Below are 144,179 nucleotides of genomic sequence, written 5' to 3'. Positions count from 1 at the left end.
CATAATCAACAGAGAGATGTTCCATCACCAGGGAGGTGAACCTGGAACCAGGTCCCCCCTCCAAAGCTGAAGAAAACCAAGGAGACCTGAAGACCTGTGCCCTGGTCATCCACCTTACAAATTCTGTCACTGATCTCCTTGCCAATGGGGTAGTCCCCTCGGCATAGTTATTGGCACTATCTTCCTTGCCTGTGGTGAGCTGCTCAGGGTAGAAGAGCTGGCGGTAGGTGCCAGTGTGAACTTCATCAACGACTATGGGTTCCAGGTCTACAACACATTCTTGCCAGCGCCCGTCTCACTGAAGAAGGTGTTGAAGGAGCAAGTCCTCCGTCAATGGTCTTGTCACTTGGCATCTGGCCATCAGGATGAATGCCGTGTTCCAGGTAATAGAGCTGCCAGTAGGCACTGCCAATCTGGGCACCAGCCTGGCCAACGTGGATAGAGATGGAGTCATGCATGGTTGCTGCTTTGCATCTGCCGATGTGGCTTGTTCTTTAACTTGAATACTGTGCAGCAGTAATAATCAGTAGCCTTGGCTACATTTCAAAAGCATAAGGTGAGTAACAAAAACAAGTCACGGAAGACTTAGATTCTGTATGATTTGACTTTAAAAAGTTCAGGAATACAGAAAATTAAACAATATATTGATTGGGGATTGATAGGTGATAAAATTGAAAAGAAAAATAGGGCAATGACAAGCATAAAGTTCAGAATCATGGTTACCTCTGGGCAGAAGGGAAGGGGGAGAGATCAAGGAGACACACAGAATGAACTTGGCTCCAAAGGCACAGGTCATAGTTCATCTTAAAATTAGATGTTGAACATTCATTCCCAATTCCTTCACACCATAATGCCATTAATAATAATAATAATTATTATTATTATTATTATAAATAAAACTAGATATTGAATATATGGATGTTTGAGGTATTATTATTTTTTAACCTTTTCACATCTGTTACAGTTCCTCCTATTTATATATTCAGTATCCAATAAAAATAATAAAAAAATTAAAGTCTTTTTTTAAAAATAGTTTATTTATTTGAGAGAGAGAGAGAGCACAAGAAGGGGAGAGAGCAGGGGGTGGGGTAGAGGGAGAGGGAGAAGTAGACTCCCTGCTGAGCAGGGAACCTAATGCAGGGTTAGATCCCAGGACCCCGAGATCACAAGCTGACCCAAAGGCAGATGCTTAACCCACTAAGCCACCCAGGCACCCCATAAGAGTAACATTTTAAAATAAAGAGATTAGATTCCCTCATCTTTGTTTCTCAAAAACACTATACAAAAGAGCAGCTTGAATTTGTTTTTTTCAACCTTCTAGTTTGCACCACCTTCAGCAGGCACCCAAAGGGAGTGAGAAAATAAGCCATGGGGCTATCTGGGAGAAGTTTCTGGAACCAAGGGTAGAATGGAAAGGGAAAAAATAAATTGAGCTTTGTTCCGGATATCTAAAGTTAATCAGACCCATCAAGAAGGCAACAGTAAATCATCTCAAGTGACTTGCGTCGGGTCTATATATGACATTCATCCCACCTCCCTCCCCTGTCCCTCTCACCCCAGATCTTGGCTTACACTGGTCTTCTTATGGTTAAGATACTGGGTTGCATTACAAAGCCCTCATCCATTAACTTGACACAATAAAATTAAATTAAATTAAATTAAATTAAAATACTTGACAGAATAAGCTTCATGTCTAATCACCGCAACCTAATTCCCATGATCCCCAGGCTAGGTATCAAGAGCTACACTTGGTGGGAAATGGAAGTCCTATGTTCTTGTTACTTCTCGAATTTGCTTCACTCCCACATACCTCACCGTTTCTTGCCAAGAGTGGTCTCCTTGCTTGGTCCAGTCAATCCTCCTCTCTGCTGCCAGAGATGCCTCTTTCCTTAAAATATGAATCAGCTCAATCCCCTGCTTAAAAGCCTTATTTAATTCCCTTAAGCTCCAGGAAGTGTCCACAGTCCTTGCTTTGGTAGATAGGATGTGTTCCAAACTGACTTTAGGTTATGCCCTCCCTCTTTCTCTCATTTTCTCTTTCCTCCAGGCTCAGTGAATGGGCCCTTCTCATTTCCTGTATATACCATGCCCCTGTGCCTTTGTACATGCTGTTCCCTCTGCCTGGACTGTGTGTTCTTCCTGCACTTGCACTAAGGCAACGGAACCTACAGATTCTTCAAGCCATAGCTCAAAGGTCAGAAAGCAACTTCTCTTGTGCCTCTGATAGAAATTACTGCTCAACCATAGCACTTCCGTCTTACAGAGAGCCTGAAAAGTTAGAAAACATGGGATACATTTATTTTTAAATAGGATATGCCCATTTTCAAAGAATGTACTCAATAAATTTTTCTTCCATATTCAGACTCCTTTTCAGGTGAAGTGGCACCAGATTTAAAGCAAAAGTTTTTTTTTTTTTAAGATTTTATTTATGTATTAGATTGAGAGAGACAGGGAGAGAGTGAGTACAAGCAAAGGGAACAGGAAGCAGAGAAAGAGAAGCAGACTCCCCCTGGGCAGAGAGCGCAAGGCAGGTCTCAATCCCAGGACTCTGGGATCATGACCTGAGCCAAAGGCCACCCAGGTGTCCCTACAGCAAAAGTTTTGATATTTTTTCTAAAAAGAATACAACAGGGCACCTGGATGGCTCAGTCGTTAAGCATCTTCCTTTGGCTCAAGTCATGATCCCCGAGTTCTGGGATCAAGCCCCACATTGGGCTCCCTGCCTGACGGGGAGCTTGCTTTCCCTCTCCCACTCCCCCTGCTTGTGTTCCTACTCTCGCTGTCTCTCTCTCTGTCAAATAAATAAATAAAATCTTAAAAAAAAATAAATTTAGGGGTGCCTGGGTGGCTCAGTGGGTTAAAGCTTCTGCCTTAGGCTCAGGTCATGATCCCAGGGTCCTGATCAAGCCCTGCATCGGGCTCTCTGCTCGGTGGGGAGCCTGCTTCCTCCTCTCTCTCTGCCTGCCTCTCTGCCTACTTGGGATCTCCGTCTGTCAAATAAATAAATAAAATCTTTAAAAATAAATAAATAAATAAATAAATAAATAAATAAATAAATAAATTTAAGGGGCACTTGGGATCTCCATCTGTCAAATAAATAAATAAAATCTTTAAAAATAAATAAATAAATAAATAAATTTAAGGGGCACCTGGGTGGCTCAGTGATTAAGTGTCTGCCTTTGGCTCAGGTCATGATCCCAGGGTTCTGGGATCGAGCCCTGAATCAGGCTCCCTGTTCCATGGGAAGCCTGCTTCTCCCTCACCCACTCCCCCTGCTGTGTTCCCTCTTTCACTGTGTGTCTCTCTCTCGAATAAATAAATAAAAATCTTTTAATAAATAAATAAATAAATAAATAAATTTAAATCATTTAAATTTTTATTTTAAATTTTAAATAAAAATATTTATTTTATTAAATAAATTTTAAATAAATAAAATGAAAATTAAAAGAATACAATGATTATACAATAAACAATCCTAAAGTCTGAAAACACCAGAAAAATATGTATTTTTTTCTGTCTACATGTCCCTCTTCCTTAACCAGTCTATGTACTCCTGAAGTATTGATGCTTTCTTATACTGCTAGCTCCTGACACATGTCCTGACACATGATAGGCAGACAATAATTGCCTGAGAAATGAGTAAAATAATACATAAGGTCAGGGAAAAAAACAGTTAAACAAGTAATACATTTTATTTAGAAATAGTTATCAAGACATTCCTTGTTACAGAGTGGAAATATAAATGTATAATGTTGTCTCGAACAAACAGTGCTTGGACTAATAGAATTTTCCCTTTGTGAAAAGGTCCTAAATTATTGCTGTCCTTTGGAACTCACAGTGTAATGAGTGTGTGATAGTGTATTTTTTTAAATTTTAATTCAATTAGCCAACTTACAGTACATCATTAGTTTCAGATGTAGTGTTCAATAATTTATCAGTTGCATAACACCCAGTGCTCATCACGTCATGTGCCCTCCTTAATGCCCATCACCCAGTTACTCCATCTTCCCAAGCACCTCCCTTCTAGCAACCCTCACTCTGTTTCCTATAGTTTGGAGTCGTTCATGGTTTTTCTTCCTCCCTGATGACTTCCCATTCTGTTTGCCCTCCCTTTCCCTACGGTCCTCTGCCGTGTTTCTTACATTCCACATATGAGTGAAACTGTATGACAATTGTCCTTCTCTGGTTGACTTATTTCGCTCAGCATAATACCCAACAGTTCCTTCCACATTGATATAAATGTTAAGTATTCATCCTTTCTGATGGCTGAGTAATATTCTGTTGTGTATATCATATCTTCTTTATCCATTCATCTGCAATGGACATCTGGGCTCTTTTGATAGTTTGGCTATTGTGGACATTGCTGCTATGAACACTGGGGTGCAGGTGCCCCTTCAGATCACTACATTTGTATCTGTGGTAAATACCTAGTCGTGCAATTGTTGGGTTGTAGGGTAGCTCTATTTTCAACTTCTTTTTTTTTTTTAAAGATTTTTTATTTATTTATTTGACAGAGAGAAATCACAAGTAGGCAGAGAGGCAGGCAGAGAGAGAGGAGGAAGCAGGCTCCCTGCCGAGCAGAAAGCCCGACGCGGGGCTCGAACCCAGGACCTGGGATCATGACCTGAGCCGAAGGCAGCGGCCCAACCCACTGAGCCACCCAGGCGCCCCTCTATTTTCAACTTCTTGAGGAACCTCCATACTGTTTTCCAGAGCTGTACCAGCTCCCATTCCCACCAATAGTGTAAGAGGGTTCCCCTTTCTCCACACCTTCACCAACATTTGTTGTTTCCTGACTTGTTAATTTTAGCCATTCTAACAGGTGTGAGGTGGTATCTCATTGTGGTTTTGATTTGTATTTCCCTGATGCCAAGGGATGTTGAGCATTTTTTCATGTGTCTGTTAGCCATTTGTTTGTCTTCTTAGGAGAAATGTCTGTTTATGTCTTCTGCCCATTTCTTGGTTGGATTCTTTCTTTTTGGGGTGTGAGTTTCGTAAGTTCTTTATAGATCTTGCATACTAGCCTTTTATCTGATATGTCATTGGCAAATATCTTCTCCCATTCTGTAGGTTGCCTTTTAGTTTTGCTGACTGTTTCCTTTGCTGGATAGTATATATTTTTTTAAGATTTTATTTATTTGACAGGCAGAGATCACAAGTAGGCAGAGAGGCAGGCAGAGAGAGAGGAGGAAGCAGATTCCCCGCCTAGCAGAGAGCCCAATGCCGAGCTCAATCCCAGGACCTTGAGATCATGACCTGAGCTGAAGGCAGAGGCTTAACCCACTGAGCCACCCAGGTGCCCCTGGATAGTGTATTCTTATTACTGCATCATGGCCATATGTACTGTGCAAACTCAGATTATATGCCTTTGTGAACTTTGATAATTATACATCTGTCTCTCTATATGAAAATTCTCTTGCAAATTTTACCAGCATGGATCAACCCATACCTAATGTTCAAATATTTTTTGAATATTCGATGCTGTAAATAAGTTTATTTTTTAAAATGAGTTAATGAATGAATAAGACACTCAATAAATATGCTTAATTGATTTGAATGTAGATAAGCAACTAAAGACATATGGCATAGAAAAAGTCTAACTTTGTACAGAAGAAGTTAAATTTAAGTCTGGAGTGCATCTACCACTTCCCCTTACTTGGGATTCCTGCCCAACATCCTAATCCAAGTTATTTTAAATGTAAGCCCATCTGCCTGGACCCAAGAAAACTCTTAAGTATCCATTTTACTACCAATCTTTTTCCAAGAGATCAATGAACCATATGGTTCATCCATACGGTTCATTCATACGGTTTTGCAAACCACAGCTCAGGAATTCTAAGCCTGGCTCTTCTGCTTACTGTGAAACCTTGGGGAAGTTACTTAGACACTGCGTCTCAATTTCCTTACTCCAAAATGGAGAGAAAATTATACTGAAAAAAGTTATTGGGAGGATAAAAGGTGAGTATACCTGTAGCAGACCTCTTTGGACTGTTTACTGATAGCCCAATACTCTTCTGAAAAGACTGCCTCAGAATCACATTGAGATACCATGAAATGTACAGATTCCTGAGTTATGCTCAGCTTTGCTAAACCAGAATCTCAGAGAGGAAGAGAGATGCCTGAGAATCTGGAAATTTTATTCTGATCAAAGTAATAATTCTGATGTATATATGTGGGGGGCACAATTGTAAGAATAACCACAACAACCCTCATTCTTGCCTAATTCTTTCCCTTTTGGGCAGGGATGGAATCTAGTTAAAATGAGATGTCACTCCCCAAAACAGATTGTCTGGGTGAGCCTCACTGAACACATGAGCCCTTCAAGAGCAGAGAATTCTCTCCCGCTCATAGCAGAAGAGAAAATCAGTAGAATCCTAAGGAGAGAATCCAGGGGAGCTGGCCTGGACTTTTGATCTACAGAACCATGAGATAGAAAAATGGATGTTGTTCTAAGCCACTGGTCTTGTGGTAATGTTTCATGCAGCAGCAGAAAATTAGAATAACATCCCAGCTTGGGAATGGCTAAAAACAATACCCGATTCCTGTCCCTCTACCCTCTATACACACTAGTACTGATTTATCTTTGCCTACATTTGGACATGGGTTTTTTCCTTGTTATTATTTAAACTGGAAGAAGGTAGAGGAGTGTTTTTATGAGAAGAGCCAAGTAGTGGGAGAGGAAAAATCCAGAATGGGGAAAGGTGCTACAACAGGAGTCTAGTTTTTAGCCCCCAATGAGAGGGGAGTTTAGAGGCCTGCAAGGCTGTTCAAGAGGGATTTGAGGGGCTCTGGGTATAAGCAAAGCTACTTGGGAAGAAATTTGGGCACCACACTGTCCAAATCCTTGCCAAACACTGCTCAGGAACCCAGGGGTTGGCACTGAGTGTACCCAGAGGCAGTGTCCTTGGCAGGGTCCCTGGGATTCCCACACTATGGGGGTGGGGGTGGGGGGGGTCTTCTCCAAACAGCTGCATAGACAGTGTCCACAGACACGTGAAACCAACTGACAGAAGGAAGATGTGAGTCACACCTTTGAGTGTCTTCTGGAAATAACTGGCAGCACTGATAAGGGTGGGGGCAAGTTTTGGTATAGCTAACTAGCGGGGCCCACCAAACTAGCCGACATCTGGGCTGCACATGGAAAATACTTAGCACGCTTGATATTTAGAAGACTTTTCATAAAGGATAGGACTAATCTAAGCTTCCCCTTTAATTGATGTCAATGTCCTTTAGCCCTGATCACCAAATCCTATTCCTAACTCTATATCCCCTGTTAATTTGAGCAGCAAACCGCTTCTGTCTATGGTAGCTGCCTTCTCCTTTGCTTCCTGCCTAAGTGCCTGGACCTCCATTCATCCACTGTGTCCTAAGAATGAGGGCTGTATCACAGTCTGGTTTCAGCCACAGTATTTGGCCAAAATCCATTTGTGGCTTTGGGTTTTTGAAGGTCAAAAGCCTTCCGGCATTCTGAGTAACAACATGCCAACTTTAATACTATTTCTGGCCTTTCTGAACTTGCGTCTGATCGATATGCAAGTGACTGCAGAGCTACATTAAATCTAATCAGCACGACAATGTCAATAGCAGAATGATATCTCACATTTGGAGTCATTTATTAATATCTGAATATGTATTTTCAAATATAGGCAAGCATTTTAGATGTAATCGATAAAAAAAGATTTATGTGTTTTGGATTTTGAATTCCTATCACTCAGTTGGAGTCTAAAATATATTTTTAGTTTGCAAAGAATAAAGTGTTAGAATAATTAATGAAGAATATAAAAAATGCTTCATGTTATGAAAAAATTACTAATAAATTACTAATACATAACACATGCATGCATAAGTTGAGGGGGAGCAGAGAGAGAGAGAATGAGTGGAGTGGAGGGCCAGAGGGAGAGGGACAAGCAGACTCCCTGCTGAGGCTGATGCGGGGCTTGATCCCAGGACCCTGAGATCATGACCAAGCCAAAGTCAGACACTTAACCCACTGAGCCACCCAGGCCCCCCTTAGCTTCTAATTCTAATCTTCATAGTACTGCTTGATGTTCTAGGATTCGTAACATTAAAACGATCCCCAAAAAGTATATTTGGCTTTTAGTTACTTAATTCCATTTAGGCCATGAATCTTCAGTTGTGCTTTCTGCAAGTAATTAGTGTGCAGCCTAATGAAGCAGAATTACATCCTACAAACAGAAAGATAACAGGCCACTTCCATCGTTTTCCTTCAGGCAAAGATGAACCACAAGGCAGACGAGAGATTTTGGAATCGCCTTGAAATGTACTTAGACAAGATGTTCAAACACCATGAAATAGCAACTCTTACATTCTTAAAAGGCTGCTTGAACGAAAGAAACCCTTTAATGCAGTACTTTGCAGATTAGAACGCCAATATTGCAGGACTTGCTAACCACCAAATGTTGCCTGCAGAGAAAGTGGTTCCTATGCCAGAAACTGTGAAGAAGAAACCAAAGCAATATTCCTTAAGAGAGCAAGTATTTCTTATCCATTAAGATGCTCCCATCATGCTTTGTCAGGGAAGATGCTAAAAGTGGCGTGCAGACCTCAAAAACAGAGGTGTGGATGGAAATGCAGGGAATTGTGTTACCTTGGAAGCCATTTAAATTGGTCCATTGCCACATTTCTGGACCCAGGATTTGAGAACAAAAAATGTGGTTTTTGTCAAGTGATGGCTTGAGGCAGCAAGTACATGCAGAAATATTAGGAATTAAAAAAATGGAAGTGATGATGGTAACTTTATGTCTGCTTTGGAAAATAGAACCTTCTTCAGAGGGTGCACAGAGCTTTTATTTGTGGGGGACTGCCTCAAAAAATTGCATCTTCACCACAAACAGGGCCATGAATAGAATAGGCCATTTTTCCAATAATCTACCACCATCATCATTCAATGAAAGCTACATGGACATTCATTAGCAAGCAGGCACAAAAAGTCATGTAATCAGTTGCTGTAATTTCAGTGAAGTCCCTGCTCTCTGACCTATTAGGGCCTGACAAGCATTTTGCACGAAAGTTTCATGCAAAAGCAAAGTGGAACAATATTTTGATAGTGGAAGCTTCTAAGGCAGAGCACTCCAATTAAAAATAATGTAAGTCACATATGTTTAAAACTGTCTAATGGGGTGCCTGGGTGGCTCAGTCGTTAAGCCTCTGCCTTCAGCTCAGGTCATGATCACAGGGTCCTGGGATCAAGCCCCCCATTGGGCTCCCTGCTCAGCGGGAAGCCTGCTTCTCCCTCTCCCACTCCCCATGCTTATGTTCTCTCTCTCTGTCAAATAAATAAATAAAATCTTTTAAAAAATAATTAAAAAATAAAATTGTTTAGTAGCCACATTTTTTTTAAAAAGTCAATATTGTTTCCTTATAACAAATGTATGGCTGACTGAGTTATTGTAAGGTAAACACCTGTATAATTACTGCCCTGGGTAATAGGGCTTTGCTGGCTACCCCAGAAGCCTTCTCATGCAGCCTGATCCAATCTCAACTCTATCCTACTTCTATATGTTATTTGTCTCACCCCCCTCCCTTTTTTTTTTTGAGACATAATTGTTAGAACAGTTCTAGATTTATACGTAAAAAAAAAAAAAAGAGCAGAGAGTACAGAGTTCCCAATATGCCTCCATGGACATACCCAATTATTAACATCTTATGTTAGTAGGGCTTATTTGTTACAAATAAGGAACCAATACTGACACATTATTATCAACTAAACTCCCAAATTTATTCAGATTTCCTTAGTTTTTACTTAATGTCCTTTTTCTATTCCCGAATCCAATCCAAGTCATGACATTCCATTTCTTTGCCAGGTTTTCTTGGGCTCCTCTTAGTTGTGACAGTTTTTCTGATTTTTCTTGTTTCTGATGACCTTGAGAGTGGTGAGGATTGTTTGTCAGGGATATTATAGGACATCCTTCTGCTGGAATTTGTCTGATTTTTTTTCATAATTATATTGAGGTCATGGGAATTTGTGAGGAAGATCACAGAGGTGGAGTGCCGTGTTCATCATATCAAGGGTATATTATCAACATGACTTACCACCACTGATATCAACCTTGATCACCTGAAGGTGAAATTAATTCTAATAATATATTTTATTTGGTCTAATATATCCAAAATATTATCATTTTGGCTTGCAATCAATATAAAAATTATCAGTGAGATATTTTACTTTCTTTACACTAAGTAAGAGCTGATGTGGTTTATGCTGACACACATCTCAATTTGGATTAGGCATCTTTCCAGGGCTGCAGGCGCTGATGGCTACTGTGTTAGCACAGTTGCAAGAGGCAACTGCTGAAGTTCAGGCAGGCAAGAGGGCACTCGTCCCCTCCCCCTGAATTCCCCAAATAAACCCAGATGTTCAATCATACTTTGCCCTTTGTTTTTAGCTACTCTCAAAGATCCCTTCCCAACCGTCTTGCCCACAGGATCTTTGCATGACTGTCACAAGTGGCTTAGCAGAAATTACCCACTTCTTTTAAGCCTGCTTGGGTTTTTTGTTTGTTTGGCTTTTCTCTGCTTGTTTGTTTTGTTTTTACCTAAAAACTACGAATTTGAGGGCTATGCTCCATTGGTCCTGCTGAGCCTCCTTCCCTTTGGGGCAAATGAAGTGGTCCAGTCTGTTTGAGTGGCTAAACCACATAGAAAATAGGAAGAAATTCAAAGGATTTTTTGGAGGGGTTGAGGAGAGAGAACACTCTAGCTAAAACTTCACAGTATGACCTTGTCACACTCATTAATAACCCTTTAGATATAGTGGGGGTGCCTGGGTGGCTCAGTCAGTTGAGTGTCCGACTCTTGATTTCTGTTCAGGTCATGATCTCAGGGTCATGAGACAGAGCCCTGCATCAGGCTCTAGGCTGGGCGTGAAGCCTGTTTAAGACTCTTTCTCTCCAGGGTGCCTGGGTGCTCAGTCTGTTAAGCTGCCTTGGGCTCAGGTCATGATCTCGGGGTCTTATGATCAAGCCCCATGTTGGGCTCCCTGCCCAGTAGGCTGTCTGCTCTCCCTCTGCTGTTCCCCGTCTTTGTCCTCTCTCTCTCTTTCTGTCAAATAAAGAAATAAATCTTTAAAGGAAAAAAAAAAGAGATTCTCCCTTTTCCTCTGCCCATCCCCCACCACTCAGCACTCTCTTTCTAAAAAAACAAACAAACAAAAAAACAAATTAGATATAGTCTTACCATAATGAGAGAATGAGAGCAGCAACATTAGCATATACTCACTGGCTCCTATCACACACTGTAAAGCCAGCCATACATAAAAGTACCCTTCCTTATCTTCCTTATCTTCAGGAAAAGTCATTTGCTGCTAGATCACAGTACTGACCCTTTGGATAGTCTTGCATTTCCCCCCTCATTTGTGACAGTCAATATTTGACTTCAAGCTTAAAATGTTTTGTGTTTTAAAAGACCTAAAATGACAGGGCGCCTGGGTGGCTCAGTGGGTTAAGGCCTCTGCTTTCAGCTAGGGTCATGATCCCGGGGTCCTGGGATTGAGCTCTGCATTGGGTTCTCTGCTTGGCGGGGAGCCTGCTCCCCACCCCCACCACCGCTCTCTCTGCCTGCCTCTCTGCCTACTTGTGATCTCTGTCAAATAAATAAATAAACTCTTAAAAAATAAATAAATAAAAGACCTAAAATGTTAACGGAATTTCATTTCAATCAAAACAATTCTGTCAACAGTTAGTTCCCAAGCCTATTTCATTCATACAGTAGCTAAAATAAACTGCATTTGAACTGAATATTGTGGAAAACAATACTGTCACATTATTTACGAGAACCCTCAGCAGAGAAAGCTGTAGTAGATGTGTTTCTTGTGCATAGGTGGCTCTGTAGGAAAAGCTAATACAGTTAGATTGTCCTCTTGCTCTCCAAAGCGCTCCTCCCCTCTCCACTCTCATTTTCTTCTCCTGAATTCTTGGGATTTCATCCAGCTGGGAACTTTCACCCTCTTTTTCCCTTTTCCCCGGTCTTGCAAAGAGTAGAAGTTCTTAGGGAAAAAATTACAAGACTGTTCTTTTAGCTTGGTATCCATGGAAGAGGGGAGGTGGAAGGTTGGTGACATGTACAGAAAATATTATTTTTAAACTTATATTCAATTTTTTTAAACGAAAAATTTTTTCTTTTACTCTAGCAAATATTTATTGAGAACTTAATATTGTTCTGGCTCTCAGTTCAGGCTGATCACACATAAGTATTTCTTTTTTTTTTTTTTTTTCTAATTTCATTTTATTTTTTCAGTGTCCCAAGATTCATTGTTTATGCACCACACCCAGTGCTCCAGGCAATACGTGCCCTCCTTAATACCCACCCCTCTCCCCTCCAAAACCCTCAGCTTGTTTTTCAGAGTCCAGTCTCTCATGCTTTGTCTTAAACAATAAAATTTTAAATCCAGTTTCCCTTAAGCATTTAGGTTTGACATACAAATTTTATTACTGTAAGAATAAGCCTAGTATATTTTAATGAGGGAGCTTTGATTAATATAGTCAGGTTGAACAAACTAAACTCCTTCAACCAGTTATGTTTACAAGCTTAGTTTAATTAAATTTCCCTTAAATGTTTTAAACTACATTAATAAATTTAACATATTCAGTTTTCTTCTTAAGTACATTCATCACCTACTCTAACACTCTAAGGAAAACACTCTCAAGTACTTACAAACTAAACTAAATTTATAACTATAACAAATCTCTTGAGGTATTCCAATACTATACTGCTTGCAAACCATAAAATCCTCTTACACCCTTTCATCAATAAATTACAAATCTAAAGTCAATTACTCCATTGTACATTTCAAGTTGGAATCAGAAGGCTAATCTCGGAGATATTCTCATATACCCAATTATTTTAAGCATTATAAATACTGTGAATACCAAATATACACAGACTGTTGTTCCTAAATTTAATACCATAGTGTGGATTTGGTCTCTTGATTTTTCTATATTTAAATTAAATCTTCCCAAGGCTAAAATACGTACACTCACTAGATGAAGGGAACAGTTAGATCATCTCAAAATGAGTTGATGTTCCTATCCCAAGCAAGTTGCATTGATTCTTGCCAGAGAGTTCTGGCCCAAGGCAGGATCTGAATTCCAGAGTTATTTTTCCAGCACCAAAAATAGATGTACTCGCCTTTTAAAAAAATTAGTCACTTATTCCAACGGGGGACGTTAAGCCCAAAACTTTCCAATGGAAATGGTTGGCATTGCTAAACCCACCTTCTGGGTTTGAGTTACACAATTATCTAATTTTTGGCCTTTATTTGAATCCCCAACTCCCCCCCACCCCACCATGGTGCTTCAGTGAATTCAACTCATCTTTTCACTGTTTGATTGAATTGGGCATTATTTTAACATTTTTATCTGCTATCTGCCCAGTCTTTAAGTCTTTACCAATGACATGTGTTTGCTTCAAGACGGGAAAGCTGCCCAGGATCACCTTGAGGCTGCTTCTGTGTCAAGCAGGAGTGAAGAAGGAGACCCTGCCTGGATGGGAAGACAATGTCCTCTGTGTGTAGTGAGAGAGGGGGAAAGCTGATGGGACATCAAGAAGTGTATCCTTTCGAGGAGAGGCATAATGGTGACAATGGCTCAAGGCACGGAGCCTCTACTCTTCCAAACCCTGTCCTTGATTTACGGTGACTTCCATCCTTCCTCCCAATGCTGTGGTGGTAGTGGGGGAATTGGTAGGGTCTCATCTCATGCTACATGGAAAGATGTTACTTCTGACTTCCTGTTAGCCCAAGTATCCCTAGTCCTTGCCTAGTACGGGCAAACTTGAGAGCCACTGATAGCCACTGGTAACAATTTTCTGCCAGAAAATTCTTTTCTGAAATGTGGCCTTTGCTGTTCTGCTTTATCTTTCTGTCTATAGCTTCCGTTCCCTGCCTAGCCCATGCTGCTGCCCTGGGGCCTTTTCACTTCCGGTTTGCTCTCAGTGCCAGACCTTTACTCTGGCGTTTCTTCCGCCCCTCCCCTCCCCTTCCCCCATTCCCACCTTTAGCCTCAGATCTTAGTTTCGGTTCCACTTGGCTTAACTCCTTTCTTTATAAGCTCCCATATTCTAATAAACTTCCTCTTGGGTGGGACCCACATCTGGACTGGGATTTCTTTTCAATGTGGTCTTCCCCATGGCTCCACCAGGGGGAAGGCTTTGTTTATGTCCAGTTACATTCCCAACACCCAGCCTCTGTCTGGCATGTAATTGTGCCACCAAAACCCGTTATAACGTGGACTTGAACTGAAATTGGAATGCTAATCTCTACAATTCAAAAAGAAATAATGCGTCTTGAAATTTAAGATTTGAGAATTTTAGATTTAGTGAGGACTTAAAGATTTCTGGAGATGGCAACCATTGACATATCTATGGAAAGTAAATTTTTTACTGGGGTATAACACACAGAAAAATGCCCACATCAACATACAGCTTGATGAGTGCTCACAAAGCGAGCACTTTCAGGTAACCAGCCTCAGATCATATAGGGTCACCAGCTAGACCCCAGGACTTGACCTTTACTGCTTGTGCTCACTAAACTCTGTCTTACATTTTTCCTTAAGCTCTTCTTTCGGGTTTACCTCTGTACTCAGGCAAATGAAACCCGAAAACCACCCTGCCAGTGAGAGTGTCTGCTCTGATAAGACCTCCCACTGGCCCAGACCACCCAATCTTTTGAGTAACCGCCGCCCCCCACAACTTGCACCTGTGCAGACAACCCTGGAGTGACCTCTGGAATGACCTACAATCACCTCTTCCTCATTATAATACTAAAATATCCACCCAGGGAGAAGCCTCTGCCTCATTTACATAACATACAATGTATGTACAGGCATGTTTCCTTAAGGAGCATGTGTGATCTTATGGCTATCCCTACATCTGATGCCCAGGCTTCCCCTCTCTAAACATTCATCCTAACCCTAAACAAAAGGAAGCCATGCACCTGTTCTCTGGGAGTCAGGTATTTGGAAGCCATTCCGGGGCATCTCCTTATTTGTTGCAAGTAAAAGTTTTCTTGGTGGGACAATTCAACCCCGGGGCAGTTTCTGACTTACTAAGGAGTGAACTCACATTGGTTTGGTTACAATAACCCAACATTCTCAGCACCCCAGAAAGCCTCCTAGTGACCCCCAACAATGACTGTCAATTTTATTCAACATTACGAAATAATTCCTGGGGGCGCCTGGGTGGCTCAGTGAGTTAAGTCTCTGCCTTAGGCTCAGGTCATGATCTCAAGGTCCTGGGATGGAGCCCCACACTGGGCACTCTGCTCAGCAGGGAACCTGCTTCCCCCTCTCTTTCTGCCTGCCTCTCTGCCTACTTGTGATCTCTGTCAAATAAATAAATAAAGTCTTTTAAAAAAAAACAAGAGAGAGAGAGAATTCCTGATGGTATTTCATTGCTTGTAGACATTAATAGCATTGAGTCTGAAAGTATGATCTTAGGCAACTTAATCTGTGTCTTCTCTCACCTGGAAAATGGAAATGACAATAGTAACTTTAATAGAGGTGTCCCTAGAATAGACAATAAATATTAGTGATTGAATCAATCACAGTTTAGCCCAGAAATAGGAACCACTTAAAGTGTTTCCAACAAAGGGGAAATAACTAAGGGCCCACGTGTTGGAAGAGCTAAGAAGCCAGTCTGGTGAGACAACCCAGAGGTCACTCACAGCAGCAAATACATAGCATCCCTTGGCCTTGAGAGACACATGGAGTTAACAGTCTTATTGGAGGCCAGAAGGCCAGCTGTCAGGAGGAGTGTAGGCATCACCAGGTAGAAATCAGCACCCATGAGAGAGGGGTTGTCCAGCTGGTGGTAGAACCCTGGAGTCACAAATGCCAGAGAGGATGTCCCGAGAAATAGTTGTGATTGGGAAGAGGGGTGGATGGAGATAAACCCCAGCTTCTCCCTTCTTGCCTAATGCCCGTGTCTCCCACTGCTACAGGATGTCGTTGCCTTTGGTGTCCGGGGTCTTTGGTCATGCAGCTTAGAAGAATGAAGAGTAGACCAGCAGAAGAGTGGTGGGCAGCAAAGCAAAGTTTATTGAGCAACAGTATAAAGCTCCCGAAAAAGAAGGGCACCCGTTGCCACGGGAGTTTCTAAGACTAGAGGAGTCTTACGGCTGGTAGGTGGGCTGTTTTAATCTGATTACCTCTCCAGGAGCCTGTCGCCCAATCAGGTTTTTGTCTTCCACCTATCATGTGGGAAAGGGTGGCCGGCTTGTTCCAGGGTGGTGTAAAATCCTTTTAAGAGTGCTTCCCTCGGGGTGCCTGGGTGGCTCAATGGGTCAAAGCCTCTGCCTTCAGCTCAGGTCATGATCCCAGGGTTCTGGGATCGAGCCCCACATTGGGCTCTCTGCTCAGTGGGGAGCCTGCTTCCTCCTCTCTCTCTCTCTCTGCCTGCCTCTCTGCCTTCTTGTGATCTCTGTCTGTCAAATAAATAAATAAAATCTTTGGAAAAAAAAAAAAAAAGAAGAGTGCTTCCCTCTTAGGGCAAGGGCCCTTGTCCCTGCCTGCCTTTCTTTCAACTATCCTTCATCACCACTGGCTGAACTCTCTGGAAGCCAGAGGGACAGGAACGGAAAAGGTGGTTCGCTGAAATTCAGAACCAAGCACGTGACAATGCACATGGATCTAAGAGGAGATGCAGGGGCATCTGTGTGGCTCATTCAGTTAAGTGGCTACTTTAGCTCAGATCATGATTCCAGGTTCCTGGGATAGAGCCCCGCATCAGCCTTCCTGCTCAGTGGGGTGTCTGTGTCTTCCTCTACCCGTCCTCCCTACTTGTGCTCTCTCTCTTTCATGCTCTCTCTTACTCTCTCATATAAATTAAAATCTTTAAGAAAAATAAGAGGAAAAGCACTTGATGAGTACTGATGCTATTTTTATTGTTACCAATATTATTTTTTTCTCATTTCAAAATGTCTTGTTTATCGTTGATAAAAGTCTCATTAGCATTAGCCTTCCATTTATCAGTAATTACTAGAATTACATGTGGTGTTGCAGTTACCACTGTTGTTCAAGAACAAAAATTCGGGGGCGCCTGGGTGGCTCAGTGGGTTAAGCCGCTGCCTTCGGCTCAGGTCATGATCCCAGGTCCTGGGTTCGAGCCCCACATCGGGCTTTCTGCTCGGCGGGGAGCCTGCTTCCTCCTCTCTCTCTGCCTGCCTCTCTGCCTACTTGTGATTTCTCTCTGTCAAATAAATAAATAAAATCTTAAAAAATAATAATAATTTAAAAAAAAAAAGAAAAAAAAAAAAGAAAAAAATTCGGCCCAGTGAATATGAAGATCTTTCTTAAGCCATTCAGGGATTGGCAGCATCTCTCCTAAGGAGCAGAGGGGATGTCTGTGGATTTGTACGAAATGGAGGGTTTTGATAGGAAGGAGGGTGGGACCAGAAAGTTACTAGCAAAAGAAAACAAAGGATTGTTTCAGGCAAGGTCACCGTGTCACCATTCCTTAGGCAGAAAGCCAGGGGATTTTATAAGGTGACACCCTCAAGCTTCCTTTGTGGGGGCAGGGGGTTGACTGATGATCTCCTCGGTGCTGATAAGAAAACGGATGACTCCCCACTGTAGGTATACATTTCTGGAGGTTGAAACTGCAATTCGGTTAGGAATTAAGCCCTGGGTTTGGTGACTTGGGCTAATGGATGCCATTTTGGGCCAAATGTTTCTGTACAACATGGCAGCTCCATGGGGGACAGAGGGCCCTGCTTGCTCACTCTTGTATTTCCGTTGCTTAGAACAGGGTTTGGAAGAGGTAGTTAGGCATGAGGGAGGAGGGATAAAGCAGATGCTGGTCACCCCCAAGATTAACAGCAACACCTTCAAAGCCTGGGCTGGGGAGTGATCCCAAGTTTTTGTGTTAAAATGCCTTCAAGGGCAATGTCCTCATTTTCCTGGGCATAAAATTGGACAGTTTTGGCTGGATTGGGTTAGACCAATAACAGTGGCCCTGCTTAAGAGGCTCGTTATTTAATATTATTTTTTAAATATTCTATCTATCTATCTATCTATCTGAGAGATAGAGAGGGGGGGGAATCGTAAAGGGAGAGAAACAGGGAGAAGGAGACGCCCACTGAGCAGAGGCAGACCCTGAGATCATGACCCCAATGATATCATGACCCAAACCGAAGGCAGACCTTCAACAGATTGAGCCACCCAGGTGCCCTTAAGAGGCTCTTTAAATCGTCCATGGCTGACTGTTGTGAAGGTCCCCAATTAAGGGGAGTGGAGTCTAATCTGCATCTTAGAGCCCTATGAAGAGGTTGGGCAAAAAAGTCCATAGCTGGGAATCCAGACTCTGCAGTAGCCTGTTAGACCTATGCAGGCCCTCCGCTGCTTACCGGAGGTAGGTATGGATGGGTTCATTATGGCTCGCGTCCATTCTGGGGAGGGACTGTGTCTCCCAGAGGTTATAACTCCCAGGTAGGACACCTGCTGCTGTACCCACTGAGCTTTGGATTTGGATATGTCGAAACTTTTTTGCCAAAAAGTTTAGGGTTTGGACAGTATGTTGGATAGCCAGCTCTTGAGTGGGGAGCAAATCATTCCCATGTTAGAGTATAGTTCCCCCCCCCCCTCAAGTTGTAAGTCTTGTAAATCCTTAGAGAGGGCTTGGCCAGAGTGAAGGGGTGATCCCTGAATCCCTGTGGGGGTACCATCCACGTAAGTTGTTGGGTAGGCACACAAGGGGGTTTCCATTCAAATGCAAACAGAAACTGGGATTGAGCCAATGGGATACAAAAGAAAGCCTCTTTAATATCCAGGACCATAAACCAGAGACTGTTAGAAGGAATGGGGCCATGGATGACATACAGATTTGGCACAGTTGGGTGTAGGGGTATAACAGCTTCATCAGTGGCTCATAAGTCTTGGACTAGGCGATAACTATTTTCCTTCTTTTAACTGCTAGGATGGGAGTGTTGCAGGATGAGCTTGTGGGTTGAAGAAGTACATGATTATGGGCTGTGGCCCCTGTTTAGCTTCAGGTTTGGGAGGGTGTTGTTTTTTGTGAGGGTCGTAATGGGGGTCCTTAGGTTGAACCATAATGGGTGTGGTTGACATTCCTCTTCCAGGGATTCCCTGATCCCAGATGTCTGGGTTGACTAGGGAATCCCAACCTTTTAGTATTTGTGTTGGAGTGGGTAAAGGTGATGTTAAGAGAATCGCAGCAGGTTCCAAAGACAGTTTTCAGTATAAGGCCCGAAAATGATTCCGGCCCTCCATTTTTGTAAGAGGTCTCTGCCTAGTAAAGGGCGGGGACATTCAGGCACAGTTAGGGAGCTTGGGTAAATGCTTGTCCCTCCCACATGTAGAAGAGGGGATCCGTGCATTGTTGATGGCTGGTAGGCCAGACACTCCCATGATGGTGTAAGTTTTAGAGGAGTGGGTTCCAGAGAAGTAAGTCCAGACCAAATAGGTCCCCCCAGTATCAAGTAGGAACATAGCTGGGCTACCTGCCATATCCCTTTGCACCCTCAGCTCAGTCCAGTGACGGACTGGATCCTTGAAGGTGGCGGGCTGGAGGAGGCCTCCTCTTTCTTGGGCAATCATCTGGAAGGCTACTGGTGGTTCTTGCTCCCTCCCTTTCCCAGGTCAAGGGACAGAGAGCAGCCCAGTGACCATGTTGCCCATATTTGTAACAGGCAGTTGAGGGAGGATTGTGTTTATTAGGGCAGCCTTGTGCCCAATGCCCTGTTGTCATCAGCAGATGGCACCCGGATCTGAAGGGACCATGTGAGAGAGACATTAGCCATCTCTGCAGAGATGCAGAGGCCAGAGTATGGATAGACAGCTGAGGGCTCCCAAAATGTGGGCCCCACTGCTTGAGGCCATATATGGCTCCCAGGAAGTGAGAGGAAAACTCCAAGAATGACTAGGATGGATTTTCTGCTGACTTGGCAGAGCATGACAGGTAAAATTAAGTTGATTTATTATTATTTTTTAAAGATTTAATTTATCTATTTGAGAGAGAGAGAGAGAGAGAGAGAGAAATAAAGAGCACTAGAGAGGGGAAGGGCAGAGGGAGAGGGAGAAGCAAGTTCCGCCCAGAGCAGGGACCCCAACCTGGGGCTTAATCCCAGGACCCAGTATCATGACCTGAGCTGAAGGCAGATGCTTAACTGACTGAGCCACCCAGGCCCCCCTTAAGCTAACTTATTTTATTTTATTTATTTTATTTTTTAAATATTTTATTTATTTATTTGACAGAGATCACAAGTAGACAGAGGGGCAGGCAAAGAGAGAGGAGGAAGCAGGCTCCCTGCTGAGCAGAGAGCCTGATGTGGGGCTCGATCCCAAGACCCTGGGATAATAAACCGAGCAGAAGGCAGAGGCTTTAACCCACTGAGCCACCCAGGCACCCCTAAGCTAATTTATAGAAAATCATCTTTGTGAACTGAGAGTCACAACAGCTAAGTAAGAATTAGAAAGAGCTTGCTTGAGGTGGGATTAGGTTTTGAAGACTGGAGGAAATGTGAGCATGGGAGGCAGGGAGGGGGACTGCTGGAAACTGGATACAGTTTGCTCTGTAGGTCAAGGTCCCATTGAGACCTGGGAAGAGAAAGTGACTTACAAGCTCTTCTCCTACAAGGGTTTCTGATATGCAAATTAGTCTGTCTGTGATTGGTTAATAGGGAAATGATGTCGGAAAAAGGCAAAAGTTGTGTTGATTCATTTGTAGTTTTACCCAATAGCTTAATGTTTTGTTCCACTAAGTAACAACAGCTGAATGTCAAAGTGGGTGCCCACCGCTGAACACAGCGAGCTGCAGAGCTGCGGAGGGATACAGTGCTGTGTAGAATACCCGTAATTCATCCTGTATTACTCTCTTCTTGTGATTTGGCCATGTCCTCTGTCTTAGAGTTAGAATCCTACCTGATCTTTATTTATGGAATTAATAGCCTCAACCCTTTCTTACACCCTTTCCATGAAGCTACCTTCGTTTTTTAAAGGTAAAGCCCTCTATTATATTACTTATTTCTTTATTGGGGATTGAACTTGTCTTTTTAATTGTACTGCTAATTTATTAGGATGGTTATTTTTTGTTAATGATGCCGTTATTAAGTTGTATACATTTTAAGGGGTCTGTCTCAACTGAATGTTTTCCACAAACCTTATTGTTTTAACAGTAGCTTTTAAAAAAAAATTAATATATGATGTATTATTTGCCCCAGGGGTACAGGTCTGTGAATAATCAGGCTTACACATTTCACAGCATCCACCATAGCACATACCCTCCTCAATGTCCATAACCCAGCCACACTATCCTGCCACCCCCCCTCACCCCCCAGCAACCCTCAGTTTGTTTTGTGAGATTAAGAGTCTCTTAAGGTTTGTCTCCCTCCTGGTCCCATCTTAACAGTAGCTCTTTGCAGAGTGGTGATTTTTTTTGGATATATTGTATGGATTTGTGTGGAATTGCTTGTACTTCTTGCACTAGCCACCAGGTGGCATGACCAGCCCCAGGCGACTTCTTTGCTTTCCAGGAATTCCTAGAGGTTGGGGGCAGGGAAAGTGAGAAGCAGGCCGGGCAGTAGCTGGTCTCACACCAGCATGTATACATTTCCTCCTCTACCTTGTTCTTTCTTCTTCTGCCTTGAGTTAATAATACTGATCATTTATGAGTATGTTCTCTAGAGAGTTCCTAGCGGTCCTATTTTCTATAGCTAAACTTAGTTTCTGTGTTAATATCTCAACCTACACCCTGGCTGAAAACTGGGTTAGTTCTTGGTCATTTTAGAATTTTCCTGTCATCCCAACTCAGTCAACTGTGAAAAATCATTTCCTTTCCTCACCTTCCCTTCAGGGTCACATTTAAGTTCCCAGATGTTTAAGAATCAGCAAGCACATCTTTAGAAGGAAGCATGTGACCTGGCTGTCATTCCTCGCTTGTCTACACTGCCATCTACTGAATGTGTGATCCTGTGCTGGCCTCAGGTGCTGCTGTCTCTCTAGGATGGCATCCGTTGAGATGCCCATGTCCCCATTTGGTTGTCAGCTATAACCTTCCTTCCTTCCTTCCTTTCTTTTTCTTTCTTTCTTTTAAATTTTATTTATTTGAGATAGAGAGGGAGAAAGAGACATCACACACAGAGGGAGAGGGAGAAGCAGACTCCCTGCTGAGCAGGGAGCCCAAGTCTGGCTCCATCCCAGGACCCTGGGATCATGACCTGAGCCGCAGGCAGATGCTTAACTGACTGAGCCACCCAGGTGCCCCCAGTTATAACTTTTCATGACATTTTGTGTAATACTGTCCCCTCTGTCAAAACCGCTTAGATGGTTTTCTATTTCAGCTAACCTTCGCAGTCCTCTGAGGAAGAAGGAACATGTAGAAAAATCTAGCTGTTCTCTTAGCCATTTAGGAGGCTTGGCAGGGCTTTCCAGTCCCTCTCTGCCCAGTGGCATCCTTCATAGGCTTTTGTTCTGGGCCCCAGTAAAATGATACAGGGACTCCATGAGGGTCAGCCTCCAGATCTCAGATGGGAAGTTGGCATAAATGTCTTCTACTCTCAGAACACCCTAAGCTCATCTAGGAATCTGGAGCTAATCCTAGACAAGGATAGGTGAAATACTATCTTCTTGTTTCAGAAAAATCAGTGCATATCTGTCTTATTTTCCTTACACACATAGCCCATTTCAGCCTAAAGAATTTTTGTATAGTGTTGGGGAGAGAGGAGGGGAACAACAAATTCTTCCTGATTTACATCTTTTTCTAAGCCCTTGAATTTAGAACAAAAACACTGGACTACCTTTGTCCTCAACTTCTGCCCCTCTGAGGCAACAGAGGACTCACATCCAATGATCAGAATGGGGATGATCACAGGACAAAAAAAGATCTGTGGCGTAGAAATGTTGGCTAATATTTCACAATATCATGTTGCCACATTTGTAACTATTTACACTTTCTAATGCATTTGGGCAACAAAAAGGGGGTAAGACCAACCAAGAAAACTGTTCACAGTTACATCTGTGTGTGGACTCAATTGGTCAACAGATTGTATCAGTCAGGGCCCAATGAGGAGACAAAAACCACACAGTAGGGGCACCTGGGTGGCTCAGTGGGTTAAGCCTCTGCCTTCAGCTCAGGTCATGATCTCAGGGTTCTGGGATCGAGCCCCGCATTGGGCTCTCTGCTCAGCGGGGAGCCTGCTTCCTCCTCTCTCTCTGCCTGCCTCTCTACCTTCTTGTGATCTCTATCTGTCAAATAAATACATAAAAAAAAAAAAAACCACACAGTAAAGCCAACAAGGAATGTTTCATAAAAAGAATTATTATCACTGGGAATTTATAATTAATGATAATGGGGCAGGGAGGGGACCATGATGAATACCCCAGGCCTGAGGGAGAGTACCTAAAGAAGGACAAATTTGGAGGAGTGTTAGGGGTTTTTTCTAAGGGTGGGAAAAAACTCATTGGAGAGGTGTGGTTGTAACTGAATGAGCTGAACATATACTCTACTCCTTCATTATTTGTGTTTTGGTAACATATCCCCAGATCACCTCTGCCAGATGGGGTCATGAGAGACTACAGGTCTTCACTTTAGAGGCTTACACACTTTTACCAAGGGTGCTCATGAAATTGAAGAGGTATTGATCCAACATTGTTGGCGGTTAAAATGTCTAACAGGACTCTTGGTAGGTGTTTTTGAGCCTGTGTCAGGGTTGTGCTCATAGAGGTCTAGCATTTTTACATAGTAGAAAAGGCTTAGAAATCATCTGTCCAATCTGCTGGTTTTATAGATGAATTAATCAGGCTAAGAAAGCATAAGTACTAGTTTGAGATCACCAACTAATTACTGGCTAGCTGAGATAATTACCTAGTCTCTTCTTCTTAATCCCATACTCTTTCTACCCCATGATATTGGAGCCAACCAGAACTTCACACATTTCTGACAATGCTCTACCCCTTTAAATGTAAATACTCACTCTGAAAAAGAAGGGGAGTGGTGATATCAATGAGGGATAATATACATAAACAAGGAGTTTGGATTCAGAAACAGTCTTGGTTTTTCATCTTGTTAAACTAGTTGTTTGTATTTCTGAGCTTTAGTGTCTTCATCAGGAAAGCAGGTGTTGGGTCCCCCAAAATTGGGTACCCCAATAATGGGTCTGTGATTAAAGGAGCAAGACTGATACAAAGTGAAGGTCAAGCAAAGCTTTATTTCGCGCCAAGCATCAGGAATCATACCGACCGTCAAACAGACCAGTCGGGGCCACCCCTCCAGAGAGGACGACCCCTCCCTGCTTTCCAGACTAACTTTTATAAAGCAAAGGCCATGTTGTTGGGCCTGGCCACACATAGGTGGCCAATGAGATTGTAACACACACACAGGAAACTCCACAGTGATGCTAGGTGACCAACTGAATTACAATTTACCCTAGTAGACATTTGATTTAGCCTATCACACCTTGGTTAGGATTGATGCCAAAAGGCTCCCAAAGGGCGGGGGCCCATACTCCTTGGTAGCTAGGAGACAGTATGCACCCCCCACTGATTGAATACCTCCACCTGGCCTGACCCACCCTTGTACTTGGACTTTGTTACATGGGACTGGTTTCCCGGACTTGCTTTTAAATAAGTTCCCCTGGGGGTGCAGGCAAGGTCAATTTAAGCTTTCCAGCAAAATGGCAGTTCAACTGGGGTGGGGCTGCTCTGGCTGAATAGGCCCTTACACAGGTAAATTAATAAATAATAAGTTGCCTCAGAAGATTATTATGAGGGCTAATAATAACCCAACGTGCGTAGCACATAGTAGGTGCTCAATAAATCACAGCAGTTATAAAATGGTTACTCTTTCCCTGTAATAGATAAATTAACCACCTGTGTGCCATAAAAACCCTTAGTCTTTGAAAAATGCACAGTTGACAGTACTGACATTTTTCTAATAAATCAGTACTTTTCTGTGTAAATGAAAGTTACACACACACCCACACACAGCTGCCCGTTAGAAAACAAAAAATCTGTCTTTATTAAATGAAAAATTGGCAAACCTAAGTCCACTCTACACAAATCAGTATTCTCTCTCCATTTTAATTTCATCTGATTGCTTGAAAACAATTCTTATGTCTTTAGGCATAATCTACTTACTTTAAAACTGCCTAAAATGAAACACGAAACACTGTATTTTAAAAAGTACAAGAGACCCTGGAGAATGAGGCAATCCAAGTGAGGGCACAGCTCTGCTTGCACATCCTATGGATAGAGGATGGATCCTTCAGAGTAGTAATCACCCAAGGCTCATCTCCACTGATAAAAATAAGAAATATTTAATACTTTATAGTGAACAAAGGGTTTTCATATATATAACTTTAAATGCTCTTAAGAAATCAAAGAAGGGATGCTATGCCTTTTTTATGACAATAGAAGCAGGCAGGGTTAGAGAAGACTATCCAGATATTGGCTGACTATGATTGAATTTACAGTATTGTTGTATTAGTTTGCTAGAACTGCTATAACAAAGTACCACAAAATGAGTGGCTTAGAACAACAGGAATTTATTGTCTCATCATTCTGGAGGCTGGAAATCTGAAATCAAAGTGTTGGGAGGGTCATGTCCCCTCTGAAGGTGCTAGGGAAGGAACTGTTCCAGGTCACTCTCCTAGCTTTGAATTGTTCTTGGCTTATGGTAGCATGACTCCAATCTTCACATGGCATTCTCTTTGTCTGTGAGTCTGTCTCTGTGTCCAAATTTCTAAATTTGTAAGTACACTAGTCATATTGGATTAGGGCCCACCCTAATGACATCATCTTAACTCGATCATCTGCAAAAACCTTATTTCCAAGTAAGGGCACATTCACAGGTACTCGGGGTTATATGAATTTTAGAAGGACACAACTCAACCCGTAACAATTGCCATAACTTCCCTCCTTTTAACCTTGGTGGCAGAGAGCATTCATTCATTCATTCACTCACTCATTCAATGAACATTGCAATGCATATGCATCAGGCTCTAAACTGGGTATTGATGATTCAGAAAACAAGCTGGACAGCCACCCTGTCCTTGAGAGGAAATCAGAGACACGTCATTATGATAATAAACACTATTATTGAACACCCACTTCACGCTAGGAATCGAAGTAGGTACTTTTCATTTAATCTTCACCACAGTATGTTAATGTTTCAGAGACACACCTGGAGAGAGGGGTGTACGTCCTAAATCTGCTCTGGATGACAGGGGTATTTTCGCAAATTAGGTAGCACGTTCATCTGAGTCTAAAAGGATGTGTAGAAATATACTAGGTAGCTGAAAGGTTGCTATGGTGAATAGCACATTCCAAAGAAGAACATTTTATAAAGGAAAAAATAGCACGTTTGAAGGTTAAGAGATGTATCGTAAATTCCACCGGGGCTGAGATTTTTGTCTATTTCTCTCCTGTGCCTCGGGCACTTTGAGCAGTGCCTGGCTCATTCGGTAATCGCTTAATCAATAAAAGGGCATCACAAGTCGATAGGAATGACCTGGCCTGATGCTCACTGTCGCTCTAGTACACTAAGGATGAGAAATCACGGCTGACAGGTTGAAAATACATAGATAGAATTAAGGTATTCCAGGTGCCTGGCACCTGCCATGCCCATTATCCCTACTCCCCAGAATGCGTCAGAGGGAACCACACCACGAGGGCCGGAAGAATGGCGCGGGGTGGGGGGGGCGCCAGCTCCACACACTCCAAAGTCGGGCTCTTTAGCTAAAGCTGCACTTAAGCACAAGGCTGGGCTTGAAGTCTAACGAGCTTTCTTCTCTCCTTTCACCCCATCCCGCGCTCATTCCCCGCCGAACTCCCTCGCCGATTACTGGATGGCACCCGGCTGTATCCAGGCCTTCCCGGAACGCCACAGGAGGAATCCCAGAGCGCGCTCCAGATCCCGGGCCGCGCGCTCGGGACAGCCGGCCGCGCCCTCCTTCCCTCTGGAACGCAGCGAGAGCGCACGCGCGCCATCTCAGCCGAGCGCGCGCCCGCGAGCTCCCTGCAGCCCCGTGCTCATCCGGGTCTCAGAGAGCCTCAGCCAATAGGGGATGCTCACGGCCTCCAGAGGCGGGGCTAAGGCTTCCCTCACATGGGGCCTGCGGTCACCGGGCGAGCTTGTAGACGACCAGTCGGAGGAGAAAAAGGGCAGAGGAAGGGAGTTTAGAGTCTCAGTGAAGGTCGACGGCTTTGAGACCAAGCAGCTGCCGCCCCCTAGGAGCGACTGAATCCCGAGCAGATTCCTCAGTCAGAGCCGCTGTAGTAAACACACTTCAGAAACGTGAGGTGCCGGGGGTCACGTGGGGAGCGCGCGCTCCAATGAGGATCCGGGGGCGGGGCCGAGGCCGCTGACGCGGCGGTGGCAGTGGAGTCACCCGGGCAGCCTCGGGACCGGTCACCGGCCGGCAACCGTCCAGCGGCCTCGACCACCGCCTCCGTGCTCACTGCTCTTCCCCGGCCCGAGAGACAGCGTGGCCGACTGTGGCTGGATCCCCTCTCATCCCTCTCGGTGGCTCGCCTCGGGCGGGCCGTTTTCGCCTCCGGGGCTGCCTCGGTGGGGCGAGGTTTCCGTGACGAACCTCCTGGGGCTGCCGGGGCCGGTCGGGGCCGTCGTGGCGGCTCGGGCTCGTGGAACGTACTCACTCCCCGGGCTCCGAGGCCCTCGAAGCGATGCGCCTCGTGCCGGCCGTTGCTGCGGGCGCCGGCTCCTAAAGGGCGTCACACCCGGACTCCGCTGACGGCAGCCTCCATTCATCTCCCAGCTGCGAGTCCCGCGCCCTCTCCTCCTCCGGCCCCTTCCGCGGATTCATTTTTTCCCTTTTTCCCCGTCCGCCGCCCTCTCCCCTCTTCTTGGGTGTGGCGGCTCCCTGGAAGCAGAGGTGTCGGGTATGAGCCGGCCCTTCCTTCCTTGAGTTTCTCGGTGGGGGAACTGGGCGAGGACACGCCCGCCGCCGCCGCGCCCCCGGGATGGGGGTGAACGCCGTGCACTGGTTCCGAAAGGGGCTCCGGCTTCACGACAACCCCGCCCTGAAGGAGTGCATTCAGGGCGCCAACACCATCCGCTGCGTCTACATCCTCGACCCCTGGTTCGCCGGCTCCTCCAATGTAGGCATCAACAGGTGGCGGTAAGTCGGAGTCCCTTGGGAAATGGGGATTTCGGAGTCCCTTGGGAAATGGGGATTTCGGGGCTGAATGAATCAGGACTTGACCTGCAATCGGCGAATCTGAGAACTCAGACCTGGGACCATTTTCAGAATTAGAGGTGCCTTGAATAGGAAATAGAATTGATTTAATAGTTCTCTGGCCGGAGCGTCCCTGCATTCGGGAACACGTTGGCCTTCGTGTGTGAGTTACGTGCCTCAGCGCTAGTGGGAACTCTTCCCCTGCGTTTATGGGGAATTCTTACCGGTGGAGTTAAACACCCTCCCGGTTCTCAGTGCCCGGTGGATGGATGGATTTTTCTTGGCCTCTTTGTGGCGTTCGAAAGGATCGCGGCTTTGCGTGTTTACGTTTGTGTGTGTCTAGGTAACTCATAGTGTGCAGAAAACCTTTCATTCAGTACAGGCGCCTCTACATCCACTTTTCTTCCACCTCGGGGTTGCCTAGGAAAAGCAAGGGAAACATGTGTTTTCTCTTTGCTCAGCTCTTCCTCTCAACTCCTCCTTGTGGCTGACTAGAGAAAACACAGTTTTTCTTTCTAGGCAAAGTATAAAGCCTTCTAGGGATCAGAGCACTGAAAAAAAAAAAATTCGACAAGCTTTATGATCTCTTCCTGAAATCGCAGGCTAGATGATTGTTAGGCCCCCTGGTGGAAATGAAAGCATTTGTTTAACAGATAGCTTATTGATCACTGCTGTATACCACGCACTGCTTTTAACAGCAGAGATAGCGCAGTGAATGAAACAAAAATTCTTAGCCCTTTCCAGCACATGTTCCAGAAAGTCAAATGTATAGTAGTGGCTGGTGATAAAAGGTGTAGAGAAATACAGAGCAGAGATAGGGGATAAAGAATACAATGGGGTGGGATTATCCTTGCAGGTTTTTTTTTTTTTAATATTTAAAGATTTTTATTTGAGAGAGTGAGTGTGAGCAAGCAGGAGCCTGGGGCAGGAGCAGAGAGAGAAGCAGAGTCCCCACTGAGCAGGGAGCCCAACTTGGGGCTCCATACCAGGACCCCAAGATCATGACCTGAGCTGAATGCAGCTCAACAGACTGAGCCACCTAGGTGCCCCTCCTTGCAGTTTTAAATATGGTGATTGGGGGGTCGCCTGGGTGGCTCAGTGGGTTAAGCCTCTGCCTTCAGCTCAGGTCATGATCCCAGGGTCCTGGGATCCAGCCCCACATCGGGCTCTCTGCCCAGCAGGGAGCCTGCTTCTCCCTCTCTGCCTGCCTCTCTGCCTACTTTTGCCTACTTGTGATTTCTCTCTCTGTCAAATAAATAAATAAATCTTTAAAAAAAATATGGTGATTGGGGAAAACTCAGAGAAGGTAGCAGTTGAACAAACCAATGAAACAGGTAATGGATTGCAGATACTTAGGGGAAAAGCATTTCAGGCGGGGGGAACAGTGAGGGAAAAGGCAGGGAAGTGGAAATGTGTTTAACCTTTGGAAGAAACAGCAAAAGAAGCAATATAAAAGGAGCAAAATAGTGGTGGTAGTAGGTGAGGTTAGAGATGAAACAGGGCCAGATTGAAAAGAGATATATATAAGGCAGTTGTCAAGATTTGAGCTTTTATTCAGAGCAAAGATGGAATGATTGCAGGATTATAAGCAGAGGAGTGGTGTAATCTCTGATCACAGTTCTGGATTGGGAGGAGAAGGTGGACAAGAAACAGGAGGCTGTTGCATTCTTCAGGTGAGAGATGGTAGTGGCTTGTACCACAGTGATAGTGGTGGATGTAGTGAGAAATAGTCAAATATTGAGTATATTTTGAAGGAAGAATCCATAGTGCTGGGTTCCTGGGTGGCTCAGTTGGTTAAACGACTGCCTTCTGCTCAGGTCATGATCCTGGAGTCCTAGGATCCAGTCCCGCATCATCATCATCATCATCATCATCATCATCATCATCATCGGGCTTCCTGCTCAGCAGGGAGTCTGCTTCTCCCTCTGACCCTCCCCCCTCTCATGTGGTCTCTCTTGGCAGATTGTATATGTGTATTAGAGAGAGAAGGAATTAGGAATTATTTCAGAATTGCTGGTTTGGGGAACTAGGCTAAAGCTGCACGTGGCAAAGAAAGTGAAGTTATTTGCAGAAGCCATTGGGAGGGTGATTGGAATTCTCTTTTGGACTCATTAAGTTTGAAATGTTTATTATACATCCAAGTAGAGATGGCTGTTTGACAGTTGGATATATCAGGAGTTCAGGAGAGAGTTCCAGATAGGAGGTATAAATTGGAGAGTCATTAGTTTGTAGATAGTATTTAAAGCCATTTATTCATTCATCCTTTCATTGAACAAATATTTGTCATGCATCTACTACATGCCAGGCATTGTTTTAGGTTCAGGGCATTCAGCATTAACAAAAATAGCTAAAAAAAATCCCTATCCTGTTAAATTTTAGTGGAGTCATGAGACTTTGTGAGAACATAAGGAAGTGAGTGTAGATAGAAAACAGAGCAGGTCCAAGGACAGAGCCTTGGATTCTCTAATGTGTAGAAATTGTGGAGCTGTGGAAGAATTAGCACAGGAGATTGAGAAGGAGTATCTAGTAATATGAGAAGAAAACCCAGAAGAGTATGGTGTCTTAGAGGCCAAGTAAAGAAAGTATTTCCAAGAGCTTGCTTTACCTATGTCACGTGTTGCTGATAGGTCAAGTGAGATGAGGACTAAAAATTAAGAATCTTATTTAGGATTTTGAGGTCATTTATAGTCTTGACTAGAGTGGTTTTGGTAGTGTCAGAGGCAGAGCCTTTCTGGAATGGCGAAGAGGCTGAGAGGAGAGAATTTGGGGGACAACTTCTACAGATAGCTCTTTTAGGGAGTTTTGATAGAAGGGGATCAGAAAAATGATGAGGGGCCTGGATTGGAATGTGAACTCAAGAGAGGATTTTTTTTTTTTTCAAGATTGGCGAAATTACAGAATGTTTGTGTGCTGATGGGAATGATACAGCAACTATATATGAAAGCATTCAGCAGAATTGATGTCATTAACATAGATTCTGGGAAAAGATAAATGTAATATATTTTAATGTATTAATAAATATCTTAAATAATATAGTAATAACTTTTTCATAAAACTGTTAAAGAGGTTTAGATAACAAATGTAAAATGCTTAAAATGTGACTGGTAAGTGTTTTTTTTATTTGCTACTGAATTGAAAGCCCTAGGTGAATAATATCTAATTACATGTTTGCGGTCAGTTTCTTCTAGAACATTTGGTAAGTTTATAAAATCTAGACTATAAGCTTCTGTAGGATAGGGGTTATATGTTATCTTTATATACCCAGCAACTCACATTGTCAAATGAAATAAAGCTTGTAAGCACAGTAGGAGTAATCCCATATTTTCCTTTTTTTAATTCCCATATTTTTCTTTTTAAAAGATTATTTTTAACTACTAAGTATTGCCCTCTATGAAAGATGGGTAAGATGTAAATAATGAATAGAGAGACTTTTTTCTTTTACTAAAGACTAAGTTATAAAAAGGTAGGGACAGTGTTTTATTTAGTCTGTTTTTATAGCACTGAATTCCATGCTTTTTATATAGTTGTAGCTCAGTTGCTGTTCATTGAATGAGATGACATCCAGAAGTCAGTTATTTTATACTTAAAAAACTTTATTCATTTCCTTATTGACCATAGGATAATGTGCAGTCTCCTTAGTTGGCATTCAGGCTATCTGGTGGGTTTCTACCTTCTTACCTTCATTCCATTTCCTTTAGTCACAGAATTTCCTAGATTTTTGGATTAGATTTAACGAAGTTTATTTTACCTAAGTAAATTAACAAAACTACCTTTTTTTGTTTTTTGTTTTTGTTTTTTTAAGTAGGCTCCATGCCCAGCATGAAGCCCAGTGCAGGGCTTGAACTCACAATCCTGAGATCAAGACCTGAGCTGAGATCAAGAGTCAGACACCCAACCAACTGAGCCACCCAGGCACCCCCCAAAATTACCTTTCAACACTGCCATCATTTCATTTAAAAAGGATGCTTTAACATTTAAAAAAAGAAAGTTCGAAGGACATTTTTGGAAAGTAAAGGACAGTCCTTTGACTTGAATAAATTAAGCTTTATGAAAATTCACTTTGCCTCATCAGTGAAAATACCTTGAATTTGTCATATTTGGGATTGAGTGATTCAAAATGTTTCAGTTCCAGCTCAGTTGGTAGAGCATGCCACTCTTGATCTCAAGGTTGTGAGTTCAAGCCCCACTTTGGGGGTGGAGCCTACTTAAGAAAAAAATTTCATTTCCATCCCTTCCTTATCTCTTATTCAAATTATACCACACAAAAACTTATATATGAATGTTTTTTTTTTTTTTAGATTTTATTTATTTATTTGACAGAGAGAAATCACAAGTAGGCAGAGAGGCAGGCAGAGAGAGAGGAGGAAGCAGGCTCCCCGCTGAGCAGAAAGCCCGATGTGGGGCTCGAACCCAGGACCTGGGATCATGACCTGAGCCGAAGGCAGCGGCTTAACCCACTGAGCCACCCAGGCGCCCCCTTATATATGAATGTTAATAGGACTATTATTTTAATAATTTGCTGTTATTCATAATAGTCAAAGGGCAGAAACAACCTGAATGGCCATCTACTGATGAATGGCTAAAATATGTTATATCCATACAATGGAGTAATATTCAATCATAAAAAAGAAATTAAGTACTGATACAACATGGATTAACCTTAAAAACATTATGCTATGTGAAGAAGCCAGTCTCAAAATTTTACAAATGATTTGATTACATTTCTATGAAATGTCTAGAATAGGCAAATATGTAGAGACAGAGGGTAGATTAGTGGCTTCTTAGGGCTAACTGGGTTAGTTGGGAGGTGGTAGCTAAGGGGCATAGGGTTTCTTTTTGAGGTGATGAAACTGTTCTAGAAGGTGATGGCTGCACAACTCTTTGAATATACTAAAAAAAAGTAGAATTATACATTTAAAAGTCTACCCACCCCTTTGAGGTCCAGTCCACATGCTGCCTTTTCCATAATACATTTTTTATCATGTTTTCTGGATTTCATAGTCTTGTGAACTCTTGCGTCATTTTTTGGTATTGCTTCCCATATCACCATTAAATACCATTAAAAAGAAGTAAATACTTCTTTAATTTGTAAATATTGATATAGTCCTCATATATTCATTTCTCCTTCATTTAACAGATTGCAATTCTTTTTCCTGAAGAGAAGGTACCATTTCATTCAAACACAAATTTATTTTTCATTCATATTTATGGCAGGCACTATTTTGTTACTGGAGATACAACAGTGAATAAGAGAAGGTCCCTCCCCTTGAGATCCTTCTAGTCTAGGAGGACAAACAGGCAATAAAACAAATAGAATATGTCAGGTGGTGGTAAGTATAATGGAGAGAAATAAAGCAGAGTGTGAGAACAGAGACCTAAAGAAAGGGAGGTAACAAGGCTGTACAGATATTTGGGGAAAGAGCTCTCTCTGTGTTCACAGTGTCCTGTACAAGTAGATATTTGATAAATATTCTTAAAATTTTCTTTGTTAAGTCTAGCATTTAGGAATGTGAGAGTTACTTCATTTAACTTTGATGCTAATGTGTATCTTAAACTTGTAATTCAGAGAAATAATTTTTAGTGAAGAAATTATTTTTGACATTTAAACTTCAACGTGTTTAAAACACAGTTGACATTATCACATGTAGATTCTCTTAATTTTCAGTAACCAAATCTATAAATGTACCTACATCCTTACCCATTCTTTCCTTCTATAGTCTGATTTCAGTAGAAGAGATATTGCTTTCCTTATTCAAAACCAGTCTTTTCAGCTATATCCCATTTTAAACTTATGTTTTTAACAGCTTATTGGCGTACGGTTGACAAAAATTGTATATATCAAGGTGTTCTGCATGATGTTTCCCACACACACACACACACTGTCACTCTCATTTTGATGATTTATTCTCTTATCCTTTCTTTAACCTCTTTTTGGTTTATTCCAGTCAGCACTTAAACATGCATAAGTCCCAGTTCTGTAAGAACAAGAAAACCAACAGGGGAAGAAAACCTACCCTTGAGTATGTTCCTCTCCTGTAACTCTGTTTCTCAGCTTATTTATATAGCCAAACTTAATGAACAAGATGTCTAATATTGGCTGACTTCATTTCTTTATCTTCTACTTACCCTTCTTCAGTCCACTCCTAGTCTGGGTTCCACTGCATCTGCTCCACCAAGACAGTATTCATCCAAAGGATACTTTAAAACTTTTCATTCCTTGACTTTTTACCATGTTTGACACTTTTGACCATACTTTCTTCTTCTTCCCCTTGCATTGGTTAGAGGGCCTTCCTCTTGTTTTTGTTTTTTTTGTTTTTTTTTTTTTCTGCCAAGCTATTAGTGTTCTTCCTTTACTTCTCTTTTTCTGTTCAGCTCTTAAATGCCCCTCAGGTCTCTGATCACCCTTTTTTTTTTCATTTTACATAATTCCTAGGCAGTCTTATCTCTTCAGAAAGTCAGTTTGCATCTGTTTGCTCAGAATTCAAATCAGCATCTTCAGCTCATATCTCTCTCCTGATCCTCAGATATGCATCCATTATATATAGATTTCCTGTCTATTTGAATGTATTATAGAGTCACCTGGGTGGCTCAGTCATTAAGTGGCTGCCATTGGCTCAGGTCATGATCCCAGGGTCCTGGGATCCCACATCAGGCTCCCTGTTCAGTGGGGAGCCTGCTTCTCCTGCTCCTACTCCTCCTGCCTATGTTTCCTCTCTCACTGTGTGTCTCTCTGTCAGATAGATAGATAAAAATCTTTTAAAAATGTATGTATTATATTACCTTAAACTCACCTTGTTCAAAACAGGGATCATCAGGGCACCTAGGTGGCTCAGTTGGTTAAGTATCAGAGTCTTGATTTTTGGTTCAGGTCATGATCTCAGGGTTGTGAGTTGAAGCTCTGTGTCAGGCTCCATGCTGGGTGTGGAGGAGATCTTTTTCTCTCCCTCCTCCTCTGGCCCACCCCCAACCCCCTCTCTAAAAAAATTAAAAACCACAAAGATCATCTTCTCTATTATCTCTATCTCAAAAACACAGGACTTTTCCTGTGTGTCTTATCTTCATAAATAATAACACCATTTGACCAGTTGCTCAATTATATATTACTTCATTTAACAAATATTGAGTTTGTACTGTGTGCCAACCACTTTGTTAAGTTCTGTGGGTAAATGGAAGTCACATAATTTCTCTGCCCTCAGAAGGTTTACAGTATAAAGAGGGATTTATTCAGAAATAAAATAACCGGGGCGCCTGGGTGGCTCAGTGGGTTAAGCCGCTGCCTTCGGCCCAGGTCATGATCCCAGGTCCTGGGTTCGAGCCCCACATCAGGCTTTCTGCTCAGCAGGGAGCCTGCTTCCTCCTCTCTCTCTGCCTGCCTCTTTGCATACTTGTGATTTCTCTCTGTCAAATAAATAAATAAAATCTTAAAAAAAAAAAAGAAATAAAATAACCACAGAAGTACATTCTTCTGTCTCCACTGTCAGTTTAGCCCATACCACCATCCTTTTGGCTAGATTATTTGAGTGGTTTATAAACCATTGTCCCCCTTGCCCTTCTCTAATTCATTCTGTATACAGCAACCAGAATGATCCCTTGAAATTGCTTATCTGTTCATGTCCTTTATTCTTTTAAATCCTTCACTGACATTTCTTTACCTTTGGGTTAAAGTTCAAAAGCTGTAGCATAGTTTAAAATCCCTGTGTAATCTAGTCCTTTGCTTCTTTTTCTAGCCTTAGAGGATTTCTTCACAGAGGCATATGAACTGAGGCTTGAAGTATGAGATGAATCTTAATAAACACAGAATAGAGGGAAGGAATTCCATCGAGGATGAGGGGCAAAAGTTTCAGGCTAAGGAAATAACATGAGGGAAGGCACAGTATTCTGATACTGGTATAGATGTTGGTGTAACGGAGTCATATGGTGCATGAAAAGACAGGAGGTATTGTTTAGTACTCTGGATGGTTTTGCCTGACTCAAACAGGCTTAAGCAGAAAGAGAGTTTATTGGTAAATATAATTGAACAGCCCAAGGGAATGTGGCTCCAGACATGGGTTAGTGCTAGGGCTCAGAAGATATCACCAGGACCAAATTTCCCTCTTTGCATCTCCAAACTTCACTTATTCTGGGTTGGCTTCTCAGGCTTTCCTCTGGTGGTGAAATATAGCAGTGGTAGTTATGGTAGTAAAAAGCATATGCCTCTGCCCCAGAAGTCTCAGCAAAAGCCTGTGGTACTTCAGTGGCTCTGTTTGGACCAATTTATGAACCAGTCATTGTGAGCATCTGTGTGAGCTGTAGTTGTGTGCCTCATGGGTGGAATCAACTCATTTGGACTGAAGTAACTGAAATAGAATGAGTAGAAAATAGGTAGATGTCCTAAGAGAGCAGATGCCTATTACGTAAGAACTCAGATCAGAGGATGGGACCAAGTCAGAAAAACTTGGACTCCTGTTTGAGGAAATATGCTTTGGCAGTTGAGTGAATGATAGAGGAAAGAGATAGTAGAGCAGTATGGAGGCTTTATCAATAGTCCACTGAAAGATAATATAGGCCTTAATTAGGGAAGAGTCTGTGAGGAAGGGGAACATGCAAGAGAGTGATTGTAAAGGTCCAACGGACAGTTTAGGTGACTGTCAAAAAGGCAGTTTCAGAGAGGCAGTAGAGTGCAAGATTCACATGCTTTGTGCCTCTTTGACAATGAGCTATTAAGTTAGAGAACACAGGAATAGACCATATTTAGATGAGGAAAGAATGAGTTTCGTTCAGGTCATTGCTGAATCTGAGGTACTGCTAAGATATCAACATGGGAAATGGAGAAAATAGAAGTTCAAGTTTAGGGATTATAGACATTAGAACTGGATATGGGAATAATTCCTATATAATTAATGGGTGAAGCACAACTGATGATACTGGGTAGAGTAAGATGCATCAAAATCTTGGTGGTTACTATATTTAAGATGAATAGAAACTGGTGAAGAGGACTGAAGAGAGGTAGAAAGAAGAGCCAGGTGAGTATCATGGAAACCAAAAGTGGCAAGAATTTTTCTTCATTGTGCTGAAGACGGCAGATTAGGATGAATTTTGACAGTTATGTGGGAAGAATACTCAGTGACTTGAAAACAGGTGGAAGAAATGACTGCATGTCATGAATGCTGGGTGGTAGACCCTCTGGGATATAAAGGTCCCTCCAGCAATTACATTATTCTAATTTAGGGATATGTTCTTTTGTTCTTGATTGACTAGACTGCTTTACAACTCTGTAGCAAAGTGTAGATAAAAGTTATGGTGCTGGACAGTCAGAATGGCTAAAATTAACAACTCAGGAGCAACAGATGCTGGTGAGGATTTGGAGAAAGGGGAACCCTCTTACACTGTTGGTGGAAATGCAGACTGGTACAGCTCCTCTGGAAAACAGTATGGAGGTTCCTTAAAGAGTTAAAAATTGAGCTACTGTACAACCCAAAAATTGCACTACTAGGTATTTATCCAAAGGATACAAACATAGTGATTCAAAGGGACACATGCACCCCTATATTCATAGCAGCAATGTCCACAATAACCAAAATATGGAAAGAGCCCAGATGTCCATCAACAGATGAATGGATAAAGAAGATATGGTGTATATATACAATGGAATATTATGCAGCCATTCAAAAACCAAAATCTTGACATTTGTAATGACGTGGATGGAACACATACAGGTATATACACAGTGGAATATTACTCAGCCATCAAAAGAATGAAATCTTGCCATTTGCAATGATGTGGATGGAACTAGAGGGTATGATGCTAAGCAAAATAAGTCAGAGATAGAAAAATATGATTCCACTCTTATGTGGAATTTAAGAAACAAAACTGGTGAATATAGGGGAAGGGGAGGAAAAATAAAATCAGATGAAATCAGAGAGAAACAAACCGTAAGAAACTCATAACTGTAGGAAACAAAATGCGGGTTGTTAGAGGGGAGGTAGGTGGGAGAGGTGGGGTAAATGGCGATGGGCATTAAGGAGGGCGCTTGATGGATTGAATACTGGGTGTTATATGCAAGTGATGAATCAAATTCTACCTCTGGGGGAAAGAGATTTACGGTGCTGGGAAAACTGAACAACTACTTGAAAAGGAATGAAACTGGACCACTTTTGTACACTATACACAAAAATAAACTCAAAATGGATTTAAGACCTAACTGTGAGTAAAACTGTAAGATACCTGGCACAGACAGTAATTTCTTTGACATCAGCAGTAGAAACATTTTTCTAGATGTGTCTTCAGGCAGGAGAAAAAAAAGCAAAATTAAACTATTGGGACTACACCAAAATAAAAAGCTTTTGTGGGGCACCTGGGTGATTCAGTGGGTTAAACCTCTGCCTTTGACTCAGGTCATGATCTCAGGGTCCTGGGATTGAGTCCTGCATTGGGCTCTCTGCTCAACAGGGAGCCTGCTTCCCCCTCTCCCTCTGCCTGCCTCTCTGCCTACTTGTGATCTCTCTCTCTCTCTGTCAAACACATAAATAAAATCTTTTAAAAAAGATAAAAAATAAAAAGCTTTTGCGTGGTGATGGAAACCATAAGCAAAACAAAAAGGCAATTTGTGAAAGAAGACATTTGCAGGTGATATATCTGATAAAGAGTTAATATCCAAAATATATGAAGAATTTACACACTCGGCACTCAACAAACAATTTGATTAAAAAACAGTCAGAGGACCTGAATAGACAGTTTTCTAAAGAAGACATACCCCAATGTTGATAGCAGCAATGGCCACGGTCGCCAAACTGTGGAAAGAACCAGATGCCCTTCAACGGATGAATGGATAAGGAAGATGTGGTCCATATACACTATGGAATATTATGCCTCCATCAGAAAGGATGATACCCAACTTTTGTAGCAACATGGACGGGACTGGAAGAGATTATGCTGAGTGAAATAAGTCAAGCAGAGAGAGTCAATTATCATATGGTTTCACTTATTTGTGGAGCATAACAAATAGCATGGAGGACAAGGGGAGTTAGAGAGGAGAAGGGAGTTGGGGGAAATTGGAAGAGGAGGTGAACCATGAGAGACTATGGACTCTGAAAAACAATCTGAGGGGTTTGAAGTGGCGGGGGGGGTGGGAGGTTGGGGGAACCAGGTGGTGGGTATTGGAGAGGGCACGGATTGCATGGAGCACTGGGGTGTGGTGCAAAAACAAGGAATACTGTTACGCTGAAAATAAAAAATAAAAAAATGAAAAAAACAAAAAAGACATACAGATGGCCAACAGGTACATGAGAAGATGCTCAACATCACTCATCATCAGGGAAATGCAAATCAAAACCACAATGTGATATCACCTCACACCTGTCAGAAAGTCTAAAATTCAAAACACAAGAAGCAAGTGTTGGTGAAGGTGTAGAGAGAAAGGAACCCTGTGCACTATTGGTTGGAATGCCAATTGGTGCAGCCACTGTGGAAAACAGTATGGAGATTCTTCAAAAAATATATGATCCAGTAATTCCACTACTGATTATTTACTCAAAGAAAATGAAAACATTCATTTAGAGAGATGTGTGTACCTCTGTGTTTGTTGCAGGATTATTTGCAGTAGCCAAGACATGAAGCAACCCATGTGTCCATTGATAAGATAAATGGATAAAGGAGATGTGGCACACACACACAGACATACACATACAGTGGAATTTTACTCAGCCATAAAAAATAATGAAATCTTGCCATTTGTAACAATATGGATGGACCTAGAAAGTATAATGCTAAGTGAAATAAGTCAGTCAGAGGAAGAAAAATACCATATGATTTTACTCATATGTGGAATTTAAGAAATGAACAAAGGAAAAAGAGTCCAACAAAAAAACCAAACTTGTGTGCCTGGGTGGCTCAGTTGGTTGAGCAGCTGCTTTTGGCTCAGGTCATGGTCGGAGAGTCCCAGGATTGAGTCCCACATCAGGCTCCCAGCTCCGCAGGGAGTCTGCTTCTTCCTCTGACCTTCTTCCTGCTCATGCTCTCTCTCTCTCTCTGAAATAAATAAAATATCCCAAAAAACCCCAAAAAACAAACAAAAAACCCAGACTCAATTACAGAGAACAAATTGATGCTTGCCAGGGACGCCTGGGTGGCTCAGTTGGTTAAGCAGCTGCCTTCGGCTCAGGTCATGATCCCGGCGTCCTGGGATCGAGTCCCACATCGGGCTCCTTGCTCGGCAGGGAGCCTGCTTCTCCTTCTGCCTCTGCCTGCCATTCTGTCTGCCTGTGCTTGCTCTCTCTCCCTCTCTCTCTGACAAATAAAAAATCTTAAAAAAAAAAAAATTGATGCTTGCCAGAGGGAGGTGGGTGTGGAGGTGGGTGAAATAGGTAAAGGGAATTAAGAGTACACTTACGTTCATGAGCACTGAGAAATTTATAGGATTGTTGAATCACTACAGTGTACACCTGAAACTGATATAACACTGTGTGTTTAATTACACTTGAAATAATTTTTTTTTAAGTTTAGATTTTAAAAACTGGTGACAGAACAAATGTTTCCTGTCCATACCGATGTAAATTTTTCCTGTTCATGTCATGCAAATGAATTTTGTAGCGTGAGCGTTGTAAATCTCTGTATGTCCAATTCTTATTTGAACCAATTTTAACATTTTACTGGTTCCTTTATTATAATGAATTAAATAAAATATCTGCCATATATGCATTTAATATTTTTATGAGAATCATGGTTTTACTGTTTTAGAAATTATACTTTGTTATAAAAGCCTTTGATAAACTTTGAGTGAGTAGCTTCAGTGACATTTTAAGATCAGAAATCAGATTATATAGGGGGTTACTGATTTTGTGTGTGTCACTGGTGTGGAAGAGGAGGGCGTGATTGAGGGATTGGTGAAGAGAGTTTTTAAGGGAGAGGTGAGACATAAGTTGGTTGCACAAATTCCAAACTGGCTGAAGAAAGTGGATTTTGGGCACATCACCAGACTTACAGTAAAGGCAGGATAATAAATAGGAAATATATAGATGAAGTGAGGCCCCAATGTAGAGTTCTTTGAATGACAGACTAAAGTGAGTTTAGAATATCTGGCTTTCTTGGGGCGCCTGGGTGGATCAGTGGGTTAAAGCCTCTGCCTTCGGCTCAGGTCATGATCTCAGGGTCCTGGGATCAGCCCCGCATCGCATCGGGCTCTCCGCTCAGCAGGGAGCCTGCTTCCTCCTCCCTCTCTCTCTGCCTGCCTCTCTGACTACTTGTGATCTCTGCCTGTCAAATAAATAAATAAAACCTTACAAAAAAAAATATCTGGCTTTCTAGATTCTAATCCCTACTCCTACTGAGTAGCAGTGGTACTGGTTTTGGGTGGGTCACTTACCCTTCATTTTATTCATTTAGGAAACATTCATTGAGAGCCTGTTTTACAGGGCACTGGGGATACAAAGATGAAAGTCAAGGTTCCTGCCCATAAGGAAGCTTTCACACCATTAAAGGACAAATAATTAGAACACAGAATGTTAAATAGGACCTCTGTAGAAATATGCAAATCTTGGGAGCACAGAGGAGAGACAGCCCTGGGGGAAGAAGGAAGAATCGGGAGTAGAGTGATTAGTGTGTGTATTGGGGGAGAGGAGGTGGGAGGAAGGAGGGAGTGAAATACTGGTTTGAGAGAAGTTCTGGAGATTCTTGAGTCAGTGTCCTAATATGAAAAGGGAAGTACCAAAAAAACTCTAATATCTGATACCTTGGCAAATAGTTCTCTAGAAAAAGCAAACATAAAAAAAAAAAAACCACATACATAAATGTATGTTAATTTGGCAGCTTTTGATGTAAGGAGAAATTCCAGATCTCAGTTCTCCTACTCACTTCTTTCTTTTTCCTTTTTTCTTTCTTTCTTCTTTCTTTTCTTTCTTTCTTTCTTTCTTTCTTTCTTTCTGCCATGAAACAACCAAATTTTATTCTTTCATAGTTCTGGAGGCCAGAAGTTCAAGTCCAAGATGTAGGCAGGGTTGGTTCCTTCTGAAGGAGAATTTGTTCCATGCTTCTCTCCTGGTTTCTGGTGATGGCCGGTCTCCTACTCACTTCTTTATCCGTATTTATTCCCTAGGTGATCTAGTTACATACTTGAATACCTCATGATTCCCTATCATGCATTTCCTGCCCTGACCTCTATCTTGAGCTCCAGGCCCACATATCCAGTGTTTTTATTGGATTCCAAGTGAGTGTCTTCAGCTTGGTTTTGCCTCCATCTTCCCCACCTACCATGGTTTCTCTGTATCGCAATAAATGGCAACATTCACCTTGGTGCTCTGCAGAATTGTAGGAGCCATCTTTTATTTCATTTCGTTTTTCCTCACAACCTCATGTCTAGTCCTTCAGCAGTTATTAGGCTTTTCCTTAAAGATAACTTTCATATCCTTTCAAATCTCACCCTTCCATTATGATCATACTATCCAAGTCACCAATATTTTTTTCAATATTTATTTACAATAGCCTCCTAACTTCTCTACTTCCTTTTTTATAGCTGCTTTCCTGGTCTGTTCCATGTGGAAGCCAGAGGAATATTTTAAAAACCTTAATCAGGTCAGGTCATTTCTATGCTCAGAATCTTCCCCTGGCTTCCAAGGTGTTTTCATTTTCTGCTTCTTTACCTGGAATATTATCTCAAACCTTATTAGCAGGGCTCATTCCTAAAGTAGCCTTTCTCAAAGAGACCTTTTCTGACCATCCTATACTTCTGACCAAGTAATTGCCCCTACTATATAACTCCCACTTTTCCCTGTCTCCTTGCCCTGTTTTAATGGCATCTCTATCACTACCTAAAATTATGTATTTATTGATTTACTTCTTTACTGTCTTGCTCCTTCAGCAAATTACACAAAAGAGGGATTGATTCATTGTTGCTTCCTTGTTATTTGTTATTGGTTCTTCAGCCCTGTAAAGGTAGTTCTCATTGGTTGGTCCAGAGATGCTTATGGGTTCCTGAAACTCTTTAGTTAAGCCCAAACTGTCTTCATTCATAGTAGTGCTAAGACATTATTTGACTTTTTAACTGCCACTCACTTGTGTATACAGTGAGTTTTCCAGATGCTGATAAGTAATGACATTATTGCTGTGATGGCTAATGGAATGCGTGCAGGTGTAGTCTTGCATTTTAAAATTTGCTCAGTTTCAATTTCTCACATAAATGTTGGTAGATATTACCTATAAGACATAGCTCTTTGGGGTTATTCAGTAATTTTTAAGAATGTAAAAGGTCCTGCAACCAAAAAGTTAACATAGGTATTCAACATGTACCTGTAGGTTAAGTGTATAAATGAATATTGTTCTGCTGATTTCATTGATGGAGTTTCATGTTGGCTTTCATGGGTAAATTACCCATAGTCTGATACTGTCTGTTTTTTTTAAAGTTGATTAAAACCTTAAAGACCCTTGTGAAGCAGTCTTGAGTACAACATTTCCTTAGTACATTTTTTCTTATGATTTATTATAAATAATTTTATTCACAGGAAATTAGAAACTTTTTTAGTGATTTGCCTTTTATCAAGCCATTTTGAAGTGTCCAGTTTAGTTTTCAATAAAACAGCTTTTTAAAAAAAATTGAAGTATACTTAACATAGTGTTACATTAGTTTCAGGTGTGCAACATAGTGATTGGACAAAAAACTGCTTTCATTTTACACTCATTTAATCAGTACATATAAAATGTAATTATGTGAGTACAGTTAAGTTTAACTGATATAAGCAGGTTTGACTCTTGATATGCCTAGAATTTTAACTGAAACAGGAATCAGGTGTGCTGGAAAGTGATAGCTTCCTTTTATCAACCTGAAATTCATCTTGGCTATCAGTGTTTGCCTTTGTTTTACAGAGGATTTGGAGAGATTGTATGGTTTCTGTGGTGGTAATAGGAAATATAATTATTAGTACTATAAAAGATGTAACTACAGGTTTTTAAGATTTGACATTTTAAAACTCTCACATATATTTGTTTCAGACTGTTTATTTGTTTTAATTGGATATTAGGGTTTCCTAGAGATGAAAGAAGGAAAAACGCTATTTTTTTAAAAAGATTTTATTTATTTATTTGACACAGAGAAAGACAGCGAGAGAGAGAGAACAGGAGCAGGGGGAGTGGGAGAGAGAGAAGCAGGCTTCCCATGGAGCAAGGAGCCCAATGCAGGGTTTGATCCCAGGACTCTGGGATCATGATCTGAGCTGAAGGCAAACGCTTAATGTCTGAGCCACCCAAGTGCCCCGAAAAATGCTATTTTAAAAATGGGATTCTATTGACTGTAGTTACTTTTGCCATTTTTATCTTATTCCAGCTTTACCTCTCAGTAACAACAATAACAAACTAAATGTCTTGATGACATTTGTGGTGTCTTTAAGTTTTGCTGTTTTAAGTGAAATAGGCCAGCAGGAATTAAAAGGCTATAGATAGAATGACTTAATATTACTATATAGTGTATATGTACTAAAGACCGTGCCTGCCAGACCTTTTATTGATATTAACATGTGATGGGTGGTCAGGTTCTCACTTTAGGCTTAACAAACCTTTTTCATTATAGGGTTTAGTGTTGCTATTTTTTGTAACGAGGGTTCTAACCTTAGGTCATATAATATGAATAGAAAGCAAAATTGATTGAATCAATGAAAAAGAAATACTAGAAAGGATTTTGTGGTATAGAAAAGGAGGAGACAAAGATGATCCCAGAAAGGGAGACAAAATCAGAAGGAGCTAGTTTGGGGGTTAAAAAATGATAAGCTTGGTTTAAGGTGTATCAAAGTTAAGGTAATGGATGGGTGCCTGTGTGGCTCAGTCAGTTAAGCATCCAACTCTTGATTTCAGCTCATGTTATGATCTCAGGGTCTTGAGATCAAGCCCTGTATGGAGTCTGCTTAAAATTCTCTCTCTCCCTCTCCCTCTGTCCTTCCTCCCCACCCGCTGTTTATGCATGTTCTTTCTCTAAAAAAAATAAAACACAAAATAAAATAAAATAGTAAAAAAATATTTTTCTATCTGCTTTTCTACTACATTTATGTTTTCAGTTATACATAATTTTTCTTCTATCTAGAATTTATATTGACACTAAGGTTGAACTTTTACTTGTTTTACCTCAAATGATGGTCATTTCCTCCAAAATGGTGATTAGTCATTCCACTACTACTAACTAATTAATATTCCTACTAAACTTACTATGAACTTACTTAGCTATATACTAAATTTTTCACATTTTGAGGTCTATTTCTAGGCTACTTAATTAAAATTTTTTTCTGATGAAGATTTAATAATTATAAATAATTTGAATAATATGAAGAAAGTTATTTCTGTATTATCAGTCCTAAGAAGTATATTATTGGTAATAGTTTAAAAATATGAAAATATGAATTCATATGAATATGTGTACATATATGTAAATTTTGGCATCTCTATTAAAAATGTAATTCATTGAACATTGCTTTGGGGGTTAAATTTTTTAGGTTTGTGAAAATGTGATCCTGTTAGCCTTGTAAAATAAATCTGTGACATTACATCCTTTTTATGCTCCCTAACAGAATAAATAGCAGGAATTTTATGTTCCATAAGGGTTTGCTAGAATTCACACATAAAGTCTTTGGGTTGGGGGCTTTTGGGAGGAGAAGGGTTCTTTTTGTAGGTATCTCAGGATATCTGTGCAGTTTACACATTATACTGTCCAAGTCACAACCCTTACTGAAAGGATTAATTTAGCTTATGACTTTGTACTCTCTCTTTTTTTTTTCACTCTATTTTCCCTCTTTCTCCTTTGGATCTAGAATTGATATCCAACCTAAGCTCTACCAATTTGGAATTTTGAAGTTTCAGAAAGGCACACAAAGACTCTAGTTGATTGGTATTGGGCCTTGACATTGAGCAGGCATAAAAAGCTAGAAGTCTTAGCATAGAAAAGTGATTATAGAAAGAAAAAAAAATGGGCACACATATAGAAAGGAACAAGTGAGACCATTCAGTTCCAAAAAAGAGCAGGAATCCTGGGTTCCTAACATTATAGAATTCTTAGCTGACTATACTCCCTGAGCACAGGTTCTGTGAGATACCCCAGTATTTTACCAATCCTTTTTTTTTTCCCTTCTGCTTGACTTAGTTTGAGTAGATTTCTGTTTATTGCAGTGAAAAAAATCCTGACTTAGAATCTATCTTTGTCATTCTTTTAGATTCTATTGGTGTTTATTAATTTTCTTAGGTTTTCTTTTCAGTTAGTTTGGTAATTTAATTTGATAATAATTTGTATTTTCCTAAAATGTCTACCATTTAATCTAGCTTATATTTTCTTATGTATTGCTAAAGTTGTGTGCACCATTCTTTTATTTTAATAATCACCAGAATTGCTGTGATAGTTTCTTTTTCACATTTACTAATAGGTATTTATATTTTTGTCTTTCTCTCTCTCTCTCTCTTTTTTTAGTTTGTTTCTTAGATTGCCAGGTGCTTTTCTATTTTATTGGTCTTTTGAAAGAACAGAAGGAATACAGAATATTGTCAAAGAGTTACTTTTACAGAAAGCATCAGGCCCAGGCAGTTTCATAGTTGGGTTCTACAGAACTTTCAGGAATATGTAACTTTGGTGCTATGAAAAGCCCTGTTCTAGAGCCTAATAAAAGAGGAGGAATCTATAGTCCAATATATCTAGGAATAAAATGTACATATTTATCAGATAGAATCCAAGAATTATATTTAAAAATATGCTCTACATGCATATTGAAAATGCAGGGATAATTCAATATTGGAAATACAGTGATACAATCTCTATACTAATAGAGCAAGGAAAAATCACAAGAGCATCGTCAGATGTCACAAAGACATTTGGTAAAGTTCAGCATTCTTCTTCTTTTTTTTTTTTTTTTTTAAGTAGGATCCATGCCCGACATGGGGCTTGAACTCAACAATACTGGGATTAAGGATTGCATGCTCTATCAGCTGAGCCAGCCAGGTGACCCCAACATTCATTCTTTTTTTAAAAAAATTTTTAATTTTTTAATAAACATATAATGTATTATTAGCCCCAGGGGCACAGGTCTTTGAATCGCCAGGTTTACACACTTCACAGCACTCACCATAGCACATACCCTCCCCAATGTCCATAACCCCACCACCCTCTCCCTACCCCCCTCCTCCCAGCCACCCTCAGTTTGTTTTGTGACATTAAGAGTCTCTTATGGTTTCCAACATTCATTCTTTTTTTTTAAATTTTTTTTTTATTTAAAAAAAATTTTTTTTTTAAGATTTTTTTTATTTGACAGAGATCACAAGTAGGCAGAGAGAGAGAGGGGAGGAAGCAGGCTTCCTGCGGAGCAGAGAGCCCAACATGGGGCCCAACACGACCGTGGGATCATGACCTGAGCTGAAGGCAGAGGCTTTAACCCACTAAGCCACCCAGGCGCCCCTCCAACATTCATTCTTAATAAAACTAGTGCTAAACAGAAATAGAATGCTACCTTTTAATTAATTAATTAATTAATTAATTAGTTAATTAAAAAATACAGAGCTTGAACTTATGACCCTGAGATCAAGGCCTAAGCTGAGATCAAGAGTCGGATGCTGAACCAACTGAGCAACCCAGGAGCCCAAAGTCTTTTTAATATCGTTATATAAAAAATCAGCTTAAAAGCTAGCATCATGTTTAATGGGTAAATTTTGGAAGAATTTTTATAAAATTGAGAACAAGATACACATGCTTGCTATCATCACTATTGTTGTCCCTGTGCTAGAGGTACTACCTAATACACTCAGAGAGATACAAAAATGGAAGAGAAGGTAGAATCATTGCTGTTTTTACATGATACAGTTATACACATGAAGTATCCAGAGTCAACTGAAAAAGTGTTATTAACAATAAAAGAACTCAGTGTATAATTTTTTTTTTAAGATTTTTGTTTATTTATTTGACAGAGATCACAAGTAGACAGAGAGGCAGGCAGAGAGAGAGAGGGAAGCAGGCTCCCCGCTGAGCAGAGAGCCCGATGCGTGACTCGATCCCAGGACCCTGAGATCATGACCTGAGCCGAAGGCAGGGGCTCAACCCACTGAGCCACCCAGGCGCCCAGTGTATAATTATTTTTAACCTTAAGTGCAGAAAGTTAAACTAATCCTCTATTCAGGAGACATTATCATCATTCATGTATATAAAGTCTCTCTTGGTTATTTTCTTTCTTTAGTTCTCCTTTATATTTATCTATTTGAATTTCCCTTCCTTCATATAAACAAATATCTTAATATTTATGTTTTTCAGAAAATGATTGTATGTTATATTGTTTCTATTCTAATATATTTATCTCTCTGTATTTGTGTTCTTGCAAAATAAGTTTTTTTTTTTTTAAAGATGTTATTTATTTATTTGACAGACAGAAATCACAAGTAGGCAGAGAGGCAGGCAGAGGTGGGGGGGAGGCAGACTCCCCACCAAGCAGAGAGCCCAGTGCAGGGCTCCATTCCAGTACTCTGGGATCATGACCTGAGCCGAAGGCAGAGGCTTTAACCCACTGAGCCACCCAGGGGCCCCAAATAAGTTATTTTGTGTGTACTTATTTTTAAATTTACATAAAAGTTACTGCATTGTATATATTATTCTTTTTTTCCATAGACTACAATTTTAAGATCTACTTGTGTTGGTACTTCTAATCGTTTCTTCCTTTTTTTTTTTTTTTTTAAGATTTATTTATTTACTTTAGAGAGTGTAAAAGAGCCAGATGCTGGGGGGTGGGGAGAGGGAGAGAGAATCTCAAGCATCCTGTTTGCTAAATGTGGAACTCCATCTTACAACCCTGAAATCATGACCTGAGTCGAAATCAAGTCAGACTCAAAACTGACTAATCCACCCAGGTGCCCCAACTAATCCCTTGCTTCTAATAGCTGCATAATATTTTGTATTATAATAATTTACCTCCTTTTACCTACCTGTTTTCTTAATGATAGTTACCTATTTATTTCCAGTTTTCTGACATCACACATTGTGTTGCAGTGAACATCCTTGTACATGATTCTGTGCAAGGATTTCTTTGAAACCTATAAACATATGAATAGAATTGTTGGGTTATACGGTAGCCCTATATTTGGTTTGATTAAGAAATGCCAGATTGCTTTATCCACAATAGCCAAATTATTTCCGCTAGCAATGAATGAGTGTTCTTATATCCCCACACTTAAAAATTATCCAGCTTTCGGTATAACCACTCTGGAAAACAGTATGGAGGTTCTTCAAAAAGTTGAAAATACAGCTACCGTATGACCCAGCAGTTGCACTACTGGGTATTTACAAATGTAGTGATCTGAAGGGGCATGTGCACCCGAATGTTTATAGAAGCAATGTCCACAATAGCCAAACTGTGAAAAGAGCCTAGGTGTCCATCAACAGATGAATGGATAAAGAAGATGTGATACACACACACACACACACACACACACACACACACACAGTGGAATCAATGGAATCAATGGAATTGCAGCCATCAAAAAACTGAAATCTTGCCATTTGCAATGATGTGGATGGAACAAGAGGCTACAGTGCTAAGTGAAGTAAGTCAATCAGAGAAAGACAATTACTGTATGATCTCACTGATAATGAGGAATTTGGGAAACAAGACAGAAGATCATAGGGAAAGGGAGGGAAAAATGAAACAAGATGAAACCAGAGAGGGAGACAAACCATAAGAGATTCATTCTCAGGAAATAAACTGAGGGTTGCTAGAGGGGAGGGGAGTGGGAAGTATGGGGTGGCTGGGTGATGGACATTGGGAGAGGTGTGTGGTATGGTGAGTGCTGTGAATTGTGTAAGACTGATGAATCATAGACCCCCTGAAACAAGTAATACATTATAGGTTAATAAAAGAAAAGAATAAGACCATGTCATATGGAAAAAAAATTATCCAGCTTTCTAAGTTTTACCAATCTAATAAATGTAAAGTAATCTCTGTTTTAATATCTGCTTTTCTGGTTAGTCATAGTTTTAAACATTTCTTGTTATATGAGCTTTGGAGGTTTTTTTTTCTTCTGTAAATTGCGTTTTAATAGTTCTGCCCATTTTTCTACTGATGTTGCTGTCTTCTAAAATTTTATTTGTTGGAATTTTAAAATAAATATATATTAAAATATATATATAATATATATGTAAATATATATTATATATATTAAATGACCAATTTATTGGCCATTATTATTAAATGACCAATATTATTAAATGACCATTTATTTATTAAATAAATATATATTAAATGACCAACAGACACATGAAAAGATAGTGAGCATCGTTAGTCATTAGGAAAATGCAAAGCAAAACCAGAGTGTAATACCATTTTGCAACCCCTAGCTAGGATGGCTATAATAAACACATTTTTAAAGGAAAAGAAGTGTTGGTGAGGATGTGGAGAAATCTGAACCCACCTACATTTCTGGTTAGAGTATAAAATGATGCAGCCACTGTGGAAAAGTTTGGTAACTACAGTTAACTATATGACCCAGCAGTTATGCTTAAGAATTCCAGAAGGATTGAAAATAGTCATTGAGACAAAAATTTGTACATGATTGTCCATAAGAGCTCTACTTACAATCATCAAAAGAAGATAACAACCCAAATGTCTACCAGCTGATGAACAGGTAAGTGAAATGTAATATATCCATTCAGTGGGATATAATTCACCCATAAAAAGAAATGAGTCTCTCTACAACATGGATGAATGTCTGAAACATTATGCTAAGTAAAAGAAGCCAGCACAAAAGATAACATATTTGATTCCATTTATATGCAATATCCAGAATTTAAGTTGATCCATGGATACAGAAAGTAAATTAGCAGTAGCCTGGGGGAAGGGGAATGAGGAATGGAGAGTGATTGCTTAATGAGGACAGGGTTTTCATTTGGAGTGATGAAAATGTTTTGGAGCTAGAGGTAGTGATTATACAACACTATGAATTGAACTAAATGCCACTAAATTATACATTTAAAATGGTTAACATTATGTGAATTTTATCCCAAAATTACAAACGGATTGCATGGAGCACTGGGTGTGGTGCAAAAACAATGAATACTGTTACGCTGAAAAGAAATAAAAATTTTTTTTAAAAAAATTACAAATAGCTTTCATATATATCAGAAACTTGAAAACATTTTGTGTAAAGGCCCAAATGATAAACATTTTAGACTCTAAAAACATTAGTCTCTATCAGAGTTACCCAATTGTCCTGTTGTAGCATGAAAGCAGTTGTAGACAGTAAACAAATGAACCTGTCTGTGTACTAATAAAACATATTACAAAGCAGCAGAGGAATGGATTGGCCCTTGAGCCTTTGTTTGCTGATGCCTTGCTAAAGGTAAACAAACAGTTACAATCTTAAGAAGAAAAATCCTATTTACAATAGCAACAAAGAGATAAAACAACACCTAATAATAACTTGAATTCAGATACTGAGAGATTGGTGATTGGATCTTATTCTCTGCCTAACCTCTTGTTTTCAAATATAAGGGATGAGGGAGGAGTGGAATAGTAAGAGTTAACAGGTTTGTGACCCCTGAGACTTCCTTAGTTGAGAACATTCTTTCAAGACTCAACAAAGAGTGTAGTTTGAGGCTTTCCAAACAGAAGAGGCAACAAACCCATGATAGTAGTTATCATTCAGTCAGTTTCAAGATTTCTTAAAGAGTCCTGCTCATCTTACTCCTCTTCTTCCCTAAACTTTCCAACACTTCCCTCCCCATATTAGTCTGCAGCCCGGAATCCTGCTGTATAGATTCTATTCCTTTTCTCCTAGAAAGGCTTCAGGAAAGCTACAACAAATTCCAGTTGTCTTTATAAAAATGTAAAAAACAACACTCTAAAACTTAGAAAATCCTGGGGGAAATTTTAAAAATTTAAAAATTACCATTAAAGTAGGTATGTTTTTCTAAAGTACAAATCAGAAACCAGAAAGAAAAGATTGGTGAGGGGCACCTGGGTGACTCAGTGGGTTAACCTCTGCCTTTGGCTCAGGAGATGATCTCAGGATCCTGGGATCAAGCCCCGCATTAGGCTCTCTGCTCAGCAGGGAGCCTGCTTCCCCCTGCCCTCCCTCCCCCCGCCTGCCTTTCTGTGATCTCTATCAAATAAATAAATAAAATCTTAAAAAAAAAATAAATCTTAAAAAAAAAGATTGATAAATTCAGTTTGATAATCAAGTAAAAATTGTACATGCCAGTATCACCATAAAGTCTGATGACACCATGCTAAGGAAAAAATGCCCATATATGTGATAAAAGTCTGGTTTCCTTATTATGTAAAGGCCTTCTTTTAAGCTTCATCTGAAGCTACAGATCTGTTTGGCAGATTTTTCTATCCTCTGTTCTGATTTCTTCCATTCAGGATTGGGTTTGTTTTGTTTTGTTTTACCTGCTGTGGAATTATTTTTGTCATATTAACATTACCATGTTATTTCTTTTCGTCTTATTCATGGGGAACTGTATTTTACTTTTTAAAAGAATTCAAATTAACATAAAGTAAAATTCACTGTTTTTTGTATACAGCTCTGTGAGTTTTGATTAATGGACAGAACATTACAGCTGCTGCCAAAGTCAAGATACAGAATGGTTCCATGGTTCCAGAAAAATATCCTTGTGCTTTTCCTTTGTATTCACATTCTCCCCCATCCTTAGCCCCCTGGCAACCCCTGATCTATTTTGTATTTTCCAGAATGTCAAAGTGTGTTACCTTTTGAATTTGGTGTCTTTTACTTAACATAATGTAGTTGATAATTATCCACATTGTTTTAGGTAGCAATAGTTGATTTCATTGCTGAATAATGTTACATTATATGGATGTACTACAGTTTGTTTATCCATTTCCCAGTTCAAGGAATATTCAGATTGTTTCCAGGTTTTGGCAATTACAAATAAAGCAGTCTGGGGTGCTTAGGTGGCTCAGTTGGTTGAACATCTGCTTTTGGCTCAGGTCATGATCTCAGTGTCCCCAGGTCCTGGGATGGAGCTCTGCATTGGGGTCCTTGCTCAGCAGGCAGTCTGCTTCTCCCTGCCTTGCTGCACTCCCCCTTCCCGGTTGTGCTTGTGCAGTCTCCCCCCACTCCCATCAAATAAATAAATAAAATCTTAAAAAACAAAAACAAAGCATTCTGCAGAAAAGAGTTAACATAGCAGGCTTGAGATTGCTGGTGTTACTTAGAAGGTCCTGTTTGTAAGGTTGGCTTGTGGCTGTTCTCTGGAATTGATTTTGATTGTGTTCCCACCATTCTCTAACTTAAGGATGGTTTATGTGCCTAAAACATTTATGCTGAGCACCTTCTTTCCTTCCGGAAGGATGGAATTTTGGTACTTGCTAAGCTAGGGTGATTGTGTGACCAGCCCCCAATAAAACCTTATATGCTAGGTTCAAATGAGTTTCCCTGATAAATAGTACTTCATTTATGCTGCTGGAAGGATTAAACACATCTTGCCAGGAGAGGACTCTTAGCAGCTCACACACCAAGTTTCCAACTTTACCCCATGTGCCTTTTTCCTTGTTGATTTTGTTTTGTATCCTTCCTTTGTAGTAAATCTTAACCGTAGGTATGGCTGTATGCTTAGTCCTTCAAGTTCTTCAGGTGAATCTCTGAACCTAGTTGTTGTTGTCTTGGGGTCCTCAGACACAATCACTATAAACATTGATACACAGGTTTTTGTGTGAACATGGCTTTTCATTTTATTTGTGCATTTTTCTAGGAGTGAGAATGTTGGGTCTTATGGTAAATGCTTTAACTGCATTAAAAACTGCCAAATAGTTTTCCAAAGTGGCTGGTACCATTTTGTAGTCCCACTGACTGGCAACATAAGGGGGTCTTATCCTCATCCTTGTCAGCATTTTAGTATTATAAAGGTTTTTTCCCCATTCTAGTATGTACTGGCATCTCATTGTGGTTTTAATTTGCATTTTTTAGAAGTTTTTTTTTGGGGGGGGAGATTTATTTATTTATTTATTTGACAGAGATCACACGTAGGCAGAGAGGCATGCAGAGAGAGGAAGGGAAGCAGGCTCCCCAGTGAGCAGAGAGCCCGGTGTGGGGCTCCATCCCAGGACCCTGGGATCATGACCTGAGCCAAAGGCAGAAGCTTTAACCCACTGGGCCACCCAGGTGCCCCCCCCCACTTTTTTAGAAGTTTTTAATTTAAATTCCACTTAGTTAGCACAGTGTAATATAGTTTCACGTGTACAGTGTAGCAGTTCAGCACTTCATGCAACACCCGGTACACATCACAGTACGTGTACTTAATCATCATCACCTGTTTAACCCATCCTTCTCCCTCCCCCACCTCTCCTCTGGTTACTACCAGTTTGTTCTCTATAGTTAAGAGTCTGGGGGTCCCTGGGTGGATCAGTGGGTTAAGCCTCTGCCTTCAGCTCAGGTCACGGTCTCAGGGTCTTAGGATCAAGCCCCGCATCGGGCTCTCTGCTCAGCGGGGAGCCTGCCCTCCCCCGCTCTCTCTGCCTGCCTCTCTGCCTACTTGTGATCTTTCTCTGTCAAATAAATAAGTAAAAATCTTAAAAAAAAAAAAAAAGTCTGTTTCTTGGTTTACCTCTCTCTCTCTTTTTTCTCATTTGTTCATTCGTTTGGTTTCTTAAATTGCACTTACACCTATAAGTGAAATTGTGTGGTATTTGTCTTTCTCTGACTGATTTATTTCACTTAGCATAATACTGTCTGGTTCCATCCATGTCATGACAGATGACAAGATTTCATTCTTTTTTAGTGGCTATATTTTTATGGTAATATTTCATTTTATACACATACATACACCCCCCCCCCCCCACACACGTATTCCTTATCCATTCATCAGTCAACGGATATACATTTGGGTTGTTTCCATAATTTGGCTATTGTAGATAATGCGGCTATAAATATAAACATCAGGTGCCTGTATCCCTTTGAATTTGTGTTTTTGTATTCTTTCCTTTATTTATTTTTAGTTAACTTTTGTATAAAATGTGTGCTGTGTGTCAAGGCTCATTTTGCTACATATGGATCTCAAGGGGTTTCAGCACCATTTATTGAAAAGACTATCCTTTCTCCATTGAATTGCTCTTGCACCTTTGTCAAAAGGCAGTGTGTGTACGTGTACTCATATATATGTGAATTTATTTGTGGTCTCTCTTTTCTGTTCCATTGATTTATGTCTCTGTCCTTTCACCAACACTATACTGTCTTGAAATCAGGTAGTGTGAGTTCTCCAACTTTGTTGTTTTTTCAGAATTGTTTTATCGGTTCTTGTTTCTTGGTCTTTTCATGTAAATTTCACAATTAATTTGTCAATATTTACAAAAGATCCTCCTAGGATTTTGATTTAAATTACATCGAATTTATAGCTCAGTTTGAAAGAATTGACAACAATATTGAGTCTTCCAATCCATGAACATAATGTATCTCACCATCTATTTAGGTCTTTGATTTTTAAAATCTGGTTTATAGTTTCAGCATGCAGAGCCTAGGAATTGTTTTGAGGCTCTCTGGTGTTTGTTTGTTTGTTTGTTTTTAATTAACATATAATGTATTATTTGCTTCAGGGGTACAGGTCTGTGAATCCTCAGTCTTAATACAATTCACAGCACCCACCATAGCACATACTTTCCCCAATGTCCATCACCTGTTCACCCCCCAGCAACCCTCAGTTTGTTTGAAGCTCTTCTGAGATAGTATGTGTTATCCTTAACTCCAGTCTGAGACCTTTTAAATTTTTTCCTAGAAACTATACTTTAAGCTAAACCATTGCATTTAATATGCTTCTCTTTACTTGAGGGTATTGATGTGTGTGTGTTTGTATGTGTGTTTTGCTGAAAGGATAGCTCCATTAGACTATACCTTTTGCTTTAGAGCTGAGTTCTGCACTGTGTTAACTTGTGTTAAAGTTCTGCAATAGGGTTCTTTCCATGTTGACTGAGAATTACTCTTTTCTTATGGGGGCATATTCTCAGATTTCTAATGTGAAGCTTTTACAGCATGGGGCTCTGGAGCTATAATTTGAAAATGAAAGTCTTTAATGGTTATTTGAATCTTTAAAAAAGTCACCTTTATTTCCCCAGGGGCATTTGTGTCTCCTCAGGCTAAAAATGATAAGGGTTCCCGTGAATTTTGGCCCTGTTATTGGTAGTTGGTGGAAGTGGGACTAGCGAATTATTAGAGTTTCACTCTGGGATTTTTGTGAACCTTTTCAGGATCTTAACCATTTTTTATTATATTTTCAGTTCTGCTGAGACTTTGTTGATAGAAGTAAACAGCTCTATCAAGTTATAGTTAGGACCACTGAGTTTTTCCTTTGGTCTTTTGTCCCAGTAGTCTAAAAGGGACCAAAATGTCAAGCCCTGATAATTCCTCCCTCTTCTGCAGAATTCCTGCAGTCCTGCAGAAGTTAATAGGAATTTCTTCTAGTCCCAGTAGTTGTGTGCATTTCTTTACAACACTGATGCCAATAAAATGTTATTTCTATGACTGCTGGAGTTTACTTATTAAGTGGTGTGCCTTAATGACATGTTACAGTTTCTTGAATAGGGCCAAAATGATCATTTTTTAAAAAAGATTTTATTCTTTATTTATTTGACAGAGAGATCACAAGTAGGCAGAGAGGCAGACAGAGAGGAAGAAGCAGGCTTCCTGCTGAGCAGAGAGCCCAATGTGGGGCTCAATCCCAGGACCCTGAGATCATGACCTGAGCTGAAGGCAGAGGCTTAACCCACAGAGCCACCCAGATGCTCCCAAAATGATCATTTTCAATATTGAGGATATATAACAGGATTTCTAAAGATTAAACTATAGTACAGCTGGCTTTGATAGTAAAGTTTGAATCTTTTCTAGCACTTGCTGATTTTGCTCATTTGTTTAGAGAAAGAAATTAACAACATAGTAGTAGACACATTAACAGAAAGTGTGTATGTTTTGTATAGCAATAGAATTTGAAGAAATACCTTCTAAGTCCAAATGCAACTAAAAAATAAATTAGGAATCCATTTGTCATTGTTTCTCAAATTGAAGCATTCAACTGTCAGCTTTTTGAGGGGATTCATTGAATTGTTTTCTGAATGCTTAAAGAAGTTACCATCACTTAAGTAAGGTAAGGAGACCTTGATAAACAATAGCATCCCTCTTAGTGGTAAGAAACTATTATTATTGCTATTATTAATTGGTAGTCTTTAAACTTCTAATAAATCTTCTATGAGTTTACCTGAAATTAGTGGTCCATATATATATGCTGAGTAGTCATTAAAACTATGGATGTGAATAATTTAATAAACAGTGATAAAAAATTAAAAGTTCCTGGTTTGTATTCAGACAGACCTGGGTTCAACTCCTGACTTCATTTATGTTAACAATCTGTGTAACCTGGGTAGGGTATTTAACTTTTATGAGATTATTTCTTAATATTTTATATGGAGATAAAACTAACCATCTCATGGCGTTCTTTGAGGATTAAATTAGGTAAAGTAAAATACTTAGCACTATGTCTAGGAAATTATACTCAATGAAAAGAAGTATTATTTAAATATGTAGGGACGTCTGGGTGGCTCAGTCGGTTAAGCATCTGCCTTTGGCTCAGGTCATGGTTCCAGGGTCCTGGGATGGAGCCCCACTCCTGCTCAGCTGGGAGCCTGCTTCTCCCTCTCCCTATGCCTTTCCCCACTGCTCATGTGCTCTCTCTCTCTCAAATTAATAAAATCTTAAAAAAATAAATATTGTAAATGCATGTAATATTAGTAGTACTTTGTTCTTGTATATAATGTGTAATAAAAGATGGAGTTTAGACCTAGTAACTCTGATCCAGATTAAACTTGATCTCAGGGGCGCCTGGGTGGCTCAGTGGGTTAAAGCCTCTGCCTTCGGCTCAGGTCATGATCCCAGGGTCCTGGGATCGAGCACCGAATTGGGCTCTCTGCTCAGCGGGGAGCCTGCTTCCTCCTCTCTCTCTCTCTCTGCCTGCCTCTCAGCCTATCTCTATCTGTCAAATAAATAAATAAAATCTTAAAAAAAAAAAAAACTTGATCTCATATTGTCTTTGGTCTGCATGATACCAACCTATTTATAACACAGTATTTATTAAAAACATATTTCATTTATAGACCAAGATTGGGTAAACTAATGGATTCCTCTGATATCTCTTGATAAGCTTGTAGTTAATAAAGCCTCCAGGTCTTTTAGTCTTGGTGCAAGGCTCTGTTTACTTGTTGAGGATATTTCTGAACCTAATTATAGGCCCTTACCTCTGTAGATTCATCTTGTTTTCAACCCAGTATTCATCTATTTGGTATACTTCTGAATTCCATCATGTGAATTCATTGTTATTATTTCTGTCAGACATATATTGTCTACTAATTTCATAAATATTTTATGTCAATATCTAAATTAGAGAAATAAAACATTTTAGAGCTATAGGTTGCTTTGGAAGTCATCTAGTCCATTTTTTCAAATGATAATTCATGCCACATTTTTTATTATGAAATTAATTTTGTGGGTTGTAATCTACACTAGAAATAATGATAGAGAATAGAAAATATCAGGGGGTGCTATGTTGTAAGGGTAAGTTACTTTATGAAACTTGTTTTAGTTACACCAACACATACAGGATTAGTTGTTCTTAATCATGTTTATTATTGTGGATCACTGTTAAAAAGTTGGAAAGTCACTGATTTAGACCACTTATCAGATGGAGAAAATGGTCCAGTGAGATTAAACGACTTCTCCTCAGCCACATCTGTGCTGATAATGTCCTAACATAAAGCATGATTATTACATTCAAAATCCTTCCAGCTTCTTTACATAATTTAAAATAATGATAAAGTTGTCAAGAGATATATGAGTACAGACCACCTCATGGTATTTCATATTAGTGTCCTCACTTCAGCTTAACATTAAGTCATTCAAAAGTACTCTATTGAACATAGTTCATACAATTAAGAATCTTATCAGTCAGTTTAGAATTTTCAGTCTTGTCCACAAAAACCATTATTAACTTTGTCGTATATCTATCAGAGTAATAATTCTGTCAGGGAATGAAAAGAGGGTATCTTGATAGGAAGTTATCAATGATTGTATTTTTGTTTTTAGAACAGGCTTTGTTTTATAGGTCTTTCTAAACTTTATGTTTAAGTAACCCTTTCTGTTATTTTCCAGGGGTGAATGATCAAACTTACTAGCTTGTACTTAAGGAATCTTCCCTATACATACATACCTTTGAAAAAAAAATTAGAGTTGGGGTGTCTGGCTAGCTCGGTGGAATGTGTGACTATTGATCTTGGAGTTGTGGGTTTAAGACTCAGGTTGGGTGTAGAGATTACTCAAAAATAAAATATTTAAAATAATTAAGTAAGAAAGTCAATCAGTCAATCAATCAATCAGGCTTATTTTCTCAACTCTAGTCCTCAGACTCTTTTCTCATTTTAGCTTCTTCATTATGTCTTTGGTGTTATATTACTTTTGCCAGGATTTATCTCTTAGATTTGTGTTTTCTCTTTAGATTTGTACATTCCTATATAAAGTCTTTTGGGGGTATATGTGTATGTGTGTATTTAGTAGGGGCTAGTGAAATAGGACATTCTGCTTTTACTCTGTCATCTATTACTATTATTATCCTGAGTATAGACTTCAGCTCATTAGTTTTCTTGTCATGAGTGTGATTTTTTAAAAAGGATTGTGTTGTCATCTTTAGCAGTTTTCCCCCTTAATTTTTGGCTTTAACATTCTTTGTAAACATAACTTTGTAATTCTTTATACTTGCCTTTTTTTTGGGAAGGGTCTTTTTTTTTTTAAGATTTTATTTATTTACTTGACAGAGAGAGATCACAAGTAGACGGAGAGGCAGGCAGAGAGAGAGAGAGAGAGAGGGAAGCAGGCTCCCCGCTGAGCAGAGAGCCCGATGCGGGACTCGATCCCAGGGACCTGAGATCATGACCTGAGCCAAAGGCAGCGGCTTAACCCACTGAGCCACCCAGGCGCCCCATGGGAAGGGTCTTTCTTAATATCATTTTCAGTCTTGTCCATTCAGTTCAGATTTTTTTGGTCTTGTCTACAAAAGGATCACTAAGTATTGCCCAGTACTTCTACAGTATATTATGGTGTTTATATAACTATTTACCATGCTTTATTATAAACACTTGGAGAGCACCTAATTCCTTGATTCTAAGTATGTATTTGAGTTGGATCAGGAAATTCATAAACATCAGTGGTTTGCACTTTTCTGTATTTTGAAGAGTCGGAAGTAGAACCCACAGCTTCTGATTACTAAACATGTATTCCTCCTAAAATAGGAATAACTTGGTATCTGTGTGGAAAAAAATAAATTTGGGTCCCTACTTTGAACCATACCATAAAAATCAATTGCAGATTGAATATGAAAGGTATATCAATGATGCTTTTATTAAAGAATAAAATGTAGGAAGGAATCTTCATGAGATAAGGAGGTGAAGATTTCTTAAGCATTAGGATGCATGTTCTCATATGCACACACAAGTATTACGGTAAGGGAAAATAGATTAATTTCATTAAAATTACGAAACTTCTGTTCAGGGACGCCTGGGTGGCTCATTCAGTTAAGTGTCTGCCTTTAGCTCAGGTCATGATATCAGGGTCCTGGGATCAAGTCCCACATCAGGCTCCTTACTCAGTGGGGAGCCTGCTCCTCCCTCTGCCTGCCAGAGGGTGTGCGCTCTCTTAAAATCTTAAAAAAAGGAAACATGTTCATTAAAAATAGCAATAAAAGAGTAAAGGCAAGCCAATGAAAAACCAGTAGGAGCAGATATTTGAAGACATATAACTGACAAGGGAGTTCTATCAAGAATGTATAAAGAACTAAAGTCAGTAAGAAAAATATAGGTAACTATAGAAAAATGGGTGGGAATTGGAATAGGCATTTCACAGAAGAGGATATTCAAAAAACATAATTTGGAAAGCCCTAAAGACATGATAAAAATTGCCCAGCCAGGGCGCCTGGGTGGCTCAGTGGGTTAAGCCTCTGCCTTCAGCTCAGGTCATGATCTCAGGGTCCTGGGATCGAGCCCCGCATCGGGCTCTCTGTTCAGCAGTGAGCCTGCTTCCTCCTCTCTCTGCCTGCCTCTCTGCCTACTTGTGATCTCTCTCTCTCTCTCTCTGTCAAATAAATAAAATCTTAAAAAAAAAAAATTGCCCAGCCAAATTGAGTATCTGAAAAATATAATTTAAATTAATCATAAGTTAAAAATACTACTGTGTACCTCTGTTGATTGGCTAAAATGAAAAGATCTGACAGTATAAAGTATTGATGAAATTGTGGAACTACTGGAACTTTCATACACTGCAACTAGGAATTTTAACAGTTAACACTTTGGGAAACTATAGAGCTGTTTGTCAAATATTTGCTTTACTAGTAACTCGACCATTTTATTCCTAAGCATATACTCAATAGAAATTCATGAACGTTCGTAGATGAGTGCATATTATATTCATAGCAACACTATTTATAGTAGTTCCAAACTAGAAGGAAATGTCCATTAACAGTAAAATAGATAAATTGTGGTATAATATATTTTGGAATACCATAAAAAAGGAACTAACTGTAGCTGTACACAATGGCATGGATAAAATCTACAGATATGTTTAATGAAAAAAGTCTAAGGTAAAACAATATATATACCATATAATTCCATAAACTAAAGTCCAAAACTAGGCAGAACTGATTTATGGAATTAGAAATGAAGAAAGTGGTTTTCTTTGCAATTTTGTAAAGTGAGAAGGAGTTTGTCTAGAGGGTTGTTTGTGCTCTATTTTATGACGTAAAAGTGATTAATCAAAGACGTTCACTTTTTTTAAAAAAGATTTTATTTGACAGGGTGAGCGCAAGAGAGAAACAGAGAGCTAGCACAAGCAGGGGAACAGCAGTCAGTTCATGAATTTCTATTGAGTGTATGCTGTGGGGCTTGATCCCAGAACCCTGGGATCATGACCTGCGCCGAAGGCAGACACAACCGATGGAGCTACCCAGGAGCCCCAAGGATGTTCACTTTATAATAATTCACTGTGAAATAACTTATGATTGGTATGCTTTATTGTATACTTAGTATATTTTAATTTTAAAAGTGAAAAGAAGGAGTATTTGGCACATTTCCATTAATAGTTAATACTTTTTCTTTGCTGTGTTTATTTCTATCCATGTTAAATATAAAGTGTCAAAAAAATATTAAAACTCTTTAGAAAAAGCAGATAGTAGTCCTTGTTTTTCCTTTTCCAACCATCTTTTTTGTCTTGTTCCCAAAAGCCTACCAGTTGAAATTTTTATTTGAATTATAGTATATTGAATATATATATGAATTAGGGGAAATTGACATCTTTATCCCATTGGATCTTCTTAATTCATCTTATATCTTCATTTATTTTGGTTAAAGTTAAAATTTCATCAGAAGTCATTTTTTTCCATAAAAATCTTTTGCACTTGTTACATTTATTCCTGGATACTTCATGTTTTTTAATGCTACTGGATATATGGTATCTTTAAAAAATAATGATTTGTTAGGAGAATATGGAGATGATTTTGTATTCATCCATTTCTTATTAATTCTAACTTCTCTATAGTCTCTTGAATTTCTATGTATAACATCATATCATCTGTAAATAATGGCAGTTTTGTTTCCCCCTTCCATTCCATATATCTTCTATTTATTAGTTTGGTTTTTGTTTGGCTGATTGGTGTTTGTCTTACTCACTAGCTAGGACCTCTAAGAAGCGTTGAACGGAAGTGGTCATAGTAGATTTCCTTGTCTTAATCCAACTTTTAAAAGGGAATATTTAAATATTTCTCCATTGAGTATGCTTTTTTGCTTACATTTTTATTAGATAAATTTTTGTCATGGTAAGAAACTTAAGAAAAATAGTTTCTAGCTTTCTAAGAATATTTTCATATATGTGGTTAAATTTTATTGAATGCCATAAATGTAATATACTGCATGACTTTTAAAGTGATTAAAAATGAGATGTATACTTAATTTTTCAAAGTAATGTAATGTAAATCCTTACAAAGTAATGTAATGTAATGTAAATCCTTACCTTTTGCCTTCCTCCTACATAGTACAAGGGGCCTAGAACATTTAAATTTCATTATTCCCTTTCATAATTAAACTTCAGTGTTTTAATTCTATCATTTTTTAAAAAGATTTTATTTATTTATTTGACAGAGAGACAGATCACAAGTAGGCAGAGAGGCAGGCAGAGAGAGAGAGAGAAGCAGGCTCCTTGCTGAGCAGAGAGCCGGATGCAGGACTTGATCCCAGGACCCTGGGATCATGACCTGAGCCGAAGGCTTTAACCCACTGAGCCACCCAGGGGCCCTAATTCTATCATTTAAAAAAAACAATTCCACTAGCTATTATTATAATATTGTTTTGTTAAGTTTCAGTTCATTTATATTTACCCATGTATTCACTACTTTTCCTGTTTTTCTTACATACTAGACAATTGATCATCTAGAATCACTTTACTTTGACCTGAAACATACCATTTTGAATTTCCTTTAGTGAGATCTTTTAGAGACAAACCCTTTCATCTTTTATCAGAATACATCTATATGTTTATCTCAGTACCTGTAAGATGTTTTCATGGATATAAGATTTTAGGTTGCTTCCCTCCCCCAGCTTATTGAATATAGAATACTGTCTTCTAGTTTTCATTGTTGTTGTTGAACACTATTGGCTCCTTTGAAGGTAATCTGTCATCTGCCCCCACCCTTTAGATGTTTTGAGGATTTTTATATTTGAAAAAATTATTTTTCAGAACTTCCTGAGGCCCAGGATAAGGGTGCCTTTCTCCATAAAGAATTTGTATTTCTTGGGGCGCCTGGGGGGCTCAGTGGGTTAGGCCTCTGCCTTCGGCTCAGGTCATGATCCCAGGGTCCTGGGATCGAGCCCCGCATCGGGCTCTCTGCTCACCAGGAAGCCTTCTTCCCTTCCTCTCTCTCTGCCTGCCTCTCTGCCTACTTGTGATCTCTCTCTGTCAAATAAATAAAATCTTAAAAAAAAAAAAAAAGAATTTGTATTTCTTAGTGGCATTAGAGTCACCACCACTTAAGGGACAATTGAAATTTATGGTTTGAAGTTTCTTAGACCACCCTTGATCCTTTTTATTTGGGCTGCAGATTTGCCCTAGGGCCAGTCAGTGCTTATAATTTAGAATCTTTTCTTTTTATTTTTTCCCCCTCCTTTTTTGCTTGAATGCCAAAGTTTCCTCACCACAAGGCATGTGAAAGAGGATTTTATTTCTAGTTTATTCATTCCCAGAGGAAGTGTGTAGCATTTTGGCTTAATGTTTTGGGTGTCTTCTTTTAGACTTTGTGTCTTTGGCTGATCCTATGTTTTGACTTTTGTACTCCTTGTTTCATGAGGTGATCAAAACTGCTGTTCAGATTCCTTGGGATTAGCAAATTCTTTTAGGGTAAAAGCTGATGTGTGTTCTACTTAACTTGGTTTGGTAGTTCCTTATTGTCTTAGCTCTTAGCTGCTTTAAGGTGTTTTATATATATTAATTAATATTTTTATTTGTTATTAAAGGGAACATTGATCTAAATAATCTAGACCATTTCTTGACATTGAAACCCACTTACCTTATTTTTTTGTGATTTAAATGTCAATGGTACCTGTATTTATTTAGTCTTTTTCATTCTTCATATTACTTGTATGTGTCTTTTCCCTTTTCATTTTGATGAATTTCATCAGAAGTTGATTAATTTTTTTCTTAATTGAAGTGTAGTGGACACACAATGTTATATTAGTTTCAGGTATACAATAATGATTTGACAAGTCTTACATTATGCTATGCTCACCACAAGTGTAGCTACCATGTTGCACCATACAATGCTATTACAATACCACTGACTGTGATCCCTATATGGTACCTTTTATCCACATGATAGAGATTAATTTTATCAGCTTTTCAGAGAACCAACTTTTGTTGTTATTGATCGTCTCTATTGTAGGTTTGTTTTCAATTTCATTACTCTCTATTTTTTTTTATTCTTTTGTCTTTTTCTTTTTTTCATGCTATCTTTCATATTAAGGGGGGAATATGTAAATCTGTATTCTGATTTGTTTATAGACACCTATATTCCATTAATGGTAACTTCTTGGGGTGTGTGCCTAGACTATTTATTTGTAGCCCTTTTTTCCCCTAACATAAGCTTTTAGCTGTGTAAAAAAGTACCTTTAATTTCTATTGTAGTTGTAGCCCACAGTTCTCTTTAATGTGGTATCTTCATTATCATTCAGCTCAAAATATTTTCTAAATATTATTATAATTTGTTTCTTTGGTTATTTAGAGGTATTTTTCTTTATTATTTATTTATAACATTTATAATACTTATATTCCAAACAGAAAACTTTTTTTTTTAAATTTTATTTATTTATTTGACAGAGAGAGATCACAAGTAGACGGAGAGGCAGGCAGAGAGAGAGAGAGAGGGAAGCAGGCTCCCTGCTGAGCAGAGAGCCCGATGCGGGCCTCGATCCCAGGACCCTGAGATCACAACCCGAGCCGAAGGCAGCAGCTTAACCCACTGAGCCACCCAGGCGCCCACAGAAAACTTTTTTGATTATCTTTTTAGGGTTAATTTTTGGCTCAAATATATCAGTATAAAGGAATATGCTCTGTAATATTTAAATTTCTTGAAATTAGTTTAGACTTTTTAATTAATTTATTTTTTAAAAGATTTATTTATTATTTATTTGACAGAGAAATCACAAGTAGGGAGAGAGGCAGGCAGAGAGATGGGGAAGCAGGCTCCCTGCTGAGCAGAGAGCCGGATGCGGCCCGGATCCCAGGGCTCTGAGACCACAACCCAAGCCGAAGGCAGAGGCCTAACCCACTGAGCCACCCAGCTGCCCTAGATTTTTTTTTTTTTAAGATTTTATTTATTTATTTGACAGAGAGAGAGAGATCACAAGTAGGCAGAGAAGCAGGCAGAGAGAGAGGAGGAAGCAGGCTCCCTGCCAAGCAGAGAGCAGATGCGGGGCTCGATCCCAGGACCCTGGGATCATGACCTGAGCCGAAGGCAGAGGCTTTAGCCCACTGAGTCACTCAGGCGCCCTGCCCTAGACTTTTTTAAATGTTCCCATATATGATCAGTTTAAAAAAAAAAGTATATACTTTTCTATCATTGTCTACTACTCTTATTAGATGGAATTGGTTTTTCATTAAGTCACAGTTAATGTGTTATCCAAATCTTCTCTACTTGTCTTTGATCTGCTTGTTATCTCAGATATATCAAAAAAGTGGGCGCCTGGGTGGCTCAGTGGGTTAACCCTCTGCCTTCAGCTCAGCTCATGGTCTCAGGGTCCTGGGATCAAGCCCCACATTGGGCTCTCTGCTCAGGGGGGGGGGCTGCCTCCCCTTCACCCCTGCCTGCCTCTCTGCCTACTTGTGATTTCTCTCTCTCTCTCTCAAATAAAAATATATAAAATCTAAAAAAAAAAAAAGTGTTGAAATGCCCCCAGTTTAACCATGATCTCTCTTTGAAGTTTTGCTACTTTTTACTTTATACATTTTTAAGTTATTATAATAAATATATGTCCTGATAAATTGATGCTCTTAGTTTTTATCATTATGAAATACAATGGATATAGGTGTAAAATATATATTATTAGATAATTATTGTATTTTCTTGGTGAATTGGATGTATATCATTATGAAAAGTGTCTTCTTAATTTATAGTATTTTCCCTTAAAGTCTGTTATGTTTGTAATTAATACAGCTATAGCAGTTTTCTTTGATATTTTCATATTGCACTTTTTGTATCCTTCTGTTTTCAGTCTGGAACTTTTGTTTTAGATGTCTCTTAAAAACAACATATATTTGGCTTTTGGGTTAATTGGTCTGATAATATTTTTTTTTTAAAGATTTTATTTATTTATTTGACAGAGAGAGATCACAAGTAGACGGAGAGGCAGGCAGAGAGAGAGAGAGAGGGAAGCAGGCTTCTTGCTGAGCAGAGAGCCCGATGTGGGACTCGATCCTAGGACCCTGAGATCATGACCTGAGCCGAAGGCAGCGGCTTAACCCACTGAGCCACCTAGGCGCCCTGATAATATTTTTTAATTGAAGCTTATTTACATTTGTAAATAATACACCAAGGCATTTGGATTTCTATCCACCATCTTATTTTCCTTTATTTTTTATTTATTTTATTTTTTTATTTTCCTTTTTTTTTCTGTCCTTTCTGTTTTCTTTCTTTATCTTCCCTTCTTTAGAATTGCTTTAGCTTTTTTCACTTCTTTCTACTAGTTTTAAATGATCACATAATTTTAACTGTTCTTTTAGTATTTATCCTAGAAATTACTGCAGGCACACTGATCAATGTCTCAAATTAATCAACAACTCTGCCCTTTTTAGATAATACAAAGCCCTTAAAACACTTAAAATTTTAAAGTTCAGTTGGTTTCCTGACTCATATACTAATTATTGCTCTCTTTTTAGCTTTTAAGTAGGCTCCATGCCTAGCATGGAGCCCAATGTAGGGCTTGAACTCTGACCCTGAAATCAAGACCTGAGCTGAGATCAAGAGTCAGACACTTAACCAGCTGAGCTACCCAGGCTTCCCTTCTTTTTGCTTTTAAAAAAATTCAAAATACATTATTCTTTGCTGTTTTATAAGGCTAGTCTTTATTTGCCTACATATTTACCACTTTCTGTGTTCTTTATTCCTTCTAGCATCTCAAATTTTGCACTTGGAATCTCTTTCTTTTAACATTAATAATATCTTTTTGAATGCTCTATAATGAAGGACTGCTAGTGGCAGACTCCTTTTGGCTGAAGATACTGCCTTTCTGTTGTTATTTACACTGGGTATAGAATTCTAGGTTGAAAATTATTTTCTTTCAGCATATTAGAGATGTAAGAGTCAGCTGCCATGCCTGCTGTTACTTTATTGAGGATAAGGTTTTTTTTTTTGTTTGTTTAATTTTAAATCTTCTCTTTCTCTGATATATCTTCAGTTTTTCAATAATGGATCTTGGTGTATTTTTTACGTTTACTCCTCTTGATTTGTAAGGCTTCTTGGACCTGTGAATTAGTATCTTTAATCAGTTCTGAAAATTTTTCAGCTGCTACTTTTCAAATAGTGCTCCTACCACATTCTCCTTTTGTACACTGGTTAGATGTTTTCAGTGTGTTCTTAATTTCTTACTTTTCCATACTTTGATTTTTTTGCTTCTCTGTTTCATTTTGTAAAATTTCTTTGTATCAGCTTTCCATTACATAATTCTTTTTAATTGTATCATTATGTTTTATCTGTTATATTTAAAAAAATTTTTTTTTTATTTATTTGACAGACAGAGATCACAAGTAGGCAGAGAGGCAGGCGGGTCGGGGGGGAAGCAGGCTCCCTGCTGAGCAGAGAGCCCGATGCGGGGCTTGATCCCAGGACCCTGAGATCATGACCTGAGCTGAAGGCAGAGGCTTAACCCACTGAGCCACCCAGGTGTGCCTCTCAGTTATATTTTTTATAGAGTTTCCTTTCATTCTTTTTCACATATCTGAAAAAAATTTTACTCCTATTTTTTACTCCTTAAACTTATTGTTTTGTTTTTGGTTCTTGCTTGTTTGCTTGCTTTTGTTTATTTTTTTAGCTTTAAACATATTGATTAAATCATATTGGCTCTGCTTTCAAAATGTATCCAAGCTCAGAATATGTCTCATGATTATATATATTAATTATCTCCACCAGAGCCACTGCATAGAATGTTGCAATAGTTTCCTTTTAGAGTTTCCTTGTTCTTCCTCTTCTTCCCTTTAACCTGTTATGATCCTTCATAATCATAAGTAAGATTAATTCTGTAGTGACATCTCAGAGTAAAAGGTGATGTCCATATAATACTTTGTAAGATATTATGTGAACTGGAACTTGATAGCTTTCTAACCTAATTTCTTAGCATTCTACCTTTCACTAAGCTGTAGCCATACTAGTCTCTTGAGTATTCGTCTAAAGATTCTGTGCATATTCATCTGAATTATACATATGCTATTCCCTCTGCACAGAATGTTTTTCTTCCATTGCAGCCTGTTCCCTCACTTTACTTCAGGTCTCTGCATAGATATTCCATTATCACTGAGGATTTACGTGACAGTCTTAAGTGAAATACCAATCTCCATTCCTTTATTCTATATAATCACCATTTCTTCTTTAATCTTATATTATTCAGTTATTACTTTCTAACTCACTCCTTTATTATTCTGTCTGCATCCCTCCCTCTCTAAAATATAAGCTATACAGTAAATGATAGGAATGTCTTTTTAAAAGAAATGATATAACTATGTCCGTAAAACCTAGTACAGTTTGTAGTGCATAATAGGTTCTTAAAAAATATTTATTGAAGGAAAAATGATTACATGGCATCGTTCAAGGGTGATTGTTCATTGTGGTGAGAGTAGGTATTGTCATTTTGAGAAAGAGTCAAAAATAGAAGTATAATGATAATACTGTGGTTTACTGTCTTTTTAAAAAAATTACTTATTTATTTGAGAGAGAGAGAGATCATGAGCAGTTGGGGGGGGTAGAGGTAGAAGCAGACTCCCCACAGAGCAGGAAAGCCCTATGTGGGACTTGATCCGAGGACCCTGGGATCATGACCTGAGCTGAAGGCTGACGCTTAACCGACTGAGTGACCCAGGTGCCCTGTGGTTTACTTTCTGCGAGTTTCTTGATTTCTTCTTCTTTTCTCTGCCCCCCCCCCCCAATTTCTTTTGGTTACTATTGGGAAAAACCACTCGCAAATTTGAGATAACTGTGTGCAATTTAGGTCATAGATCAGAAAAGTCAGTATAACTTGCAGCATTTTTTAATATTTTTCAAAAAATTTCTTTCAGTCTAACTACAGAAAACCATTATATATAGCTTTCTAAGATAGTTTGCCTTTTATAAATTTTATTTAATTCCCTGTAAGTCCCCTAAAGCCCCAAAATAGCTCTTACCTGATTTTGCTGGCCCTTTTGAAGTAAAAATGCAGTGCTTTCTAAAAATAGACAAAGATTAGTATGATGCCTAGATTACAAATACTTTTATGTGATTTTTTTTAAAAATGAGGGTGGGGTAAATTACATATATGTGTACTAGTGTAATTCAGTTCCATAAAGTAAATGATACTGCTGTTAAAGATCATCCTACACTGCCATTATAAAGTACAGTGCTGTGACAGTAAAAGACCCATACATGCCAAACATCTTTGTGAAACCTCATGGTCCTCCTTTAACAGGTTTGACTATCTTGCATTTCTTCAATGCCATGAAGTTTTGTTTTTTTTTTTTTAAGATTTTATTTATTATTTGACAGAGAGAAATCACAAGTAGGCAGAGAGGCAGGCAGAGAGAGAGGAGGAAGCAGGCTCCCTGCTGAGCAGAAAGCCCGATGTGGGGCCCGAACCCAGGACCTGGGATCATGACCTGAGCCGAAGGCAGCAGCTTAACCCACTGAGCCACCAAGGCGCCCCTAGAATATGATTTTTTTTTATGACTATGTAATACCTGTGTGGTCAGGGAACATTTTTTATTTTCATATGTGCAAACAGATGCGGCTAGAGTTTGTGGTCCATGACAGGTCCAGATCCTCTTTTTGGAATTTAAGCAAGGTTTACCCCCCCCACACACACCCCATTCATTGAAAACTCTGCTATATTAGTAACTGTCTCAACTGGATATTTTTCATTCTTCCATTTTTCTTCTTTTCTTAGAGCACTTACATTGACCTCCCATTAGTGCTCTTCATCCAAGTATCTGTCCTTTCTTCCCCTTACAATCCACCTTTCCTTGCCTTCATTCTTCCTGCCTCCTAGCTTTCTAATTGACATCTAAAAATCCATCTGTCCTAAGTTTGGTTAGTTTGTCCTTTCAAAGGCTGGTTGTTTCTTCCATGCCATTCTTTCAGAGACCTGTCTTAAAAAGGCCTATCCTTTCTGCCAGCCTTTCTTCCTTATTCTGTCTCCCTCATTGTGTGTGTGTGTGTATGTGTGTGTACACACCATCTGCTTTCCTACAGTTCTTTTTCCCATCCTCCTTCCCCTTGCCATCTTCTGCCTCACCCCCTCATACTCTCCCCTATATCCTCCCAGTTTTTCCAGCTTCTCTTACTATTTTTCCTATCCCCCCCCAACCCCTTGTATCTCTCTCTTCCCCTTGAGTCCATTCCTTTTTTCTTATCTCCTTACTTCCTTGAGGTTTTACTTCTACAGTGCCTTTTCTTTTTACTTCTATTCATCTGTCATTTCATCCGAACACCTAGTCTGACAGCTGTTAATACCATTTATACAATGAATCCCAAGTTTATGTCTAACTGTCCAGATATCTTTCCTGAATATCAGGGTTACTTTAATCATTTGATAATTAACAAGTCCACTTGTATAACTAATAGACACCTCAAACTAAATATATGTAGAACTGAATGCCTGAGCATTTCTGCTTCTGGAAATGGCTGATTAGGTTGTCTTAGGCCAATTTGAGTGCTAAAAACATGTAGGAAACCTGAAAAGAATCTCTTTGAAGTCATTGGAGAGTTACAAAGACGTTAAGTTGGTAGAACTAAGATCTAGAAGAAAAGAAAAATGAAGACAGTTGAACCTGGCATTTGATTCTACTTTTTCCTTAATGCAGAAGTCAGTTTTTAAAATTAAAATTGTGACTAAAACTCCAGTTTCATGGGGCCAGGACAGAGCCTACCAAGGAATAAAGGCCCTGGAAAATTCTCAACTTTGGCTTGGGACTCTTGAACGGCAGTATTCTAGGAGCAGAGCTTGAATACAACAGCCTGTTGAAGCACTGAAATCCAGCATTAAATCAACTCAATCATTGATTGATTAATGGTATTAGAGTTTATTTTAAAAGTTGTACAAGCAAAAGTTAATAATTCTATAAAGGAGACTAGTTTTTTTTTTAAGATTTTATTTACTTGAGAGTATAGACACATGTGCACAAGCGAGGGGTGGGAAAGGGCAGAGGAAGAGGCGGGGGAAAAAGCAGTCTCCTCACTGAGCACAGCCTGATGCAGGGCTCCATCACAGACCCTGAGATCATGACCTGAGCTGAAGTCAGACACTTAACAGACTGAGCCATCTACACACACCTATAGTTTTTTAGATACAGAATGCTTGGCATGCAGTCAAAAATAACCAGGCATACTGAAAGACAAGAAATGACTGAAACCATGAAGAAATGAAAGAAGAAAATAATTAGAAGCGAACCTATAAGAAATCCAGATATTAGAGTTATTAATCATGGACTTTTAAACAATTATGATTAACATTTTCATGCAATTGGATAAAAGAGCTTGAAAATAATCACATAAGAATATTAGAAATGAAAAAATAAATAGCTGAAATTGATAACTCAATAGGTTTAACAGAAGATTAGATGTAGCTGAGGAAAGAATTAGTAAACTGAAAGGTAGTTCAGAAGAAAACCAGACTCTGAAGCAGACATATGAGGACGGAAAATATACAAGAGTGTGAGAGACATACGGGACATGGCAAAGAGGTCTAGCATATTTGTACTGAAATTCCAGAAGGAGAGGAGAGAAGATAGAAGATCATCCAGGAGTAGCAGATCAAATGTGAAGAATATTCTAGAAGGGATTTGTCAGGCAAAAGAAAAAGAATCTAGATTAAAGTACAGAAGAATTGGGCATCTGGGTGTCTCATTCAGTTAAGTGTCTGCCTTGGGCTCAGGTCATGATTCTGGAGTCCTGGGATTGAGCCTCGCCTCTGGCTCCCTCAGCTGGGAATCCGCTTCTCCCTTTCCCTCTGCTCCTTGTCATGATAGTTCTCTCTTTCTGCTCACTCTGTCTCATATAAATAAATAAAATCTTAAAAAAAATACAGAAGAGTAATAGAAACTGTTAGTATATGGATACTGAATGAATACCAACTGTTCAAAGCAATAATATATTCTGTATATGCATCTGTGTTAAATAGAGTTAAATGGAATCAGTGTATTCTAAGATCTTTGCATTGTTAGAGAATCAATAAAAATACTAATTTATATTAGACTTTAAGAAATTAGAGATGTATATTTTGATTTATAGGTAACCTCTAAAAGAAGTTATAGCTAATAGTCTAGGAGTAGAGGAAAAATGGCATAGTAAAAAAATAATTTAAAAGAAGGCAAGAAAGGAGGCACAGAACAAGTGAAACAAATATTGAGAAGGTAAATTTAAAACCTATGTGTATCAGTAATTCTTTTGAGTAATTCTATGAAATTTTGAGCTATGAAATTTCTGTTTTTATAGGTCAAAGACAATTTAATATTTGCAACTTTATGTGGTTCAACCTAAAATATGATGCTTATAAGAAATACACCTTAAATGAGATTAAGATGGGCTGAAGTTAAAAAAGCATGGAAAAAGATATGCCTGTGCATACACTAGTAGAAACGTGGTATGGTTTTACTAATACCAGATAAAGTAGAATTTAAAGCAAAGAGGCATTATTATTCGAGATACAGAGGTATATTTCATGGTTATTAAAATGGTCAGTCCTGAAGGAAGATATAAGAGGTCTAAATTTTATATGTGAAACATGGCTCCAAAATACAAAAGCCAAAACTGATAGAACTAAAAAGAGAGGTGCCTAGGTGGCTCAGTCTGTTGAGCGTCTGCCTTCAGCTCAATCCTGGGATCAAGTCCCACGTCAGGCTCTCTGCTCAGCAGGAAGCCTGCTTCTCCCTCTCCCACTCCCCCTGCTTGTGTTCCCTCTCTCGCTGTCTCTCTCTCTGTCAAATAAATAAACAAAATCTTTTTTTTTAAGATTTTGTTTGTTTATTTATTATTATTTGTTTATTTATTATTATTATTATTTTGTTTATTTATTTGTAAGAGCACAAGCAGAGGGAGAAGCAGGCAGAGGGTGAAGCAGGCTCCCCGCTGAGCAGGGAGCCGGATGTGGGACTGGATCCCAGGACCTTGAGATCATGAACCGAGCTGAAGGCAGACCCTCAAACGACTGAGCCACCCAGGCGTCCCAAATAAATAAAATCTTAAAAAAAAAAAAAAGAACTAAAAAGAGAAACTCATAATCACACAGGAATATATAAATACATTTCTTTCACTAACTAGTAGTACAAGCAGACCAAAAATCAGAAGAGTTACAAATGCTTGGAACCAAAAAAAGAAAAGAGTGGAACAGTATGATTAACAACCTTGACTTCATTAACATAGCACATCTTATCCAACACCTACAGGATACACATTCTTTTCAAGTGCATATTGAAAATTTAGCAAAATTAATTGTATCTTGGGTCATAAAGCAAACCTTGTATTTCAGAACATTGAAATAACAGAATATTTTCTTTGACTGCAGTGAAATAAGCTAGAAATTAATAACAAAAAATAATTAGAATAATCCCCAAATGCTGATAATTAAGCAGTATTCTTATAAATAACTTATGGGCCAAAGAGGAAATTACAGTGGAATTTTGAAAACATTTTGAACTAATGGCATATGACAATGACATATTAAAATCTGTGGAATGTACTTACAGCTATGCTTACAAAGATACTTATGGCCCTATAAGCATAGAGTTAATAAGAACAAAGACTGAAAAATCTGGCCTGAAGGTTCATCCAAGAAGTTGAAAATCAGAGAAAGTAAACTGAAAGAAAGTGGAAGGAAGGAAATAATAAATATGAGCAAACAAACAAACAACTGAATGCTTTATTTCCACTCCTTGAAACAAACAAAATAAAATAAACAAAATCCCCAAATCTTCTTTATTCCATATTCTCATCTCAATAAATACAGAAATTTCATTCTATCATGTGTTCTGAATTTGGAATCACCTTAACTTCTCTCTTTGTTTTATAACTCACATTTAATCTGTCAGGTAATCCTATGGGTTTTACCATAAAAACATATCCAGAATTTAGTGACTTCTCATCTTTGTTGATTATAGTCTGGTCTAAGTCATCATTATCTTACTTGGATAACTGCTGTAATTTCTTAATTGATTCCTCTGTTTCCACTCTGCCCAGTTCTTCACACAATGGTCATAATTAACTTGTAAAACTTTTGTGTCACTCTTCTGCTCATAACTTTTCAAGTCACTTTCCATTTCCCTAAGCATACAAACCAAAGAAAACCCTTATAGTGTCTAAGGAGACCCTAAATACTTAGCATACCTGGACTTATTTTTTGCCCTCTTGTCCCTTAATTTGCTGCAACTGTATTGGCCATTTCTGTTCCTCAAAATGTCGTTGGATATCTGGGCCTTTGCACTTGCTGTTCCTTTCCCAAAATATCCACATGGCTTATTACCTTACTTCAAGAACTCTGCTAAATATCACCTTATGAAATCTTAAATCAGTCCATAATACAGCAGTCCCCATCCTCCACACTTGGCACTTCCTACTTTGTATTTTTCTCTGTAATATATGCCTAGCACTCAAGTATTATTTGTTAAAGAAGTAAATGTGTGGATAGAACTGTTAAAGTGGTTACTACCATGGTGGAGAGGTGGAAATAATCCTGATGGAGGAAAAGAACTTTCCAAACATATTTACTTCAGGATATGTTGTTCTGATTCATCTATTTTTGTTTTGATTTGTTTTTTATTTTGAAGTAATTTCAGACTTAGAGTTGCAACACTAATACAGAGAGTTACCATATACCGTCACCATGCATTTCTTAATTTTTAAAAAGATTTTATTTATTTATTTATTTGAGATAGAGAGAACGCAGAGGTGGTGGTGGGGGTCGGGGAGTTGCAGAAGGAGAGGGAGAAGCAGGCTCTCCACTGAGCAGGGAGCCCAGTGCAGGCCTCAATCCCAGCACCGTGGGATCGTGATCTGAGCTGAAGGCAGATGCTTAACTGACAGAGCCACCCAGGCGCCCCCAGCATCTCTTAATCTTAACTAACCTTACATAACCATGGTACAATTATCAGAATTAAGAAATTAGTATTGGTACATTACTGTTAACTAAACTATGGACTATTTGGGGATGCCTGGGTGGCTCAGTTGTTGTATGGTGTATTAATAATAATATATTTGTATGTCTTGTTCTCATTCAGCTCGGAGGCTCTGAGGACTAGAAATCTGGATTTATTTTTTGTGTCCTATGTGGGTGCCCAGATGTTGGTTGCATAAATGAAAGACTATACTTCAGAATATGTGATTCTATATTTTATTAGATTGCTAATAATTAATTCTCAAATATCTCTAAAAAGCATAAAAGTTAATGTGAATCTAAATTAGTCTCTTTGCCAAATAAGAAATGGTGATATATTTTGGATTCATTTAGTTTTACCTGATACATTTCTCTAAACAGAGAAAAGTTCTGTGTATAGTTACATAGCATGCGTCAGGAAAGAGACATTTATTACTTTCAACAGTGAAATCAAGTCTATATGAGATAACGTGTTTGAGGTCCATGGCTCATAACTCATTTATTAGTAATTAAATCAAACTGACCCTCCTTTTTTTGTTATTGAAAACTTAGGATTCTCAAATTTCATTTGAATTGTTTCTTCCTACTTCCTTCCTACTTCTCCCTTTTTCTGACCCTCTTACCATACTAACCTCTACTCCTTCTCTGTTTGTCCATTTTTGCTTCTCTACCCCATCATTCTTGGCATTTTTGTATCATGCACTTCTACTTTTATTGTGTGTCCTTCTTTTTCCTATATGTCATAGCATCATTACCCCATTTAAGTGCTCTTCCTCCCTCCTTTCCTTTCATCAGTCATTCTATCCATCCTTCCTTTTGGGAATTATACACATTTATCCCTTGCTTCTATCTATCTAGACTGTATCCCATCCTTTTTCTTTTTCTTCTTCTCTCTGTCCTTCTGTCATTTCATCTGTTCATTCCTAGTGAAGGTCCTTTCTTCCATTTGTTTTACTTTATCTTGTCTTACGACTGTGTGCTGATGACTTCCAATATTTTATCTTCAGCACATACTTGGACTGAAAACTTGGACTCTATTTAGTAACCCCACTTCCTTTGCTATTTCAATTAGTCTTATCATTTTCACCATTATTACCATTCTTATCTATGCCACCATCATTTCTCCTCTGCAGAAGTATAGTAGCCTCCTAAGTGGTCTCCTGTTTCTGCTCTTTGTCTGATGCCTACCTTATTGTCCAAGTGATTATTTTAAAAGTTAACTCACATCATGTACCAACCTCTGCTTAAAATCGTTCAAAGGATTCCTATCTTATGCAGAGTAAAAGTCAAAAGATTCTATGTGATTTGACACCTAGTGCATCCTTAACATCATTTATTGTTTTCTTATTTTTTTCCCTCACCGATTGGCCTCCAAGCATGTTTTTTGTTCCTCAGACAAACACAAGACCTCATGGGTCTGGACCTTCACCCCCTAAGAGTATTCTCTTTTCTCATATATCTGTATAGGTCATTTACTCTCTTAAGTGTTTCTCTCTGCACGCATAATGTCTTCGTTCTTTCATATAAAAAATATATTTAATGAATGCAGTGGGCAAAAGAGGTAAAAACCCCACTCTTGGGACGCCTGGGTGGCTCAGTTGGTTAAGCAGCTGCCTTCAGCTCAGGTCATGATCCCAGAGTCCTGGGATCGAGTCCCACATCGGGCTCCTTGCTCGGCGGGGAGCCTGCTTCTCCCTCTGCCTCTGCCTGCCACTCTGTATGCCTGTGCTCGCTCTCTCTTCCTCTCTCTCTCTGATAAATAAATAAAATCTTTAAAAAAAAAAAACCCACTCTTGTAGAACTTATATCTAGATGGGAATGTGAGACAAGTAATAAATATAAAAGTGTATGTACTAGTATGTAAGAGATGGCATGTGTTAAAAATATAGCAAGGAAGGGGGTCCAGATTGCTAGGGTCATAAGTGAGGGGAGATCAGTTTTAAATAGGATGGTCAGAGAGGGGTCACTTCAGAGGTGATATTTGAGCTCAAAGACCTGAAGAAAGTGAGGAATTGAACCATGTAGATATATTAGGGAAGTGTATTCTAGATGGAAGTAATAGTCTATGCAAAGACACTGAGATAGGAGCATTTCTGTCCTATTCAGGGGATCTCAAAGAGGATCTGTGTCTAGAACAAAGTAAAATAAAGGAAAAGTAGTAGGAGTTGGAGTGAGAAAGATAACTGTTGCCCAGGTTCATCCTGTGGGGCCTAAAAGGTCATTTTAAGGACTTTTCTTTTTTTAATGAAATGGGAAGTCATTGCAGTTGAAGGGTTTGTTCATGACCACTTGGTGTTTGCGTGAAGACTGAGAGGGCAGTGGGGGCAAGTATGGAAGTGGTGAGCTAGACAGCCATTGTAATAACCTAAGTCAGAAATGACGGGGGATTGAACCAGAGTAGTAAGGTAAAGGTGGTAGTGCAAAGTAGTTAAATTCTGGATGTATTTTGAAGGTACAGCTGGTAAGATTTGCTGAAGTTTTATGTGTTGGCTACAAAAGAAAATGGAGTCAAGGACAATATGGTACTGCTCATCAATATCCAGTTCTTACTTGGGCATATGAGACATTTCCCTTCTTATCTCCCTTTGTGGTTTGGTGAAGCCACACAGTTAGTTATGGTCAGTGAATTGTGTAAGGATGTGCTTGGCTGAGGCAGAGTAAAGCCCCTATATGCTTCTCCCATTCTTGCTGTGGAGGAGGCCTTGTATTGAAATTATAGAGCCACAAGATTAAAGGAACTGGAATGGTAAAGTCACCACTTAGAGGATAACTGCCTGGAGTTGCAGTGAACTCAGTGTGAGCAACATAAAATTTTTTGTTTTGTCAAGCTACTGATTTGGGGGTTGTTTGTAATTCAACGTAAGTATATCCTGTTCTGACCAATCAGGTGACGATTTGGCCTGAGTAACTTGAAAGATGGAATCATCAGTAACTAAGATTGCAAGAGACTGTGGGAAGAGGTGGTTTGAGGGGATTTTCAAAGGAAGATGTTCAATCAAGGCTGTAGAATATAAAAAAAGAAATCCTTCTGTGACCACTTTGTATAAAATTATACTCTCTTCCAATATTCCTCTACCATATTTTAGTTTTTCTCTGTGGAAATTATCACAATTGAAGCATGGTATAATGATTCAAAAACTTAAAATCTGAAGCCGGGCAGCTCGAATGGGCTTTAAATCCTAGTTTTGCTACTTTTCTATTCATGTGTTTTTGGAAGAATACTTTAACTTCTTTATGCCTCAATTTCCTCATTTGTAAATAAGGGAAGTACCATATCAATTGGTTGTGTGTGTGCATGTAAAGTGCTTAGAACAGCATCTGATAATACACTTTCTAAATGTTTGCAGCTATTATCATCATGATCATAAAAACTTCATGAGACCAGGCACTTAATTTGTTTTCCTCTTTATCCCAGGGGCCACAACAATGTTAGTAGGCTCTCAATAAATTTTTGATGAAAAGGTAGATGGATAGATTGCATTAGGTGACTTTCAATTTTTGGAGTAATTTCCACGAGTGAAAGATCTTGACCATTGGCCAAACCATAGATAGACCCATGTGACACGTAGTAGGTCATACTTTTAGAAAAAAATAATTTTTCAGCATTATTAGTTTTTTCTTTTCACATATGAAGATTGAAATTTTATTAAGCAAAAAGTGAAATACCAATTTTTTCATCTTTACTGAGATATAACTGTGGCATAAGACTAATCTTTTTCTGAAGGAGAGAAATTTCAAATAGTACTGTTAGACCATATAAAAGAATTATACGTAGATCTGGGACAGCATGCTTTTGACCTCATGTTGGACAGATTTTATTTAGTTGTATGTAAATCCTTTAAAACCCTCAGGTACATTTGATAACTTAATTTTGTTTCTAACCTGGTAAAGTCACAATGCAGTGGTTTCTAAAATTAGACAAGGAATAATAAGAGTTCTAAATTATAAATAGCTTTGTGTGATATTTGAAGCCAGAGAGGCCTAAGTTACATAGATTGTATTAGTGTAAATTGATTCTAAGAATTAAGTGATTTTAAACCTTTTAAGCCTTACTATTAATGCAAATAATTTTTCTGTGTATTTCTCTTTTTATATTGATAGTATTGATACTCCTTGTAATCTATAAATAATCATGCTTTTGTTTTTTCCCCTTCCCCTTCTTTATATCTTTTATCTCTTGCTCTGTTATTTCACTGGTTAGGTCTGCTACCTACAAGTTGAATAGAAGTGGTGATAGCAGGCATCTTTGTCTTCTCCCCAACCTAAAAGCAGTGTTTTCAACATTTTACTATTAAATATGATGTTTTCTGTATATTTTTGGATGCCCTCTTTCACGTTAGGGAAGTTACCTTCTAGCCCTAGTTAATTGAGGTTAAATTGAAATTAGTGGCTACTCTTTCTGCATTTGTTCAATTAGTAACATGATTTTTTTCTTTTATTCTGTGAATGAGGTAAATTGCATTAACTAATTTTTAATATTAAATTAATCATCTTTCTGGGGCATCTGGGTGGCTCAGTGGGTTAAAGCCTCTGCCTTCAGCTCAGGTCATGATCTCGGGGTCCTGGGATCGAGCCCCAATCGGACTCTCTGCTAAGAGGGGAGCCTGCTTCCTCCTCTTTATCTCTTTGCCTGCCTCTCTGCCTGTCATATAAACAAAAATCTTTAAATAAAAAAAATAAATTAATCACCTTTCTGAAGATAAGCCCAACTTGATTATGATGTATAATATTTTTTATATTTTGCTCAATTTGGTTTGCTGATATGGTATGTTTAGTATCCTTGTGAATGAGTTAGTTTGTAATTTTCCATTTGTACTGTCTTTGTCTAATTTTCCATTTGTACTGTCTTTGTCTAAGGTAAATTTAACCTCATAAGATGAGTTGAGGAATGTACCTTTTTTGTATATCCTATGTATGAGATTAGCATCCTCTATAAAATTAGAGTTTATCTAGCCTTGAAAGTTTGGTCAAATTTATCTGTAAAGCTTATTGGCTCTTGTGTCTTGCTTTTAAGATTTTTAACCACTGATTTAGTTTCTTTAATGGCTATAGGACTATTCATGTTTTGTTTTTGCTCTTTAGTCAGTTTTAGTGAGGAATTTATCCATTTCATCTATGTTTTCAAATTTATTGGCATAAAATTGTCGATATTGTCTTATTTTCTGTTTAATCCTGGAAGTATTTTTTATTAATGAAAATTTTTATCTGAGAAGGCATCTGGGTGCTATAGTCTGTTCAACAACCAACTCTTGGTTTTGATTCAGGTTGTGATCTCTGGGTTGTGAGGTAGAGCCCTGTCTGGTTCCGCACTCCGCACAGAGTCTGCTTAAGACTCTCTCTCCTTCCGCCCACCCTCCGAGATCTCTGTCTCAAATCAATCAATCAATCAATCTTAAAAATGTATATGAGATTATATCTCCTTTTTTTTTATTATTGCTTATTTTGCCTCTTCCCCCTTTTCCCCATAATTATCTTTCAAATAATAAATTTTGGCTTTGTTTTATTATGTATTTGTATTCTGTTTCTCCTAATTATTGTTCTTTATCATTTCCTTCTTTCTGGGTTTTTGCTTTTGTTTTTGGATTTATTCTGTTTTTCTCAGTTTCCAGTCTTATAAGAAAGCATTTAAGCCTGTACATTTTTTTCTAATACTACTTTTTTGTTTTGCATTCTTCACATTGGAGATATATTTTCTTCATTATAATTCAGTTGTGGGTATTTTCCAAAATCCATTATGATGTTCTTTGTCCCATTAATTGTTTAGAAAAGTGCTTTTAAATTTTAAGATATAAAAATACCAATTCTTTTAAATTTGTTAAGTACAGTGTTATGATTTAGTATAGGGTCTATTTTCATAAATGTGCCTTGTACACTGAATACATATTCTTTGCTTATTGGGTATAGCTGTATTTTGGCTGCTTTATATACTATATCTTTGTTTTTTATTTTGTATAGTTTCAGTTGGATGTGTCTAGATGTAGAGTGTCTGTCTCAGTCTCTTGACTCTCCCTCTTTATATCTCTGCCCATTTCTGCGTGTTCTTTATTTCTATCTTTACTTCCCCTACCACCTCTTTTCTACTCCTCATCTCCTACCCCATGTCCCTCTCTTTTTTACCCTGCTTAGTATTCGTGACCTCCTTGAATTGGTACTTTGTAGCAGTTCCAGAAGTTCCTAGTCATCTTAAGGCCCCTCATTCTGTGATTCAGATTAAATTCTTGTTTCCTTGGATATTTTGATGGATTGATTAATTTTTGGTGGAATTTTTTTGTGGAAATTGAGGCATGGGTTTGAATCCAGAGAGGATTTATAATTTCTGTTAACAGTTATCCCAGATCACAACCAATCTGGGACCACTTTATTTTTCTATTTTTTATTTTTTAAAGACTTAATTTATTTATTTGACAGAGACACAGTGAGAGAAGGAGCATAAGCAGGGGAAGCAGGAGAGGGAGAAGCAGGTTCCCACCAAGCAGGAAGCCCAAATACGGGGCTCGATCCCAGGACCCTGGGATCATGACCTAAGCCAAAGGCAGCCGCTTAGCGGCTGAGCCACCCAGGTGCCCCCTGGGACCGCTTTAAATGCAATGATATGCTTGAGGTATTTTGGACCACTTAAATTCCATGAATTGGATATTGAGATTATGCTTTTGTGGGGCAGGTTGGGCACAAGGGTTTTTTTAAAATAAATTTTCGAAAATAACTTCAGATTTGTAGAAAACATTCAAAGATAGTATAGAGAGTTCCTCTGTACTCTGTACCCAGTCTCCCCTAATATTAACATCTTACACACTATCTTTTTTTTTTCATTTTAACATTTTTAATTTAAATTCACTTTATTAACATATAATGTATTAATGGTTTCAGAAGTACAGGTCTGTGATTCATTTGTCTGATATAATACTCAGTGTTCATTATATAACATGCCCTTCTTAATGTCGGTTACCCAGCTTCCCTATCTCTCCCCCCGCCTTCCCTCTAGCAACCCTGTTTGTTTCCTATGATTAAGAGTCTCTTAATGTTTTGTCTCTCTCTCTCTGGTTTCGTCTTATTTTATTTTTTTGTCTCTTCCCCTACGATCCTCTGTTTTGTTTCTTAAATTCCACGTATCAGTGAGATCATATGATAATTGTCTTTGTCTGATTGGCTTATATTGCTTAGCATAATACCTTCTAGTTCCGTCTACATCATTGCAAATGACAAGATTTCATTTTTTGATGGCTGCATAATATTCCCGTGTGTGTGTGTGTGTGTGTGTGTGTGTGTGTACACACACACACACATGCCCCACATCTTCTTTATCCATTCATCTGTTGATGGACATCTAGGCCTTTTCCATAGTTTGGCTGTTGTGGACATTGCTGCTATAAACATTTGGGAGCAAGTGCCCCTTTGGATCACCACATTTATATCTTTAGGGTAAATACCTAGTAGTGCAATTGCTGGGCCATGGGGTAGCTCTATTTTCAACTTTTTGAGGAACCTCCATACTGTTTTCCAGAGTGGTTGCACCAGCTTGCATTCCCACTAGCAGTGTTGGGGTTTGGGTTCTCCTTTCTCCACATCCTCACCAATGTCTGTTGTTTTCTGACTTGTTAATTTTAGCCATTCTGACAGATGTGAGGATGTATCTCATTGTGGTTTTGATTTGTATTTCCCTGATGCTAAGTGGTATCGAGCACTTTTTCATGTGTCTGTTGGCCATTTGGATGTCTTCTTTAGAGAAATGTCTGTTCTTGTCTTCTGCACATTTCTTGATTGGATTATTTGTTCTTTGGGTGTTGAGTTTGATAAGTTTTTTTTTTTCTTTTTAAGATTTGTATTTGTTTGAGAGAGACAGAGATAGTGAGAGAGAGCACATGAGTGGGGAGGAGAGGGAGAAGCAGACTCCTGCCAAGCAGGGAACCTGATGCTGGACTCTATCCCAGGCCTCTGAGATCATGACCTGAGCTGAAGGCAGAGGCTTTAACCCACTGAGCCACACAGGTGCTCCCTGATAAGTTCTTTATAGATTTTGGATACAATCCCTTTATCTGATATGCCAGTTGCAGTTATCTTCTCCCATTCTGTTGGTTATCTTTTGGTTTTGTTGACTGTTTCCTTTGCTGTACAGAAGCTTTTTATCTTGATGAAGTCCTAATAGTTCATTTTTGCTTTTGTTTCTCTTGCTTTTGGAGAGGTGTAGTAAGAAGTTGCTGCCTCCAAGGTCGAAGAGGTTGCTGCCAGTATTCTCAAGGATTTTGATGAATCCCTGTCTCACATTTGGGTCTTTCATCCATTTTGAGTCTACTTTTGTGTATGGTGTAAGGAAATGGTCCAGTTTCTTTCTTTTGCATGTGACTGTCCAGTTTTCCAAAAACCATTTATTGAAGAGACTGTCGTTTTTCCATTGGCTATTCTTTCCTGCTTCATCTTGCACCCTATCTTATAAGCATTAACTAACCTCCAGACTTCATTCAGATAGCCACTAATTTTTCTTTTCTGTTACAGGATCCCATCCAGATTACCAAATTGCATTTATCTCCTTAGTCTCCTCTGTCAAATTTTCCTTGTTTTTAATGGCCTTTTTGATTTTGAGTATGTTTATGTATTTTGTAGACTGGCCCTCAATTTAGGTTTGATGTTTTTCTCATGATTAGACTGGGATATAGGTTTTGTGAAAAATCCATAGTGGTAAAATGTTGTTCTCGTCACATCATGTCAGGATGTACGGGATATCAACATGTTGTGATGTTTATGTGGTTAAGGTGGTGTTTGCTGGGTTTCTCCAGTGTAAAGTTACTATTTTATCCCTTTCCATTCAGGAAGAGAGATTTTATTTTCTTTCAATCCAGACTGAGTAAAGACAGGAAAGTTTCCTTGTTGCTCTATGCTGTGACTTGAGATTTAAGCCTTATTTATATATGAACTGTGGGTGGAACTTTCTGAAGCCCAGGCTTTATAGTAAGGGCCTATTATTAGCTTCCTCATTTTGGATGGACCTTGGGCAGCTTTATCTCCTGTCCTCCTCAGCATGGATTAAACTCAAGGCTTCTAGTGCTCTATAGAAATCCTCAAGGCTAAAGCAGACCTTAGTAACCTGCTTACCCTCTTATGATTCCTAACTTTTGGGGAAGTCCAGTGAATTATGTTTAAAAGTTTTCTTTTGTTGTAGCTGTTAGTTTGTTGTTAGGTATTTCTGTTAGGGTAGTTTACTCGAGTGTACTGTCAGCAAAAGAAGTTGGTAGGTTTCCTTGATATTGATTATGAACATATTTTGAAATGTTAACACTGGGTTGAGGGGATAAACATCTTGGCATTAGGGAGTATGATACTTGTAGTCATTTTCCCAGCATCCCCCCCCCCACAGACACATACATAACAGTTCTTAGGAATTCCTTGATTTGAAGATACTGTTTTCTCTGCTTTGATTGTCCTTTCCTATATTATCAACAACCTGTTGATTCCAAACTCTGCTCAAATGTTTTCTTACTCATGCCCTCTCATCCCTCTTATGTCCCCTTTTCCCTGCTCCCGCCCACAGAGTTAGATTTCTAATGTGCTGCCATAATACACCATTAAGAAATTCACCATGTGGTACGTATATACCAATATTTGGTTTATGTATTATGGTAGATGTTATTCTATTTACCGTTCTTTGGTGTCTCTTCCTGCAGGAAGTTTATTTTGTACTTTCAGCTTTCTTGAAGTCTGACTTGGCCATGTGACCTGCTTTGACCAATTAAATGTGAGAGAAATGCCTTGATCTGCAATCGATGTATAGCATGAGTGAGAAATAAACTTTACTTTTTTAAAAGATATATTTAGGGGCGCCTGGGTGGCTCAGTGGGTTAAGCCGCTGCCTTCGGCTCAGGTCATGATCTCGGAGTCCTGGGATCGAGCCCCGAGTCGGGCTCTCTGCTCAGCAGGGAGCCTGCTTCCTCCTCTCTCTCTGCCTGCCTCTCTGCCTGCCTCTCTGCCTGCTTGTGATCTCTCTGTCAAATAAATAAATAAAATCTTTAAAAAGTAAAAATAAAAGATATATTTATTTGTTTGACACAAAGAGAGAGATTGAGTGCACAAGCAGAGGGAGAAGCAGGCAGCCCAACATGGGACTCAATCCCAGAACCCTGGGATCATGACCTGAGCTGAAGGCACATGCCTAACCAGCTGAGCTACCCAGGTGTCCCATATTACATATGCTTGTTCATCATCTTGAAGACAAAAAAAAAACTCTTTTCTGGCCATTTTTTTTTTTTTAAGGTTTTTATTTATTTATTTATTTGACAGAGATTGGGATCACAAGTAGGCAGAGAGACTGACAGGCAGAGGGAGAGGGGGAAGCAGGCTCCCTGCTGAGCAGAAAGAAAGCCTGATGCAGGGCTTGATCCCAAGACCCCAGACCATGACCTGAGCCTAAGGCAGAGGCTTAACCCACTGGGCCACCCAGGCACCTGTGGCCATCTTTTTTATGTCTTTAAAACTGTCAGACTAGTTACCCTAAAACATTTTAGATTATTATATACCCTGTAGGAAAGTAGCATTATATAGTACAAAGAACATGGGTTTAGGGTCAGACATATTCAAATTAAAATTTTTATTGTTTAGCTGAGTTACTTCAGAATATGTCCTTAATGAGTTTTAGATTCATCATTTTTTAAATGAGATAGCTTATTGTAAAGTTATTGGAAATATATGTAAAGTACCTAGTACAGACATTCAGAGAATGTTCATTCCGTTGACTATTGACTCAAGTCTTAAAAATCCCTTTCTACTAGTTAAGGAATCAATCCCATTTGCAGTTGTACCAAAATCAATAAGATACCTAGGAATAAAGCTAACCAAAGAGGCAAAAAACCTATACTCTGAAAACTATAAAACACTAATGAAAGAAATTGGAGATGACACAAAGGAATGGAAAGACATTCTATGCTCATGGAATGGAAGAACAAATATTATTAAAATATCTACAGTACCAAAGCAATAATGCAATCCCTATCAAAATACCAACAGCATTTTTCACAGAGCTAGAACAAACAATCCTAAAATTTGTGTGGAAACACAAAAGACCCTGAGTAGCCAAAGCAACCTTGAAAAAGAAAAACAAAGCCAGAGACATCACAGTGCTGGAATTCAAGTTATATTACAAAGCTGTAGTAATTAAAACAGTATGGTACTGGCATAAAAATAGATACGTAGTGGAAGAGATAGAAAATTCAGAAATGAACATTTACTCTTTGACAGCAGGAAAGAACATCCAATAGGAAAAAGACCATCTCTTCAACAAATGGTTTTGGGAAAACTGGGCAGCAACATGCAAAAGAATGAAACTGGAACACTTTCTTATACAATACACAAAAATAAATTCAAAATGGATTAAAGACCTAAATGTGATACCTGAAACCATAACAGTCCTAGAGGAGCATATGCAGTATCAACCTCTTTAATATTGGCTATAGCAACTTTCTAGATATGTCTCCTGAGGCAAAGGAAATAGAAGCAAAAAATAAACAATTGGGACTTTATCAAAATAAAAAGCTTCTGCAAAGCAAACAGTCAACAAAATCAAAAATCACCTTATGGAATGGGAGAAGATAATGGTAAATGACATATCAGATAAAGGATTGGTATACAAAATATAGAAAGAACTTATAAAACTCAACACCCAAAACCAAATAATCCAGTTAAAATGGGTAGAAGACACGAACAGAAATTTTTCCAAAGACAACATCCAGATGGCCAACAGACACATGAGAAGATGTTCAGTATCACTCATCATCAGGGAACTGCAAATCAAAACTATAAGGAGATAGCCCCCTCACATCTGTCAGAATGGCTAAAGTCAAAACCACAGGAAACAGCAAGTATTGATGGGGAGGTGGAGAAAAGGGAACCCTCTTGCACTCTTAGTGGAAATGCAAACTGGTGCAGCCATTGTGAAAAATAGTACTACCTCAAAATTAAAACTAGAACTACCCTACAATTCAGCAATTGCACTACTAGGTATTTATCCAGAGAATACAAAAATACTGATTTGAAGGGATACATGCACTTAGATGTTTATAGCAGCATTATCTATATTAGCCAAATTTAGAAGCAGCCCAAGTGCCCATTGACTGATGAATAGATAAAGAAGTGGTATACACACATATGCATACATGCATACACAGACAATGAAATATTACTCAGCCTTAAAAAGAACGAAATTTTGCCATTTGCAACAGCATGGATGGAGTGAAAGTATTACGCTAAGTGAAATAGAGAAAGACAAATACCATATGATTTCACTCATATGTGCAATTGAAGAAACAAAGCAAATAAGCAAAGGGAGGGAAGAGAGAGGCAAACCCAGAAACTTTTTTTTTTTAAAGAAACAATTCTTAACTATAGAGAATAAACTGTTACCAGAAGTAGGGGGGTAAGGGGGGATGGGTTAAATAGGTGATACCGATTAAGGAGTGCGCTTGTGATAAGCACTGGATGTTGTATGGAAGTGTTGAGTCACTATATTGTACACCTGAAACTAATATTACACTGTATGTTAACTAAGTAGAATTTAAATAAAAACTTGAAAGAAATCCCTTTCTCTTGTCTTCATGAATTTATTTATTTGGTTGTTTGTTAGATAAATATTTTTTGAACTTCTGCTATATGTTATGCATTGTCTAGGCACTGGAAAGTGGTAAACAAGATCTAGTCCATCTTTTTTTTTTTTTTTTTTTTTTTTTGTCAGAGAGAGAGAGAGAAGAGCATGTGCATAAGCAGGGGAAATGACAGGCAGAGGGAGAGAGATGTAGTCCCAGTCTTTAAGGAGGTTATAGTCTAAGGGCCAGTAATTCTCCCTCCCTATCTCCAGCTATTAAAATCATACTAATATTGGAAGGCTTCTCCTCTACAATCAGCATCTTTGAAATTTTTGCCTAAATTTTTCACCATCTCAAAAAGAGAAATCCAGAAATGATTTCTCCCTCTTGATTTTTTAAAGCTATATTAACGTTATCCATACAGATCTCTTACCATATATGTTGCATTCTACCTGGCAGGTTCTGTTATAGTCTCATACATCATGTATATTTTTAAATTTCTTTTCAGATTTTCAGCTCCTTGCGTATTGGACACTCCTATTACTTGTATTTCTCAAATCAGTGAAATTATGTGAATAATGAATAATATCACTCCTTAGAGGTGTTTTGGGAATTTGTGGGTACATTTTTGCTTATCACAATGATTAGAGGGCACTAGTGGAATTAGTGAAGAGAGGCTAAGAATGAAAGACTTGTAATGCTCAGGATAGTCTCTCAAGATAAATTGTTGTCTTGAGTCCCAGTAACTTTCAGATATTCTACCAGATGTTTCATGTAAGTGAAAAACTTCCAATTCTCTGAATCTGGAGCCTAAATCCATTTTTATATATAAATGCTAGGTATTTCTTATGAAATATATATGTATATTCTTATGAAAGATATATACTGAGTTTTCCTATAATATATTTATCACCTTTGTAAATCAAGGAAAAATTGTACTTTGTTTTGTCCAGAATTTTACTAAGTCTTGCTCAACATTACAGAAAGTAATGTCACCAAAGGCAGTACCACTCGTGGTGTTTGAGTCACCATTAATACAAATATGTCAGTCTGTTTTTGTAGCTATTGAATTTTTTTTTGAAAAGGTTTTATTTATTTATTTGATAGACAAGGGATCACAAGTAGGCAGGGAAGCAGGCAGAGAGAGAGGAGGAAGCAGGGTCCCCACCGAGCAGAGAGCCCAACGCGGGGCTCGATCCCAGGACCCCCCGGGATCATGACCCGAGCCAAAGGCAGAGGCCCCAACCCACTGAGCCACCCAGGCGTCCCTGTAGCTATTGAATTTTTAAAACGATTCTGGATGTAGATGTAGGCATTGAATTAATTCACTGTTTTGTCATACTCAGATATTTACATTTGGAAATACATGTTATTTCTTTTTAAAATAAAAATGACCTCCTTTCATTTCTGCATATTATTACAGTAAAGCATTATATTAACGCTTTAAATTTGTACACATAAATATGCTACTTTATCTATAAATTTCTTTTTTAAATTTTTATTTAAATTTCAGAATTTAGAAGAGGGCACTGCAAAATATTTATTATAAAAAACAACATTGTGGGGCACCTGGATAGCTCAGATGGTTAAGTGTCATGATCCCAGGGTCCTGGAATCAGGTCATGATCCCAGAGACCTGGAATCAAGCCCTGCATCGGGCTTTCTGTTTCTCTCTTTCCCTCTGTCTCCCCAGGCCTGTGCTCGCTCTCTCTCGCTCTCTCACTCGCTCTTGCTCACCCTCTTTCTCAAATAAATAAAAATCTTAAAAAAAAAAAAAAAAGCAGCATTGTGTCATGTTATACATTCACTGATTTATGACCATTAGAGCTTGGTAAAGTAAATTTACTTTAAAAATATACATTTAAACTTTATTGAACATTAAACTATTCTCTCTCCTTTTTTTTCAAGATTTTATGTATTTGAGAGAGAGCATGAGCAGGAAGGATGGGCAGAGGGAGAGGGAGGGCAGAGCCCAGTGACATTGGGCTCCTTTCCAGGACCCCAGGGTCATGACATCTGAGCCATATGAAGGGAGACGCTTAACCAAATGAGCCACCCACGCACCCCTAAACTGTTCTCTTTAGAGAAAATGTGTATCACAAAATAGTTTGACAATTAGAATAATGATTAAGTTAGATGAAAACACCAAAAATTTGTTACAAACTAGAAAAAAGTATATGCAGACTTTATTCAATTTATAGAGAGACAAAGTGCTATTTATAATTTTAAAATTTTCTAATAAAATGCCATAGACTTGGGTTAATGACTAACATTCTTTACATACTTTCTTTTATTATAATTAATATGTCCAGAACTTTAATTTTTAAAATTTGACTCTTGTTTCATGCAGAGGACAAAATATTTTTTACATGTGTTTTTAATTAATTTATAGTCTTTAAATTAGTTCTTCAGGATCAGCAATGAATTTTTTTTAATAGTTTATTTATTTATTTGACAGAGATCACAAGTAGGCAGAGAGGCAGGCGGGGGGGCGTGGGGAAGCAGGCTCTCCGCTGAGCAGAGAGCCCGATGTGGGTCTTGATCCCACCAGGACCCTGGGATCATGACCTTGAGCCGAAGGCAGAGGCTTTAACCCGGCTTTAACTGAGCCACTCAAGGCGCCCCAGTAGTGAATTGTTTTGATTTAGATATTCTAAGTGTATTTTTTCATCTTTGAGCATATGGTAAGATATATTTTATAAACTAAAGTGCAGAACCAGATGGTTTTATTCTGGAATGATACGCGTTAATTTGTATGCCTTGTTTTCAACAACTGTGGGATTGTGTTGTATCTCATCATTGCCTTTTTTAGACTATTTTATAGACAGAACTAGAAATTCTGGTTATATAAAGCTATTCTAGCACAGGCTAGAAAGTAGGTCATTGTGACGGGGAGTATACCAAACCGCCCACTGGTTGCTATAGTAATGACCTACTTTAAGAAACTATTTCTGTTGATTCATGTTGAAATCATCTGTTGGAAATGGTATAAGGAAACTCAATGCATGTAATTTTTTTCTAATAACAATAAGTTAGTTATCTCTGGAGGTATTTTTTTTAAGTCTTTAATATGTTTAAAGTGAAGAAGTATATTTTCTTACTTAGTACCCTTTCTATTTATTCTGAAGTGATGCAATTAGTGATTCAGTTAAATAACAGGAGAACTGTGCTTCTACACAGGTAATACAATTATGCAAAGAGATGTGGTGAGTTTTACTACTGTGTGGCCTTTAAAAAGTAACCTGTTGCATGTAGTTAATAGTATTAACTGAGCCTCCAAATGGGTATAGTAGTATACCATATTAAGAGAAGATCTGAAAATATGTTCTTGTTAAAAGTGTACTCTCCGGGGGTGCTTGGGTGGATTATCCTTCCAGGACATTTTAGTTTTATACTGTTTAAATTTAAGAAAACTTAGAGTTGCTAGTTCATTAAGCCTCTTAATTTTTTTTTAAGATTTTATTTATTTATCTGACAGACAGAGATCATAAGTAGTCAGAGAGGCAGGCAGAGAGAGAGGGGGGGAAACAGGCTCCCTGCCAAGCAGAGAGCCCGATGCGGGGCTCAATCCCAGGACCCCAGGACCATGACCTGAGCCGAAGGCAGAGGCCCTAACCCACTGAGCCACCCAGGCGCCCCTAACCTCTTAATTTTTTATTTGACTACTACAGTGTCTAAAAACTCTTGCCAAGCAAATACATAAAACTAGATGTTTCCTAATAAACATTTATCACCATCAACATGATGAATTATTCATAGTTATGGATAATTTTGTAAAATTCAAGTACTTTTGTATTGGTATAACAACATCAACAATCTCCCCTACCCCCCTGCCCAAAGTATTTGCATGTTTGTAGTGATAGGTTGGGGTAGGGGTCAGTGTTAGGGTGGTGGCTCCAAACCCAAGCAGAATAGTAATGAGGTGAAATATAAATGTGAAAATAGAAAGGTTTGTTTTCCTATTTGTTTAAAGACAATTGTGCACCTTCCTAAAGGTGATACAATGGGGGGATGCCTGGGTGGTTCCTTTGGTTAAGTGTCTTGTCTTCAGTTCAGGTCATGATCCCGGGGTCTTGGGATTGAGTTCTGCATTGGGCTCCTTGCTCACTGCCTACTTCTCCCTTTGACTGCTGCTTGTGCTCTCACTCGCTGTCCCTCTGGCAAATAAAGAAATAGAATCTTTAAAAATAAATAAATAAATAAAGGTGATATAGTGGGAGTCCTCCTGAGTCCCCACACCCATAGAGATGATGACTCCTAAATGGAAAGAATATCAAACTTGACTAGGTATACTAATGTCAGTAATAACTACAACTTTAAAAATTAACAAAACTTTCTTGATGAAATGATGGGATCAGAATAAGAAAATGATCTGAACTGAATAGCGTCCTAGAATAATGGTGTCTGGTAGAACTTTCTGCAGCAGTGAGATGTGCATGTGCTGTCCAGTGTGGTAACTAATAGGCACACATGTGGCTGTTGAGAGGCCTTGAAATACAGCAAGTGTGACTGAGAAACTGAATAGTTAATTTTGGCTATATGTGCATAGTGGCTACCATATTGGACAGTGCATTTCTGACTCCTCACAAGGAAACACAATCACTATTCTCAGAGAACTCATGACTTGTGGAAAAAGCAGACAAATATTTAACCTTAAGATCAGATACATAAAAGAAGCAGAGTAAAGAGGAAATAAGATCTGTCCAGCTGAAGGGAAGGGAATCTAGATGAAATGTTAGAGAAATTAGCATGAGGCAGATAGTGAGGTTGGATTTTCTAGGGATGACCTCTCTTTTAGAAATGCTCTTGGAGACTGCTCCATTTCTTCACAATAAAAGATGGCACAGTGAACAATCTTCTGTTACTGCCTCAGAATTTCCCAACATAACTATCATGGGTAAGCCTTCTTAGTACTTATTTCATTGAGAAAAGTCCACCTGTCTCATGAAATATTTTTTTAATTAACCTGACATTCTCTGCACTCAGAGTTACGCCATATAATTTCATGTCTATTTATTATCAGTTTCCTTAATTAGATAAGAAACTTGAAAATGGGCGTGTTTTCTCTCTCATAGATGATTATAGTATCCTTCAGTACTCAAATTCTTAAATTATTCACTTGCTCAGAGTGATTAAATAGGATATTTCCATTTTTTATTAGAAAAATGTTCTAGATTTTTCAAGGAGGTTTTTCTATTTGAACTTGAGTTCATTTCATCAATGAAATCAATTCATTTAATTTATATAATTTTGATGCTTACAAATTAAACATTGGTATTCACTATTAATTAATGGAAGTTAGTGATTTAATTTAGAAATTTCATTAAAATACTGAGAAACTTGTTTATAATTAAAAAATGGTAAGTATGACTTCTGGAAAGAGTAATTTACAGACCAGTTAGAAATAAGATAATAGGTAATAAAATTATGGGGCTGGCATGTCAATTTTTACAATGACAATTTTACAGTTTTACAATTTTACAATTTCTAAATATATATGTTTAAAAATTTTAATATTTTTCTCTGTAGATTTTTGCTTCAGTGTCTTGAAGACCTTGATGCCAATCTGCGAAAATTAAACTCTCGTTTGTTTGTGATTCGTGGACAGCCAGCAGATGTGTTTCCCAGACTTTTTAAGGTAATCTGAAGAATCTTTGCTTAAAATAATAATCTTTTTTCAGAGAAGACACGTATTTGCTGAGTAAGGTATTTAAGGTAATTTAAAGTATGTGAAATACAAGTATTTTTAAATAAAAATTTCGTTTTTTTAATTTAATAACAGTTCTACATGGTAGAATCAGGACTGCAAAAAAAGTAGTTTGCAATGAAAACTTAAATCTTTCTTCTGTCTTAAATTTCTAGTTTCCCCCCCAGAAGCAACAACTACTACCTGTTTCTTATATATGCATTACAAATATTTTTTGCATTAGTAAGAATATATATGTGCATGTATCTATATGTATGTATTTAACACATTATATATAATATAGCATATATATATATAATACCTGTAGATCCATCTATATATATAAATTTGCATTTTTGTGTATGTTACCATCCCCCCTTTTAATAATAAAGGTAAGTGCACTATATTCTACACCATCTGTGTCGTGCTTTAGTCACATGGCCATGTATTTAGAGGTTGTTTCCTACTGTTCCCTCAGTCTTTTAAATGGCTTCGTAGTATTCCATTGTGTAGGTATGCTATGATTTCTTTAACAAGCTTTCTACTGAACATTTGGTCATTTTCCACAGGCCTTTGCTAATACAGATAATGCTGTCAGTGAACATCCCTGTCCAAATACAAATATCTTTGCTCAGATGTGCTAGTACGTTTTTTTTAAATAAATATTTTTTTTTACGACTTTATTTATTTATTTGACAGAGAGAGATCACAAGTAGGCAGAGAGGCAGGCAGAGAGAGAGGAGGAAGCAGGCTCCCCGTGGAGCAGAGAGCCCAATGCGGGGCTCGATCCCAGGACCCTGGGATCATGACCTGAGCCAAAGGCAGAGACTTTAACCCACTGAGCCACCCAGGTTCCCCATGCTAGTACATTTTTGGGATAATTCTTAGAAGAGGACTTTTTGGATCCAAGGGCTATAATGAACAACAAGCCACTAATAATACAAAACTGTAGTTTTGTGGGTTGTTGTTTTTTTTTAACTTGGTAGAATCTTAAATCTCTAATCTTATGTCTCCCTTCTTTTTTTCCCAATTGAAAAAATTAGTCCTGGAGAGGTTAAAAGAGTTGACTAAGGTCATATAGCTAGCACATGGAAGTGCTCACACCAGAAGCTGATTCCTGGTTTTGTCTTTTTTATTCATCCCTTTCTCTTTCCTACTGTTAGAATTCCTAATGTATATCTGCTTTTTTTTTTTTTTTTTGCAGCTATTTGATTCATCAAAATTTTTTTATAGTAATATTCCTATTTCTAATGCAGAAATAGTTCCTTTCCTTGAATGAAAATGTTCCTAGGGCTGGAAGTCAAATAAAACTACCTAATCTTTTTCACTGGTATTAATGTTCAGGATTTCGCTAATGCAACAGTTTTGGCTAGTGAAGATTTACTTTATTAAAGTATGTTTTACTACTATGGCTACTTAGAGTCAGAATTTAACTTTAGGTGCATGTAAGAATTCTGAGTAGAAAGCACATCAGAAACAATGGTGTAATAGTTTATCAATAACTCGTGAGTGTAAAAGTGTATATATCTCTGAGTCCATATGGTATAAGTAAAATGAAGCCTAAGAGGACTTTAGTTGCTTTAAAATAACAAAACTTAAACAACTGTTTTAAGAATATGGAGAAAAAGGAACCCTCTTACACTGTTGTTGGGAATGCAAACTGGTGCAGCCAGCTATGGTAAACTATATGGAAATTCCTTAAAAGTAAAACTAGAACTATCCTATAATCCATTAATTGCACTACTGGGTATTTACACAAAAAATATAAAAACACTAATTCAAAGGCATATATGCACCCCTACATATATAGCAGCATTTTTTACAATAGCCGAAGTATGGAAGAGCCTAAGTGTCCATTGATAGATGAATGGATGAAGAAGTTCTGGTGTCTATATACAGTGGAATATTATTCAGTCAGAAAAAAGAATGAAATTTTGCCATTTCCAACAACAGGGATGGAGCTGGTGAGTATAATGCTAATAAGCGAAGCAAGTGAAAGAGAGACAAACACCAAATGATGTCATTCATATGTGGAATTTAAGAAACAAAATAAATAAGCAAAGGAAAAAAGAGAAAGAGAGGGATCAAAAACAGACTCTTAACTATAGAGAACAAACTTATGGTTACCAGAGGAGGGCTGGGGTAAGGGCATGGTTGAAATAAGTGATGGGGATTAAGGAGTGCCCTTGTGATGAGCACTGGTGATGTTTAGAATTGTTAAATCACTATGTTGTACTCCTGAAACTAATGTAACAGTGTATGTTAACTGTAATGGAATTACGACAAAAAATACAATCACAAAACTTGTATTTACTTGTTTTAAAAAAAAAATTTTTAGTCAGCAAATCTTTATGTTCTTTGTTTTGAGCTTTCTTTTACCTAAATTAACATTATTGGATTAAACTACCTTCTGCATTTAGGTGCTGTCCCAGTCTTTGTCAGTTGGGCAGAGAAGCAGTGATTTCCACCTGGGCCATAAAATACAGATGCATGTAACACATGAAGCACATCAAGTGCTTACCATTTTATTCTGATTTTTCCTTTGGCTACGTACTGTGTAAAATACCACTTATGAAAACTTCCTTTCAGATTCTATACTATGTCTAGAGCCACGGAGGGAATTAATTCCTTTTTTTATTACATTGGTGTTTTTATTTGTACTTTTTGTCAAGAGGTGCTATAATGCATGTGTTTAAAAAAAAGCCTAAATATCCTTTTTTTACAATAAAAAGCAGGTCTCCCTCCCACCTCTTCAGCCTCACACCCCTTTTCCTCTAAGGGAAAAGATTCTTTTGTCGGTAACCGGCTGACTGATTTACATTACTGTCTCTGGTTTTCTTATTCTAGTACAGAAAATAGAATTTTTAATACGTGAGTAATCCTGTATTACTTGGGAGGTGAAACTGTTTTAAACCTGATAACAGTGCTTTCGTTGATCGGGGTGGTGAGAGTGGGTCCAGTACTGATGGTCTAGTATATATCTTCTCCTCTCCATAGGATTTCCTTATTCTATTTATATTGAGTAGATTTAGAGATGGGGTCAGAGCATTTTTACTTTTTTGTAAGCACATATTTACATATATGTCTGATAAACTGTTGTTTCTTCTGATGTGTTTTCTTTTTTCTTAAAGATTTTATTTATTTATCAGAGAGAGAGAGAAAGAGCGCACAAGCAGGCAGAGAGGCAGGCAGAGGCAGAGAGAGAAGCAGGCTCTCCACTGAGCAAGGAGCCCAATGCAGGACTCAATCCCACGACTGCGGGATCATGACCTGAGCCGAAGGCAGCGGCTTAACCAACTGAGCCACCCAGGCGCCCTGATGTGTTTTCTGCTTAGAATTTTTCCCAGTTAAATTCTGAACTTAATATAAGACTTTTTTTTAAACTTCTTTTTATGTTCTGAAGAAATGATAAAGAAACTTAGCAGACACTAATGTATGCAAAACTTGGATACACTATTAATCCTATGAATCTTACATAAATTATTATTATTATTACGCAGTTAAATCTTGCAGCTTCTACATATGGTAAGCTACCAAGACCATGTACATTCTAGGCCCAGCAGAACCTTTTAATGAAGAGATTAAACATTAAAACTTTCTCATTATATCCAAGAAACAGGGACTAAAGTCTTTATAGATGGACTCAGTGAAGTGTAACAAAATGCTCTGTTCAAGATCATAGAATAAATCAAAGAACATCTAAAGCCACTAATATTTTACATGCATAAAATTTGTATTATGCTTTTTGAGTTATTTTGGATTCTTGCCTTATTATTTTATAGCATATGCTCATTTGAATAAGAATTCATTCAGCAGATATTGATTGATTGAGTGCCTACTATGTACAAGGTAGAGTTCAAGGTGGTGCTGATATACTAGTGAACCAAATAGAAGACATTCCTACCTTGGCAGAGCTTATATGATAGTGGGAAGGAGGCAGATAATAAACAAGTAAATATGCAATGTCATGCAGTGGTAGGTGCTAAAATGAAGTGTGAGATATTAAATTCCAAGGGGAGGTAAGGGTAATGACTTTATATGGAATCATGGAAGGCTTCACTTCTAAGATGACATATGAGCAAACATGTGAAGGACTGAGCCATGCAAGTATCTGGGGTGTGGTACTGTGAATTCACAACATTTTGCACCTTGTTCCATGAAAAGGTTGAGTTTAAATCTGGGTTGGTCATATAACTCATTTTGACCAACTGACAAAGTCATTGAGTCCCAAATCCTAAGGTTCAAGCAACTTTGAAGCTTCTGCCTTTGCCCTTTTGGATTGCTTCTTGTGTCATGCAGGGAATGTGGGCTACAATATCAGATTATGGGAAACCATGTAGAGATAGAAGGCCACTCAGTAGCCAGTACAAGATCTGAGATGTGGGAGAGAGATTCTCTCAGATCCTCTAGGTCTGGCCAAGCTGTCAACTGATTGCAAACTCATGAGTAAGCCCAGGTAAGACCAACAGAACCACCATCTAATTAATTGACAGACTTCTGAGAATCTATCATTTTGAACTGCTAAGATCACTGCAACATGGGGAAGAATGTTCCAGAGAACAGTAGTTATGAAGGCCTTCATGTTGAAGTGTGCCACGGCTTGTTTAGGAATAGCAAGAAGACCAGCATGGCTAGAAGCAGTGAGTGAAGAGAAGGGTCAGAGAGGTTGTGAGGGGCTGAATCACAGAACTTTATTTATAGACTATATTTAGGAGTTTGGTTGTTACTCTGAGTGAAATGGGTAGGATCCGTGGAGATTTTTGAGTACATGAATAATATGATTTCACTTACATCATCTTTTTTTCTTTTTTATTTATTATTGAAATATAATTGACATACAATGTTATATTAGTTTCAGGTATAGAGCATATTGATTCAATAATTTTGTACATTATTCAGTGCTCACCATAAGTATAGTCACCATCTGTCCCCATACAGTATTATTGATGATATTCCCTATGCTGTACTTTTCATCTCCATGACTTATTTATTTTAAAACTGGAAGTTCATACCTCTTAGTCCCCTTCAACTATTTTGTTCATCTTCCCTCCCACCTCCCCTCTGGCAACCACCAGTTTGTCCTCTATATTTAAGAGTGTGTTTGGTATGTTTGTTTGTTCATTTGTTTTGTTTCTTAGATTCCATATACAAGGAAATCATATATTTGTCTTTTCCTGTCTGACTTTTTTATTTAGGATAATATACTCTGGGTTCATCTATGTTGTTAGAAATGGCAAGATCTCATTCTTTTTTGTGACTGAGTAATATTCCATATTCTGTGTTTACACATACATACACCCACACACACACTCACACTACATCTTCTTTATCTATCCATCAGTGGACCCTTAGGTTGCTTCCATATCTTGACTATTATAGAGACTCCTGCAACAAACCTAGAGGTACGTATAATTTTTTTTTTAAGATTTTATTTATTTATTTGACAGAGAGATCACAAGTAGGCAGAGAGGCAGGCAAAGAGAGAGGAGGAAGCAGACTCCCTGCTGAACAGAGAGCCCAATGCGGGGCTCGATCCCAGGACCCTGAGATCATGACCCGAGCTGAAGGCAGAGGCTTAACCCACTGAGCCACCCAGGTGCCCCGTATGTATAATTTTTGAATTAGTATTTTTCATTTTCTTTGGGTCAATACCCAGTAGTAGAAATACTGGATCATATGGTATTTTTATTTTTTAATTTTATGAGGAACCTCCATGCTGTTTTCCACAGTGGCTGCACCAATTCGCATTCCCACCAACATAGCATCAGAGTTCCCTTTTCTCCACATTCTTGCCAACACATTATTTCTTGTCTTTTTGATACTAACAATTGAGTGGTATGAGGCGATATTTTATTGTGGTTTTGATTTGCATTTACCTCATGATGAGAGATACTGAGCATCTTTTTTTGTATCTGTTGGCCATCTGTATATTTTCTTTGGAAAAATGCCTATTTAGGTCCTTTCACCATTTTTTAATTTAAATTTAATTAACATATAGTATATTATTAGTTTCAGAGGTAGAGTTTAGTGATTCATCAGTTGCATATAACACCCAGTGCTCATTACATCAAGTGCCCTCCTTAATGCCATAAGAGACTCTTAACTATAGAAACAAACTGCGGATCCTTTGACCATTTTTAATCAGATTTGGGGGGTTGGTATTGAGTTTTATAAGTTCTTTATATATTTTGGATATTAGTCCCTTATTTACAAATATCATCTTCTATTCAGTAGATTACCTTTTGGTTTTATTGATTTCCTTCACTGTGTGAAACCTTTTTATTTTGGTGTATTTCCAATAGTTTAATTTGCTTTTGTTTCCCTTGCCAGAGGAGACATCCATAAATACGTTGCTAAGGCAAATGTCTCAACAATGAGAAGAAAAACAATATGCCACAAAATCATAGGTTGTTTTTTTTTAAACAGGCTAGAGAGTTGAGGACACAGAGAAACCTAAGTAAATTCCATAAAGAGATGAACTTTTCTTAGGAAAGAGACTCATGTCTATATCCATGGAGGCACAGCAGAAAAAGAAGGGAATCCACCACAGTTGTGAGTAAAAAGAAACCAGTCAAAATTTACCAGGCTTTTCGTGGTCATACATGGACTGACATGGCACATTTGAGTTTCAGGAAACCCTGATCACACATAAGTTCATACGTATTCTCTATTTCTTTCCTCCAGTGCTTTTGTGGAGTACCAGGCAATATACCAAAGACTAGGGCAAGGCAGAAGAGCTGAGAGAGATCCCTCCCTGAAGTGCTACTGGGTGTTCACTTTGTGCAAAGTAGTAGTCCACTGAAGCTGGGACAGGACAGCAGGATGTCTCCAGACATACAGAAGGACAGTCAGAAAGATGTCTCCAGAGGTACAGAAAATTAGGGGACAGGGCTAGAAAACAAAGAGAAGAGGAAGATGAAGCAACCATAGAGCTTATGGGTAGACAGCAAAGCAGAGAGAGAGATACACAGTTTGTAAAGATATTGACTGGGCTGTAAAGCAGAGTGAGAATCTTGTCTATGCTCAAATCCTAAGTCCTGTTGAAAAGCCTGGAACCTACCCTCAAAATATTTGAACACCATTGGTGAATGGAATCTAAAGCAGCAACAAAGCCAAGCCCCACCTTCATTATAGACTATAGTAATTCAAATTCTAACAATCAGAGCCAAGAGTATGTGCTTTTCTAGAGATAAATATTATTTGTTCCATCTCTATTCTTTATATCATTGTTTGTCATACAAAAATGAGACATATGAAGAAGCAGGAAAATGTGATTTGCAATCAAGTAAAAAAAAAAAAAAAGAAAAAACAGTAGAAATAGTCCCACAGTTTATGCAGATGTTGGGATTAGAATAAAGGGCTTTGTAATGGTTATGCTATAGACATTAAATAACCTAATCAAAGGTGAAAAATGTGAGTAGATGATAATTTCAGTATAAAAATGGAAACTATTAAAAAGAAGGAAAAAGGAAATGAAGAGTTCATTCAGTGGGCTTTTCCAGAGTAGAGCAGAAGAAAAATCAGTGAACTTGAAGACTGGCAATTGAAATGATCCCAACTGAAGCACAAAGAGAAGAAAGTCTTTTTAAAAAGGGAACCAGGGAACCTTTAAAAAGGCATTTGTGGAACAATAGTAAATGGCCTAACATATGTGTAACTGTAGACCTAGGAAGAAAGAGGGGAGAGAGATTGAGACAGAAAAAAGATGTTTGAAGAGATAATGATTAAGAATTTTCTAAAATTAATAAAAGATATCAATCCACAGTATCAAGAAGCTCAACAAAACATAGCATAAATATAAAGAAAACCACATCTTGCCAACATCAAAATCAAATAACTGAAAACCAAAGTTAGAAAATTTTATAAGGAGCCAGAGGTGAAAGACATATTCAGGGGACCACAATAAGAATGTTGGTGGCAGGGCACCTGGATAGCTCAGTCAGTTAGGTGTCTGCCTTCAGCTCGGGTCATGGTCTCAGAGACCTGGGATCAAGCCCCACATCAGGCTCCCTGCTTGGAGGGGAGTCTGCTTCTCCCTCTCCAGCTCCCTTTGTTTGTGTTCTCTCTTCCTCTATCAAATAAATAAGTCAATCTTTAAAAAAGAAAAAAAAAATGTTGGTGGCTTTTTAATCAGACACTGTTGAGTCCAGAGGTAGTTGAATGACATCTTTGAAGAACTACACAGAGGACACCTGGGTGGTTCAGTTGGTTTTGTGTCAACTCTTGGTTCCAGCTCAGGTCATGATCTCATGGGTTGTGGAATTGAGCTCCACATCAAGCTCCTGACTCAGCAAGGAGTCTGTTTGATTCTCTCCTCACTTGCACACTCTCTCTAAAAATAAATCTTAAAAAAAAAAAAACCTACAGAGATTTTTGTTAACTGAGCGAAAATATTCATTAAAAAAAAAAAAGAAGGTAGTGGTGCCTGGTTGGCTCAGTCAGTTAAGCTCCAACTCTTGATTTCAGCTCAGGTCATGATCTCAGGGTAGTGAGATTAAGCCCTGCATCAGGCCCCACACTAAGTGGGGAGTCTGCCTGAGATTTCTCTCTCCCTCTCTGCCCCTCCCCACTGTTCTCTTGAAAATAAATAAATCTTAAAAAAAAAAAAAAGAAGAAGAAGAAGACAGGAGTCTAAAGCCATACCACCCTGAATGTTCCTGATCTTGTTTGATATCAGAAGCTAAGCAGGGTTGGTCCTGATTAGTACTTGGGTGGGGACTGCCTGGGAATACCTGGTGCTACAGGCTTAGATAGATAGATAGATAAAAATTTAAAAAGGTAAAATGAAGGCATTTTCAGGCAGACAGAAACAGAGAACAGTTCATTCCCAAGAGATCTATACTGTAAGAAATACTAAAGGAAGTTCTGCTAGGTGAAAGGAAGTCATTCTGGATGAAAGAATTTGTAAGAAAAGAAAGAATACTAAGTATATGGGTAAATATAAAAGACCAACTTTTTTGTTAGTTTTAGTTATGTATATTTATATATTCTATTTTCTTTAAAAGACTATTGCCAGGTTAAAACCAACTAATAGCAGTGAAGTGTAGGAGATAATATCAATATTAAAGGACTGACAACATAAGTAGAAATAAAATTTATAACAGGATCACACAAGGTAGGAGCAAAATAAATACAAGTATCACTAAGTTCTTACATTATTCAATAGTAATATATAATTTGAATGTAGACAGTGATAAGAATGTATATTGTGATCTAAAATAACATAAAAAGCTTTTTCAAAAAAGTTAATAGAGGAGCTTAAAGTGGAATACTAAAAGTATTTGACTCATTTAAATGGAAGCAGATGGGTAAATTTAAGCTCAACTATGCCAATAATTTTATTCAGTATAAATGGTCTACTTTAAGCTCACCATTTTAAAGGCATAAGTTGTCAGACTGGATAAAGAATAAGCAAGAACCAACTTATATGCTGATTAGAAGAGACATTTTAAAAATATGAAGAGGGGCATCTAGGTGGCTCGGTTAGTTAAGTGTATAGCTCTTGATTTTGGCCCAGGTCATGATCTCCCGGTCCTGGGATCCAGCCCTGTATTGGGCTCCTTGCTCAGCCAGGAGCCTGCTTAAGGATTCTCTATCTTCCTTCAGCCCCTGCCCCTGTTCTCTCTTTTGTTCTGTTTCTCTCTAAAATCAATCAATAAATCTTAAAAATGTATAAATAAACTATAAAAAATAAGAATATGGAAAACGGGGAAAATATGAAAAACAGGAGATATAGGTTTCCAGTTATGGAATGAATAAGTCACAGAAATAAAAGACACAGCATAGGGAATATAGGCCATGATATTGTAATAGTGTTTTATGGTCATAGATGGTAGCTACATTTGTGGTGAGCATAGCTAACATGGAGAACATTTGAATCACTATGTTGTGGGTCTGAAATCAATGTAACATTGTGTATCAACTCTACTCAAATAAAAAAAATTTAATAAACAGTTTGAAATAAAAAAGACTGAAAAAGATATACTTTGGAAGAGTAAGCATAAGAAAGTAGAATTCAAGACAGAATTACCAGAGATTAAGAGCAATCTTACAAGAAAATATAACTATTATAAATGTATATGTACCAACTAACAGCATAAAAATATGTGAATCTCAAACTGATAAACTCTGTTATTGATAGAATATACAAAAATTAATAAAGATACAGGTGATATGATTAATGCTATCAACCAATTTGATATACCGATATTTGCAGAACACTACACTCCCAAACTACACATTTTTTTAATTAACATATAATGTATTATTAGCCCCAGGGGTACAGGTCTGTGAATTGCCAGGTTTACACACTTCACAGCACTCACCATAGCACATACCCTCCCCAATGTCCATAACCCCCCACCCTCTCCCTACCACCCCCTCTGCCGGCAACCCTCAGTTTGTTTTGTGAGATTAAGAGTCTCTTATGGTTTGTCTCCCTCCTGATCCCATCTTGTTTCATTTATTCTTTTCCTATCCCCCAAGTCCCCCATGTTGCATCTCCACTTCCTCATATCAGGGAGATCATATGATAGTTGTCTTTCTCTGATTGACTTATTTCGCTAAGCATGATACCCTCTAGTTCCATCCACGTCATTGCAAATGGCAAGATTTCGTTTCTTTTGATGGCTGCATAGTATTCCATGTGTATATATATATATACCACATCTTCTTTATCCATTCATCTGTTGATGAACATATAGGTTCTTTCAATAGTTTGGCTATTGTGGACATTGCTGCTATAAACATTCGGGTGCATGTGCCCCTTCGGATCACTATATTTGTATCTTTAGGATAAATATCCCGGTAGTGCAATTGCTGGGTCATAGGGTAGCTCTATTTTCAACTTTTTGAGAAACCTCCATGCTGTTTTCCAGAGTGGTTGCACCAGCTTGCATTCCCACCAAGAGTGTAAGAGGGTTCCCCTTCTCCGCATCCTCGTCAGAATCTGTCATTTCCTGACTTGTTAATTTTAGCCATTCTGACTGGTGTGAGGTGGTATCTCATTGTGATTTTGATTTGTATTTCCCTGATGCCAGGTGATGTGGAGCACTTTTTCATACACATTTTCTTTTAACACATATGAAATATTCACCAAGATAGACCATATGTTCAGCCACATAACAGTTATCAGTAAATTTCAGAGGCACCTGGATGGTTCAGTTGGTTAAGCAGCTGCCTTCAGCTCAGGTCATGGTCCCAGGGTCCTGGGATCGAGCCCCACATCGGGCTCCCTGGTTGGTGGAGAGCCTGCTTCTCCCTCTCCCTCTGCCTGCTGCTCTGCTTACTTGGGCTCTCTCTTTCTCTATCTCTCTGTCAAATAAATAAATAAATAAATCTTTAAAAAAATTTTCAAGTAACGGACATCTTGCACAATATTTCCTTTAACTTCAATAGAATTAAAATGAATAGCAAGAGAATTACAAGTAGTGGAAACTATACAAAAATTTATGGGATTCACAACATACTTCCATTAAAAAATAGTATTAATATTAGGGTAATTTCTTTAAAATACTAAAATTCAACTTGCCATTAAAAAAAATTTATGGGATTCAGCTACAACAGTGCTTAGAGGAAAATTAATAGCTTTCAGTACTTTGTTAGAACTTTTTAAAAAGTAGAACAAGTCAAACCTATAAGTAAGCAGAAGAAAAAAAATAAACAGAGGAATAGAAATCAATGAAACAGAAAGCAGACAAACAATAGAGAAAATGAATTGTAATCAGTTTATTGTCTCAGCTCTAATCCACCCTTCTAAATCCTGCTTTGTGATAGTGAAGCTGGATGCTGTCGACATTTCTCCTTTGTCAGCTGGCTTGATACTAGGTTTTGTTGAGAGATGGTGGTGGTGGTTCTCTGCAAAGTCAGAGTAGGAAAGAAGGGGCTTTACATATTGGTAGCCTTGTGCTTTTTGCTTTTTTCTTGGCCCATTAGCTGGGAGTTAAGCTTGTGGGAGACCTAAGCCTCCCTTCTGGACAAGCCCCAGCCTAACCACACCCTCTGGCAAATTTCTCTGTCCCTTGATAGGCCACTTCCACAGACCAGCTCCAGTTTACCACCCTGCAGGAAGTTTCTTAGCCACCTGGGGTGCTGTTCCTATGAACCAGGTCTGGCCTTGCCCTTTGGCAAGTTCCTTCTCTACAGGGAAGGTTTTGTGTTACTGTGGCAGGAGAACCCATGCATTGAGGTGTGAATCTCAGTAGAGGATTCTTTTCTTCTAAGTTCTTAATTCATTATTTTCTTATTTTCCCTCCTTTTAATGGTGGTAGCAGCATTCTGCAATTGCTAATTTTGGACACCTTAGACAGCAGAAGTCACATATGTAATTCTAAATTTTCTAATAGCCACACTGAAAAAAGTAAAAAGAAACAGATGAAGTTAATTTTAATAATATATTTTATTTTAAAAAATACATATTTTTATTTAATGCAGTATATCAAAATATTTTCCTTTCAATATTAAATTATTAAAATTTTAAGCTATTTTAACCTCTTTTTAATATGAAGTCTTTGAAATCCAGTGTATATTTTATTCTTTCAGCACATCTCTGTTCCAACGAGCTACATTTCACGTGCTCAGAAGCCACTTCTGTGGCTAGTGACACCATACTGGATAGTGTAGCCTTAACTCCTCTTTTACTCCTTCTTTTACTCCTTGTCATCATTGATCAGCTTTACTTGCTAATAATTCTTTACGTTTATATTCAGATTGCTGATGTGGTTTCTCTTTCCTGACTGAACCCTGATTGATTCAGTCAGCAAAGCCAAAAGCTGGGTCTTTGAAAAGATTAAATTGATAAACTGCTAGCAATATTGATCAGGGTAAAAAAGGGGAAAAAATCACTTTTATCCAGAATAAAAAGGAGGATATTACTAGAGAGTCTCTAAATTTTTAAAAGCATAATAAAGGATGTTATAAATATAATGCTAATAAATTATTCAACTAAAATGAAAATTTTCTTAAGTACAAGTTATAAAATTCTCAGAAGAAAAGAAAAACGTGAATAGCCCTATATCTCTTCAAGAAACTGAATTTATGATTGAAAACCTTCCCATAAATAAAACTCAAGGCCCAAGAAGGCTTTAGTTGTGAATTCTATCACATATTTGAGAGAGAAATCATACCAGTTTTATAACACTTTTCAGAAAACATAGGAAAATGTTGGGGACACTTCCCCAAAACACTTACTTTATGAGGCCAACTTAACTCTAATACCACACTCTACTAGCAAAACTGGTGAAGAAATTTTAAGGAAAAAAAAATAGCCAAATGTCCCCCCAGAAACAGGCTCAGATACCCTTAACAATATATTAACAAATTGAAATTAGCAATATTTAGTTTAGCCCAGGAATACCAAGTTGGTTCAACATTATAAAAATCAATTAAGGTGAACCTTCCTGTTAATAGAATATAGGAAGAGCTGTTACAGTTATCTCAATAGATGAAGAAAGAGCATTGGACATAATTCAACATCAATTTATGATTTAAAAAACTTTAACCAAACTAGCAATAGAAAACTGGTAAATGTTGGGGCGCCTGGGTGGCTCAGTGGGTTAAAGCTGCTGCCTTCAGCTCAGGTCATGATCCCAGGGTCCTGGGATCAAGCCCCACATCGGGCTCTCTGCTCAGCGGGGAGCCTGCTTCCCTTCCTTTCTCTCTGCCTGCCTCTCTGCCTACTTGTGATCTGTCTGTCAAATAAATAAATAAAATCTTTAAAAAAAAAAAAAGAAAACTGGTAAATGTTAATTCAATAAAAGTTACTTTAAAACATAGCTAATGTCATTCTTAATGGCAAAATAGTGAGTGCTTTCCACCTAAAATCAGGAGAAAGCAAGGATATAAACTTACATCACTAACTGAAAGTCTTGCCAGCGTAATTGGGAAAGAAAAAGAGTAGATAATTAGCTTATCAGCTTACTGGAATTCCCATGTTCTCTATCATAGCATTCTGTTTTTTTCTGATGGTTATTTTGTATTTACTTTTTATTTATTTTTAAAATGATTTTATTTATTTATTTGACAGAAAAAGAGAGACAGTGAGAGCAGGTACGCAAGCAGGGGGAGTGGGAGAGGGAAAGCAGACTTCCTGCTGAGCAGGGGACCTGACCTGGGGCTCAATCCCAGGACCCTGGGATCATGACAAAAGCTGAAGTCAGATGCTTAATGACTGAGCCACCCAGGCACCCCGTGTATTTACTTTTTAAATTTACCTCTGTATTGCTAGTTTTCTTCAATAAGCTCTAAGAGGGAGGGACCTAGCATTGTATCTGGCCTGTAATAAAGATTATAATATTTGATGTATAAATGAATTTATTTAATGTTTCAGGAACCTTCTTTTCCCTAGCTTTTTTTTTTTTTTTTTTTTTTTTTCTCCCTTGTGGAGAGATATTCACTAATTTATCCCCAGGGAAGAAGTGAAAGATTTCACTGGTGAATGTAGTAGAAGGAGCTAGGTGAGTGTAGCTCAGATTGTATGAGTATAGCTCAGATTATACCTTTTCTTCTCACTTGCTGAGAGCACACATCCTATTCTCTTCTCCTATGCAATAAATCCATACTGCAGGAGACAGGCTGCTTATCTTGGGTAGGTAAATCTGTTTAATTCAGGGGTAAAATATTAGCAAGCTTACCTGCCCATAAACCTGAAATTTTTCTGCAGTTCATCTTTACTAGTAATGTGGTCTGTATCTTGATCTTTAGGTGTCTGACTTATGTTTCCTTTTTTTTTTCAAAAATGTTATTGACTTAAACTCTATCTTAAACTCTATCTAAAAACTAAAAAATTGTTTATTAAAAAATCAGAATTGCCAACTACTATTTAGGAAAAAAAGTTGTAACATATATGGCAGAGAAAAGTTGCTATTTTTAAAACATAAGGAGCTCTTACAAGTCCATAAGAGAAGAATTTAGTGTGATAGAAAACCAAGCAAACATAGCCTGCAACTCACAGAAAAAGAAAATACAAATAGCTAGTAATAACAGCTGTCATTCATTGAATTTAACTGTGTTCTATGTCCTTAAGAATTTACAGGCATTATCTTGTTTAATCTTTCAGCCCTGTAACATAATGATTTCTTTTTTTCATTTTACTATAACGAACACATAGTGTTTATTTTGTGCTAGGTGCTCTCTAAGCATATTACTCACATTCTACCCATTTTATAGATGAAGAAGCAGACATGAAGAGTTTAGCCATTTATGTAAATAGTTGAGCCAGTCTTTGAACTCAGGAGGTCTGACTTTAGATCCTTTGTTTTTTTAACTACTACTCTATACTGCTTCACTATAAAACAAATATAATGCTTTCTTAGTCTTATTTTATTTCTAAATTTCAAAACAGTACACGATCATACTAACAAATGTGAACAGTGCAACAGTGTGTAAAATAAAAAATAATTACTTTATTTGCACTCCTAAATTTAAAGGTAACAGCTATTAACAGTTTGGTATGCATTCTTCAATATGTTCAAGAAAGGAAATTTTTTAAAATGAGTACTGTTTTTCTGTGTATAGCATATGTATGTGTTATTGGTTTTTAAAAAACCTTTAACATACTACTGGCAAGTATATGGGGAGCAAGCACTTTGGTATACTACTGATGAGAGTATGAATTAGTACAATATATCTGATTTGACAGTGTCTTTTGAAATTTTTAAATATGCTTATCTGTTGTTTTTTAAGAAACTATTTCTAGGAAAAATAGATCAAATGCCCAAAAATGTTTAAGATGCATGCATAAAGATAAGAATATACACTGCAAGGTTTATAGTGGTATTTTTTTTTTTTTTTAACCCACCGTTGGGAACAGCCCTTGTCTAAACTGTACGGGTTTGGAGAATTAGTGTGTTACCATATAGTGAATTAAATAATAGTAGACTTACAGTTGATTTTTTTTTCTTGTAAGATACATCAGAATAGATTTTAGATTAAAAAAAGTTACTACCCCCTTAGGAAATCACAGTTCCCTGAAGTCATAGTCTCTACATTGAAAATCACTATAAGGAGATGTATACAGAACTTACCGATATAGCACCTGATACTCAATAAATATCTGACATTATTACTATCTCTGTTTCTCCACAGCTAACATTTTTTGGTAATCTGAGATAAAAACATTATAAAACAGAGTACCTCCACAAAGCAACATATACCATATTAACTATCCAAGGTTTGTGAAAGAGCATGTGGGTGGCTCAGTCAGTTAAGCATTTGCCTTCAGCTCAGGTCATGATCTCAGGGTCCTGGAATTGAGCCCTCCATTGTATCAGGTTCCCTGCTCACTGGGGAGTCTGCTTCTCCCTGTGCTCCCCACCAACTCATGCTCTCTCTCTTATTCTCTCAAATAAATAAATAAAATCTTAAAAGAAAAAAAGTTTGTGAAAGACCAATTCTTAGAATCAGCAGACATAAATTCAGCAGACATAAATACCCTCCAGGTATTCTGGTTCTTTGTGAACTTGGGCAGGTCCCTAAACTTTTTTTTTTAAGATTTTATTTATTTATTTGACGGAGAAATAGAGAGTGCGCAACAGAGGGAGAAGAATAAGCAGACTCCCCACTGAGCAGGGAGCCCGATGCGGGACTCTATCCCAGGACCCTGGGATCATGACTTGAGCCGAAGGCAAATGCTTAACTGACTGAGCCACCAGGCGCCCAAGTCCCTAAATTTTTAAAATAACCTTCTCTGCCAAATGGAGGTATCAGCCAAAGTGCCAAACTGGGGGTTTTGAGGACCAAATGAGAACATATAAGTGTAAATTATTTGAAAAGTAAAGTGCTATATGCAAACAAATTTAGGAAGCTGATTTTAAGCATATTACTAGTTAGATTGTTTGCTGACTAGTACAAAGCCTAAAATCTACGGAGTATACATTTCTTAGTTACATAATTCTGAATTTATAAATTGTGTAGTTTCAGGGCACCTGCGTGGCTCAGTGAGTTAAAGCCTTTGCCTTTAGCTCAGGTCAGGGTCCCAGGGTCCTGGGATTGAGCCCCAAATCAGGCTCTCTGCTGGGCAGAGAGGAAACCTTGTTTCCTCCCCACCCCCGCCCCCACGCCTGCCTCTCTGCTTACTTGTGATCTCTCTCTGTCAAATAAATAAATAAAATCTTTAAAAAATAAATAAATAAATTGTATATTTTCTTCCTGCATATTTGAAGTTTGATTTATGTATATTCATTTCATACGTAGGGTTTAAGCTTTTCACTTTTTCCCAGAATGTATTGTTAATAGTGGAAAAATAATTATGAAAATTTATGTACATTTTTGTTCCTTTTTTGTATTTTAGGAATGGAACATTACTAAACTTTCAATTGAGTATGATTCTGAGCCTTTTGGAAAGGAACGAGATGCAGCTATTAAGAAACTGGCTACTGAAGCTGGAGTGGAAGTGATTGTACGAATTTCACATACATTATATGACCTGGACAAGTAAGTTTTTCTTCTTTTATTTTTATGGTATAATACACATAATATTTGTTGTCTCAGCCATTTTTCAGTGTACAGTTCAGGGGTGTTAAGTACATGGACAAGGGTGCACCTGGATGACTCTGTTGGTTAAGTGTCCAGCTCTTGATCTCAGCTCAGGTCTTGATCTCAGGGTCATGAACCCAAACCCTACATTAGGCTCCACCCTGGGCATTTAAAAAAAAGTACATGGACAAGTAAGTTTTAACCTGTGGGATTTCAGTTTTTTAAAATGAAGTAACAACATATACATAATACAGTTGTGGGAGAATTAAATAAATATGTCAGACCCTTAGCATTTTATTTAACTGCTCTGATTTTTTACTTAGTGACAGATGCCAAAATTACAGATGTGTGAGTGCATAAGACAAAAATACTTAGAGTCTCAGTTTCAAACTGTTAAGAGTATCACTAAATTTACCTTGACTGTCCTAACTCAGCCTTTGGTCTTGCCTTTCTGAGCTCTTAGCAATATTAATTTCATAGTTTATATGACATGAAACCATGAAATGCTGTGATATGTTTAGTATGATTGTCTGAAGTTTTCTTTATTTCATGTGTGTTAGTCTTGGCTATCTGGATTTTAAGTCCAGTTGCAAATTGTATGTAATACTATTTTGTGTAGCCTAGTCCTTTGAACTACAGCATACTATCTTATTTCTTAAAATGTATTTCTTGAAATATCATCTCTTAGTGATGCTTTGTCCAAAAAAGATTATAGTTTAAATTTAGGAGTTACTATATGCTTTGAGTTTTGAAGGTTCACAAGATTTATTAACGTAGTAACTTTTGCCTTTTAAATTATTTTGCTTTTAGTTATTTCCTCATTTTATCGAGTTAGTAAAGCTAATTCTATAAGTTATATGACAAACTAGTTAATTTTATTCTATTTTTCCAAATGTATGAAAAAACTGTGGTTTGATTTCAGGCAGTGGTCTTATTTCCTATTAAGTCGAAGTCATATATCTCTTGAAAATAAACTTGCTTTCTAGTTTACCAGTTTTCTTAACTTCAGGAAGATGATATCAAGAAGGAAGTGTATTTGGGGTAGGTTTGGGGGTGGGACTTTCCCTTTTTCCCTTCTAACTTCCTGGCTGGTCTAATAATTAAATTGACTTAAGACAGATTAACAGGAAAAAAATAAATTTAATTCATATATCCAAAAAAATTCATATATCCAGGTTATGAGACTCAAAGAAGTGAGCAAAGAAGGCAACTTTTAAATCTCTTAGACAAAGAAGCAATAAGCGAAGAAATGCCAAGACACTTAAGTAAGTTTGAGTTTAGGGTAGCAAATGTATGAAGTTTATATAGCCGTCTTAGGCCTGAATTCCCTGTCTCTGATGATAAGGATACCTTTTATTCTCCAGGTTCTAGGAGAGTGCCCTTCACATAGAGAACTTATTTCTTGCTTTCAGGGGGACAGAGCAGGCTCAGAGTGTCCTTCTTATACTGACTGTTTCTTAAGTAACTTTAATTCAAAGTAATCAATATGCCAAAGTGATAATATTTTCGAGTGGCCTGTCTCAAACCCCATGAGAGACAAAATAGGTAAGAGCAGTTGCATCCAAATGGAAGATTTAGTGTTATGCATATAATTGGATTGTTTAGTGGATTGAATGTGAATATTTACTATATATCATTCATCATATAAAAATGTAACGTACAGAAAACATTTTCTCGGGTTTTTATTTTGCTTAAGTCATGTAATTAGCAGTGTCAATAATATCACTGCAGTATCACTGTCTATAAGTTTCATTATGCCCCTGTGTATAAACTGTGTATTACACTGAAACAAAATTACTAAAAGCAGAGAGGATAGTTCTTTTTTTTTTTTTTTTAAAGATTTTATTTATTGATTTGACAGAGATCACAAGTAGGCAGAGAAGCAGGCAGAGAGAGATAACTCTCTGCTGAGCAGAGAGCCCGATGCGGGGCTCGATCCCAGGACCCTGGGATCATGACCTGAGCCAAAGGCAGAGGCTTTAACCCACTGAGCCACCCAGGCGCCCCAGAGAGGATAGTTCTTGTGGTATTACAATTACATAGAAATTATAATTTATATGTAATTATATGTATTATAATGAAAAATGTACTTTTAAAAAAAATTTTTCATCATGATAAAAGTGTACTCTTTAATCTCCATCACCTATTTACCCCATATCCCACTTCACCTCCCCTCTGGTAACCATCAGTTTGTTCTCTGTAGTTAAGTGTCTGTTTCTTGATTTGTCTTTTTTTGCCCCCTTGCTTGTTTGTTTTGTTTCTTACATTCTACATATGAAGTCATTTGGTATTTGTCTTTCTCTGACTAATGTATTCCACTTAGCATCATACTCTCTAGCTCTATCTATATTTGTTGTTGCAAATGGCAAGATTTCATTCTTTTTTTTTTTAAGATTTTATTTATTTATTTGACAGAGGGAGAGAGATCACAAGTAGGCTGAGAGACAGACAGAGGGAGAGGAGGAAGCAGGCTCCCTGCTGAGCAGAGAGCCTGATACAGGGCTTGATCCCAGGACCCTGAGATCATGACCTGAGCAGAAGGCAGAGACTTAACCCATTGAGCCACCCAGGCACCCTGATTTCATTCTTTTTTTTTTTTATGGCTGAGTAATATTCCAGTGTGTGTGTGTGTGTGTGTGTGTGTACATATGTGTGTGTGTGTACACACATACATACAAACCACATTGTCTTTATCCATTCATCTATTGATGGATACTTGGACGGCTTCCGTAGTTTGACTGTTGTAAATAATGCTACTATAAACATAGGGATGCACGTATCCCTTTGAATGAGTGTTTTTTGTATTTTGGGAGTAAAAACCCAGTAGTGCAATTACTGGATCTTAGGGTAATTCTAACTTTTTGAGGACCCTCCATACCATTTTACACAGTGATTGCACCAGTTTGCATTCCAACCAACAGTGCAAGAAGGTTTCGTTTTCTCTACATCCTCACGAACATTTGTTGTTTCTTGTGTTTTTAATTTTAGCCATTCTGACAGGTATGCAGTGGTATCTCATTATAGTTTGATTTACATTTCCCTGATGATGAGTGATACTGAGCATCTTTTCATGTGTTTCTTGGCCATCTGGATGTCTTCTTTGGAAAAATATTCATGTGTTCTGCCCATTGGTTTTTTTTTTTTTTTTAAGATTTTATTTATTTAGTTTGACAGACAGAGATCACAAGTAGGCAGAGGCAGGAAGAGAGAGAGAGAGGGAGGCAGGCGCCCTGCTGAGCAGAGAGCCTGATGTGGGGCTCGATCCCAGGACCCTGGGATCATGACCTGAGCCGAAGGCAGAGGCTTTAACCCACTAAGCCACCCCAGGTGCCCCAGTTCTGCCCATTTTTAATTGGATTATTTTGGGGGTGTTGAGTTTTATAAGTTCTTTATAGATTTTGGATACCAACCCTTTATCAAATATGTCATTTGCAATGTCTTCTCCCATTCAGTAGGTTGACTTTTAGTTTGTTGATTGTTTCCTTCTTTGCAGAAGCTTTTTATTTTGATGTAGTCCCAGTAGCTTATTTTTGCCTTTATTTCCCTTGCCTGAGGAGACATATCTAGAAAAATGTTGCTGCAGCTGATGTCAGAGAAACTTACTGCCTGTGCTCTCTTCAAGGATTGTTATGGTTTCAGGTCTCACATTTAGGTCTTTAATCTGTTTTGAGTTTATTTTTGCATATGGTGCAAGAAATTGGTCCAGTTTCATTTCTTTTGCTTATAGCTGTCCAGTTTCTTAACACCATTTGTTGAAGAGATTTTTCCCCATTGTATATTCATTCTTCCTTTGTTGATAATTAACTGACCATATGAAATTGTGGGTTTACTTCTGGGTTTTCTGTTCTGTTCCACTGACCTATATGTCTGTTTTTATACTAGTACTATGCTGTTTTAATTACTACCACTTTGTAATGTAATTTGAAATTTGGAATTGTGATACCTCCAGTTATGTTTTTTCTTTTTCAAGATTGCTTTGGCTCTCCAAGGTCTTTTGTGGTTCCATATAAACTTTAGAATTGTCTGTTCTAGCTCTGGGAAAAATGCTATTGATATATTTTTTAAGATTTTATTTATTTATTTGACAGACAGAGATCACAAGTAGGCAGAGAGGCAGGCAGAGAGATAGGAGGAAGCAGGCTCCCTGATGAGCAGAGAGCCTGATGTGGGGCTCGATCCCAGGACCCTGGGATCATTACCTGAGCCAAGGCAGAGGCTTTAACCCACTGAGCCCCCCACGCGCCCCAATGCTATTGATATTTGATAGGGGTTGCACTAAATATGTATATTGCTTTGAGTAGTGTATAAATTTTTTAATATATTTTGTGTTAATTTTTTTAGGTTTGTTTATTTATTTATGTAATCTCTACACCCAATGTGGAACTCCCCTCCCCCAACATCTAGAACTGCACATTCTTTTGACTGAGCCAGCCAGCCAACCCCATTAGTATTGTTCTTTCAGCCATGAGTATGGAGTGTCTTTCCATTTCTTTGTGTTCTCTTGAATTTCTTTTGTCAGTATTTTATAGTTTTTAGAGTATAAGTCTTTCACCTCTTTGGTTAAGTTTATTCCTAGGTATTTTATTTTTTTGGTGCAACTGTAAATGAGATTGTTTTCTTAATTTCACTTCCAAATGCATCTATGAGGCCAGTATCAGCCTGGTACCAAATCAGATAAAGACAACATAAAAAAAGAGAACTATAGGTCAGTATCTCTCATGAATATAGATACGAAGATCCTCACAAAATACTAGCAAACTGATTCCAACAGTACATTGAAAAGGAGGAGGGAAATATAAAGTATCTATAAGATACATATACTGACATATTTAACAAAGGCATGATGAGCACAACAGAAAGTTGCAAATGATTATCACTGTAGTATATAGCATAGAGTATATAATATGTAGAATCCTAATTAATAAGACTTGCTTTATTGCTTCTCACTATAATACTGGTCTGGTTTGTTTTTTACTGATGATTAAGATTCTTTGAACTGAGTTTAATATGTTTTTACCTTTTCACATATATTATTTTTTATGTTATTGTCTTTAGGCTAACTTAACCACTTGTTTTTTTCACTCATGGTGCTTAATAATACCCTTTGTCTTAAAGGTTTTGTTATTTGCATGCTGTATATTATTGACACATAGCAGATGTCTAGAAAATGAAGAGAATAATTTTTTAGATTCACTAGCTATTTTAATAAGTTTCCTGATCATATGAGAAGCTTATATCCTCCTGGAAGTCTTAAGTAATTAACTTTGTTTTTTGATTTTAAGCATTTTCAGAAGTTATCAATCAAAATATATTATCATTTTTTAATACTAGCTGCATTTTACTAACTATTTTTTTTATTTGCATTTTACTAAATTTGTAATAGGATCATAGAACTCAATGGTGGACAACCACCTCTTACTTATAAAGATTCCAGACTCTCATCAGCAAAATGGAACCACTAGAGATGCCCGTAGAGACAATTACTTCTGAAGTGATAGAAAAGTGTACAACTCCTCTGTCTGATGACCATGATGAGAAATATGGAGTCCCTTCACTAGAAGAACTAGGTAGGTGTAAATGAAGCTTGAGAGTTAATAAACCACTGAGAAAATCTCGCTTCTGATTTGATATGTAAAGTATTTTGCATTAAGAGGGAAAGAAAGGAGAAAAAAATCTTAATCTCTTATACTAAGAAGTGATAAATCTATATATTATTTGTTCTATAAATGTGATGTATCTGTTAATCACCTTAAGATGTTTGTCCTAAAGAACAGAGACCCTATTATGTCCTTATATGTGAAGACCTATCTAGGGCCATAAGTTCATATCTATACTACTGTCGTAATTTTTCTGTGAAGTAGTTTTCCCAATTATTGTGGCTCATAAAAAATTATTTTAGTTCCAGAAGAATATTTTTTTCTTTTTTCTGTTTGTTTTTTTTTTTAGGTTTTGATACAGATGGCTTGCCCTCTGCAGTATGGCCAGGCGGAGAAACTGAAGCACTTACACGTTTGGAAAGGCATTTGGAAAGAAAAGTATGATAATATAGATCATGCTTGTATTTCCAAACTGACATTTAAAAAATAGTTTTCACTCTTTTTAAAAACAAAAATAGACTATTGAAAAGAAGAATGAGAGAAATAGTTAAAATAACGTAAACCTTAATTGTTTGAAGATTAATAACCATCTCCTCATTTAAATATTTTTTTCTTCCTCCACTGGTTATTTCCTCTTTAGCTACTACCAATACCATCTCTTCTGTTCTTCCTATGTATGCTGGTATCTGATGACCGTATCTTTGAAGCTAAGATAAAGTTCTTCTATTTCACCTTGAGCTCAGTGTCAGGGAGACAGGTTGGAAGTGCTCTTAGCTTGGTGTTAGGAATTTGAGGTTAATTTATTTCATAGGAGTATGTGTTACACAAGGATGGCTGAAACAAAAGAATGCTCACTTTTATTCTGTTGTGTTTCTTATTAAAACATGTTTGTGACTGGGGTAATAAATTTTATTCCCCAAGAACTATGTAACTTAAAAAAAAACAGGTCAGTTTTAAACACTCTTTTTAAATGGAAAAGGCAGTTAGCTAGCATAATTCTCTCTCTGTTTCAGGCTTGGGTGGCAACTTTGAAAGACCTCGAATGAATGCAAATTCCCTGCTCGCTAGCCCTACTGGACTCAGTCCTTATCTCCGATTTGGTTGTTTGTCATGTCGACTGTTTTACTTCAAACTAACAGATCTATACAAAAAGGTATTACCTAAAACTGAAGCTTATTTTTCAAAATACTTCTTTAAAAAATTGCTGTTACTACTTCTTTGCTTTTTAACTTTAGGTAAGAAGAACAGTTCCCCTCCACTGTCCCTTTATGGGCAACTGTTATGGCGTGAATTTTTCTATACAGCAGCAACAAATAATCCACGCTTTGATAAAATGGAAGGAAATCCCATCTGTGTTCAGATTCCTTGGGAATAAAAATCCTGAGGCTTTAGCAAAATGGGCAGAAGGCCGGACAGGTTTTCCGTGGATTGATGCCATCATGACACAGCTTCGTCAGGAGGGTTGGATTCACCATTTAGCCAGACATGCAGTGGCTTGCTTCCTGACCCGAGGTGACCTGTGGATTAGTTGGGAAGAAGGAATGAAGGTGAGTATTCTTTTTTTTTTTTTTTTTTGAAGGTGAGTATTCTTCTAACTAATGTAGCACAGTCTTATTTTGAGTCTATACCTTATTAAAACAATTCCTAGAAATTGTCTGTTACTTAGATTCATTTATAGTCTAATTTTTTCCAGCAGGTAAAGAATTTAATTCCGTAATACAGGCACACTCTTGGAGAGCAGAAATGGTGTAATCAGACAGGAGAAATGGTGATAACTGGTTTGATTAACCTCAAGTCATTTCAGAGACTGAACCAGCCTAGCCATCAAAGGGAACTATAAGATTTAACACTCTGGACTCATTGGATTACATATTTATAGGTGATCATTTCTGTTACGAAAGAGGATTTACCCAAGAATTCTTAGAAATAGTGAATTTACATTATAAAATTTAAAATATATATAATTTGCCTCACTTCAGTATCATAACTTTTTAATGATTTGTTATGTAAAGTGAAGCATATTACATTTTGAGACATCATCTTTTGGTTATATATAACAGGACTTGTTTTATCTGTCTATATCATAGATGTCCCTATCCAAGGACCATTTCCAATCCTTTTTTTTTTTTTCTTTTGTGTCTCTGGTATTTCCTAATACAAAGTTTTACTTGAAGTAAATGTATAGTACAGACTTAATGAATTTATAAAAAGACATTTAAAGTCTAATTCCCTTTTGGTCAAGGAATTCCAAATTTAAACTCTGTAATGCTAGTGCTTTTTTTTTTTTTATCTTTTGCTTTTTCGCTAATGCATTTTAAGTCATTTATATTTGGGTGCTCCCTATATGTAGGGGAGTGTACCAAGCTTCTCAGTTTTTGTTAGTGATGTATTTGGTAACATCTTGCTTTCTTGAAACTGTTTACTGCTTTTATTCTTCCATTTTTAATTGAATCAGTGACTTGACTGATTATTTTACCCTCCCCATAACACTGCAAAGACTAGAAAGAAAAATTCACTTATATTACTGATATTTTTCTTTCCCTGAAATAACTCATTATAGAACAGAATATTAACAAGGAGCCTACTTTGGAATGTTTAGTTTTACAGTTCTGTGCTAGATTTTCTTTGCCTTGACTTTTGATCTACAGAGACCTGGAAAATGCTTGCTTTGAGAATTATATGTGTACAAACTAATTGGTTACTGTTACTTCTGAAGGTATTTGAAGAATTATTACTTGATGCAGATTGGAGCATAAATGCTGGAAGTTGGATGTGGCTGTCTTGTAGTTCCTTTTTCCAACAGTTTTTTCACTGCTATTGCCCTGTTGGTTTTGGTAGGAGAACAGATCCCAATGGAGACTATATCAGGTAAATCAAGGGTGATTATTATTCAGTTTGGACTAACTAATCCAGGAAGAGCTTTTCATGTTTAAGCAACACTTAAGGTATTCCCCACTCATGATGGGCAGCAGAGATGAGGAGATGGGTAAATAAATCATTAAATGGTTTTGACTTGATTTTGGTCATTCTTAGCTAATAATTAGTTTGTTATAATTTGCTTGTAGTTCATTTTATTTATAATTTTTCTTCCTTCTCCCAAAAGACGTTATTTGCCTGTCCTAAGAGGTTTCCCTGCAAAATATATCTATGATCCCTGGAATGCACCAGAAGGTATCCAAAAGGTAGCCAAATGTTTGATAGGAGTTAATTATCCTAAACCAATGGTGAATCATGCTGAGGCAAGCCGTTTAAATATTGAAAGGATGAAGCAGATCTATCAGCAGCTTTCACGATATAGAGGACTAGGTATGTCAGTAATTAACTTTGGTTTGTTTCTTCGGGAGGTGTTTATGTATCTATCCTTGAGTTTGATCTTGGCCATAATTTAATAGGAAATTTTTTCCCTTTAGGTCTTCTTGCATCAGTGCCTTCTAATCCTAATGGGAATGGAGGCCTCTTGGGGTATTCTCCTGGAGAAAATATTCCAGGTTGTAGCAGCAGTGGAAGTAAGTGAAAAGGAAATTTCTATACTTTGCAACATAAAGAGATTAATAATCAAATATATTTTTTATTAAATCTCACTATAATATTTTTTCTCCATACATGTATACACACACACACATACACACACCCCCACACACACCTGTCATTCCATTAGTGACATTTTGTAGATGGAAAACATCATTACATGTAGTAGAATTTAGCTCAAGGTAAAGATCTTACAAACTGAATGAGGAGGACAATTTTTTTTTTAAGATCTTGTTTATTTATTTGACAGACAGAGATCACAAGTAGGCAGAGAGGCAGACAGAGAGAGAGGGAGAGGCAGGCTTCCTGCTGAGCAGAAAGTCCGATGTGGGGCTCGATCCCAAGACCCCAGGATCATGACCCGAGCCGAAGGCAGAGGCTTTAACCTACTGAGCCACCCAGGCGCCCTGAGGAGGACAATTTTAAGGGTAGAATGAAACTCAGATATCCCTTCTGAAGGCTCATTTTTTTTTTTACTTTTTTACTTTTATGTATAAGGTAAACAGTTAAGGTTTAGTGGTCCTATGAATATGGCCAAAAGGTTTATCATACACATGCATAGGGCCTTTAGCTTTTTGCACATGAGTTTTTCCTTCCAGTCTTGTTTGTAGTGGTTTTCCATATGATATATACTTAATTGCCACATATATTCTTAATGTGTGATATTAATAATGTCAAGGAGCCAGTATTGGAAATTTGAATCATTGTATCAGTTTTCAAGGGCTCTAACCAAAAATAGCATGAGGCTAATTAATTGATTAATTAATTAATTAAATGCCTCAAGGCATTTGAGGAATGCTTACTTTTTTTCAAAAAAGTCACATTTTTAAAATTGATATTAAGAACAAAACCTTTAAAAAATTGAGCCTTTCTGATTCAGAAATAATCTGTATCCTTTTGAGAGCATATACTTTTTTTTTCTTCAACAATTAGATTAAGGAAAAAGGAACAAAGCACTCACGTTTTGACTATCTACTTTATGCCCAATACAAGGAGATTTTTGCCACATTCTGAAGTATATCCTTTTATGTCCTCTACTTACCGTGTTTGTAGACTTTTATAGTGTCTCACAAGGTATATCAAAGGGCAAGATTATTTATAACTTGTACACAGATGACTTGAAGTATTTCTGTTCTTATAATAAAGCAAACCATAATCTATTTATGATAGTAATATGTTTTAGTTTTATTTTTTTTTATTAAAAATACCTGGTCAGCATTATTAGTCAGTAGGGAAATGCAAATAAAACCACTAAGGGACTTCTCACTTAGGGTAACCAACTGTCAATGATTACCTGGAATTGAGGGGTTTCCTGAGACCTGAGACTTGCAGTGCTAACACTTGAAAAATCCCTGTCAAACTGGGATGACTTAATTACCCTGTACCCACTCTAGTGCCTAAAAAATGACAGACTATAACAATAGTTGCGGAGGATGTGAAGAGCCTGGAACCCTCATATGTTGTGAGTGGTGGTCTGTAAAATGGTACAGCCACTTTGGGAAACAGGTTGGCAGTTTCTTAAAAGCTTATAAACTTAACATAAAACCCAGAAATTCCATTCCTAAATATCTGTCCAAAAGAAAAAACACCAAGACAAGAATCATAAGAATGTTTATGATGGCTTTATTTATAATAGTCAAAATGTGGCACATCCGTGCAATGGAATACTAATCCATAAGAAGGAATAAAATGCTGGTACTTGCTACAACATGGATAGACCTCAAAAATACTATGTTAAGTTAAAGAATCCAGACATAAAAGACCACATATTGCACAATTCCATTTGTATGAATTATGCAGAAAAGGCATGTCTTTAAAATAAAGTAAGTTAATGGTTACCTTAGGTTTAGGGTAGGAATGAGAATGAATGCAAATGGGCATGAAAGTGTTCTAAAACTGGATTGTGCTGATGATGACACAACTCTGTAAATTTACTAAAAATTATTGAACTGTATACTTAAAACAGCTGAATTTATGTTATGTAAATTGTACCTCAAAACTGCTTTAAAAAAAAAACCCAAACTATTCACTATGTACAATTTAGGAAATTCAGAAAAATAGAAAAGAAGAGAAATAAAAATCACCCATAATTCCATCCAGCAGAGATAGTCACTATTAAAATTTCAGTATATTTCCTTTGAATATATTTTCTATGCAGTTTTCTCCCCACAGTACTTTAAGTTAGAATTTTTTTTACAGATTTTTTTTTTATTGATTTGACAGAGAGCATGCATAAGCAGAGGGAGGGGTAGAGGGAGAAGCAGTCTCCCACTGAGCAGGGAGCCCTATGTGTGGCTCCATCCCAGGACCCTGAGATCATGACCTGAGCCAAAGGCAGACACTTAACCAACCTAGGTACCCAGGCACCCCTAAGTTAGAATTTTATGAGTGAAAAACCCTTTGGTGCTGTTGGCAGTATAACATAAGAAGAGTGTGATCATACAAACTTTTGCCCTTAGAAAAATGTGGGATTTTTTAAAACAAGAAATATGGGGTGTTTTTTTTTTAAGTTTTCATTCTAAGACTCCTATCTCATATAATCTTGGCATTTGAAATTTAACTACTGTAGTGTCCCTAAAGACATGATGAATATGGGAATTTCTGATTTTTCTAAGCACCTAAGCTAGTCATTAGCCAATTGATTTGGCAAAGCTCTTTTCTCTGCTCATTGTCTCTTGTACTGTTATTCTTGTGAAAATATAATTTACTGCATTTTTTAAAAGATTTTTTTTTTTTTTTTTTTTTTTTTTGATGGAGAGCACAGCAGGGGGAGCAGCAGGCAAAGGGAGAGAGAGAAGCAGGCTTGCAGAGCAGGAAGTCCAGTGCGGGGCTCCATCCCAGGACCCTGAGATCATGACCTGAGCTGAAGGCAGACACTTAACAACTGATCCATCCAGGCGCCCCAGTTTACTGCATTTTTATGGGGGAAGTTATAGGCAGTTGAGATATTCATGAATTTAGGGCACAGGAAGATTTTAGGAGCCTGCTTATCATTTAACTCTCTAAAGGAATAAGATGCTATCTTAAGGAAATTCTGTATGTATTTATTGAGCTTATTAATCCCTCCCCCATCTTCAAAAGTAATCATTCTCCTGATTTCTAATTCTATTTTTTCCCTTTTTTGAACTTTATAAAAATCTTATAGTTTGTATTCTTTTTGTGTCTGGCTGCTTTCACTCAGTATTTTTTTTTAAAGATTTTATTTATTTATTGGACAGAGAGATCACAAGTAGGCAGAGAGGCAGGCAGAGAGAGAGGAGGAAGCAGGCTCCCCACTGAGCAGGGAGCCTGATGCGGGGCTCGATCCCAGGACCCTGGGATCACGACCTGAGCCGAAGGCAGAGGCTTTAACCCACTGAGCCACCCAGGCGCCCTCACTCAGTATTTTTTTGTTTATGAGATTATTCTCATTTATCTTAGAACAGGAAGAGGAATAAAATTAATGGAGTGGAGAAAATGAGGTACTAGTCTGTTATTTAGAGCCTACCTCTGTGAATCTTCCAGTAAAATTGACTTTTCCTTCCTTAGTGTCCTCACTGTATGCTGTAACAACTTCCATCTAGAACCATTATATTACTTATTTGTACTTAGTGATTTTATATATCTGTCACCTTCTACTTGGACTGTGAGCCCCTTGAAGATAAGACCTCATGTTTTTGTAATATTTGTATCCCTAGGACCTAGTATAATCTCTAGCATAAAGGAGCATTCAACAATTGTATTAGGTATGACTAAATACAATAATTGAAAATGTATTTTTTGAAGTTTCCTTTTTTTGTTTGTTTCCTTTCTTTTTTAAAAAAATTATTTTAGAGAGAGAGTGTGTGCATGAATAGGGGGAAGGACAAGGGAGATGAGAATCCCAGGCAGACTCCCTGCTGAGTGGGGAGCCTGATGCCCGTCTCGGTCCCGAGATCATGAACCGAACTGAAACCAAGAGTCCAATACTCAATCAGCAGAACCACCTAGGAGCCCCTATTGAAGTTTTCTTGATTGCAAAATATATGTAACATAAAACTTAGCATTTAACCGTTTTAAATGTACAATTCAGTGGAATTAAATACATTCACAGTGTTGTGTGAAGTTTTAAATAATCTTGTGCAATAATGGAAGACAACAGTTATCACTATTGGGGACACTCTGCTGATGGTGAAACCAGGAGTAGCACCATTCAGTGGTGAATGTGCTGTAGTCCAGAATCTGACCTTCAACAAGTTCAGAACTGAGTGTTTTAGTATAATTAGAGGTGACCATCCTGTAAATGGCAGACTAGAAGTTTAAAAGTCAGTTAAGCATCCGACTCTTGATTTTGGCTCAGGTCATGATCTCAGGGTCATGAGACTGAGCCCTGTATCAGGCTCCAACTGGTTGTGGAGCCTGCTTAAGACTCTCTCTCTTCCTCTGCACCACCCCCAAATACAAACATATACACACCCACATACAAACACATGTACACACATACACACTATCCATGTGATATAAAAGAGCAGGGATGTGTGGGTGGCTCAGTCAGTTAAGCATATGCCTTTGGCTCAGGTCATGATCCCAGGGTCCTGAGATCGAGTCCTGCATAGGGCTCCTTGCTCTCCCCCCCCCCCCCCCCGCTTTTTCTGACAAATAATAAAATGTTTAAAATATATATATCAACAGGGAACACTAGTTTATTATTTATGGTGGAGGTATCCCTTTCCAGTGATAGAAGCCCTCATCCCTGATCAGGGCATTCACTTTCCCAATTCTCAGTACCTAAAAAGCTGAATTCTTTATCCAGAGGAACTTGATGAGCATGAAATTACAATTAAAAAAAAAAATAAGTAGATTGTCTTACTCAAACCATGAGGTGACTTTGGTATAGGGGCTAGAATGTTCACATTTGTCCATTACCTGGACACACTAACAAAAATGTTTCTCTAGAACCTACTTTCTGTGCCAACCCCCTCTCCTATAACATTGTTTCTTTTTGGAAGGATTAATGTAATTGCTTAGGCTAGGTAACTGCCACATTGTGTTTCCTCCTCTTTGTGTGATTTGAATAGTTTAATTCTCATCTGAAAGGCCCTTACTTATCTTCAAGGACATATGTTTTGGACAGGCACTGTGGGAAGAATGTGGAATAAAGGGACAAGAGGTAAAGGAGGATGTGTATTTCACTGTTGCTCTATATTTTGCTTCCATGGTCAAGTGTCTAATTGTTATTCAGTAAAGAAATGTTTTTTAGAAAATGATTATCAGTGATTTTGCCTTTGAACCAAAAGTCAACATTTCTATGACCCTAAGTTTAAATTTTCCTGATTTGGACTTGTGACTTTTTGTTCTTATGAAGGATTGAGGTTTAGTCCTAAAAAGTATAAATGACCTTAATACAATTACTAAAAACTAGATTTGTAGTCTTAATACATAAGATTTGGGGTTTAAGTAATTTTACTGTGTTTTAAATACTAACAGGTTGCTCTCAAGGGGGTGGTATTTTAAATTATGCTCATGGAGACAGTCAGCAACTCACCTATTAAAGCAAGGTAAGAATGAAGCATTTGAGCATACTGTTCTTTTCACCTTCCTATCTTAAACATAATTTTTTTTAAATATGTAGGAAGAAGCCCCATGAGCACTGGTTTCAGCAGTGGGAAACGTCCTAGTGAGGAAGAGGACACGCAGAGTATCGGTTCTAAGGTCCAGCGACAGAGCACTAATTAGGTAAATACTTTAGACCTTTATTTCTTGCTTTAGTGTAGTGTGTAATTAATATAAATTAAGGCATTTCCAAAATGGAGCTTATCACATTTTTCAAACTAGAGAAACTGAGCCTTAAATTTTTCAGTGATTATTATAAAATTAGTTAGTTCTTAGACAAGAGAAGTGCGTCTCTACTGGGAAAATTACAGGACTTAGTTTTAAAGATCATCCTAATTGATGACATTTAAATTTGAAAAAGTAATGATGTTGTGCTCAAGTTTTTTCTCAGAAAAAGACATCTTTTTAATTCTTTACTATACTACCTTGAGTCTAAAACAATTAAAGTGACTTTTATTTTAGTGGTATTATTAATCCCTTTATGAACTTTTCCCCCAAATCTTTTCCTCTTAAATGTTTATAACTTCTTTTATCTGTTGTGATACTTCTGAAATCTAAATTCTTTCCAGTTCTGGAATAGTTTGATTTTTTAAATATTGGTCCTTTTAGAGGTATCAAAAGGCCATGGCTATATTCAGTTGAATTGGATGTGGGGATCCTATTTTTTGATTTAAGTTTATTAAAAAGTATCTATAATAGTACATTTACCAGGTTTTAAAACATACTCAGTTATCTTAAACTTAAATTTAAAAAAAAAATAAATTTTTAAATTACTGCTAACTATATTTATCATGGTGACCATTGATTAACATACAGAATTGTTGAATCAGTATGATGTACACCAGAAACTTAATATATATTGTCTGTCAGTATACTTCAGTAATAATATATATGAACAGCAATAATAAAAAGTAAAATAAAAATATAAAAAGTTTTTTTAAATTACTGTAGTTCTTAGCACCAGCCCTAATTAGACTGTACATTTCTTGAAGATAAGATCAGTAAATACTCATCAAATTTTATCATTTAATTCCTTGCAATCAAACTTTACCCCGTTTTTTTTTCCCCCTTAAATCACAGAAAACATTCAGGAGGAATACTGTTGCAGCTGAAATTGGTGGGGAGTTCACTACTTTTTTCAGTTAAATTATTTTAAAATGTTCTTCATTGATGGAAAGCAGTTACATTTGAAATGCATTGTTTCTAATGACATTTCTGTAGTTTTAAAAACTTTTAATGAACTTCACGTAGGACAAATGATAATTTGTATATAAAGAACTTGGTAAAAATTTTGCTTATGTAAATATAGTCACAATTAATATAGACCCATCAATATAGTTTTGATAATTTTTCATGTATGGTAAAAGTTAAAGTGGCAAACTGATATTCTGATATACAACTGACGTTTTGAGAGTCAATGTGGGAAAATAGGAGGTTTTTAGACTTTCTTAAAAAGACTTTGTTAAAATTTTAGGACAAAATTTTCTTGACATCATTGTTTGATCTAACTTTACACTCTTTGATAAGGTTTTAGAAAATGTGCACAATCAAAATTGGTAGTTATAACCTCTGTTAACACAGACAATATATGTTTTAAATCTTCATGTATGCCTGTTTTGACCCAAATCTGTGGAAGTATCATGTGTTAAGTTCTCCTTGTCTCCTTTTGTTCATTTACAACTAAGTGACCTTGTTATTAAAGTATATGCATATATGGAATCTTGTGTACTTGGTGGTGGTTGTTTTTTCTTTTCTTTTTAAGTTTTTGTTTTAGGTAAGGGGGAGAGCATTGTTATATGAGATGTGATTACAAATCAGAGACAGTCTGTAAACCACATATAACCATTCTGAATTAAGGATCAGTTTCCACTTATTTTAGTAATGCAGTATTTTTCACAATTATTCCAAATAAGATTACCAACTTCCAAATGCTTTATAACTTTTTATAATACCTATCTATCTGCAAGAAAGATATAAAACCAAAGTGGTTATTTCAGGTAATGGGGCTTATAACTATGAGTTAGTCACTATAATTAATAATGTGGGCTCTGGAGTCAAAGACCTGGCTCTGCCACTCGTTTGAGATCTTGGGCAAGTTATTAACCGTATAGGGATAAGAGTAGTATCTGCTTCATACTACATATGAAATACTCATAACAGTGCCTGGCATGTGGCAGTTAGTCAATAAATGTTAGCTGCAAGGCTGCTGTGCTTTATAGATCCCTGGATCGTGCAGTGCATAGTCTGCCTAACTTTATGCTACAGCTGTAGCATACTATTACTATTATTACTACTACTATTACTATTATTATCATCCCATTCCTGTCTCTTGTAGGCTAGTTTTTTCCTTTTGGAATTATAACCGGTGTTATTTTTTTTTTCCTTTTCCCCAGTCTTTAGTTGTGATAGATGTTCAGGGTGATAATTGTATTTAAAAGTAACTTAAGAATAATTTGAGTCTAAAATCCAAAAGCAGTAACATATTTTTATATGATACACATTTAAAAAGCATCCTGAATAATGAATTAACACTGAGTGATAAGTTCCATTACTTAGAAAAGAAAAAAAAATATGCGTTATCTATCTTCTTTTGCCACTGTTAATCAGGAGTGATATCTTAATTGTTTTTCATGATGCTTATATTTACCATCAGTCTACTCTTTGGACCTGATTGTACTGTACAGCACTGAGAAATTCATAGACCTGGGACCATTCATCCAGGGGAATAGAAGATTCAGGGTTTTTTTGTGTTGTTTTGTTTTGTTTTTAGCAGGCTTTCATGCCCAGTGTGCAGCCAAATATGGGGCTTGAACTTATTGGCCTGAGATCAAGAACTGAGCAGAGATCAAGAGTCAAGCCCCTAACAGACTGAGCCACCCAGGTACCCCTAAAAGATTCAGTTTTAGGGGCGTCTGGGTGGCTCAATGGGTTAAGCCTCTGCCTTCAGCTCCGGTCATGATCTCAGGGTCCTGGGATCAGGCCCTGCATTGGCATCAGGCTCCCTGCTCAGCGGGGACCTGCCTTCCCCGATCTCTCTCTCTGCCTGCCTCTCTGCCTACTTGTGATGTCTCTGTCAAATAAAATAAATCTAAGAAAAAAAAAGATTCAGTTTTAATGTGAATAAATATTTAGTAAAAGAACATTGTTTCAGCATAGACACTGATATTTTACTTCGACATGTAGGGGGATTTTGGCTTTTAGGGGGCTTTTTGGGAGGCTTTTTCACTTTGGTCTAAATTATAACTGAAAAGAATCACTGAAAGGGAAAGACCAGTATCACCGTATTCCAGTTGAGTGGATGTTTGAATACAGTGTTTTTCCCCAACCCAAAGGGTTAGTGTTCTGAAAACGCTGCTGGTGGTTGAGGGATTTAAGGTCTTATATTCTTTGAGGAAATATAGCTTGAAATCGTATTAACAAAACCTGTTCTGTTCTGGCAACTTGGAAAATTGAGTTGAGGAAAGCAAACTTTTGAAAGAACCCATGTGAAGTTTTTATGTTTTTACATTCACTTGAAATAAATTAGTAAAATTGGGATATAAAGACTGATAACGGTATGTTTTTAAGGCCTCTCTAAGTACTAGAAGCTTCAGGATCTTCCCACAATTTCAAACATGTTTGTAATTTTCTTATAGGTAATATCCATAATACTGGCTTCTTTTCTCCCATTTCTCCATCCAGGGGTTTTTTTCCTGATTGCATGGCCTAGAAATTCACTAAATATTGGAATGGAAAAACTAGGTCACATTTATTAATACAGTTGGCATAGCTGAATCGGTCAGTTTCAAGTTTTGATTACAATGTACAGGATCATATGTTTTACTATTTCTTACACAATTATGTGGAGCCCAGGTTCAAGCTAAGCTGCCAGCACCCTAGTGTACATGTCTATTCCCTTCCTCCTAACCACAGCAGAAGTTCTAAAAGTGCTTGAGTTTAGATTCCTCAACTCCCTTCTCTTCTCATATCCTACTCTAATTCCTTTTTCCTAATGCAGTGAAACATTTTGGTTAATCCAGGCCCCAGATCCTTGTATTGCAGTAAAAAGTGTTCATAAAGCCATGAATAATAGGATTTTTCTATAAAGCTAACTCAGAAGGAGAAGGGTTACTGACTAGCATCCCAGACCTCATATACATTAGCTACTCATTAATTTTAGAATGTCCTGGAGATCAAAGTTGATCTTGAAATAAGAGCTAGGATTCTTGCTGCTACTCCATGTAATTAAAATGCAAATGTCAGGCCATCTCAATAAGCCTGTTGAGCACAGACTATTAAGGCTAGACTCCAATTAACATTTCCTGGGTTCCTATAATGTGCCAAATATTGTTCAGAGGAAAAAAAAATCTGTAAATTTCCACAAGGGGTTCACAAAGAGGGGGCAGTCTGGAAGAATACAGTGGTGTGTGTTCAAGCCATGTTAGAACTGTGCACAGTGTGTGCTATGAAACATATAAGGGAGAGATCTCCAGCCTGGGAAAATCCTAGCTTTCCTGACTCCCAGCTCTACCCAGGAATATAGGACAACTAGGCAGGGTGGGGGCACCTATCTCTGGAAACATTTCACTCTAGTTGGGATTAATCATGTTATCCGTTGTTAATGTCTTTGTCCTTCACTGTCCTACATGTAAACTCCGTCAAGACAGGGAATGTACTTTATTCCCCCTTGTCTTGTCCACCGCTGTCTTCTCATTGCTGTTTCACATGCTTGGAACTTAATAGGCATACCATCAATATTTTGTTGATTGATAGATAATGTAAGAATAAATGGGATAGACATTGAGACTGGCTTAAGGAGAAAGCATTTTATGAGGTTGGCATCAGAGATAATAATTAGAATGTAAACCACTGGGCATACCATCCCAGTGTTTATCAGAAACTGGGCAGTTTATCAGAAAAGGCAAGTATTTATTTAGATGGAAGTGGCAGGGGGAGGTTTTTAAAGACATAACACAGTTGTTGACTACTGGGGGCGGGGGGGGTGGAAGGGGCAGCAAGAAGGCTAAATATGTTCCCAGAGGTTTATTGTTTTGGAACTACATTTTTTTGTCTTTTGTAAATTAGTTCTTTACCCATCGAATTATTTGGGGAGCTCTGAATGGCTATAGCTTAAAGATACAGCGGCTTCTGAGTTACTTTACATTTTTTCTTATGAGCTAGTGACGTTCCCCAAGGGACAAAACGACCGGAACTCCCAAGTTTCTAAATGCTGGTAAGGAAAGGGTGTGGAAACGCCAGGCGCGTAATTGCGGCACCTGGCTCCGTTGCCAGGCAAGCTGATTCCCACGCTGGCCGGCTTCCGTCGCGCAGCCCCGCCTAACGTGAGGGTCGCGCCGCCTGCGTCTCGCACCTTGATTGGCTGCGTTGGGGCTGCGTCTGCGGGCTCACGGGTCCTCCTGTGCCCTGATTGGCTGGGGGCTGGGACCACACGGCCGAGGGGAGTTCGCGGCCCTGTTGGGACACTAGTCTCGGGACCCTGACCCCTGTTCCCAGCCTCGGGAAGACGGCGGGCCACGGGAAACCTCGGCGGGGGGAGGGAGGAAGGACGGAACCAGGGACCCGGGACTCACTGCGTCTTGCACGGAGTGGACAGGTGAGTCGCACCCCTTTCTCCGCACCCCCGGGGTGGGCCTCACCAGCAACACAGCGGCCGACCGGCAGGGGTTGGGGGCCGCGCACGGAGAAACGGGACTCCCCGCCAGCTCGCTCAGCATGCCTGGCCTGGGCGGATGCGCAGGCGTCGTAGGTCAGAGGTTCTGGAAAAGCGCAGGCGCCACAGGATGGATATGTGGTTTTCGATCATTCCCCAAGATTTTCTTCCTTTCGGTCCTCATTTTTACTTGTTATACACATTGGGGTTAATTTGAAAACTGTCAGCAGATAGTGCATGTTATAAAGTAGAGCTTAATTGAATTGTTACCGATGTTGTAGAGCGTAGTGTGTAAGTATGAATATTGCGCATATTCTTGAAGTGAACTTAACACTTCAAGAATGCTTAAGAAACAGGATTATCTGGGAATAGACCATGTTGTGATTTAACAAACATTGCCAAGTGTATTGCTGTGTAGGGCAAAGGGTAGCGCTGTACTCTGAAGCCAAGTTGTTGGGTTTGAATCCAAGGTCTGCTGCCCTTTGTTAGCTGAGCAGACCTTGGGAGTTACTTTACCTGCATCTGTTTCTTCAACTTTAAAGTGGGTCATTGTGGTGACTTTTCTGAGTACTCTGTAAGTGGTTTATGATATTAACTCAATTTAGTCTGAACAGGGACCCAGGATGTAGTGTCCCCATTTTCCTGACACTCCAGCTGAGGCACGGAGAAGCGATGTGACTTTCCCAAATCCCAACATAACCAGTGACCAGGAATTAAGCCCGTGCAGACCACAGTTTTACACACAACCTTAGGTTGCCTCATGAACTGGATTTGTTCATTCAGTTTCAGTTGTCAAATACTGATTTTGTTCCTCTGTGGACCAAGTTCTTTGCTGGGTACAGGGGACAGAGAAGAACAGGACCCAGACTCTGCCCTGCCAGCACTTGCAGTCTAGTACAGGTTGTTTATAGCCGGGCTGCAGGTGCCCGTGAATCCCGGTAAAATCTTTTCCAAACGTTGTGAGTACAGGTCTTTTCTTTTTTGTTCTTTTGGAAAGAGAGGTCTGGGGCTCTCACCAGGTTCTCTAGTGGGTCTGAGACTGAAAGTTATGAAGAAACATTTTAGCAGAAGAGCTGAATCTGACGTAATGCCTGACAACACAGCATGAGCTTAAAAAAGTAAAATAAAGAAAGAAAAACCATTGGTTGAATGGATGAAGAACTTTACAGAAGTTTAAGTGCTACAGTAGGGTAAAGAAAGAGGTGCTATGGAAGAACATATGCAAAGGTCCTCCTTGTCCAGCATGCCTCCTACAGTCAGCAGTGCCCCTGAAGTGAATGGTAGGGAAGCAATTCATTGGAACATAGTGGTGACAAATCTCTGCCCTCCTGGAGGGTGAGACAGAAACAACACATGAACAGATGCAGCTATGACAGGTGGCAAAGAGAAGCAGTCCATGGTGCCATGAGAGCCTATAATGGGGACAAGTGGCTTCATCTATTCAAGACAGGAAGTTTCCCAGAGAGAGCGGCACTCAGTCCTAGGAGTTAGACATGGGCACTCTGGCCGTGGGAACTGCCCTCAGCCTTCAAAGACCTTGTGGTGGGAACAGGCAGAGCAACCAGTACTGAAAAGAACTGGTGTGGCTGGTGGGGTTGGGGGGGGATTGGAGGGGAGGGGCACAGATTTGGGTGGTGACAGAGCCCAGACAGAGGACTTTAGGACCATGGTGTAAGACATTTTTATTTTGTTTTAGTGTCTTTGTCCTAAAGTGCCATTGAAAGTTTATTGCAGGGAGGTGACAAGATCACATTTTGAGAATAAGTTGGAAAGAAGCCCAAGTGATTAACTGAAGCCCTGGATGAGGACAGGATCCCTGAGGAGAAACTGTAAGGTAAGAGGAGGAGAGGGTCTAGAATCAAGCCTTGAAGATGAGCCTGCAAGAAGACAGATAAAAGGAAGTGAGAGTGTAGCAGGGTGGGGAGGGGAAGAGAATGGAGAGTGGGAAGTCTTGGAAATCCGAGAGAGAGTATTTCCTGGAGAAAGTGGTCAACTATGCTGAAAGCTTACAGAGGTCAAAAGAGGAAGGAACAGAGCTCATTGGCTCCATCACATGGGAATTGTCTTTATTGGTATCTATATAATAGGAGGAAAGGAATTGGAGAGAAAGAAGCATCTTTCGAGAATTAACTGAGGATGGGGGCGCCTGGGTGGCTCAGTCGTGTTGAGCCTCTGCCTTTGGCTCGGGTCATGGTTTCGGGATCCTGGAATCAGGCCCCTCATCAGTTCCCTGCCCAGCGGGGGAGCCTGCTTCCCCCCTCCCTCTGCCTGTTGCTCTCCCTACTTGTGTTCTCTCTGTTGAATAAATAAAATCTTTAAAAAAATTCACTGAAGGTTAAGAGAAAATAGGGTTTTAGCTAGGTGGCAGTGAGAAGAGCCATTGAGCTGAAGGATGGGAGCCCCAGAGAGGAGGATACAGCTGAAGGAGTAAGTATATGAGAAAGAGGGGCTCTGGAGGTTTTCAGGCCAGAGAGGTTGGAATCATACAGAGGCAGAGATTACCCTGGATGCTGAAGGATGTAATTGTAGGAAAGGGGAGACAGCAGAAGGTTTACGTTTGGTGTAATGAGTTGCTCTCCTTTCTTTGTACCAAGTAGAGGCGGGAGCATGGAATGAGAGTGGAGTAGAGGTCAGGGGAAGCTGGAGGTCCAAGCTGAGGAGCTTTGACATCATTGCATGGGGGTATCAAGAGTACACTCCACCGAAGGATTGTTTTAGAATGGTCTGGCAGAGGGAGCCAAGTTTGCAGCAAAAGAAATTAGTCGCCTTGGTCTTCAGGGGAATTGCAAAATATTGGAGAGTGAGGATAGAGGCTGGATAGATCAAAAGCTACATTTAATGTATAGTAAAGGAGGCCTCACAGATCATGGGGAAGGAAAGGATTGGTCAAAAACAGTGCTTGGAGATAGCTAAACATATTGATAATGTGTAGACTTCCAGCTCACAGTAGAAATTCAAGTGAATTAAAGGAGCTAACTTTTTAAAATCAAAATATAGAAGGACATATGGATGAATTTTTATCTGATCATGTGGTGCATAAAAGCAGTAAGAATCAAGAAAAGGGGAAACTTCTATGACCCTTGATCGCTTAAAATTAACCACTTTGTTCTGATACATGCTATACTATGTAATAACCTTGAGGATGTTATGCCAAGTGAAAAAAAAAACCAATGCAACAGGACAAATACTGTATGACCACTTACACGAAGTACCAAGAACAGGCAGATTCCTATAGACAGAAAGTAGAAGTTACCAACGGCTGAGAGGAGGAAGGAATGGGGAATTATTGTCTAAGGGAACAGAATTTCTGTTTGGGGTGATGAAAAATTCTGGAATAGTAGTAGAGGTTGTACAACATTGTGAATATAGTTAATAACACTGAATTGTTACTTAAAATGGTTAAAATAGTAAAAATTTATATCTTACCACAGTGAAAAAATGTACCACTTTAGTAATGCTGGAATTTTTATACCATCAACAACGGAAAGTGAATTAGAGAAAACCAAAAACACATTTTTTAATACATGAAGAGTTTATTGTAAGTCCATTCTTAAAAAACGGAAAATTGCAGTTTAAAAAAGGCAGGAGTAGTTAATACACAAAAGAAAATAAAGAGGGCCAAAATAACTCATTAAGCTCGCACTCGTTAGTAGAAGAAAGTGAATTAATTGTTTTCATTTTTCACATATAAAAATTCAAACTGATGGGGCACCTGGGTGGCTCAGTGGGTTAAAGCCTCTGCCTTCTGCTCAGGTCATGATCCCAGGGTCCTGGGATCGAGCCCCACATCGGGCTCTCTGCTCTGCAGGGAGCCTGCTTCCTCCCCTCTTTCTCTCTGCCTGCCTCTCTACCTACTTGCGATTTCTCTTTCTCTGTCAAATAAATAAAATCTTTAAAAAAAAAAAAAAATTTCAAACTGATGATGGGGGCGCCTGGGTGGCCCAGTTGGTTAAGTGGCTGCCTGCGGCTCAGGTCATGATCCCAGGGTCCTGGGATTGAGTTCTGCAAGGGGCTTCCTGCTCAGCAGAGAGCCTGCTTCTCTCTCTCTCTCTGCCTACTTGTGCTTTCTCTCTGTCTCTCTGTCAAATAAATAAATAAAGTCCTTAAAAAAAAAAATTAAAACTGATGAATCGGTCATAGTGCCTCTGACAATTAACAGATATTTTTTCTGGAACAGTAAATTAACAACCTAGCTTTTCAGATGTTCCCTTATCTTCTTTTCAGTAATTCTCCTAGAGATTCATCCCAAAAAACATGAATGTAGACAGAGAGGAAGCAGATAACTAGTATTACAAACAGCTCAAATACTCAGTGCTAGGGAAGGAATTCCAGAATTATGGTGTATCAGTCCCCACTATCATGTACTCGTATATTTATAGAGTGGTTTTGATGCTAAGTTTAGATACTTAGAGTGCATATAATAAATCAATTGTATATATAATTTGTGCTGTTTGTAAAAGAGTCACAACATTTGTGCTCTTCACTTTTTTTTTTTTAAAGATTTTATTTATTTATTTGTCAGAGAGAGAGAGGGAGAGAGAGCAAGCACAGGCAGACAGAATGGCAGGCAGAGGCAGAGGAGAGCAGGCTCCCCGATGAGCAAGGAGCCCGATGTGGGACTTGATCCCAGGATGCTGGGATCATGACCTGAGCCGAAGGCAGCTGCTTAACCAACTGAGCCACCCAGGCATCCCATGTGCTCTTCACTTTGATGAGCAAACATAGTTTAACCATGAGAGACTAAAAAGAGCAAGACAGCTTTAATTGTGAGACAACTCGCTGAGCACATAATATTTCACCCTGGTGTGAGCAGGAAATGTGAGACGGGGCTGCTTTACCAATCTGTCATTTTGTATAGCATAACCCCCACACTAGGCCACATAACTTTATCTGGTGCTTAACCAAACACCAGGATCTGTTACAGTGCTGAGGAGTCCCTTGCTGTGCTGGCCTCACTGGAAGACATCATGTCAGTCTTTAGTGTGGTACCGGCTGAAGCACATTTTCAGAAAAATTCTGAGTCATTACAATTTCAAATTGTAGGGTGAACTTAAGACCTAGTTCTCATATACAAGGTAGCCTTGCTTAATGTATTTAAAAAATGGTAACGAAAGGGACAAGAATCAGAAAAAAACAGACATGTATGTCAGATATGAACAGTTGTGAAGGAATTTCCACTTCCCTGTTCTTTTTTTTTCCACTCCAGTAATATTTTTTCTTTATTAATTTTTTAAAATTAACATATATTATAAGCCCCAGGGATACAGGTCTGTGAATCCTCCATCAGGCTTTACACATTCACCATAGCACATACCCTCCCCAATGTCCATAACCCAACCACCCTTTCCATACCCCCCTCCTCCCTGCAACCCGGCAGTTTGGGAGATTGAGAGTCTCTTATGGTTTGTCTCCCTCCTATCCCATCTTGTTTTATTTTTTCCTTTCCTACTCCCCAAATCCCCCACTTTGCTTCCTCAAATTCCTCCTATCAGGGAGGTCATATGATAATTGTCTTTCTCCGATTGACTTATTTCACTCAGCATAATACCTTCTAGTTCCATCCACGTCATTGTAAATGGCAAGATTCATTTCTTTAATGGCTGCATAATATTCCATTGTGTATATATACCACATCTTCTTTGTCCATTCATCTGTTGATGGACATCTAGGTTCTTTCCATAGTTTGGATATTGTGGACATTGCTGCTATATACATTCGGGTGCGTGTGCCCCTTCAGATCACATTTGTATCTTTAGCTTAAATACCCAGTAGTGTGATTGCTGGGTCATAGGGTAGCTCTATTTTCAACTTTTTGAGAACCTCCATTTTGTTTTCCAGAGTGGTTGCACCAGTTTGCATTCCCACCAAGAGTGTAGGAGGGTTCCCCTTTCTCCGCATCTTCGCCAGCATCTGTCATTTCCTGACTTGTTAATTTAGCCTTTCTGACTGGTGTGAGGTAGTATCTCATTGTGGTTTTGATTTGTATTTCTCTGATGCTGAGTGATGTTGAACACTTTTTCATGTTCTATTGGACATCTGGATGTCGTCTTTGCAGAAATGTCTGTTTATGTCTTCTGCCCATTTCTTGATTGGATTATTTGTTCTTTCGGTGTTGAGTTTGATAAGTTCTTTATAGATTTTGACACTAGCCCTTTATCTATTATGTCGTTTGCAAATGTCTTTCTCCCATTCTGTCAGTTGTCTTTGGTTTCGTGGATTGTTTCCTTTGCTGTGCAAAAGCTTTTGATCTTGATGAAGTCCCAGTAGTTCCATTTTTGTCCTTGCTTTCCTTGCCTTTGGCAATGTTCCTAGGAAGAGGTTGCTGCGACTGAGGTCGAGAGGTTGCTGCGACTGAGGTCGAAAGGTTGCTGCTTGTGTTCTCCTCAAGGATTTGATGGATTCCTCTTTCACATTGAGGTCTTTCCCATTTGGAGTCTATTTTGTATGTGATATAAGGAAATGGTCCAGTTTCGTATTTCTGCATGTGGCTGTCTAATTTTCCCCAACACCATCTGTTGAAGAGACTGTCTTTTTCCCATTGGACATTCTTTCCTGCTTTGTCAAAGATTAGTTGACCATAGAGTTGAGGGTCCTATTTCTGGGCTCTCTATTCTGTTCCATTGATCTATGTGTCTGTTTTTGTGCCAGTACCGTACTGTCTTGATGACAGCTTTGTAATAGAGCTTGGAGTCTGGAATTGTGAAGCCACCAACTCTGGCTTTCTTTTTCAACATTCCTCTTGCTATTTGGGGTTTTTTCTGCTTCCATATAAATTTTAGGATTATTTGTTCCATTTCTTTGAAAAAAATGGATGGGATTTTGATAGGGACTGCATTAAACGTGTAGATTGCTTTAGGGAGCATAGACATTTTCACAATATTTATTCTTCCAATCCATGAGTTGGAACATTTTTTTCCATTTCTTTGTGTTTTCCCTCAGTTTCTTTCATGAGTACTTTATAGTTTTCTGAGTACAGATTCTTTGTCTCTTTGTTTAGGTTTATTCCTAGGTATCTTACGTTTTGGGTGCAATTGTAAATGGGATTGACTCCTTAATTTCTCTTTCTTCTGTCTTGCTGTTGGTATATAGAAATGCAACTGATTTCTGTGCATTGATTTTATATCCTGACACTTTACTGAATTTCTTTACAAGTTCTAGCAGATTTGGAGTGGAGTCTTTTGGGTTTTCCACATAAAGTAATCATATCATCTGCAGAGAGTGATAGTTTGATTCACTCCCTTATTCTTTTCAGAATTTGGCAAATTTGCTTTAGTGAAAATGGATTGCTTTTATAAACAGTTATTTGGGACAACCAAAGCATTTAAAAGAGTTTCACAATTCTTATGTATTCTTTATAAATAATGCACTTCTGTCTAAAATACAATTTTAGTCATATAATCATATTAGTACAAGAATTTTAGCCCCAGGTATTTCCTAGTAATGGCAACTGTTTATTGAGTGCTACTATGTACCAGGCTTATTGCAAAGTATTGGACGCAAAGTATCCCTATAAAATTCAGCACTTTCTTTTCCTTTTAAGGATGGTACTGTTAGTAGTCATCCTTATTGAACATTTACTGTGAGGTACTCTTCTGATCACTACTTATTCAACTTAATTAATCTGAGGCTAAGAAACTTTCCCAAGATAACCCCATAAATTAGAACCAGGACTGAGCATGGACATTTTGGCCACAGAACCCACAGTTCTTCCAGCATGTGGTACGGTTGTGAGGCCCAAGATTGTGAGGCTCCAGATTAGATCTGTATGTACCCAATTCATTATGTAGTATCTCCTGCTTCCAGTTAAAATCCATGGTCCTCTTAGAAATTTTTAAATAGCTTAATATTTATATCTTGCTATCAGGAATCATCTAAAAGGAAAGTGGTATTAGGAATTATATGAAAAATACTCTCATTGAACCACCAGAAGTAAAATAGAAACTATGCCTACAACTATTGTGGATACCATGGGGACTAACAATGAGCTATTATTACAAATGGTAAAACAACTGAGAACATTGTTACTTGTTATTTTTCCTTTGAGAATAGTGATTTATTTACATTAGTTAGAACAGGCTTGGAAGTGAAAAGTCCTTGGTATATGGTATATATGGTATATATATATGGCAATGGCATTATTAAGGGCAGAGATTGGATTATGGCTTTTTTTTCAACTTTCCTTCAAACCTACAAATAATAAGGGAATGCTGTTGACTAGCTAAACTGTTCATGGTTTTGTGTCAGGGATGCAACACTTAACACTCTCAGCAACTGTAAGTTAGAACTGGGCACCTGGGTGGCTCAGTTGTTAAGTGGTGGCCTTTGGCTCAGGTCATGATCTCAGGGCCCTGGGATTGTCTCTCTCATCCGGCTCCCTGCTCTCCCTCTCCCTCTGTCCCTCTCCCACCAACTTTGTGTGCGCTCTCTCTGAAATAAATAATATGACCTTTAAAAGTTAAAACAACAAACTAGGCATGTTTACATTACCAGAGATAACAGAAAAATAGTGCCAAAGTCCATAAGGTATTACCCATAGTATAGCCATCTCTCGGGACCTAAATCTGTCAAGTGGGGACAGCTGGTTAGACTGTTGTAAAAGTATGGTCCCCATTCCACTTAATTTGATTGCCCATTGCTCTACTGGGCCAGTCACGCAGCATTCCTCACTTTGTTTGGCTAAGACTTGGTTTAATTTGGATTCATAAAAAGGATTTTTACATAATTCTCATAAAACAAGTTTATACTTATTAACTCCTTTTAAATAAAACAGATTGACTTTGGATAAATTTCTCAGCAGAAATATTTACTCTAAAATATAATATTAGAGATGACTCTCCTCCCCAAGAAGTATTTACTTTAGCTAAACATAAACTTGAAAATTTAAAATGTTAAAAAAAAAAAAAAAGGAAAACCTTGTGTGTGTGTGTTTGTTGAAATAAAACATGTCTCTTAAAGAAAAACATAACAGTTGTAGGAAAGGGAATTCGTGTCAGAATAACATTTGAGGTCTTTGAATCTTTGAACTCTTAAAATGTAAAACAGAAATTACTTCACAAGGTTGTGGCAAAGCTCACATAGACAGTGTGTTTTTAATGTATAAGACATTAAGTTGTGAAGGAGGTATATTAGTTACTTTATAAATTATTTTAAGAGGAATATTTAATATTCCACAAAAAGTTTGAGACTGACTTTGGCAAAATTCAGTTTTCCCATCTAATTTAAATCCATGTTATTTCTGTGCTTACTGCTTAGAACCCACATTTGTGTTTGCATTCTTAAAGTCAACACCCCTTATGTTAAAACCTATGTTTTCATTGTTACAGGTACAATGAGTACATTCTGAGTCCCAGGACGGTGGGAATTAGCCAACGGACTGCAGACATGCTGTGGAAGCTGCTGCTAAGATCCCAGCCCTGCAGGCTGTGTTCTTTCAGAAAGATGCCATTGGCTTCAAAATCCAGACCCCCTTTAGCATGCTTCGTCTATCCAACTGATCATCAATCAAACCAAGAAAATAAAAGAACAGTGGAAAAGCTCTATAAATTTTCAGTGGACGTCAGGAAAATTCGCAGATCAAAAGGATGGGTACTTTTGAGAAGGAAACCTATGTTGAAGAAATTGCAGACGTTTTACAACAACTGGGTGCCGATGAAGCTGCTATAACCGGTATTTTGGAGCGCTGCCCAGAAGCAATTGTCTGCAGTCCAGCCGCTTTTAACACCCAGAGAGCACTCTGGCAGTTGGTTTGCAAAAACGAGCAAGAGTTAGTCAAGTTAATAGAACAGTTTCCAGAATCTTTCTTTACCGTTAAAGACCAGGAAACCCAGAGGCTGAACATTCAGTTCTTTCAAGAGTTGGGACTCAAAAATGTGGTCATTAGCAGATTTTTGACAACTGCATCTAATGTTTTTCATAATCCTATTGAGAAAAATAAGCAAATGATAAGTATTCTCCAGGAGAGTTATCTAAATTTAGGTGGCTCTGAGGCCAACATGAAAGTTTGGTTACTCAAATTGTTAAGCCAGAATCCATTTATTTTGCTAAATTCTTCTGCAGCTATCAAGGAAACATTAGAATTTCTCCAGGAGCAAGGTTTTGCCAACTCTGAAATTCTCCAGCTTCTATCCAAACTCAAAGGATTTCTTTTTCAACTTTGCCCAGGAAGTATACAGGACAGCATGTCCTTCTCTAAAAATACTTTTAAATGCACAGATCATGACCTGAAGCAATTAGTTTTGAAATGTCCTGCCATTTATATTATTCCGTTCCAGTTTTGGAAGAGAGAATTCAGGGATTACTGGAAGAAGGCATTTCCATAGGTCAGATAAAAGAGACACCAATGGTACTTGAATTAACTCCACAGATAGTACAGTACAGGATAAGGAAACTGAATTCTCTAGGCTATAGGATAAGGATGGACATCTAGGAAATCTAAATGGAACAAAAAAAGAGTTTGAGGCTAACTTTGGCAAGATTCAGGCCAAGAAAGGAAGGCCATTATTTAACCCTGTGGCACCATTAAATGTTGAAGAGTAACTTGCCGACTGCTGTTGCTTTCCAGCATTGCAGAGCAAAGCTAAGTAGCGAAGACTTAAGTGATTCAGGCAGTTTATAGGCACTAGTAATTTGAAGAAACCACTTAGCTTCTGAGTTGTGTCTAAGTTACCTTTAAGTATATCATCTCTGACGTATTTTTTATATTTTAAACTATAAGCTGCATTTATTTTAAATAAAGTTGGTAATCTTTACCTTGAACTATTTCGAAAAACTCCTGTACTAGTAAATGGCCCATCAGAGTGATAACTTTATAAGTGAATCATTTCTAAGAAATTGCCAAGTGTACTCCCTTAATTCAAAGTATGGATATGTTTTTATTTATTTTTTATTTATTTATTTTATTTATTTTTTATTTATATAGCACATTTCATCTGGGACACAGACCCTCTTCTTCCTCTCCACCGGCTCTGAAACATCATTATACTGTGGTCTGAAACCTGTAGCTTAGAATTAGCAAACTTCTAATACATTTTTTTTTTAGATAAAGCTGATTTCATCTCTTGGTTGGGATAAATGCGTGTCTTTGAGAATGAAGTACTTCTCATTCGAAAAGAAGAGAGCTTACTTGTGTGTTTAGTTTAAAACAGACCATCTCCTCTCATAGAACTTTTATGTGCATCATTACTTTCCCCATTTTATAGATGAGGAAACGAGCTTAGAGAGGCCTGCCAAGTGATAGGGTCCAGATTTACTGTGATCTGACTTCTGTTCAAACCTGTGACTAGAAAAAGGATTGCTTAGGAGTTGGCATTACGAAAAGCCATATCCTGGTGCGCCCGAGGCGCACAGTAGGTTGGGTGTCAACTCTGATTCAGCTCAGGTCCTGATATGGCTCCAGGCTCAACAGGAAGTCTGCTTGGATATATTCTCCCTCTGCCCTGTCCCCCTCTTGCGCTCTCTTTCTCAAATAAATGTCTTTTTAAAAGAAAAGAAAACCATACCCTTACCTGACATGACAAAGGAGGACCAACAACAAACTTGGGAATTTTTTGTAAAATTCCTTAAATATGAAGTGATCTAATTTATATACATTTGAACTAAGCAGCTTTTTTAGAAAACTGAAAATCTAGGTCTGGCTCTTGAAAGGGAAAATGTGTGATGGTTGGTACCGGTTTTAATAGCATTCCAAATTTCTGTTTCTAAGTCTTGTTCCAACATAAACATTATCCAGATAAAGACTGGCTCACCTTCAGCTGCAGATTTTGAATTTTGTAACAAATAACACCACCGAACAGTTGACTCTTAACACTCCCACCATCTGTGTCCTATGTGTGCATGGCCTTTTTTTAAGTAATGAAAACTCAATTAAAAATACACGCCGTCTTTATTCACTTAGCAAATGCAAGTAACCCTCAGTGTTCAAATCTATTTGGTTCCTGGGGGTAGTGAACAAGTCTCATGTAGCACCTACTAAATGCCGGGCATGTTGTGCTTTAGAATGCTTAGGGCTGAGAACCACCATTTACTGTTCTACAAATGAGGAGATGCAGGCACAGACAGGGTGTCACTTACCCAAAGTT

At 38.3% G+C, this 144,179-nt stretch overlaps 2 protein-coding genes and 2 pseudogenes across 2 annotated transcripts; 3 read left to right on the top strand and 1 right to left on the bottom strand.

The window, feature by feature from the left end:
• LOC125107007 (tubulin alpha-1A chain-like) overlaps nt 1-458 on the bottom strand; it is a 1,281-nt pseudogene extending 823 nt beyond the window's left edge.
• A 27,489-nt stretch (nt 459-27,947) lies between these two features.
• CRY1 (cryptochrome circadian regulator 1) lies at nt 27,948-128,171 on the top strand. The gene is given in 16 exon segments (XM_047739582.1): nt 27,948-28,105; nt 94,128-94,236; nt 111,572-111,714; nt 117,140-117,177; nt 117,180-117,323; nt 117,703-117,796; nt 118,371-118,508; nt 118,590-118,725; nt 118,727-118,900; nt 120,070-120,221; nt 120,457-120,659; nt 120,764-120,859; nt 126,327-126,374; nt 126,377-126,397; nt 126,472-126,575; nt 127,533-128,171. Coding segments are annotated over 15 exon segments (1,758 nt in total). The 3' UTR covers nt 127,533-128,171.
• LOC125108008 (uncharacterized) lies at nt 102,914-103,031 on the top strand (annotated as a pseudogene).
• A 6,529-nt stretch (nt 128,172-134,700) lies between the features above and the next one.
• Nucleotides 134,701-142,990, top strand: MTERF2 (mitochondrial transcription termination factor 2). The gene is given in 5 exon segments (XM_047739577.1): nt 134,701-134,784; nt 141,426-141,691; nt 141,694-142,350; nt 142,353-142,508; nt 142,511-142,990. Coding segments are annotated over 4 exon segments (1,149 nt in total). The 5' UTR covers nt 134,701-134,784; nt 141,426-141,483; the 3' UTR covers nt 142,639-142,990.
• Nucleotides 142,991-144,179: the final 1,189 nt, after the last annotated feature.

The sequence above is a fragment of the Lutra lutra genome, chromosome 8, assembly GCF_902655055.1.
Source record: "Lutra lutra chromosome 8, mLutLut1.2, whole genome shotgun sequence".
Lineage (NCBI taxonomy): Eukaryota > Metazoa > Chordata > Mammalia > Carnivora > Mustelidae > Lutra > Lutra lutra.
This window is presented reverse-complemented; position numbering and strand designations above follow the sequence as displayed.